This window comes from Emydura macquarii, unplaced genomic scaffold (genome assembly GCF_026122565.2).
Source record: "Emydura macquarii macquarii isolate MOO-44397 ecotype Brisbane River unplaced genomic scaffold, CSIRO-AGI_Emac_v2 contig_2422, whole genome shotgun sequence".
Taxonomy (NCBI): Eukaryota; Metazoa; Chordata; order Testudines; family Chelidae; genus Emydura; species Emydura macquarii.
Genome location: NW_027132559.1, coordinates 23,013,599 through 23,157,777, shown reverse-complemented (window position 1 = coordinate 23,157,777; position 144,179 = coordinate 23,013,599). Strand labels below are relative to the sequence as shown.

Here is a 144,179-nt window from a genome sequence, read left to right as displayed (position 1 = left end):
TAAAGAAATGTAATGAATGCTGATAGCAGTTGGAAGAAGGAGGAGACAAGAACAGGAAGAAGTGACCAGAATGGGAGCTGTGGATTTTGGAGAAAAACCATAACGAGTGAGAAGTCATGTGTTGCTGTGTTGTGTTGATATATAGCCCGGGACAATGGAATTAACTGTAGTTACAAAATATATGGAATTTAATTTGCATTAATTCAGTGGAACAAAAGTCAGTAAAGTTGTATAGGCCACTTTCTTTTCTTGGGTATTTCAGTATAAACTGAAATTAGTTTAAGACTTTGGTGGGCTCACTACTGATTTATTCTGGGGTCAGTGAGATCAAACGAAGCAGAGCAAGTGACAAGATCTGGCCCCAACATTCATACTCAGATACAGATATTAGTCAACTAATTTTAGCTTAGGTCAATTAGGAAAGTAACTGAGAATCACACATCATTTTGCATGTGCTACCAAAAAGCCTTTGGATGGTAACCTTTGAACACATCTGTCCCAGGCTGGATTTAAAGCAACAATCTAGAAGGGAAAGTCTGTTTCTCATTAGCCTACCCTCTGAGCCGCCCGAGGTTCATTACTAAAATATGTAAAGAGAAGATAGGAATTTGAAAGATTTTTTATTTAAATCAAGTTAGGCAAAATATTTTAAGGAAAAATTAAGTAATGTCTGAGTTTCTTTGCCTACTAAATTCTGCCATGATGGCAAGTTAAAAAAGTTATTTGAAAACAGGTTATAAATTATTCATTTCCTGCTGAGAAATCATGCTTTGTGTAACTGGGCACACATACATAGATTGTTGCATTTTGTTATCAGTTCTCATTTTTGGTTATCTATTCAAGGAAGAAAATGTCAACTGAACGGAACATTCCACCCTAAAATGTTGACTACAAAAGCCTAGCATTTGACAGTAGACAAATTATTTATTTACATGAAAGAATATTCCATTAACAGGACTGGCTTTCTCTGTCTGTTTTTGTTGCTCTCATTGAGGCCTATTGTACTGTACCTTCAGGAGTAAACTGAATTGAACTATTTTCACCTTTTTGCTGAAATGTTATTAGAGGATGTAAGGTAGAAACATGGTTGTGTTTATTATGATTCACATTACATATTTGTGTTTAAAATAGCTTCAAATATTTTGACTAATTCAGCATTCTAAAGGTACATGTTTATTTGTACAAATTATTCAAAATTGTAACTTTACTAGTGCAAAGAACTTATTCATTCATACACTGACTCATAAACAATCATAGCTGTAAAAACCCACCTCTGGAATGGGCTTGGTTATTCATGTTTTGGTATATTATAAGGATCATTTTGCAGCTTCTGCCACCATATAAAAAGTTTGCTTTTCAATTGTACCAAAAAATTGCACTGCCAATGGGTTTTATTGGTTCAAAAGAAAATCACTCACATTCATATCTTATCTATGCTATCTTAGATATACGATGACCCAATCAATGAATGGTTATACTCTGTTGATATGCTGCAGAAAATATAAATAAGATTCCTGGAAATACCCTAGTGCAGTTTTACTCTAATAGTTTGGTCATAGAACTTCACACTTTCAGTCTTTACACCTCAATGTTTTTATAAAGCATCTTGAATGGCAATCTTGATAGCTTCATACATTGCTAGAAGATACATATGCAGGAAAATTGCCATCCTTTAATTTCTACAGATGATAAAAGATAAAAAAAAATTGCCAAAAATATGTTCTCTCTAGTTGATCATTTTAGACTGACCACTGTTAAAGTATTCTTCCTTCAGATTATCTTTTAGACTATGATATAGAAATTGCATTCTGTCTTATGGTGCCTTATCCTCCCCCCCCCCCACTTAAAAGAGATCCTTTCACTATTAAAGGCAAATCCTATTTCCTGTCCCCTGGGTGAGGATTTGTTCAGGAGCAGTGTTCCCAGTGCATATGTCTACACTGCAACTGGAAACAAGCCTCCCAGCCCCCAGAAGACAGATTCACGCTAGCTTCAAGTGAGTTAGTGTGCTAAAAACAACAGTGTAGACGTTGCAACTCTGGCAGACTCAGGATAGTTCCCTGAGCTCAGACCCATGGGTTTGCATGGACTTCAGATCCCAAGCTGCTGCTGAAGCTATAATGTCCCTCGTGCTGTTTTTTAGTGTGCTAGCTCAAGTGAAGTCTGATTACCCAGGCTGAAAGGTTCTCTCCCAACTGCAGTGTAGACACAGCCAATGTGGTTTGAGCAAAGAGGAGGCAGGATTATACAGGCAAATCAGTGAAAGTTTTGCCAGTTAGGACACCTGGGCCATTGCCCAGTCAAGAGAACAGGAGTGATGTATTTACTTTACGTATTTATTTATAGAACACAAATTGCTGTGCTGATAAAACCCTATCCAGCAAGGCACTTAAGTATGTTTCACTTTAAGCATATGACTTCAGTGGAAGTACTCACATGCCTAAATTTATAAGTGATTCTTGTATATAAATGATAAGGACTTCTAAAATAATTAACTGATCCAAAGTTATAGCGTTTTATCAGCTGTCCTTTAGTTAGGGATAAGGATCAACAGAAAATAAAAAATCAAAAGAGACAAGCCAGAGGGAATGAATGGTTTGAAGATGGGACCTGGCCAAATGGGGAGATGGGTGAGGGAGATATAGAAGAAGAGGGGAAGAAAGCAAGTAATTAAAAAAAAACTGATAGAAAAATAAAGAAAATGATATGAAGATAAAAGGAGAGAATGAAAAAGGAAGATAAGAAAGAAGGCAATAAAGATATGGGAATATGGGCAGATGAAGGAATCAAGAAGACTTTAAAGCTCTTACATTTTTATTTAATGTGTAAAATCTTTATACCCCCCGCAGGGGGGAAATGGGGTTCTATAGTTGACTGGGGCAGGAAGAATCTTAAGGCCAGTTGTGTACTTGCTGGGCATGGGAAGTGGAGCATATAAACCAGTTTTTCCCCTCCCATTCAAACACCGTATTAAGTAATGCTCAAGTAAATTAAGGAAGTGTGAACACATGGAATATGATCCAGTTCCCCTTCTTTGACACATTTGCCCTATTATTATCAGAGATGATTAAGACAAAGGAGTTTCACAGTAAACAAGTTACAAGCTTCTTAGTGATCTTGTTATAAGGCTTCTTACAGATGAATATTAAAAAGCATTTTTAAAAATCCAGTAATTCTCCAAGTGATTGCACCTACTGAAACTTTCAAAGTTCACTGAATGAAATAGGAAAAATACTACCCTCTCTCTGCTTGATACATTCAGAGTATGCCAAAGCCTTTTCATAGTACCAGTCCCAAGAAATTAATGGTGTGCTTAGATCTCTGACTGCTTTTGCTAACTCCTGTATTATTTAACCATACTTTGTGTTTTAATAGCCATATTCCATGTTTCCTGGCTGCTATGCCTCATTCTCATTAATACAATTATTAAGAAAAAATGTTAGCTTTGGTCTCCTTTTCCTGGCCCAAAAATATTAAAACATCTTGGGTGAACTCGTGGTCTCATTAACTCAAGATTAAATAAAAATTTCGTCCTTAGATTTTCCAAATTCTCTTGCCCCAGACTATATATATTGAAGTATTTTGTCAGTGCCATTCCCAGAGAATGACACACCACTCATTAATAATGAAGGGTGTTCACTTAATCAGTGTTCATCACACCGAAAATGTACCTGTTCTCTCTCCATAGCCTGAAGAAAATATAATTGCCAAAACACTATCTCTAAGATGGATCTTCTATTAGCAGTATGTATTGCAACCTTTTCATGATTAGTTATTTTAAACTCGGTTTAAGTACATTCCACATGTTTACACAGCTCTAATTTCACTTCCAGTAAATTGCATAATGCACTGGAAGCACAATAGTAGATATTAAGGGTGAAATCCTGAAGACAATGGCAAAACTCCCATTGGCTTTAATAAGGCCAGGGTTTCACCCTGTCTCTCTCTCTCTCTCTCTCTCTGTCAGGGGATAGTTGTGGGCATGGATGATTTTTTTATATTCAGTTCCATACTTTGCCAATTTGAATGATGCTAGACTACAACTGCCTTGCCCTGATTAGCTGGATACATGGACTCCTCTTCAATATTGTAAATCAGTGACAGAGGTCAGTTGGGAATACTTCACTTGTTAGGTTAAACTAAATTCTCCAGCTAGCATCGAGGTAATGTCTTAAGAGACATTTCTGTTTGTACAGCAATGGCAAGTGCAACAGTTCATATTCTCCATCATGTTGTGCCCTGCGACAAGCCTGCTAGCAGAAAACTTCACTTGTTTTGTGAGGCAAACCTTTCCCACATTCCAAATTGAGCATTTCTATAGTTTTCAGACACAAGCAGATGTGTTCCACACCTAAGGGAAACTTTCAAAATATGGAAGTAAAACAAAAGAAGTTGATGTGAAACCACAACTGTACTTGATCTGTCTACGTGCATCAATAATCCCAACTTCAGCTGCTGCTGGCAGAATTCTGTTGTATTTCATTTTATTGGATTGCTTTGGTTTTTGCCCTGTAGTACGTAAAAGCAATGAAGGATATAATTATTTAATTAAAAAATCAAGCTAATTGGGTTTTTTATTAAATAAATTCATGTTTGTTATCTTCGGAGTCCTAATTGTTATATACACTGTAGCTCAGCTCTGTCAAAGAAAATCGAGAGTCTTGAGACAAGAAATCTACACATTGTTTAGCCTCCCAAGTCATCTTGTGTTCTAAAGGGCAAATCCTCAAGACTAGAGATGAGCCAGAGTCAGAGTGTTTGAATCCAGAATTGTACTTTTCCGAAATTCAAGGGTGTTTGCATCCATGGCTTTTGGTTTGGGTTCATCTCTACTCCATACCAGCATAAAAATTGTTCTCCTACAACATTCAGCAATGTTTCTTCGACAGGCTGCTCCTGCTTTGGCAATGCATTGATTCCTTTTATCTTCACATCAACTTTCCTTATGTTTACAGAAGAGCTCTGAAGGCCAATTTTCAACTTCAGCTGTTCATGGGAGTCAGAATGATACGGTAGTAATAATAATAAATCAGAATTGCTATTCTTTCTTTAAGGTAGGGCATGGGTGCCCCTATAGTGGAGTCACTGGGTAGGAGCCCTCGCCTAAATAATCCTTTGTCCCTCCCCCCCCCAATTCCCTCTCCCCGTTTATAATTAAAACTGTATGTTGAGTGTATCTTTATAAATAATAATAATGAAAAGCTTTGGGTGCTGAGTCAGACTGGGGGTGGAGGGAGGTTAAGAGGAGAAGGGCAGCAGAGCAAGTCTATGGGAAAGGGTGAAAAACAGCAGCATTGAATAAGCAGTGAGGAGAAGAAGAAGAAGAATTAGAATGGCAAAATTGGGTTGGAGCTCAGCAGAGACTTCCCTGCCATGCTTTCACAGCCCTCTGTGACTGTCACTGGTGTAGCTGGGCCTGATGAAGCACATCCATTACCTCCCACCATTAATTAAAGGTGAAACTGCCCCAGGAATGAGGAAGCCACAGACCTAGGACTGCACTTCTTATAAATAAACCTAATAAGTTTTATAGTTTTCAAGAGACATCATCAGTGTCCTACATGTTAGTGCTCAAGAGTGATTTGCTGTAGAGCAAATTTTACTGGGAAGGTGATCCTGGCAGACCTTTAAAACATTTCTGTTCTTAAATTTTCTGATATGGGTAGATTTCAGAAAAAAAGGCTTCATTTGCAAGACATGAAATAGTAAAAGTGTTTTTCTTCTTCTTAAACATAATGAAATAAATTGTAATATGTTTCCCATTTGCACCCTTTTACTTTTGTTTGCAGATGATTCTGAGGAGCGTTTGTAACTGCATTTAAGTTGTACAGAGTTCTGTTAAGAATGTACTCTATCCTGGTGTGAAGGGCTTAAGCAAGGCACTCTCTACCACTTATGCTGTGGTGGGGTTGCTTGAGGAAAGGGGTGGGAATTGCTGGTTGAAGAGATTAGCCTCGGGATAGGATACACGTGAGCCAGAGGAAGGGGGCCATAGGAGCTATGACCACATGGATCAAGTTGCCCTTAATTCCCATGTAAGCCCATAAGTAGTTGCCATGAGGAGCTGCACTTCAAACCCTGACCTTGGTTTGGGGGCTAGATTTTTGTCTCCCTAGCATTTCACCCACCTACAGCTCACTTATTTGGACTTTGTTCATGTGAAACAAATTTCACCCTGAATGATAAAAATGTTAATGAGTCCACGGAAAAGAGTCCCATCCCTGTGTTTTGTACTATCATTGGAGAGACCTGGTTTTGGCTTGCCAGTGCTGGAGCAAGGGATATTGCAAAGACAGGTAGGGAGGAGCAGCATTGTAAAGGAGCTTGATGGTGAGGCCAAGAAGCTTGAATGTGATGTGGTGAAGCAAGAGGCGATGGTGGAGGGGTTCAAAGAGGGATGTGACTAGAGCATGGAAATGAGCATAAAAATGCACATTATTGTACATAAAGGCTGCAAATCCATAATCAGAAAGTGGCAGTATTAGAATATAAACATATGTAAAAGAACTGTTCCATGCCACCAAAAGGACATGCAGTACAATTTTAAATACCATTTTTATGAATACATTCAACTCCAGTCTAGATTGACTCCGCAAAAAGACAAGCGGTAGTTAACATTCTCTAACTGAAAAAGCTTCATTAACCGGTTTAACAAGAAGCCTGTAATATTTAGTTTGCCCACCGCAAAACCAAGGCTTACTATAGAATTTCTCAAAAATTGTAGTTAGCATAACAGACTTTACTATCTTTATTCTTTGTTATTTCTGAACATGCATCATCTTAAACCTTTGGTTTCCTTGCTAACATGATGTGATTCTCATTTTGTGGCTAAAAAGTCTGGCTTTTTTTCTGAAGTTCCTGCTTTTGACCAAGAGAACGATAAGTTCTGAAATATAGATAGATTGTGGTGCTCAGCTGAAAAAAAAATGCATTTTTGTGACCTCCACCTAGTTAGAATAAAAGTCATCTCAAGTCCTGTGACAGTTGTATTCAAATAATTGCAGGAGAATATTGGGACATTAAAAATATCATGATTGTACAATTGCAAACATTTGATATTGAAAAGGAAAAGCAACACTGATGTGACATCTACACATGTGAATAGTTTGTTAATGTAATTGCTAATTAGGATAGGTACACTTTACCTCACTTTCAGACTGGAGAAACTACAGTGAGCTGAGCTAAATTTATCCCTGTAGATGCCAATTAGATTGCATGGGTGTAACTCATCAGATTTTGTTCGGAGGGGACCACCAGTTTGATGGTGGTTATCTACATAGCATGTTTTATCATTATATGCATTTTTTACTCAATCCAAACCCCACTGCAGTCTATAGGAGCATTTACTTTAATGGGCTTTGGATCAGGGCACTGGTAACATTCTGAGAAGTCTTACTTCTTTGGCTGCCCATTCTATTTCATTTTCCCCTATGACTGGTAATAAATATTCTTTCTGATAAGCAATGTAAAAAGAATCTATTTTTAAATCTTGATAGACATAGGGGAATTCATGGGGGAGGAAAGTGATTCATTTAGCTGGTCTGTGTGGGTGTGGGAGCCTATGGATTTAAAAAGCCACAAGGGGCCAGAGAGATAAGGTGGGAGGAAGAATTGCACTGCTGCAGGATTTTGTCAGTTTCAAAAGTAGTTTCAGCTCTGGGTAACTCTAGCCAGGTATGCAGTGAGAACTAGTTTTAGAATGATGGTGAGAGGTTTCAATCTTGGTAGGATTTCCGTCAGCTTCTTATCAGATTAACATACATAGTAACTTCTTCCCTATCAAGTGGTTAAACATTTCTGTGGTGTAAATGTCAAGAAATGCCAGGACAACTACAGCTTTTACTTCTAAGGTGTGATATTTGTGGATACCCACATGATTCACTCTGTTGAAAATAAAGAGGATATAAATTCTAGTGATAAACAGATTTTCTAGATAGCGAACCTTAGTTCAAGACTGGTATGTACAGAGAATAGGTCTGAAATATTTACAGGTAAATGCATGCAGTGCACTGTAAAACCGACCAGTCTGTAAAATAAGCAGCTTCATTTTTAAGAATAAATTAATGTGAATTTAATGTCTCTGAAAGGCACTATGTTGACAGCTCTGGAGAATGAATCTTTTAGTTATCCACAGTGCACAGCTTTCCCACAGTGCACAGTTAAAATTCCTGACTCTGAGTGGGAGAGCCTGAGGGGAGCTGCACCTGTGATCTATCGCCTGTGGCACTGTTTCCAAGTGACAGCCCCGACCTGCTCTCCATGGTTCATACCACTTTAGGTGGGATTACCAGACTGCAACACCCCCTATTCCGATCACAGTTCCTCCTTGCAGTTCCCCACAAGCTCACGCCCTCAGGTGACAAGTTTTGCTGTCTTTACCTCTCTGCAGGTGGAACTGTGCAGAGACTGGATCCTGGGGTGGCAGTGTCCCTGTTTCCAGCTGTGTTAACAGTACGGCCGAACTGCAGGTGGTACCTGCAAGACTCTCCTCTTCAGGTGCTTATGACCAGCAGTTGATTAACATGACTCAGAACAGCTCCTTCCAAATACATGTATTGTACATTTGTCCGAAGGTACCTAGCAAGCAGGGAGAAAGCCACAAATGGGCCTGAATGCCTGAGGCTTGCCTGCAGCTCATCACCTCGCTCAAAGCTTAGGCGAGGTCTGCTGCCTCAGACACATCCTGCAGAGCCTCTGCCTGAGTTCCACGGCCCTTGCTGCAGGCTCTGCCTGAATCATTGTCTGTCCCCAAGAAGCTGCTGCCATCTGCTCCCTCCTCCTTTTCCTTGAGATTGGGGGTTTTAGCAGCTTAGCGGTTTTTTTATCTTAGTGTCTGGCCTTGGAAAAATAGATCTGGTGACAGGCAGGTAGGTATGTCCTAAAAACTAGTTCACCCATTGCTCTCTTAAGGACCCTTGATCTCTTTGGACATTTCCTGCTTTCTCCACCCTAAAAGCCTCCTTTGATTTAACGCCATACAATCAAACAGAGTAATATCGAGCAGGTACTCTCATTTTCCACACTGACACTGCGGGAAGGGAACATATACCAGAATACAACTGCGAGGATAGAGCAGTCTTTGGTCTCCCTGCAGAAACAGCAGACTGAAGTGCAAATTATGATGGATGTCAACACCTGTACAATAGGAACTAGACTGAGCCCTCAAAAGACCCATCAACTGGTGGTAAGTTTTTGTCCCTATCACTGAATTCTAGACTTGAGCCAATGACCCAAAGATGAAAGCTCTGTGGCTCCTGAGCTGTATAGCCTCGCAAATAGCTATCTCCTAGACTTCACCAAACACTACAGTAGCATTCCTGTTGTTTCCAAGTTACTACAGTAGCCAGTATAATGCAATTGAAGAGTATCTGCTGATTGCTGCTCTTCAGCAAACCAAGCAGTGCGTTTTCTACAACAGGAAACTTGAGGACCTAATTAAAGGGACACATCTAAACCATATACTGTGTGTTGCTGAAGCAATCAGCAATGTCACGGCAACGTGGTAGAGAAGACGACAGCTCTGCCTTGGGAGGCTAATTTATCAGCTCAGTGTACATACAATTATGTACACATTTTAAAATAGACATAACAGGAGATACACAAATAATTTCTCAATCATCCTGCCAAAAATATTCCATTTATCTCATACTGCACATGTGCTTTTAAAGTTACTTTAATGTGTTTGAGGGCCAAATGTTGTTTCCCCCATGCAAAGTAGTTAAGGCAGACAAAAATATGAAAAGTGGGGCAGAATCCTCAACTGTGGAAACCAAGAGCAGGGAGGGAAAGGGAGGATACTGTCCCACTTCTGGCAGAATTCATTTACTTAAAGCTATACCATACCACTAAAACACACACATTGGGTCAATGACTGCATAATTCTTGCCTAAAGTGAGGACTACAGAACCTCTGATTATCAAACGTAAATGATTTTTAAAATCATAATCAGTTTTCCCTTGCTTTACACTGCTTTTTTTCTGCTTTATATCAAGTTAATGACATTGCACTGTATTTATTTTACAAAAACCCAAGGTTCTACCTCAGTTAAGTTGTTCTTTCATAAACTGCCTGGATAAGAAAGTCATCTGAGCACGTCACAGACAGTTACATGATTTATTGCATAAACGAGATCAGGCATCAACTCTGGGCACTTTGAAACAGCATGACTTATCACAAAAAGGGTACATTATCAGACAAAGTGTGTCAGAAGGACTCTTGTTACCTTAATGGGATCTGTGTGGCTATATATGAAAATGTATCTCTTAGTTTTACTTCTTAAAGTCCTTTTAAGAGGTATATATATTCTTTCTTTGTTAGGCTTATGTATCCTGCATGTTTTTTGGCATATCTCAGATATCTACATCACTTTATTATCTGATAACAACTTTCTCTGGTGACTGTATCTTGTCTTAGCAGAGGGCTGGATTCTCTGATCTCTAATCAGTCTTTCTGATCTCTAATTACTGAGATCAAATAAAATTTCTATTGCTCATATGTCAGTTATTCTTCTTAAGAGTCTAGCCTGAGAGATGATGATGTGGCAATTACAGGAGTCCAGCACCTCTTAGTTCAGGTCCTAGGAGACAGACCATACTCAGTCTTTCCTGTAGATGGAGGGAAGAAGCGGAGGGTTTGGTAGAAAATGTATTTTACTAATTTTGCCCTTGTTTTAGAAAACAATGGTATTTTTTCTAATCCAGAGATGAAGATGACTCATGTAATGTGAAGGAAAAGGTGTGTTTATAAGGTCCTAAAATCCGGGTCTGTATTCTCACAGTGCCACGGGGAGGTCATACAGAGGTATAGCCAGGGAATACTGTAGAAAGTAGGAAGTACCTTCCTGTAGCCCTCTGATTGGCCAAGTGCCCCTACTTAACCACAGGACTTGCCCTAGGAAGTTGTCTGTGCAGCCACTCAGACCTTGGACTGCTGCTGTGCTAGACTTTGCATTGTGTCCTGATCTCTGGTCTCTGATTCTTGCCTCTTGATTCGAACCTGGTACTGCCTCTAATCTCATCTACAACCCTGGACTGACCCTGACTCTTGTTCGCAGAACCTTGCGATTTCTCCAACTCTGCCTGGTGATTCCCATCTCTGGTGGGTAGATTTCATTCCAGCTATGACTGCTAGGCCAGACAGCCTATACCCTGGTCCCTTACAGTGTAGTATGTTTATTGTGACAACTGACAAGTTAAATGGCACACTATCCAAGACATTTTACACTTTGGATCTAAATCAAGAAACACATGATCACATTCTTCAGTCTGTCCCTGTTCAGGAAAGCACCTAAATGCCAAGGTCTTCAGCAGGGCCAAAGCATGTGCTTAGAGATAAGTGCATGTTTAAGCACCTTTCCGGAACAGACATGCTTTCCTGAATCAGGGCATTTATGGATTGGGGTGGTGTATCTACTGTCATTAAGTGACAAGGCTAAAATTTTAAAGTCCAAATAATCATTAGATTTATTTTTTACTAAAAATGGGCCTGAACTACAAAGTTCAGATCCAATTTTCCCCTAAGCATCAGCATGTTTGTAGCTAGTGTTTTGGGTTAAATACATTAGATGTATAGGGCCCAGCATTCATTTTTTTCAGATCTGGATGTGAATTTCCCTGAAGTTTGGGTGTGTTTGGCTCTAAGGTTTTCATCTGAATCTATTCTAGCTGTTACGTCTTTCTGAATGGTGCTTCTGTTTATCATCTTGCTTTACCATTAGACCTCTTAGGACCAGGTTACTGTTTCAAATTTTTCTACTTGGTCATTTGCTTTGTCCCTAAACATCTTCTCATTTTCTGGATAATTCTATGTTACAAAAGAAAAATAAAGAAATCGAAACTGAGGCCCAGAAATACTATAACATTTTTCTTGAAACACTTTGTCAGATGCCTTGAATGAATTTACTGTGACCTGAAAAATTGAACCTCTTCTTGGAACTTTTATGAATTAAGAATCTGTAAAATCATAACATAATAACTATGAAAAAAGAATGGATGTGGATCTGAATTGCTAACTAGGCTTGCCAGTCTTGTCAGTGTTCATGTTGAGTAAGAGAATTACTTAAATAAAAAACATTCTGAGTAAACTTGAGATATTTAAATGTATTTAGTTAAAATACAACCTCTTATTATGACATAAATTGCTGAAGTGGGATAGGAGAAGATGTCACTGTGATTGATAGGTTGACTCTTTTGGGACAGAGATGTTTCTTGATCTTAACAAAAGCCTCTTCTTCCTGTGCTTCAGATCTCTACAGAGCTGAAATCCAGGGACACTGGGTTTTAAGCTGTGTTCCCTGTATATCTTATTCATTCTCCCCAAATGTCTATCATTAAAAAAAACCCCACCATCACCCTGCTGAGAATTCAGGACACAAAATTGCTCACTATTTCCCCTGAACAACTTATATACTGCCCCACTGCCATATAGAGCAATCAAAGGGGACGGCACCATGGTCTCCAGCTTGGGAAGTGGAAGTTCTATATTCGTAGATATAGACATCCATCTATTCCATCCAGTACACCAGCTGGCCAACTCAGAGGGACTCCCCCATCAGAATTTGCATAGGTTTCCTCTGCTGTGGATCCTTGGTAGATCACAAAGCTCCTAATGGTTCCACATCACATGAGTAGGTGGGCCCAGGATTTAAATTAAGATTTTAAAAAAGGACATTATCACTTTGTTTACACCTTAAAAGGTAGGTTTTATTTTTTTGTAACAGAATTTAATACTAATAAAATCGTGTATTTTTTCCGCACAGTCATTGACAAACACAAGACACAAACTAAAACAAGATTGTGCTAATAACTCAGACCCTGAAATGTCCACTCTCATGTACTAGCATGGTATTTTTTCATTGTACGGTTCACTGAAATGTGAAAAAAGTAAAAAGACCATAAATGATGGACAGTAAATTAGATTTTAAAATATACTTTCACTTCTAATAATCTAAGGTCTTATTGCTAATACAGGAAGCAAGTTTTGTTTTTAACGTATTAATCTTTATCTTGGAACTGTCCCACTGGAGCAGTGGTTCGTGGTCGCTTGAAGCCCCATCAGCACACAGCTGCGGCCCATGTGACAGCCTCAGGGCCATCCAAGTAGTGTATATATATTGTATGGATGTGGCCCGCATAACATATAGAAAGCTGCATATGTGGCCCACAATGGAAATAGGTTGAGAACCACTGCACTGGAGCATGTTACATAATTTACCTGCACAGGAGAAGAGACCATTTTTACAATCTCTTTAAGACAATTAATCAAAAAGTAAGTGAGACTTAGCAAGTTTGTTACTAGAATGCCAGAGGCCATATAACATTAATATTAACAGATTTGTTTAATGTGTTCCATTAACGCAAACATTATATATGATTATATTTGCTTAAAAAGATCAGGATTTTCTTTTCAGTTAGATACTGTACAACTCTGACATGTTTTAATGCACATTAGTTTTGATCAACATATTGATGATTACCATAGGTAAAGAAATATAAGTAGAGTCATTGATACCTTATCTTGCTATTTACTTCCTAAGTCATCCTAAGCAAAATCATTTATGAACTGTCTTTTTGGTTTGGAAAGCATGACCAACTGTGCAGGTTTCCATTTCACTAATTAATTTTTTTCTTATTTGCAATATATTCTAATATTAATTCTGAATTTTATATTCACAATGTAAAAAACTATTGTAATATTATGAGAAAGAACCCAAAATATTAAGTTCATTTTTGTGTAGGAGTGTATTACAGTAGCTTTTTGCAAAGGGAAAACTTTGCATCTGCACTTTAAATTGTATATTAGTGATTGTAAAGGTTACTGAGACAAATCTTGTTGCCTCTTGACATACTGGTACTTTTGAAATATACGTAAAGAACAGATGTTACCACCATTGTCTAAACGAGGGTATTTACATATCATGGTTTATATAAGGAAGAATTAATCTTCACATCTACATACAGTAGTTATGTCTAGCAGTGCTATATTAAGCATTAAGCTCATTAAATCCAACGAAATTACACATTATGCCAAAGCAATTTGATTAGATGTAACCAAAGGAAACCTAATGAGCCAAAAGCTTGAAGTGAAGGTTGTTAACGGTAATGGAGCTTATTTGGAGAAAAATACCTTTTAGATCACTTCCTTTCTTCTTTAATTTTTTTTTTTTTTTTTTTTTTTTAAACATTTTGTTTGCCGCCTATCTGCTTCTGTAGCGTGGGATTTTTCTACCAGTTAAGTCAAAAGTATGAAAAGTGAACAAACTTTCCAACCCATCTTGAACGTTTATACTCTTCATATCATGCTTAATTTGGTCTTTGTGATCTCTAGCAGAAATTGTGTTTCCTGGGTTTCATGCAAAATATTTAGTTAAATTGAAGCCCTCTGAAATTCAAATTGTTTGGGACAATTGATTTTAAGGCTATGCATGAATTGCTATATGACAAATACCACCTACTCACTGCAGTCTGGCATCTTACTATAGCACAAACAATGAATGGAAGCAGGTTCTAATTTCCTAACCATAATCTGAATTTGAAGCAAGTGCAAAACCTACAAGCTTGCTGTTTGGTCTGCTACAAACTGAGGAGACTACAGAAATGACAGTTCCTTACAGTGGGCTGTAGTAGCATCACTGAAGTAATAAGTAGGCACATGGAACAAATCATTGAATCCCACACAGGGAGCTAGGTGAATTGGAATCAGCACCTTGAATTCATACATAACTGGAAAAGCAGTGTGGTCCAGTGGATAGGGCATCACACTACCAACAGTACATTCACTTTCAGTGTCTTTGCTTAAAAAAAATAAAATTAGACAATCGTTTCATCCCAACCCACCATACCATATTTATTCCTCCATAGATTTTAATATCTCCTGAAAAGAACATTTCTGCCAAAACTAAGGACCATAGACTAAGACAGGAAAGAGAGAGGAAAGACTGGTAGTTCAAATGAATACAGGACACTTGAAAGGTATGATGAGCAACCATTGGTGTAAAATCAGCCTCTGGACAAAGACCATTTAGTATATACATGCAATGAAACGTGTACTGAAAATACGAGTTTTTTAAATATAAAAATACAGCATTCATATTATTTGAGCTCAGTATCACTAAACTACAAAGCAAACAATTCCCCTACTCTTCCCCCTCACCCCCAATTCACACACTAGATTAATCAACCACTGGTTAATACTAGAGCTGTGAGAAATATTTGCTTTGGACCTCAAACTGACTTGAACTTCACCTTGGGTTTGAGGTTTGATGCATTTGCAAATCTCAGCTAATTCTTACATAAGCTTGAAAGCATCAGCTGAGGTTGTTCAAACAGATGGGAAACCAGTGACCTTTTCTCCATTATGGCTGATCTCAAGCTCCCTGCATCATAGAACCACACCCCCTCTTAACACCTTAGATATCTACAAGAAGCATGAAGCGTCTCTTGCTTCTGCTTCCATGAAACAGCGGCACTCTGACAACAAAGGAAAGAAGCACCTTCAGCTACCTGAAGGAGGTTCCAAAGAGGATTGGCCAGGCTGTTCTCAGTGGTGGCAGATGACAGAACAAGGAGCAATAATCTCAAGTTGCAGTGGGGGAGGTCTAAGTTGAATATTATGAAAAACTTTTTCACTAGGAGAGTGGTGAAGCACTGGAATGGGTTACCTAGGGAGGTAGTGGATCCTCCATCCTTAGAGGTTTTTAAGGCTCAGCTTGCCAAACCCCTGGCTGGGATGATTTAGCTGAGGTTAGTCCTGCTTTGATCAGGGGGTTGGACTAGACCTCCTGAGGTCCCTTCCAACCCTAATCTTCTATGATTCTATGAAGGGGAAGGGAGGGTATTGGGATATTTGGGGTTTGTTTTATTTTTGTGAGGAGGGTACGACAGGGCCCCCAGGGTGAAGCCTGGACTTTGGGTCTGCTGAGCTCTCTGTCCCACCAACCTGAGCTGGCCCTCATACCGTGATGCTGATATCAAGCTGCAAACCTTTGATAGGCATTGCACTTACACAGACATTCACAGGGAGGTACGCACCCAACTGAGTTATGTGAATAATCTCCCAGCCACTCATGAAACAACAATAGAGAGGCTCCAGTGAATTCCCCCCAACTCCTCAGTCTTGCACTGGTCAGAAGCCTGACAAGTAAGTTCATTAAGTTTGCCACTTTCTTAGTGTGAAGTAGATACACACTAGCCATTGTAAATTGAGCTGAGATTTCCCAAGCATTTCAACCAAAACACACTGTTTTAGGTAAAATATAAAACAGGTTTACTAACCACAGAAAGATAGATTATAAGTAGCAGGCATACAGATCAAAGTTGGTTACTTAAGAAACAAAAGTAAATTCACAGTCTAAATTCTATAAACTAAATAGGATTTGAATCAAGCAGTGTCACACCCTCACAGATGGTACAAGCAGGCTTCTGTTCCTCAATACACAGGCTGGGATTTCCTTCCAGCCTGGGACCACTCTCCCTCAATTCAAATTCTTTGTCTTCCATACATTCCAGGTGCTGAGATAGGTTGGGAGACAGAGGCCAAGTGATGATGTTACTTCCCCTCTTTTATATATGTTCTTCCAGCTTGCTGGAAATATCTTTTGCTGTGACATGGGGATCAGGCAGTTCCCATTGGTCAAGTAGTCTCCACTGTATATGTGCTCCCTCTGAGAAGTTTCTGGGATGGTGGATTCTGGGTGTTGATGAGCCATTAACTGCTGACTGGCTACTCCATTGTTATACCTGAAAGGCTGATTGTGGGTGTTCCCAACCTCACAATGTATTTCAGTAATACCCACATGGCAAAACTTCATAACGTCTCATACACTGATAGCACATACAATCCAATAGGATATTAATGTTCAACTGATCAAGACTTTTAAAATGATATTTCACAAGACATACTTTGTACAAAACATATCATAATGATATGAAAGTGGTGAATACGGGAAGTTCAGAGGACTACTCTGAGGTACAGAGTGCCACAGAGGGTAAATTGAGCGACACTTTAGAGGGTTTCCCTGAAGGCGCAAAATTGAGTGAATGTGAACCTAAAGCAAACCCACTTGACTTAGACACCTCTTCTCCAATCAGAGCTTGTACAATAGATATTTTTAATCTGGATTTATTGATTCTTATTTTATTCCTGTTATTATTATTATTGGTATGTGGCAGCAGATAGAGCTTTGGACTAGGGCCCCGTTGTGCAAGGCCCTACACAAATACAACAAAAAAGTTGGTCCATGTTAAAGCAGGGTGAAATTTAGGGGAGCACATCGAACATTTTGCAAATTCAGGTCACTTTAAACAAAATGTTTATGTTTTTTAAAAAATTCTGAAAACTCCAAGCCATTCATTTTGACATTTTTGAAATGATATATTTCAGTTTTTCAGTGTGAAATGACTTTTTGTTTATAAATTTCCTTCAAATATATATATTTTTAAATTAAAAGCTTAAATGCTCTAAATCTAAACAAAATGTTTGATTTCAAACAACTTTTTGTTCAACCTGATACAACAAAAAATCAATTTTTGATTCATTGAACATTTTTTTAAAACCATTTTTGGTTTGACCCTCAATGCATTTTTTTTACAAATGTTCAGATTTTCTAGCGAACCAGAAAATCCTTTATTTACACAGCTCTACTCCTTGTCCCAAAGAGCTTACAGTCCAAGTAATTAATTTATGATGCCTACAAGTTTCATTTGCTTTACCAAGTTCATTAGTCTTGAATCCTGACCTATGCTGAAGTTTTCCATGGCTTTGTGGTATTTTCCCTCACAGTTTCTGAATGCCTCTGATTACTACAGAAAGTAACAGAGAGATCTTTAATTAGGCATCTTTTCTGCATCCTTGTAAGTTACTTAATATTCAGCCTGAAGAGCATGACAGTTTCACTAGTTGAACCTATAAGTTGTGCATTCAGAGTATTCAGCTTGTAGAACTTACACACTCTACTGGCTTTGCTAATGTATTGTAGTATCATGTCCATGACTAATGTCTCAAGAAAATAAGTTTTTTAAAAAATAAAGAAAAGTTCTAGTGTGTATTCATGAAATTACCAGCTTTTAACATTCCTTCCTTTAGAACTATTAAACAATGCAGACCAAGATGCTGGAAAGAAGGCTTTTCTGGTCTCACTCATGCCCATATCTTCCCATATCTCAATCACTCAAAACACATCACCCAATCTCCCTTTCCAGCCACATCAGATTTAAGCATTTTGTTCTCCCCTTCAAGGTCCTTTATATCTCTGACATTTCCTATTTATTTGATCTTGTTTCTAACTGCATCATCCTTTCCCCTTCTGCTCCGCCAGTGATACCAGCCTCATCCACAGCTTCTCGTGCCTTCTTTCATGCCACTCTTACTTATAAAATGGCCCCTGTGAACTGATCTATAAGGCCACAATTTTTTCTCTTTTAAATGTGACCCTGTTACTGTCCAACATTAAACAGTGCTAAGTAGATTGAGGGTTTGGTATACAGAGGCCTTAGCTTGCTTAATACCATAGCAAACATGATATTCCTGGTTAGGTTAGAAATCTATTAATTGAAACACAAAACCTTCTAACAAAAGGTTAGAACTCTATTAACTGAAACACACAAATGGAAAAGAAACAAAACAAGGCATAAAGCACTGAAACTGGAATTGAGTGATGATGCAAAACAAGCTTAATCAAAACCTATCGATGTCTCTTGTGAGAGAGGGTGCATATGGGGTAAAGACTCTAATTCTGTCAAACTTATTTTGAGTTGGGAATGATAGTCAATTTCCTACTTTAGACAAATCAGACAGACACAGAAGAGGGAGAAGAGATAGGATAGTAAAGATGGGAGAAATACAGCATTTTGTTGATGTTCTTAGGATACAGTGTGTGGCTGGTCAGTCACGGGTCTATGCTTTAGGCTGGCAGGTCAGCCACAACAGTTATTGCCGTGGACCTTGGCTCACCTCCCCATTCAGAGACATCATCTGTTTGGTCTGATCAGGTGCCTCTCCTTCACTGGTCCTTCTCAGGACAGACTGTCTCATCTCTCCAGGCTGGTGTCATACAGTGCAGTTGATTTCAGGATCAGGTGAAAAGCTGAGAGAAGGAGGGCAGAAGATTGTGTAGGGGATGGAAAGGAATACATGAGAGAGGGAAACACAGAGCAGGATCTCACATGTATCAGGCTAGGATCCTTGCCAGTGCAGCAATGGTGGTCAAGCGTTCCCACTGGAATATCAAAGTCTGGTATCACAGCAACAATCCTTCCACTGCAGCTGCAGTAATGGTAAAAAAGTTCCCTTTTTCTCCACCAAAGTCTCTCTCTTTAAGGGCCTCCAAAAAGGGTGGTGGATGGTCCATATTCTCATTCTTTTGCCATCAATTAGGCCTAATTTCTGAAGCACCAATTTTGATCCATTGACTTCCAGTCCTCTATTCCTCTAGGATTACCAGTCCTGATCTTAACAGAGTCTTTGAGTGGTGTCAGTAAAGTCCTTTCTGTTTAAATTAATTCAGTCTTTGTCTCCTTCTTACATCTTTTCTTAAATAATTTTATATAACAGGTCATTGTGACAATTCATGAATCTTTTCTCACTTTTCACCAGTTAGGCTAACAATTAAAGTGGGCCTGCTAGGCCCTAATTATTACAATATCACTAACTTGTCACAATTAAGTGTTGCACTAAGATTATTATTGGAGGACAGTATAGAATGGCAATGTGATGACTGGCAAGAGAAGAGCTTTTAGACATTTTTTAAAAAGTTGGCACTGAAGCATTGATGTTAAAATGTTTTGAGATTAACCAAGTTTAAAATCTCAGTTGATGCAAACTCACATGGATTTGGGAGCTATTCTGCAAAATGATTGTCCAGTTCCCAAAACACTGCCTAAAACACAATACTGTACTATGCTCAGATTGAAAAAAAAAAGTTGGAACTTGTTTTGAGTTGAGTGGTTTCGCAAATGTTTGTGGGTAGAAATGAGTAAAGGAAGAAACAGATGATGAAACCATGTTACAGAAACCAAATTAAGCAAAGAGCAGCTAAGTATAATTAAACTGCAAAAGTACTCATTAAACACTATATCCTGCCACCTTTACACTGAGGTTATGTCTTCACGCACGGCGGTACTGTTGGTGCCACAGGATCAATTTTGCGGGATTGATTAAGCAGCAGTGGAGAACCACTCAATCGATCCAGAAGTTGACTCAATAAATCCACCCCTGCAAAAAGATTAATGCTGTGTCAATGGGAGAGTATTTTCCATCAGCACTGCACTAATTAGAATTTAGGAAGTCGACTACGTAACTTGCATATCCCTGTTGACTGCCGCTGAATTTCACCGCAAGTGTAGACCAGGCCTGAATATCTTACTCCTTGAGTCATCTCATTAACTTCCATAGGACTATTTGCAAAATAAGATACTACTCACTGTAAGCAAGGGGATCAGAATCTGGCCTTAAATAAATTATTTCTTGGAATGTGGGGAATTAGAAGTACGGCAATGAATAGAGATACCATAGGTTTCTGCAGAGGGATAATAACTATACTTTTTCACTTCACGTCACCTATGAAATGATTTCAGTTATAAGAGAAAACATGGATAAGGCCAACTACTTGTTGGCCTGATTTTTTTTTTAAGCAACAAGCTTGAAGAGGACAGATTTGTTTGCGTTTGTGTGCCTCTGTACTTACGTTGGGCTACACAGATTGACGGGTATGAGAAATGCTACTGCACTACACACAAATGATTTCTATGCTTTTTATAGTTGGATGTGCCCTTGCTACTCAGAGTGATATTCTCTTGTATACAGGAGATCAGTGGTATATAGGGTGGATTATAATAAAAAAAACAGTTCCAAGTTCATTTTCATATGTGAGTTTTACAAATATTATGCACAAGCATCTGTGTGTGTTTCTGTATGTATGTGTGTGTCATGTCCTCAGTGTGGAAGAAATGAAATTGAAGTTGTACAACGTACTAAATATGGGTAATGCTAGCTGCTCTTAGGGCATTTGAATACCAACTAAATCAATTACATGCATAGTAGTAATAATATTGTTAATGGCTACAGATATATTATATTTACTTTTTCTGAAAAATTCTGACATAGACCAGGAATGCAATGGCAATGAGGGGATGTCTATTTGTTGAAAAGTCTGCTTTAAGTCACATCTCTATACAGAATGCTGGTTGACATTAGAATTTCAGATTATTGTTTCTTTTCCGTTTGAATATCAGCACATATTAATCAGTGAAGTATGGCTTGTTACATATGCATCATACAGCTTATACTGATTACAGGCAGCAGTTACAATAAACCTGGAACGGACCAAAAGAAGTTATCTGATTGTCATTAACTTAAGCAATCAACAGTTTCATAATCAAGATTAATGTCACTAATCTCTTGTGAAAAATGTTGTTGTTGTAACAGCTACTGGTTAGGACATAGAAATATATCAGCTAGTCACAGTCAGACTTTTATTTAGGCCAGGTCTATACTAGGAAACTAAGTCTGTATAACTAGGTCGCTCAGGGGTGTGAAAAATTCACAACCCTGCATGACACAATTAAACCAATGCAACCACTGGTGCAGACAGTGCTAGATCAATGGGAGAATTCTCCCTTCAAATAGCTACTGCTTCATGGGGAGGTGGAGTACCAATGCCAACGGAAGAAGGCCATCTGTTGGCTTACGTAGCGTCTTCACTGAAATGTGACAACGGCACAGCTACAGTGGTGCACAGTACATACAAAAAATACCCCACCCTCTTAGTTTGTTCTCAAGGTTCATTTAAAACACAGCCATTGTTTTTAGCTGGTTACAGGGGGACTCACACTTGGGGAGAGACAGATATTTTTCCAATGTGTGCCTTCCCCTGAAGGTTCTACTGGGGGAAGGCAGTTTATAAGTTTCACCAGATGTTCTTCACTATTAAAGGGCAACTGATGGATGCTACCAAGAGAGATCATCCCCTGAACATATCCCTTCCAGATCTCCTCCCCATCACCTGTTTTTCTGGACTGCGCTGACTGGCTGAGATAACTTGTGTTGCTACTAATCACCCCCCTAATGCAGACTTTCTCCTACTGGGGCCTCTATCAGGTCCCATGCTGGCTTTCCTATTTGAATCTAGCTCTGTGAGTGAAATAATAGTCTCTGACAGTCTGTATGCTGACTGAAACTATGTTATATTCTCTTTTCTTTAGTGTTTTGTTTGTTTTCTCTTCCTTTTCACCCTCCTACTTCTCTAAATCCTCAACTACCGTCATTCCTCTACTCTCTTTCCCAGTTACCCTTCACTCTGACTCCATGATCACTTCATCTCTCCCCTGTCTTCCATGCTTTTCTTTGTCTACTTTATACTCTAAGGTCCCTGGATGCAATTCCAAACCTATACTGACTTCCTGTAGTGGAAGTTTGTTCTTTTGCTCGTCCTTCATCTCTGCTTTGTTCCTGGTTAGGCAGTTCCACATCTCATCACATATTCATCCCCAGCTTCCAACCCTTCTCCATTTGAATCTTCTTTATCTCTCCATATTCATCTATTTTTTTAACCAGTGCCCAACGCAAAGGTATTTATATAGTAATTTGCACCATGCCACTAATAGTTCCAATGATAGAGTGGGAATTTTCTTTAATATTTTATATTAATAGTGTGTATGCCTCAGTTTTCCCTACATGCTGTATTGTTAACTAGGCAGCAGGAAAAGGTTGTTTATTCTCTGCAGAGACCAGAGATAAAAATATGACTGTCCTAGCTGATTGGAGCCTGGGCCCCCATGTCCACAGAGAATCTGAGAAAACAATGGCTACTCCAATTACCTGGACATTTGGTACCTAGCAACTAATGACCATGGATGGCCCACCCCTCCGCAGGAAGTAAGCCATATTTGCCTGGGAATAAGAACAAAGGACTGAAGAGGGGCAAGGTGGGAGATTGTTAAGTATGGACTGCTGGAAGGTTGAGTTTTTCCAGAACTGGGATAGAAGACAGGTCAGAGGGCTCTGGGTTGACCAAGATAGACAATGCTGTAACTTTCTGCTTTCTGTGCTAACCAAGGACTTTTTATGTTCTGTTTCAGACATCTAATAAACCCTACTGCTTTTGCAGCACTGGCTGAGAGTCACTGCAAATGCTGAAGATGGAAGGTGCATTGTTCCCTGTGGGTGTACAAATTTCTCTCAGGTGGACTCGCTGAAGGGAGTTTATAGTGTGAAGTAGGGGTGTTGAAGGCACCGAGGTTCAGTCTAAGCAGGCGATGAAGCCAAGTGGCTTACCCTAGTGAAGGGGTGAGAACTTAAGGGGGGTCTTGCACACTGAAGGGGTCCTCCCAGAGCTGTTCCAGAGCACCGTGTGGATCCGTGAAAATTCCAAATACTTTTTCCTAATAAGTAAGCAGTTGAGACAATCTTAAAATATATGAATTACGCATACGGCATATTAATCAATTCTGGAATTATATTAGATCCATTTGTTTGCGTCTAGTATTAGTGTAATACAGATCATGTGCTGACCTGTGTTTAGTAGGCATGAAAGTCTTTCTAGTCAAGAGAAAAAGTAACACACTTATTTGGGGAAAGTAATATGATTGGGAAAGCAATTCCCAGTGTGGTACAGACGTATCAGATGCCTCTTCATAGGCTTGAAGAAGTTCTAGAAGAAGTTTTAATCTGTCTTTTTCTGCTTCAGTTTTCTCCATCAGCACTCAAGTTTGCATCCCTTTCTTCATCTGGTGCTGGGTGTCTGAGAACCAGGGAGATCTTTGTGCACAATGGGGAGGCAAGGAGTATTAGTGGCCAGCATATCTATGGCTCTAGTTACCATACAATGATGATTACTCACCTGGTACTCAACTCCTTGACCTGTATGTGGAGTACTGCTGTCCTTTAGTATGTTTTGGAATTTGATTGGCTCCATAAATCTGCATGGATGGACTATGACTATTAATTAGCCTTTTGGGTTTTCTGGTAGCTGGGAAAATATTGACCATTATTTGAATATGGTCATGGTCTATCCATGACAGCAGCTAGAATGTGCTCTCCTCTATATTGGCATTGACTAAGTGCAGTGTGCAAGTTGTGACCAGCTTTGTAGGTTGGAGAAGTTGAGACAAGGTATCTTAATCCAGACACTCATTAATGTATGGGAAATACCTTGTCATTATAAACCATAAAGTATAAATATGTCAACAACAAAAAATTTTCTTTGGAAAAGTTAGAAAGTGAAAAACAAATTACCAGTGATAGGATCTTTACCAATTAAAGAAGAGCACAGTATCCAAAAGAAAAGCAGAGCTTCAGGTTCTGTTAGATTTACAATTATTTATATAAAGAATAATATCTGAAGTAGTTAAGATGCCTTGTTAAAAAGAAAATGTTGTTTCAAATTAGATGTTGTATAGATTATATTCTACTTGTTCAACAACTAATTCTCTCTGTAATAGAATCCCTAGAAGTCCAGGTAGCCTAGTGGGTAGCACACCCAGTTTTCAGTCTTGTCTCCCAGCAGCAAGAGCTTTCATTCCAGTTCCTAATCCTTGTATGGGATTTAGGTTTACCTCAGGGTTTTCAGTGTCCTCCACTAGAGGGGGGAGTGGGGTGGAAATGACACTTATACGCCTCCCGCAGCAAGGGCCTTTGGTAGGGCAGCCCAGGCCCTCCCACTCCACCAGGCTGCAACCCAGGGATCTATGAGAGCCAACAGCATCTGACACCATGGAATGCCCTCAGAATCGCCTCTGGGTCACTTCCTACCTTCCATCTCCCCCCACTGCTCCAAGATAGCAAATCAAAGCAAAGCAAAACCCTCAGCCCAACTGGGCTCAGCAAGCAGTTGTGTTCCTCATAGTGAATGTTTCTTCAGCATTCTTGTTCAAGAGTCTTCAGGATAAATGTCTTCCTCCCCTTCTGAGTAGAGTTGCTCCCTTTTCAGCTTCCTGTCCAATTGGCATATGCTCTGCAGGTCTTCTACTGGGCCCAGTATTGTCCTTTAACTCCTTCAGGCCCACTAAGAGGTTTGTACAGCCTATCCCCTTATCCCTCACCCCATCCCTCCTCCATCAGTATTCTACTTATTTTTGAAGACAACAGACATTATTTTAAATACTGGCATATGGGAACAGCCACAAAGATGGAAAAAAGAGCAAGCTGCTTTTCTCCTGTGCCCACAGAAGTGTGACTGTCTTAAAAACTGGTGATTACTTACATGAAAATTGCTTATTTTGCAATCTATTATAAGAAATTCTATAAAGGACATAGTCATAAAACAACACATTACATGTAGTAGGCACATCAGTAAATATGTTTGTTCCTTCACTTAGAGAAATCTTTCTGTCTCTAGATACACTTCTTTTTCCTTTTTAATTTTTTAAAAAGAAGTGGGCAAAAGGTTCTTTTCACATCCCAGATGCCTCAGTAAGCTTAGGGCTCAGTTACACTAAGGGCCTTTTACACTGTTTGGCAGCATAAAAGGAATTAAAGTGTTTGTAAATGGCCCCCTAAGAATACTCCTTACACCGAGGACTTCTCTGGCTAGTGCAGGAATGGCATAAAGGTTCTGCACTGGCCCTGCTCCCAGCCCCTATCCCTGCTTCTTGTGTTGGCAGTGTGTCAGGGGAGTGACCAGAGCACACTGCACTATAGCAATTCTCTGCTTCTCAGGGTCTGTGGAGAATAGAACATAAATTGGACCTGCCCCAAGATAGCCCCAGCATACAAGGAACACAAAGGTGGCTTAAACTCACCTTGGCCCTCCCCCCACTGTCCTATGTGTTTTCTTCTCCCCACCATGGCTGCAATGGATTAACCACTGTAGGCTGAACCATGCTAGTTGGCAGAAAGAGAGATTTGAATGTGGCTTGAATAAATATGACAAGGGCTAGAGATGTGTCAGAAATTACCCTCCAGTGACAGGTTTGAGCAACATAGAGAATGGTGGTGATACTGATGGTGACAGAGAAAGCACAGTAGACAGGGTTTTGGAGGGATGATGAGGAGTTTGATTTTGGTCATTTTAAGCTTAAATTGATTGTGAAACATCCAAGCAATGTCAGAGAGGCTGAAATGCCAGACTGGATGGAAAGAGACAGGAGTATACAGGTAGATTTTAGAGTTGTCTGCATGGTAAAGGCTGCTGAAACTATATGAATACATGAGATCACCCAAAAAGAAAAAAAAAGGTTAATGAATGATAAAAGTAGGGGTCCAGGGCAGAGCCCTGTGGTACCATTACAAACAGTGGGAGAGGAAGATCCTCTGAAAGAGATGATGAAGGAACAGTCAGAGAGGCAGGATAATCAGAAGAAAACAGAATTGGAGAAGACTAGGATGGATGAGATGATAAGGAGGGGATGACTGATGGTGTCAAAGGAAGGGCATGGATGGAGTACAGATGCTGAGACCCAGCTGAGAAGAGGGTGTTAGAGATTTTGATTAAAGCAGTTTAAATGGAGCGAGACTGGAAGATAGACTGGAAGAGATGGAGGGAGAGAGTTCAAGGGAATGATTGTAACATGGATTGTAATGAGCTTAGTAGTCAAGTGCAGAATGAAGATGGAGTGATAGTTTGAGAGGCAGGTTGGGTCAAAGAATTTATTCTGTGGATGGGGGAGACCACAGCATGCTTGTATTTACAGGGGAAGGAGCTAGATAACCATGAAAGGTTAAAAAGGGAGGAGGCTGTAAGGGGGATATGGGAATTTAGTATGCTGAAAGAAATGGGCGGGGGGGACAGGGCTCAGAATAGATGGAGAGCATAAAGGACAACAATGGGCAAGAAACCTCAGTTTTGGACACAGGGGTAAGGGAGGAAAGGATATAAAAAGTGGGAGAGGGGGAAGGAAAGAGATTATAGTGCATCTTACTGATCTTTTCTTTGAAAAAATCTTTGGAAGATACTGTGTGGAGATGGACATGGGTGAATGGGTCTGAGGAAGAAGTAGAAGGTGGTAAACAGGAAACAGCTATCATGGACATGGCAGTAAATGTGAGCGGAGAAATAGGTCTGTTTGGCCAGGAATATGACAAAAATAACAGAGAAGAGAAAAAACTTATGCTCAGGAAGCACTTTTTCATCTCTTATACTTTCTTTTTAATATGTTTCTGCAAGTTTTATTTGCCAAAGATAAATATTTTTCTAAAGATAATTTTATAACATAGTTTTCAGAATGGAGAGAGGTAAATAGTGGTGTCTCCCAGGAGTCTGTACTGGGACCAGTACTGTTCAACATATTCATAAATGATCTGGAAAAGGGGGTAAACAGTGAGGTGGCAAAATTTGCAGATGATACAAAACTACTCAAGATGGTTAAGTCCAAAGCAGACTGTGAAGAGTTATAAAGGAATCTCACAAAACTGGGTAACAGACTCGACAACAAAATGGCAGATGAAATTCAATGGTGATGAATGCAAAGTAATGCACTTTGGAAAACATAATCCCAACTATACAGTACATATAAAATGATTATTTGTTACCACTCCAGAAAGAGATCTTGGAGTCAATGTGGATAGTTCTCTGAAAACATCCACTCAATGTACAGTGGCAGTCAAAAAAGCTAAAAGAATGTTGGGAATCATTAGGAAAGAGATAGATAATAAAACAGAAAATATCATATTGCCTTTTTATAAATCCATGGTATGCCCACATCTTGAATACTGTGTGCAGATCTAGTTGCCCCATCTGAAAAAAAAGATATATTGGAACTGGAAAAGGTACAGAAAAGGGCAACAAAAACGATTAGGGGTATGGAACAGCTTCCTTATGAGGAGCAATTCATAAGACTTATGAATTTAATGATTTATAAAAGCATGTTCTTGGTAGATGGTGGAAAAATTTGTAAGCCCTAAGCGGGAACTATTAATGTGTAGTGTAGTGTCATTTGCAAAAGGAAAAAAAGACTATAACACCATATGCAAAGATTTATAGAACCGTGTGCACTGTACTAAAGGGCCAGGTGCAGACCCAGCGTGCCGAGTGCACAAGGTGGGAAAGCGAGGTTACCTTATTGGTTGAACTATTGGTATAAAAGACTTTGGACAATCCATACAAGGTGCTGTCCTCCCAGATGGCAGCCCATGTTTTTTCAACACAGTGGATCAAGAAAGATCAAGAGGCCTTACCTGTTCCTATGTTCCTGTCATCCACTCCTGTTATCCATTCCTCCCATCATTCGCCATTGTCTGCCTGTCATCCGTTTCCGTCATTTGTCCTGTGTAGTCCTGATCCTGCATCCATCCATTGATCCTCATATGTTATAACTCTCCATGCATGTGCTGAGGGTGTGAATCACAGACTTTAATCATCATTGGCTTTATTTTCCCTTTTCAGACACTGTGTGGGTTTGGGTCCCTAGGCTTTAGGCCCATTTGGTATCTGGTTTGTGCTTTGCTTGTTAATAAATTATTTGTTTATCTGATCAGTTTGTGGTTCCCTTCTGCGAGTCCACAGATGATAGTTGCCAGTAGGGATGAACCTATAAGGTTCCTTTAATAAATATTGGACCCGTTGCCATCAAATTGGGAGGGATTAGGCCCTCTGGCTTTGGGTGGGTAGTTGGGGCCTGCTTTCTTACTCTTACTCTGTCTGGTGTTATGTTAAATCCTTGGAAATTACTTGTGTTCAGAGAGAAATCAGCACAGAACACAGAGAGATGTAAACCCATGAAAAGTCTTTATTGAACTACAAGTGAAAACCAGCCAGAACTGGCTGAGCTATCCCCTAATATTCTAACTATGTGCTATGGCAACATGCTAGACTCTGTTGCCACGGCAACCTAGACACCTAGGCAGGACACGAAAATACACAACATATTCCTCGCCCCTTAATGAAAACGTCCATTTAACAGAACAATCACTAAACTAGGGAATGAGGGTAGACAGCCTCAACCCTGGGGATTATTCTGCCCCGTAAATGTGTGTTTGCCCTAGCTAAAGATCCAGCCATTGGAGAGGCCTTCTCTCCCTAGGTGGATTGCGGCAGACTTCTTGTGTTCTTGCACCAGACGGTATTATTGGTGCAGGTCTAACAATGGGCTCAGGACTCATAGCTCGAACAGGTGAGGAAGTTGTATCTGCTCGAACAGATGAGGGGGCTGTATCTGCTGCAGAAGTGGATGGAGGAGGATGTTGATATTGGACACTTAGTGATCAGTGTGAATACCAGTGAGACATGGTACGCCTGATTTGCAGATCAATAAGGTTTAATGTGCAAGGCTTTTTAAAAATATACTAGTTGAATACAAAGCCTAAAATAACTACAATATATCATACTCACTAAGCCTGGAGAGCTAAACAGTCACTCAGAAGGCTGTATACAGGAACGGCTTTCTTCAGGGGCCCCGCCAGGGAGTCAGTGGCCTCTGGTCTGACCGGCAGCACCTTCCACAGAATCGAGTGTTGATGGAGCGTGCCCCTTTGTCTAAGTAGTGACTTCTTATATCCTTCCATAAACAGCCTTCACCTAATTATCTCTCTACTCATTATCATTTATGCTAATTACCTACATTGGATTTTCAACGTTGACTGCATTCCATTCTCACCATGATAATTGGGGTCATCAAAACAACATCTGGTGATAGGAGGGGTGGTGTAAAAATATGTCCCTTGGCAATGAAAAAGTGTACCCCCAGATGTTCAAGGACAACTTGTTGTTCCCATCACTGTAATCTATGTGCAGCTGCAAGCATACATGTTGTGTATTTTGTCTGGTTATGTGCTGTGGTATGCAGAAACTGAGACATCTGCAAGCTTACTCAGTAGTCCTATTCATCTCTGGCAACTGGCAGATGTCATGGTACAGGGGTCAGAATAGCCAAGCAAGCAATTAAAGCTATGCTAGGCCTTTAGGACAGAGGTCAGGCAACTCAAATTGTACTGGGCCTCCAACATTCCCCTCCTTGGTGGCCGCCATAGCTTAATAGGCCACCACAACGACTCCTTGATACACACTTCCAACCATGGCTCAAGGCAAACCAGCCAGGGTCCAAGTGATTAGGGTCTTCTCACTGGTAAGATATATCGCAGAGCGCCGCCTCACTCATATGCAGGGGTCTTTTAGTCCCTTGAGTTGCTTTAGAGATCTTCTAGTTCACCAAAAGAGTCCCAATGCTTTCATTATAGAAACTATCTGTAATACACATGTGAGCACAATGGGATGCAATGCTAGATTTAAAATCCCAGTGATAGTGGGGGACCATCCCAGTCGGGTTTCCCAGCAACTGTGCTTTGTGGCAGCTTTTGCAGTATCTTGAACTTCAATTATTTTAGTCGCATTATGTTTGACTATCAAATTTACAGTCTTCAATTGTTCCTGAATGTGTGTAAGCAGGCTATCATGTTTGAATGTGTTATCATGCGTTGTACCAGATCAGTATTGACTCTCAATATCACGCGTTGAATGTACTCTACACCATTAACATCTGCTACTAATAACTGAAATATATTCTTTGATACTTCATAAGCTACCTCACACAATTCCAATACAGCAAAATTGCAATAACATTTGTTTTGGGCAGGATTAACATCCTTTTTATAAATTCCATTAATCAAAACTTGGGTACATTGCTTGTACACAGACACAACCTTGTCCAATGTTACACAATTGTAGAATTAATACTATTATTGGGTAACAATGCATATTGAAAATCCCATACATCCAATTCATCTTTCTTACAAGGATATGTAAATTGTGTCAGTGGTTCTTCACAGATATATCCCAATTCTGAACCCAACATGGTTTCACGTGTGCAGCTTTGTAAGCTAATCAATCAAATTTCATTTCCTTCTTTCAATCCCCATGTCAGGTGTTCAGTAGGCCATAACACTCAGTTTTTACATTTAGGCCTAAGGGGACTACTCTGTGTATGTCTATGATGCAAACATCAGATATTGTCATTACATATACTGTAATCACTTAAGCCTGGGCATCTACTGTGAAATTTAGCATCTTCCACCAATGCCTTATGGCCCTTTCTTGGGTGGTGGCATCATCCCAAATCAATGTCTTTATTTCATCAGGTAGAATTCCACTAAGTCCTTGTTGGATGATATCTTGGCCTATTCATTGAGCCCAAAGCTGTGCTTGTATGCAACCTAAAGCTTTGGAGGTAGCATTTATCACAATTTTTGTATGGTTTAATAGGCTCAGGCATGCTTTTCCATTGTTCATTTTCCAGGGTACCAATATATCTCCAAGTAGTAATAGCTAAAATTGGCTTTGTTGTAAATGACTTAAGGCTGATTTTGATGCCATAACAGTGTGTTGCTCTGTTCCTCTCTGGTCCAATTCACTCTGTATAAATAAATCAAATAATTTGGGCCGGCTTCCTCTGGGGGGGGGAGGGGGGGTACTCATTTTGGTGAGGGGGTACTCATTTTGGTGAGTTGTGAGTTGCCCTTCAAAATTACAGAAAGCCATTATCTTAAGCTCCAAAGCAGCTTCCCCCAACCCACATAGTAGTTTGCAGGGGCACCATCCTGCAACATCTGTCTGAGATTGTATCATCTTTCCTGTTCACACCACAATAGCAAGAATACCATGCAACTCTTCCTCATATTGCATGTCTTGATCTTGTACTTCTGTGTGCCATCGTGGATCTATGTGATAACTATCTACAAAACAAAAACCACAAAACTAAAGCGGGATCTATAGACTCTGTTAGTATCAATTATTTACATATATTTAATTTCCATATCTGCTGTTATCCAGCGGCCTGTGAAATCATATGGCATGATTAAGGAATTGTACAATGGTATTCTATAATTCCCTTTGCCTATAAATTGTATTGATCCTGCATTGGGAAGGGCTGGCTCTATTGGAGGGAGAGGACAATTATGCTCAGCACCCTCAATTATCAAGGCATATTGGGCCTGGTTGGAAGCTGTAGGTGGTTGGACTTCCACATTTCTATTCATCAAAGCTATGGTCCATTTAGCCAATCTAGGGCTGGACACATGTCCTTCTTTAATTTTCCAGGACACTATGTACTTAAGAAGAGTGTGGGCCGTTTGCAAAATAATCAGGGCAGAACCAGAAAGCCCCATACCAAAGCCAACATTTCTTTTTCACAAGGGGTAAAGGTAGTCTCTGGCCCTTCCAGTACTTGGGAGGAAAATGCCATTGGCTTTTGACCAGAGGGCACCTCCTGGCTTAAACTAGCTCCTATTCCCTTTGCGGAGTGAGCTAGCTGCAACACGAATGGTTTAGTGTTATCTGGATATGCTAGTGTAGGGGCAGAGGTTACTGCTTCCTTCAGTTCTAATAAGGGTTGATTCTGTCCTGGGCTCCACTTCCAGGGTACTCCCTTCCTCAGTAGCTGGTACAGTGGCTGTGCCTTTAAGGCAAAATTCTCCATATGGTTGCGGAGCCATCCTGTAAGACCTAAAAAGGATCGCAATGCAGAGACATCAGTGGGTGCTGGCAGTTTACAAATTAGTTCCACTCTCTGCTGGTCAGGGGTCATTCCTTCTTGTCCTAACACTGAACCCAGGTATAAGACCTCTTGCTGACACATCTGGGCTTTTTCCAAATTAATTCGGAAGCCTGCTTGCTCAATCAGGGAGATTACTTCATCAAGCAAAAGCAGCTGGGCTTCTCAGGTTACTGTCCAAATGAGAATGTCATCCACATAAGAGATAACATTCATCGGTGCTGTGCACCTATCTCATAATTTAATAACATGGGTGTTTCAAATCATGGGGAGCAGTGCAGCCCCTGTGGAACATGGGTGAATGTGAGTTGATGGTCCCTGTAGGTAAAAGCAAATTTATACCAGCAGTCAGGATGTAGAGGAATAGCAAAGAATGCATTTGATAAATCCAATACGGAAAACCATTTAGCTCCCATACCTACTGCAGCCATCACGTCTGGTAAATTGACCACCACAGGGGCTGTCTTTGGTGTATATGTATTCAATGCCCTGTAATCTACTGTAAATCACCAGGTTTTCCCGTCCGCTTTATGGACTGGCCATATGGGGGAGTTGTTTATGCTATTAGTTTCCACTAGCACTCTTTGCTGCAAGAAAGCAGTAATCGTGGATAACAATCATTTCTCAGCCCGCTTTGGGTATTTGTACTACTTCTGGCGTGGTGGATCAGGTCCCACAATAAGAACACAGGCATCTACCCAACCACAATCCAATTTATTCTTGGCCCATGCTTGTGCATGTGCCTGTATTAAATTAGCTGCATCCATGGGATACTGCTCTGCTGTAACTGAGAGTGGCTCTGGTGCTTTAAGAGCTGCCACCCTGTGCGCAGTTGCAACAACTCTAGGAATTCCCAAGCCAATCTACAACACCCAATTAGCTAAATCAACAACAGCCTGCATCTTAAGTATACAATTCAAGCTCAAAATAGTTGCTTCTCCAGAATGTGCCAAACCAAAAATCCCTGTCCATGTTTTTCTTACAATGGTGTAAATAAGGGGACAAGAGAGAGGCATATCTACACTGGAACCTTCAAGCTCCCTCTAACCTCTGCCTGTGATTTCCTTTTAACTTGACCATTGCAGGAACTAAGCGGTCATCAATCAATGAAATAGTGGCACGAGTATCTACAAGCATATGCTGTCTGTACATCCCCCCTTCAAAATCCACTCAGACAGTGGGTCATCCCCATTTATCAGATGTTAAAGCTGCTGCATTTATTCGGGGATGCCCAGCCCCTCCGATGCCTATGAGGGCTTCCCCTCAGGAGGTGGGGTCGGCCATTGACCTTCATCAGCACGTTTCTCCGGAGTGTGAGACTCCCTTTCCTTCTGACAAATCAGGTCAGTCAGCTCCTTATTTGATTTGCCATCAATTAGAGCTTTAGGGGCATATTGGAGTAACCAGCGCAGGGGATCGATACTCCCACAGCCTCGCCCTCGACTGCACCCTCTGTTAACTCCCTCAAGGACTAAATCAGCTTCCTTACTCCCTTGATTCTGAAAGGTGATCTGAGCAGCCACTTTTTTTCCCGTCTGTGCAGCAGCTTTCCCTTTGTGCTTGTCGAGGAAGGCTTGGAAATGAGCTTGCTGAACTCTCTGTAATGGTGCCTCCCCTGTCAAAGCTGATAAATTCAGAGTACCCAAAGCAACTTTTACTTGTGGACATAGCCCTTCTATGAAACGAGTTGGAAAGTCTGTGTCCATAAACTCTTGACCTTCCTAATGTCCCATAGCTTGCCATAGGATCTTTTTACATTGTAAATAAGCATCAGGGCATTCCCCTAGGGCAGCGTTTCTCAATTAAATTTCCCTGCGGAACCCTTTAGGCTCCACGGGGAAATTACACTCATACTCGATACCCTCCGCCGAAAAATCCGGGACATCTTCCCTTTTACGGTGGCGCGGAGAACAGCTGCTCTCAGCGGCGTGGAGAACAGCTGCTCTTGGCGGCGCGATGTCACTTTCTCGCGGAACCCTAACAGTGTTCCCGCAGAACCCCAGGGTTCCGCAGAACACCAATTGAGAAACACTGCCCTAGGGCTTACTGCTCCAAATGAAAATGCACTTCAATGTGCTTGCCAGGGTCTACTACCTCAAAGACATCCCTCATAAGGGTACCCCTCTGTGCTTTCTCTCCCCTCTGTATATCCACAGGAAGTCCCAAGAAGGTGTCTAATGGGAGACATTCCCTTAAGAGCAAGGCATAATCACTATAATTTAACTGAGGCACTGTGGTAAGCTGTGCAAACCAGGCAACCACATTGTCAGGGGTGATGTTTCCTAAAGCTTTTTTTCAATGTCTGCACTTGCTCAGGTCTCAGTATCCTATTCACTTCAGTGGTAGTGTAGGTGGTAAATTCCTCCTCCCCCTCTCCAATAGTCTCTTTCTTTGTCTCTACAATCACAGGAGCCATGGGCGCAGTAGCCCGTGGCATATCCTCCTCAGCCAGCTGTTTTACTATCTCCCTAAGAAGAGCACAGGGAGGATGTCCCATGCTCTGAGCTGACTGGTTCTTCTCTCATACAGCCTCTGCATAACAGAAGGCTGACAGATCAAAGTCCTGCATACCAACACTCTCTGCACCACCACAACCTCTGTCTGCCTGCATGGCAGCAATAATTCCCTGAGCTGCAGCCAATTGCTTTGTACACACAGACAACTGCCGCCAACAAACTGCATGGGACTAGCCCTCAGTTTCCCTCTTTTTCTCCTCCAGGACAACGCATACCGCAGCTTGCGCATCCTTACATTTCGCTACCCAGATACGAGCTATTTCCTCCCACTGTCTAGCTTCCTCTTTGTACCCCTCTGCATCGCGCTGAGAATTAGAGAGCAAATTAGCCTGAATGAGACAGTGGGACACTGAAGATTCGTATTCTATTTTCAGTTCCTGTATTTGACCTTGGCATGGTATCAATTGTTTATGCAGCTCCTTGTTTTCTTTGGCTAACTTCCCTAACTCTTCATTAAGGGTTTTAGATACTAAAATGAGCCCATGTAAAGCAGCCAAGCGTTTTTTCTTACAATCAGGCTTGTCTCTATGAATTGTTCCTACTGGAGCATCAAATGTGCCTATGCTGTTTTACCCTTAAATGCTCCTCCAGACCATGGTTTTTTTCCCTGGCCATCTACAAAAGCTTCCATATCCGAGACTGGTTCTACAGAAAGGAGGTCGGGAGTGGCAACCCCTTGACTGCCTGACTCACAACATGTTCTTGTAGAGGACATAATGCCCTCCTCCTGAAGCCAAATACAAATACAGCTTCGCAGAGAACCTTGCCAGACAGGTGGCTACCCTGCTAACAAGCAGTCAGAGAAACCCTTGCACCATACGCCTCAAAGATCGTCTCACTCACAGCTGATGGAGCCCACACAGGGATGCCAATTATTGATATTGGACGCTTAGTGATCAGTGTGAATACCAGTGATACACGGTATGTCCAATTTCCAGATCAATAAGGTTTAATGTGCAAGGTTTTTTATAAATAGACTAGTTGAATACAAAGCCTAAAATGAACTACAATATATCATACTCATTAAGCCTGGAGAGCTAAGCACTCACTGAGAAGGCTGTATACAGGAACTGCTTTCTTCAGGGGCCCCGCCAGGGAGTCAGTGGCCTCTGGTCCGATAGGCAGCACCTCTCGTAGAGTCAGGTGTTGATGGAGCATGCCCCTTTGTCTAAGTAGTGACTTCTTATATCCTTCCATAAACAGCCTTCACCTAATTCTCTCTCTACTCATTATCATATATGCTAATTACCTACATTGGGTTTTCACCCTTGACTACATTCCATTCTCACCATGATAATTGGGGTCGACAAAACAACATCTGGTGATAAGAGGGGCGGTTTAAAGACATGCCCCTGGGCAATAAAAAGGTAAAAGTATACCCCCAGACGTTCAAGGATAACTTGTTGTTCCCATCACCATTATCTATGCATAGCTGCAAGCATACATGTTGTGTATTTTGTCTTATTATGTGCTGTGGTATGCAGAAACTGAGACATCTGCAAGGTTATGCAGTTGTCCTATTCATCTCTGCCAACTGGCAGACGTCATGCTATAGGGGTCAGAATAGCCAAGCAAGCAATTAAAGCTATGCTAGGCTTGTAGGACAGTGGTCAGGCAACTCAAATTGCACTGGGCCTCCAACAGAGGTGAGTCAGGAACGGGTGACTCTTGACTTGATGATATCTCACCTGCATTGGTGAGGTCAGGCAGTTCAACTGGAGATTTGGCCTTGAAACTTGTATGACCTGGCAACAAATGATCTACATGTCGCCGCCAGGTGAGATCATTTGCAGTCTGGACAGTGTAGGACATAGGTCCTGCCTGGGTGATGACTATAGCAGGGACCCATTTAGTTCCAGAAGCATAGTTTGGCCATTGTTGTGTTCTTATGTTAACTTATTTTTGAGTTTGCTGCTTTTTTTAAATTTTATTTTAACAGTCAAATCAATATAGTCTATATTTTGCATCAGACATAGGTTGAGAGGTAAACAACTGAGTCACCAAATAAGACTGCTAATTGCCCAGTGTGTTTTGTGCTGTCTATGTAGATTGCAATTTCCTCAGTACAAGGACTATATCTTATTCTGTGTTTTGTATAGGACACTTTGAATACTGAACAAATATTGTACCGAAATAGAATTTTCTTAGACAATCAGCTTCAGGGAAGCTGTAAGGTTACTGAAACTTTGCACTGCAGTTTTGCAGTGGAATTCCATGCACTGATTGGTTCTGGCTGTCTGATTTGCATAATCATTGTACTATTATCTTTCAGTAATTACATAATATGTTAATACCTATACTATAGCTACTTACATCTATCAGCAAATCCGAACAGAAGGATTTGCATAATCTGGTATTTTTAATAACCATAGAGTGAATATGCAGAATAAGATGTTGTTACTGTCTATTTTAACCCTTACACTCTGCCTGGTTCCTGTAGCTGGATTTAAGCCATTAGCCTGCACCAAAGACATTGTCTCAGCTTATCACTTCTTGCAGCTGAATTAGAGAACTCCAAAATGAATAGTGCTGGGGAAGTCCAAACAAAATTTCCCTTCAAACTGCTGAAAGGGAAAATGTGTTTTCCTTTGACTCATTACCGTCTTTAGGGCCCAGTCATGCTTCCACTGAAACTAATGAGAAATGTGCAGGTAATTTCAATGAGAGCAGGACTGGGCTCTTTTTCTGTCTCACCTCAAGTCATCAGAGTTCTTGTCTCAGTAAAGACTTGTATATCATTTATTTTACATTGGGAGATGCCTGCCCCTGCCTCACAATTTAGTTCTGACACAAACTATTATTACTTGGGGGAGAAGAACCTCGTTGATCTGTAGCGAATGAAAATATATAAATGAGGAGGAGGGAAGAAGGAAGCATGCATAATTCTGCTTGAACAGGTGGACTTAGGAGTTTGGCAGCCCTTGTTGCTTGTAATAATTTTATTTTGTTCCGTTAGAATGTATTTTGTTTAAAATATTAGTGAGATAACAGCTTTCCCCCTTAACAAAACATTAACCACATCCTGGGCTCAGATGTTTCAGCGTTTCATAAGGGCAAACACGGGTTGGTTGTCCCAGATGCATGTGTATCTCTCCTTTCAGCCCATTGTCATTTTCCTCGGTGCACTTCCAGGCCCAACCCAGCCTCCTCAGCTAAGGCACTGCTCCTTCCTCAGGTGGTGGGTGCTCACACTTCCTCTGCACTTGCTGTATAAGCTGTGGGCAGTCTTTCCTCTGATATGGGGGAAGTGGGCACAGCTCTGCCCTTGCACACAGGCAGCAATCATAGGTGCTGGAACTAAGGGTGCTACCGCACACCCTGGCTTAAAGAGGTTTCTATTATATACAAGGTTTACAGTTTGGTTCAATAGCCCTCAGCACCCCCACTATACAAAATGTTCCTGCAGGGCTGCCCTTGATAGCAGCTGTTTGGAAGAGAAATGTCCTGATTTCTGTGCCTTTCACTGTTACTGTCCCAGGTGTCTAGTTTGTGGCTCGGGGGGTTGTGTCTATCGCCGCCCCCCCCCCCATCTTCCGGCCGGGCGGGCTTGGCAGCTCCCGGTCCCGTCCGGTCCTACTGGGTACTGAGGGGCTGGACGCTGGCCTCAGCAAGAGGCAGTTCCGTAGTCCCGGGGCCTCTCCGAGTGTGACCTTCCCAACATGGCGTCGCAGGCCGCCCCCTCACGCAGGCCGTCGCCTCCACCGCGAGGCGGGGAGAGCAGCAGGGGCCGGATCGCTCGCTCGCTGGGACTAGAGGGAGGCAGCGGCCGGGGGCGGCGGGTGGTGACGACCGGTGACAGAGACGTTTGCCCGGGCCGCGGCGGCCGCACTGGGACAGAGGGATCCTCGCACCCGCCCGCGGCAGCAGCTTCGGGGCGTGCGGCGCGGCCCGGCCCGCAACTCCCAGCCCCAGACTCCCGAGGGCAGGAGCGAAGCCGCCGGGCAGGGGGAGCTGGAAAGCCCCGGCCGCCCCCGCACCTGTCCCCGCCGGGGGCGCAGCGGGGTTGGTGGGTGTAGCCGGCGCTGATCACCTGGGCTCTCCGCCCCCTCGGCCGGGGGAGTGCACTGCTGCCAGCTCGTCTCGGAAGCGGCGGCGGCGGCGGCGCGCCTGCAGACGGGCCGGGCCAGGGCCGGGCAGCTGCGGGCTCGCCGGGGACTCGCGGCGGCTGCGGTGCGGGGAGCCGCGGCGGCGGCGGCGGGATGAACCCCAATGTCACCTACGCCAGTCGCAAGCGGCGGAAACCCGTGCAGAAAATGTAAGAGGGGAGCGGGGGAGGCGGGAGCTTCGCCGCTGTGGGGCTGTCAGCGGCTCACCCAAACCGGCCCTGGGCTGCGCTCTGCGCCCCCCGCCGCCTCGTCCTCTAGCCCCGTGCGGCGGCCGCTGTGCTGCGGCTCCTCGCCGCTTGCCCAGAGCCCGGTGGGATGTCTGCCGCTCCCGGCCTCCCCGCCGCCCCGAGGCAGCCGTGGGCCTCGGCAGCGACGGGTTTGCCTGGTTTGTTTGTCTGGGGCGCTGATCTGGCTTTGCCCGGGGTTATGCAGCCCCGGAGACGCGCCGATGGGGGGGGGGGAATTACCCGGAGCTGTTTGCCGCAATGCCTTGTGCGCTTTGGCGGGGCTTTTCTTCTCGGCTTTGGGCAGCAATCCTGGGTGTGCGCGTAACTTGTGGGAATCCAAGTGATTCACTTTCAGACCGACCCCCTCCCCCTCTCCCCCCCAATAGTGGAAGTCTGTAGTTAGCTGTGTCAGAATCCGATCCAGTTGTGAGCAGGCACCGATGACCCAGTTGTATAAAGGATGGGGATTAAAAGTGCTGGGAGGGGGGGATGGAAGAAGCAAAAGCAATGACTTCAAGTTTTAGTGTGGCTGGCTGGGTTGCTTCACTTGACCTAGACTAGGAGGCATTTAAGGTGACTGCTCCCTAGCGATGGCCGCAAAGACCCCACCCGCTAAAATAATTGTTAAAAGTAGTTACATGGCAATGCAGCTTTTCAAATGTCTTGGTGGTCACAGAGCGATGGAGCACTTTCTTGTCTTGTTTAGCACGAGCAGGGTTGCTTAGGAGGACATGTGGTGTGTGTGTGTGTGTGTGTGTGTATGTGCAGAAAGGCACGTTGTGCTGGGTGCACTGCTGCAGCGGTGCTGCCCCTGCTTGTCTTCACTTGGATGGGTTTGTAGGTTACCATTCGCTCTCTGCAGCAGAGTATTTCACGAGCTGGTTTTTATTGAATGTATTCTATACAGTACTGTGATTTTGAACTAATAAAGTACATTTTATTACTTGAGCTCTGTATGAAGTCTTATACATCAGATCCTGGACCCCCTAAAATATAATATATCTGCAGTGGTATTTCCGAATGTCAATATCTCTGACAATCTGTATAGGACATTTCAACAAAGGGCATGACAATAGATTCTATGTAATCTTGTTATCCTGTTTGGGAATATTTAAAAACCCATTTTTCCTAATGTTTTTATTCTGCCAAAATGTTGATTATATTTTATGGTATTTATTCATTTAGCTCCAAACAAACATAAAAATCACAGAAATTACAGTCACATCTTAAAAAGAAAAAAACCCCCAACCTTTTAACAAATAGAGGGGCTTGATTCTGGAAACATTTAGTTACATGAGTAAAGTTAATTATTTTATCCTAGTATTGGTAGGATTGGGCCCAAGACTGTACCTGCTTTCACTAAAAGATTACTTTAATTGGAAATGATTTTCAGCCTTCATTTAACTACTACATAAAAATGCATAAGTTAACTACTTCTAAAAAGTCTGCTTAGCTGCTTTTTGGGGGAGGGGTAGCTAATTTCTTATTGACTTATAGCCAAAACAAAATTCTTACTTTTTTTTTATTTGCACTTGTTTTCAAATAGCATTGCTGAAAAATAACTGTATAAAAAGTAAAACCATACACAAAGTTTAAAGGAGTTCATTCTCTGTAACATGCTAGCAAAAGAGAAAAACATTTTGGGACTCTGACATGTAAACAAGTTCCTTTAAATCATTCAGCTCCCTGTTTTGGATCAGTTCATTGAGTGCATATTCAATTACAGCTCTTGCTATTAAAATATTTATACAAATGGATATTTTGCATTAAATTAATTTTTACTATGTTTGTGGACTGAAGAAGTAAGTGAAAAGCAATGTGTATGATTATTTCAACCAACAATCTCTGCAGTAAATGTGAATATAACTTACTGTAAACGTGGCTAACCTCTTCCAACCTAAAATATAGAAGTGATAAAACAGTTCAATAATATAAATCTATATTTTAGAAAGAAATAGTTGCCCTAATTCAGAATATACAAGTGTATAGGAAATGCTTACTTTTTTACAGTTATGCGCAAGCGCAGTAGCACCTGCCCTACCACAACTAACTTTCCAGTTTTGTTTACATACTTTCTTAGACTAATCCTTTCAAGTCCACAAAAATCTTGATTTCAGGAACTGTTGTATAGCTATTCACTCTTTCTGATCAGAAGGCTTAATGCTTCATTTACTAATAGATTCTGGTGAGATCTGAACTTCCTATTTTTATATTTTGTATAAAAATATCTGTCTGACTCTCAGGCTGCTTCATCTTTTATATTCTTTATTTTAATTTGCTACACTTAACCATACTTGAATCTGAAGATGATTTATTTTGTTATATAAATCAACATATGCGTGGAAATCAATTAAAAAGTTTAATATTTGGCCTTGGAGTGTCCCTGTCATAAAAGAACTTCTTTTTTTTAGGACTGAAAGGGAAAAATAAAACTTTAAATTAAAAAAGTACATATTTTTGTTTTTAATTGAGTCATTGTAATTTGGTTTTCTCCTATAATAGGTTAAAAAAAACCCAACCCTGTTAATCATTATTTGCTATCCTGCTGGACTGACAAATAATTTGTGCAAGATTAATTTCTATTTTTTCAGTGTACATATGTACTTATTTCCCTCTCTTTATGCTTAATTTTACTGATTTTTGCATTTGTACCCTAACAGGAGTCTTGGGAGACACATTCTCTGCAGGCCTAAGGGTTCTGATTTGCCCAGTTAAAAACTGATCATAGTTCATACTCTTGGCAAAAAAAAAAAATAAGAAGGCAGCTGGAGTAACAGCAGATTATCAGATCAAACTTTTAAAGAGATTGTGAAGCTTTTTCATTATTGTAAAAAGCTATTGCGTGCCTCTGATTCTCCTCAAATTAAAATACAGGACGCTTGTGGGAAAATTGCCTTGAAGTTAACTTTTTCCCGGCAAATTTCAAACCTCTTGAAAAAATGGTTTAAAATAAAAGGGCTGACGTACTATTATATTGAGTGAGTAGCATAACTTGTTTTTATATTTTTCATACAAGGAAGAGATTAAATTTTTGTTGAATTGTGTATTTGTGCTTTACTTGCCATATGCAAAACTCCTAGTGGAGCATGACTGATGCATTGTCCCATAATACAGACAACCCTTTTGTGTGAACAACTTTTTTCTGATCTATATAATGATGTAATGTTCACAAGAAAATCTAAATGGAAAAACTCTGATTTTTGTATGGAAAATAAGTAATTGAAAATCGTTGTAGTAATTGAAGCCAGTTCAGAAAAAAACACTCCTATTATCTACAGTGTATAGGAGTGAACTCCACAGGAAATCTTGGGCCATTGCCCTGACTGTGCCGAGTATTGGAACATAATCTTTTCTGTAGAAAGCAACCTTATCACTGTAATAAGTACAAAAAGAAAAGATACTGACATTTTTGGAGAAATATTGAAGCTAGTTTAAATGAAAGAATATCCGCTTCTTTTGTTAAAGAAGAAAAATTCATGGTAATTCAAGTGTGATTTCCCCACCTATCCCCTACTAAATCTTACTATGTGTTAGGGAACATGCACTTTCTTTGAACTTTTTTGCCTTTTATATTTATTTTCCTCCTAGTAAATCTTTCTATTTTATTGATTGAATGATGTTGACTCCCCCGTGGTCATATTACTATGGGTTTAACAAAGGTTTACCAAGGCTAATGGATTGTATCTTTTTTATTTTTCGAATATGATGAATTCAGATTTTCAAGTTTTCTGAGTTTTTATTAATCATTGGAATCTCATTAATTACATAACAAGCCATAGAGTTCATCTAATGCCAAACAGGATGGAATGCAAGGTCCACAAAGTTAAGATGTGTTATAAATAAGATCACTGTGTGCATTTAATCTCCTTCCCCTGGTTTTATGAATTGATATATTTTTAATCCTTATGATGTCTTTAGATAAAATATTTGCATTTAATATACTTTATTTTCTTGTTGAAGTAAAATACACAGTAAACAGTAAGTGGGGGAATGGTGCCATAAAGCTAATTGCATAATTGCAATTCTTAGATAATGCAAAATGAACAAGAAATAAGTGATTGGTTTTGTCCAGTGCTTACTTATATGGGTTCTCTATATACAATATAGCCCAGAAATGTTTGCTTTATTTCGTTGTCTGGGTGACTCTTCGGTCTAGGATTAATGTACAGTGATGCAAGAGGCATTGTAGAGATACTTTCACTGTCATTGCTTTTCTTTACCTATAAATAGGTGTTCACTTTCCAGCCTCATTTTGGCACCTTTCATTATCTCTAACTGCACTTAATACAAGAGTTAGTAAACAGTCTTTCTTTTTAGAAACAATGCACATTCATTTATAGTTTCAGTACTTTAGATGAATTATAGCAGCTGGTATTTTAAGATACTTCATATTTTCAATTTCAGATTTATGTACTCTACTTCTTGCAGAGAGACATTAAAAAGAAAATGTATATAGCATTAAGATTAGTGTTTTCTAAATATGGTGAAAGACACACACTTGTGGGATTAAAACCAAAACCTCTTTCATTCATTCACAGCCATGGCATATGATTTTAAAAACTATATAGTGCAATCTGTTGGACTTGGCACGAAACATCCATTGTCAGTACACTAGTAATCTCCTCTTCCTTTATCGGTTGCAGGCCATCTTTAAACCAAAATGAACTGTTAATATGAAGCCAACAGAGTGGGTGGGTGTTGATATAGCAGCCCCTAGTGGAGGACCAATGATTACATAGTCCTACCACACCATTGACAGAAGAGTTAGAACAGCATGTTTCTTTAAAGCTACCTGGAAGCTCATTGGTTCTGTCACCTGCTGAGGGCAAACCACCAGACAGGTTTGCTGCACCATTGAGAGAGGTGTGCCCCAACCTCAAATCAGAGGGATCAGTAATCTACAGGAATAATAGCCATCCCTTCATCTTCGACTCCTACCCCACACATCAGAACCAGAATGTATTATTAATGTTGAATATGGTGGTGGGGAGAATAAAAGCAGTAAAACATGCTTAGGGTTTTTAGTTCCCCTAAGTGGAGTGGTATCATTTGAGAATGGTGAACATGCATCACTTTTGGTAATAGACAGACATGGTGTTAATAAGAATTTTTGGGTAAAAACCTTATTATGTCTTTGCATGTGTGGTTGTGTCTATAGGGAGATCAACCTATTCCCTATCACTATAAATTTAAAGCGCATTCAAAAATCAGCCACAAGAGGGGGAGGTTGCATGCATTGAATAAGTGACACTGGTACTTTCAGTAACTTTCATTTTTTCACAAAATGAAAAACTAAAGATTTTCTATAAAAATGCAAATTCTGTATTTTTCCGTGGCAAATAGATTTCTAGGATCTCTGCTAATAAATATTCACTTACCTTTAGCTGCTCAGCAACTAACTTTATTCAGAACTTTATTTCAATTTACTTTTTTTTAAATCAGAAATGTATGTATTGAAACTTGCTTTGGCCGCATGGTATAAATTAAGGCTACAGCCCTTCGGTTTTATTTGTATTTTATAGATATATTTAAAAAAAAAAATCTAAGCTCACACATAGTAAGGTATGTGATTAAAGACTCAGTGATGTAGAAGAACTATGAATATAATGTTCAAATAATATGGCAGCATTGTTTTATTTTGACTCTATGACCACACTTGCTGGTCTCACAAGTATTGAAATGTTTTGTGGATGATACAAAGTGTGGAGGTATTGCTAATACAGAGAAAGACCGGGATATCATACAAGTAGGTGGGGATGACATTGTAAACTGGAGTAATAGAAATAGGATGAAATTTAATAGTGGAAAGTGAAAAGTCATGCACTTAGGGACTAATAACAAGAACTTTTGCGATAAGCTGGGGACACATCATATCGAAGTGACAGTGGAGGAGACGACCTGGGCGTATTGGTTGATCACAGGATAACTGTGAGCCACCAATGTGAGGTGGCTGTGAAAAAAGTTAATGCGGTCCTAGGATGGATCAGGCGAGGTATTTCTATTAGAGATAGGGAGTTGTTAGTATCGTTATACAAGATGTTGATCAGACCTCATCTGGAATACTGTGTGCAGTTCTGGTCTCTCATGTTTAAGAAAGATGAATTCAAACTGGAACAGGTGCAGAGAAGCGCTACCAGGATGATCTGAGGAATGGAAAACCTACCTTATGAGAGGAGACTCAAAGAGCTTGGCTTGTTTAGCCTAACCAAAAGAAGGCTGAGGGGAGATATGATTGCGCTTTATAAATACATCAGAGGGATAAATACCAGGGAGGGAGAGGAGTTATTTAAGTTCAGCACCAATGTGGACACAAGAAAAAATGGATATAAACTGGCCATCAGGAAGTTTAGACTTGAAATTAGATGAAGGTTTCTAACCATCAGGGGAGTGAAGTTCTGGAATAGCCTTCCAAGGGCAGCAGTGGGGACAGTAAACCTGGCTGGCTTCAAGACTGAGCTTGATACCTTTATGGAAGGGATGGTATGATGGGACAGCCTAATTTTGGCAATTGACTGATCTTTGATTACTAGTGGTAAATATGCCCAGTGGCCTGTGAAGGGATGTTAGATGGGGTGGGTTCTGAGTTACTACAGAGAATTCTTTCTGGGTGTCTGGCTGGTGAGTCTTGCCAACATACTCAGGGTTTAACTCATTGCCATGTTTGGGGTTGGGAAGGAATTTTCCCCCATAGGCCCTGGGTTTTTTTGCCTTCATCTGTAGCATGGGGCCCAGATCACTTGCTGGTAGATTCTCTGTACCTTGAAGAGTTAAATCATTATTTGAGGATTTCAATAACTCAGTCTTAGGTTAGGAGTCTATTACAGGAGGGGGTGGGTGAAGTTCTGCAGGAGGTCAGACTAGATCAGGGGTGGCCAACCAGTCAGAGACGAAGAGCCAAAAAATAGCTATTGATAATGCTAAGAGCCACATTTTCCTTATCCTCCGCCGACAATTTTCGCTGATCCCTCATTTTGGTGGCAGCTTGTCAATTTCTCTTCTCAATTGAGCAAAGAGCCGCACGCAAAGAGCCACGTGCGGCTCTTGTGAGCCGCATTCAGAGGAGCAAAGAGCTGCGTGTGGCTCGCAAGCCACGGGTTGGCCACCCCTGCAGTAGATGATCATAATGGTCCCTTCTGACCTTATAATCTATGAGTTCATCTGTGATAGATATTATCTAAACTAGGAACTCTGGCCATTCAGTTTATTAGAGAGTTCAGAGCTCACAGCTGTACCTAAAGTAGAGCAGCAGGACTGCAAGAACAGCCTACTGTTAAAACAGTTTTAACAGGCTTAAAATTTGCCCTCTCTTCCTGTAGTTTTTGTAAAACACAGATATACAAGGATTAATCTTGACATAGCATTCAATTTCACTCAGGGATAACTTGCTGTAATGCATGTAGTACTGCACCCTCCTATCTAAGCCAGGGGTTTGAGTGTGTGTATGGGAAATAGTGCAGTTCTTTTAATATGACCCACTATTCTCCTCACTCATTGCCATGCCCTTTCTGTCTTCCCGGAAGGTTCACTTTACATTCTGGGTTATAATTAGATGGAATAGGAAAATGGAGGATTGGGATGGAAAAAAATCAGAAAAAAATTACAAATGGTGATGTGTATTATTGACTTGTTCTTGTTAAAAGTCATGAATCCTATAGCTCAATATTACTAAACCAGTGTATAATATTTCTAAAATCAATATGCACTGGCATAGTTTAAAGGAAAAAAGGGAGATAAAATAAAACCCTTCAAAATAATCACACTTTGAAACGCCTCTCTCCCTCCACCAACTTTATATTTGGGACTGTTCTAGCTCTTGAATAAATCCTAACATGCATGATACAATTGATTTAGCTTATGTCCTATAGTTTCTACTTAGCTTGTCAAATTGCTTGTAGCTGTTACGTGTTTAAATAAAAAAACGGGGGGAGCGGGTGCCTTTAGGAGGCCATTTGTGACATCGCCCTTTTTCTTTTTGCAGTCAGTAACTTACTAACAGAGGAATCGAAGGCTATTCCACTATTGAAACTATTTCACAGGAACAGCAGACCTGGTTGACTGATTTAGATGTGTACAAGTATAGGAGTGGGGGTAGTTTAGTCCTGCTGTCCCCGCAATGATTGTACTTTAAGCAATAAGTTTTTAACAAAAATTTGATTCTGTATTAACTGGCAATAATACACGTTATCAACTCAGAATCAGTGAGGGTTAGTGTTGTTAATAGGGATTGTTAAGGAAATGTTGGATGACTTATAGTCTGTTGTTTGGCTAATATTGAAATCCAAGCTTTTTGTTGTGTAGTCTATCTATTTTAAGAATTGTGCCAGTTGTCATGATTTGGGTACACAAATGCTTCAGTAGAATACGTAAACGTTATTTGATTTCTTTTATCGGAACAAAGTAAAGTCAAAGCACATAATGTAGGTGTTAGTTCTAATGCTGCCCTTAACCAGATATTTATTTCCTATTATAATTGATGATACACCCTTACATGGAGTGCTGTTTTTGCTTTGGATTTATTCTCTATTTAAGAGACGTAACTTTCATAACCCATTTTGATTTTTCCATCATTTCCCCCTTGCCCGTTTCTGCATCATTAACTTCCATCAGAGCAGTGGGGAAGCTGACCCTTTATTTCTGCAAGAAACTTAGCTTTAATGGTAGTGAATTTATAAGTATGATGTTGGTTGTTATTCCAGTGATTTTCATGTGTATGTTGTCAACAATCTGTACCGTAACCTCAGTCGGATTACAAACTCTGGGTAAGAGAAGGAGGAGAGTGTACACCCCTTTGGCATGTAAAGTCAAAACAAGTTCCTTTTTTTATAGTGAAAGTGAACAGTTCAGGAGACAAATTTAAGTTTTCTCCCATCGAGAGGTAGTGGACAAGTGATACTGGAATAATGAGATGGTCTTTAGAAGTAGATTTGGAAGGTTTAGATTTAAATTAATAAATAAATATTGACAATTTTTTTTAATCTTCCCTCTGTCTAACCCCCTTCCCCCTCCTGGAAATACTTAATAATTGGAACTAAAAAAAATGTCTAACATATGATGTGTTGCACTATTTTATGTCAGTTTTATCTGTCATGCATTTAACTGGATGCTATGAAATTGTTTCAGTACAAATCATGTTTTCACCAGCGGAATCTAAATTTCATTCCTGGAGGTTTTTAATTTTTCTGGCCAGTGCAAAATACTAATTTGATTGAATGCAATACTTGGAAATAAATACTTCCAAGACTACTTAGACTAAATTAAGTACTTAGGCATGGATAGAGCTTGCAGATAGCATGTCATGCAAAACCAACATTCATGTAAAAGTAACCTAAGTAGTAGCAAGCTTGTTACACAAAAATGCAGCCATGATTTGATCCCTCTGTAATTAGAAAATTCTATTTTAAGCATACATAGCATGTGTGAGTACAGTACAAAACTAATCTGAAAGTCTCAGAATTTGTTTATAATGATTGAATATAATTTTAGGTAAGATTAGGGTCCCCTATTCACAACCTTGTTCTTAGACTTTCATGTGTGTAGGAAATTTTTCAGTGAGGCAGTGGGAATTTATGGTGGGTGTTAATGGAAACTAGAAGCAAGATTACATACCTCTTAATATAATTCATAGTAGAGCACTGTTACTTTATTTTGGATAGTGTATTTCAGCAGTCTGTCATACCATACTTACTACAAATGTTGTGATTATTTAGGAGTTGAAGAGTATTTTAGTGCTCAGTATGTTGTCAATGATAAGAGGATGTAATGAGTTGTTTGTACATATTCCAACCCTCAAAATCTCATTAAAAGCATTCATAGTGACTCCTTACTCAGGAAATTCCCAACATATCTTGACTTGTCTCTCTCTCGGATTGGAAGATGTCTGGGGCAGGGACCCAGATGTTTGTGTCTTGTACAGTGCTAAACAGGTTATTGTCCAAAAAGTTGTTAGAATCTTGTAGTGTTAAGTAGAAAATAAGCCAAACAAAACACTATACAAAAATTAAGCCTATATTGAGAAATGTTGCATTAACAGTAAAAAAAAGTGTAGACATGAGTACAATTTTGCACAGAACATTAATAAATATACTGAAATACCAGTATTAATGTATAATATAAAGTCCAAGACTATTTAGAAAGATTGGACATACACAAGTCCATGGGGCCAGATGCAATGCACCCGAGGGTGCTGAGGGAGTTGGCTGATGTGATTTCAGAGCCATTGGCTATTATCTTTGAAAGCTCGTGGCAATTGGGGGAGGTCCCTGATGACTGGAAAAAAGCAAATATAGTGCCCATCTTCAAGAAAGGGAGGAAAGAGGATCCAGGGAACTACAGACTGGTCAGCCTTACCTCAATCCCTGGAAAAATCATGGAGCAGGTGCTCAAGGAATCCATTTTAAGGCACTTGGAAGAGAGGAAGGTGATCAGGAACAGTCAACATGGATTCACAAAGGGAAAGTCATGCCTGACCAACCTAATTGCTTTCTATGAAGAGGTGATTGGCTCTGTGGATATGGGGAAAGCGGTGGATGTGATATACCTTGACTTTAGCAAAGCTTTTGATATGGTCTCTCACAGTATTCTTATCAGCAAGTTAAAAAAGCATGGGTTGGATGAATGGACTATAAAATGGATCGAGAACTGGCTAGAGCATAGGGCTCAACAAGTAGTGATTAATGGCTCCATGTCTAGCTGGCAGCCGGTCACAAGTGGAGTGCCCCAGGGGTCGGTCCTGAGGCCGGTTTTGTTCAACATCTTCATTAATGATCTGGAAGATGGGGTAGATTGCACCCTCAGCAAGTTTGCAGATGACACTAAACTAGGGGCAGTGGTAGGTACCCTGGAAGGTAGGGATAGGCTACAGAAGGACCTAAACAAACTGGAGGATTGGGCCAAAAGAAATCTGATGAGGTTCAATAAAGAAAAGTGCAGAGTCCTGCACTTAGGACGGAAGAATCCAATGCACAGCTACAGACTGGGGACCGACTGGCCAGCCAGCAGTTCTGCAGAAAAGGACCTGGGGGTAACAGTGGATAAAAAGCTGGATATGAGCCAGCCAAGAAGGTTAATAGCATACTGGGCTGCATTAGTAGGAGCATTGCCAGCAGATCGTGGGAAGTGATTATTCCCCTCTATTCAGCATTGGTGAGGCCGCATTTGGAGTATTGTGTCCAGTTTTGGGCCCCCCACTACAAAAAGGATGTGGAGAAGTTGGAGAGAGTCCAGCGGAGGGCAACAAAAATGATTAGGGGGCTGGAGCACAAGACTTACGAGGAGAGGCTGAGGGAACTAGGTTTGTTTAGCCTGCAGAAGAGAAGAATGAGGGGGGATTTGATAGCAGCCTTTAACTACCTGAAAGGGGGTTCCAGGGAGGATGGAGCTAGGCTGTTTTCAGTGGTGGCAGACAACAGAACAAGGAGCAACGGTTTCAAGTTGCAGTGGGGGAGGTCTAGGTTGGACATTAGGAAAAAGTTTTTTACTAGGAGCATGGTGAAGCACTGGAATGGGTTACCTAGGGAGGTGGTGGAATCTCTATCTTTAGAGGTTTTTAAGCTGCGGCTTGACAAAACCCTCGCTGGGATTATTTAACTGAGATTAGTCCTGCTTTGAGCAGGGTGTTGGACTAGATGACCTCCTGAGGTCCCTAGGTTTCTATGATTCTGTGATTCTGTCTGTCACATTCCTAGTGACATTTGAGATATTTAATAATAATCTGTTCTATTGTTTAAAAAAATAAGTCTCTCTAAACTTTCAAAAGTCTCTCACTAAATGCTCAGATGGGTGAACAGGACTCTTAGATGCCCACCTGAAGTTCATTTTTCCTAGCCTCAGTCTGAGTTAATTTTTGCTTAGGAATGTGCAAGTCATTTTGGAAAGACATTTTACATATTAAAGTTTAAAAGATTATTTGTGTTGGTGGTTGTCAGTTTAAATGGCAAAGCTTTATTACGTTTCTGTTAAAAAAATTATGACAATATGATCATTTTGAGAACATATGTGCATTTATTCTATGTTTTTTCTTTGTCACAGAGTAAAGCCATCCTCATCTGAAGGAGCCAAATCTAATCCATCCAAGAGACACAGAGACAGATTGAATGCAGAGTTAGATCGCTTGGCTGGCCTCCTGCCTTTCCCACAAGATATTATCACCAAACTGGATAAATTGTCTGTGCTCAGGCTTAGCGTGAGTTACCTGAGAGCCAAAAGTTTCTTTGATGGTAAGAGATTAGGATTTAATTTTTCTTGGACTGCTTTTAAAATACTGCTGGTGCTGCATGTTACTTTCAGCTGTTTTAGCATTTAAAATAGTTGAATTTTATCTATACTTTAATGACATGACAAGTTGTGTTGTGATGTACAGTGTAACTGTACAGAATGAGTTGTCCAGTTTCTTGAAAACCAAATGTATCTATTTACATTTCACTTAACTCACCAGCCTTTGAAAGTTTTGCATTTGGAAGCAATATTGTCTTTAATGAGTCTTCCAGACCTTTTCCTCAAAGTTTCAGAGATTTTGAGGAGATGAGATTTTTTCCAAGAAGTGCCTTGATAAAATTATTGTTGAACTTAACACTTTTTCAGACGGATTTCCCATCAGTTGAAAGTTTTCCTTGATGCAGTAAAGATAATTTTGTTATGAATAAAATGATTGAACACCTGCAACCCAATCACATAATTTGTTTTACCATGTAAAGTGTTTGAGGAAGCTAATTTGTGAAACTAATGGAGGCACAGTCTCTCCTGTGTTCAAGCTGTTCTTGGCACAGGAGAATGGAGGGAGTACGGGAACATAAGGAACCAGTTAAGGTTCCCTGTTTCTGTGGGCTGGTCTGTGTTGAGCTTGGCTCTGGTTTGAGTATAGCATTCTTGGAGCTATTCTGTGTTGGGTCAACATCATGATTCCCCACACCAGCTGAGATTTGGTGGAGCAAAACTCTGGGCTGCCCCTTCATTCCCTGGCATGCCCCCTTGGCTGAAATGGAGTGGTTGGCTTAATGCCAGCTGAGAGCTTCCCCACTGTGGAAATTCTTATCTGGCCAATTGTGGCCAGAATCTGGCTCTCTTGTATCATCGAAGCAGTGCAAAAAGAACCATGCCCACATCAAATTTTGTTGATTGTTATATCACTTGCTGTGGTAGTGTTGAAGTTTTAATTGTATAATTAAAGTTTATCATCCATATTAGCTTGGGAACTGAGCTTATAATGGTGCTAATCTTTTAGTTGAAAGCCTTTTCAGCAAAATTGTGTGACATCATCGTAACCTCTGTCCTTAACACCACACTAAAGGTGTAATGTGGTCTGTGACAATCATGCTACTAAAGTCTGTCTTTCAAATAGTTTTACCTTTTCTTTTCTCCAAAGTACTTTTAGGTCAGCAGTTCCCAAATATTTTCCCTGTATGATCCCATTTTCAGATGTATTATTTTCTGTGACCTCAGACAGCACTGAGGACATCATTTTTAAATGGCACCCTCCATACAGGGTGACCTTGCATGCAGTGTACACCCAAGATCACATCATATAGAGGATGCCATTTTGCTTTACAAAATGGTGTCCTCCGCACAGCATGACCTTGCACATACACTATGTAAGGACACTGCATGGAAGGTGCCATTTTGTAGAGCAAAAAGCATCCTCCCTGTGGCATGACCTTGAGCATATTTTGTAAAATGTTGTCCTCCACAGACTTGGGATTGCTGTGTTCTCACTTCGGGTCATGACCTACAGTTTGGGAACCGCAGCTTTAGGTTGTCTTGACTGGTTGCTAGCAGTCAGTAGTCCCATATATAGTGTATATGTATATTGTTGTTGATAACTAATCCTGGTAAATTTTGCCAAGTGTTCTTTTAAAAAACATTGGTTTTTTTGTATTTCTCTGAGTAAACAATCAATGCAACGCTTTTTGGGGTAGGCTAGGACAGTACAGCATATGAAATCTGTTCAAGATTACATCTTGTCAAAAATTTTGGTGGAACAATTTCCCATCATGTCACAGGGTAGCTGGCCCCTTTAATGGGAAATGTTGCTTCAACCTACCTGTGCTAAGATCAGCTCAGCTCTCCAGGTGGACAAGAATGAGGTCATGTGATTAATTTAGGCTAGGGCTGGGGAGATAAAGGAAGAATGGACAGACTCCCCGGGGAGTCTTTGGGGAAGGGAATTCAAGTCAAAGCTGTTAGCTCTCCAGCTAGGCGGGTTGGGAGGCCCAAGCAGGGCACAAACCCAGAAAGCTGTAGCTGGCTTGAGGAAGCAGCTGCAGGTGAGTACTGCACAGAATGAGACTGACTATAGTGGAGAGTAAAGAAAGTTGGATTAGGCCAAATTCCTGACTCAGAAGGAGACACACAGAACTGACAGAGACAGACTGACTTGAACCCAGCTCTGTGGAGGGCAGGGAAGGGGACTCCTGTTTCAAGGAGAGAGACACTGAACTGAGGTTGGAGCCTGGAAGGCCAGAGTGTTAGGACTAAATAAAGTGGACCCCAGAAGGAGAGTGTTTTGGACAGTTTTGGACTGTGATGGTAAATTATTGAGGAGCCCTGTCAGAGAAGGAAAACTGAGGCAGTATGCTGCACAGCCATCCTTGGCCATGAGAAGGTGCTTGGGGGGGTAAACCGGCTTGTGACACATCAGAAAATGCTCTTTCAATGAAACTGAGATGTTTCATAGGAGCAGACCCATTTTCATTGAAATTTTCACAGGAATTTTTTGAAATGCTTCATTTTGATCAGGTAGAAATGTTTTGGTCTGACTTTTATGTTATACTTTATAACCTTGGAATTTTGAGTGAAACAAAATATTCGGAAACATTTTGTTTTGATGAGGCTGAAATGTTTTTGTTTAGACTTTTATGTTATACTTTTGACTTTTGTTCTGATTTAGGACAAAACCAGATTTCAGAATTTCCCTTGGGATGGAAATAGCAGTTTTCAGCCTGCTCAAGAACATTATGTGGTCTTTCAAGGTCCAGAAATAGGTTCCTGTTATAACTGCCCAAAGTCTTTATGAATCCTGCACAGACTTAAGGGTCTTGATCCAAGTTCACGCTATATAGGAGTATACCCAAAGCCTCATAATATTCAGCCCACTTCTTTTGTCTTACATATGTTGTTTGTGTCTAACTAGCTTGATGTAGAGGTAGTTGCCATCCATTTAAAGTGATTAATTGGAAATTGTTGTCTCGACACCAAAAGAGCCTGAATGCATTTAAAGTGATTCATTAGAAATTGTTGTCTTGGCACCAAAAGAGCCTGCCTGCACTTTTGGTTATAACATATATATATATATATATATATATATATATATATATATATATATATATATATATATATATATATATTAGATACAGATTTGTAGAAAGGTTGCATAGCACTGAACTGAAAAACCCATCTTTTGGGCTGAAAGCCATTTCACACAACAATCTATGCAGCACATAGTATTACATTTAGAGATGAACAGTTGCAGGTATATGTGTATTTAATCTTGTTGCATGGTAATGAGCTCTTTAGCAGAGTTTTGTTTAATTTGCCTGTTTGTGGTGAGTGAGTAGTTTTTCATGCTACAAGAAATGTATGCATGTACTGTATGCAGCAGTAACTTTGAATTAACTTTGATCCCCTGTTCTGTTTATCCCTCTGAAGCTCCTGGCATTGGTCACTGTCAGTAGTACCCAGAAATGACTTGAATAAGTTGTGCATTTTGTACAACATTTTATGGTATCTTTAAAGAAGTAGTCTTCTTCGAGTGCTTGCTTATGTCAATTCCAAGTAGGTGTGTGTGTGTCGCATGCACAGTCATTGGAAGATTTTTCCTCTAGCGATACCCATTGGGTTAGTGCAGGTGTCCCCTTGAGTGATGCCTTCATGGCTCTTTATATAGGGCCCTGCTGACCCGCCGCTTCTTCAGGTCCTTTTTGCCCCCTGTGATGGTGATTGGAGCTTCTTGCCTTCTCTCATCAGGAAGCTTTCTTCTAGGGGTAGAGAGTTATTGAATCTGTAAATAATAGATTAGAGTTAGTTAACTTAGTTTGTAGTTGAATAAGTTTTATTCCTCCTCCACCCACCGTTATGCCACAGGACCAGAGCATGCCTCGGTCCCAAGGATTCAAATCTTGTGGGACTTGTCACAAACTTATGCCGAAGGGTGATCCTCATGAATCCTGTCTGAAGTGCCATGGGGAAACCCATCAGACCACCAGTGCAAGATCTGCAGGGATTTCCATCCAAGGACCAAAAAGGACAGGAATGTGAGACTGAAGCACATCCTCATGGAAGCAGCTTTCCACCCCCAACTAGGCCACTTGGACTCAGCACCCAGTACCTTGGTGTGGAGTGTGCTGACCTCTTAGAGAGTTTACGGTGCCGAAGAAAGACTTGGCACCAAATGACCCCTGGCACTGGCATTTCCCAGCACTGAACACCTGGCACCGATCCCACTCTCTGGTACCTCACAAGAAATGGAAGAAAACGGAGAGAGGACCTTCGCCTACAGAAAGGCTGTTGGGACAGATGATAACCAGGTGCATCCCACGATGGTGCCATTGAGTCCAGTTCCATTGAACTCACCCGTAACAGAGAGCCATATGGGAAAGCTGCACTCTGCTTCCACCCTGGACACTTTCAAGGCAGCTAGGCACCTGATAGCCATGACGGCACAGTCGTCCCTCACCAGGATTGAGTAGCAGGAACCAAGACCTCTGACACTGCAGTGAAGTGTGGTGCCATCTACAGCCAAGCCTGCCATGATGCAGCACAGCTCTCTGGCTCTGTCTTGCTCGGCACCGCCGTGGTTCCCACACTCATAGTCATAATCATCTGGCTCAGAGGCAGAATCCTACACCTCCAGGCACAGTCGGCACTGATTGCAGGGATGCTGCTACCAGCAGGAGAAGGGGCCTTGGCCATCCTTCCCTGATGAGGCAATGACAGGGACTTCGACAGTACCATCACCAGTGGATAATAGGGAGCTGCTAAGGTGGGGGGCTGAGAACTTGGGACTCCAAGCGGAGGAAGTGCGGGAATCAGAGGACCCATTGTGGATATCTTGGCACCAGGGGACCCCTCCAGAGTAGCACTACCCATCATAAAAATAATACAAGCCACCACTAAGACATTGTGGCAAAAACCAGCTTCTATCCCCCCTACACATAAAGGGATAGATAGAAAGAAAGTACTTTGCCCCCTCCGCAGGGCACGAGCTGGGGTTGCTGGTGGTAGTGGCGGCAAATGACCCAGAGAGACAAGGACAAGCACCAGCTCCCAAGTCCAAGGGCTCAAAGAAGTTGGATCTCTTTAGTAGGAAGGTGTACTCCACTGGGGGGCTCCAGCTTCACATTGCTAACCAGCAGGCAATTCTGAGCCGCTACAACTTCAACTCCTGGGTTACTATGACAAAATTCAAGGAGTTGCTCCCAGCTAACTCCAGACAGGAGTTTGTGGCAATCATCAAGAAGGGCAAGGCCATGGCAAGGACCTCATTGCAGTCTGCCCTAGACACAGCAGACTCAGCCACAAGGACAGTGTCATCGGTGATTGCCATGAGAAGGAGCTCATGGTTACAGGTGTCGGGCCTCCCCCAGAGGTCCAACAAACCATTCAATACCTGCTGTTTGATGGCTCGGGCTTGTTTTAGGAGAAAATGGACTCCAAACTTCACAGTCTGAAGGATTCCAATGCCAAACTGAAATCCTTAGGTCTACACACGCTGAGTACCCAGAAAAAGCACTTCAAGCCCCAGCCTGCCCCACATTTTTATCCTGTGCAACAGAGGCAGGATTACTTTAGAAACAGGGGCGGGAATAACAGGTGTGGGATGCTCCAGTCTCTATCTAACCTGGGCTGGGGTTTGACAAGGCAGCTTTCTAGCTCCAAGCAATCATTTTGAGTGTGCGCCCAGGAGCGACATGCTAGACCAAATCCAGGATCCCTCCCCTTGTTTCCTGAATCATCTATCCCATTTCTACCACGCTTGGACTCGGATCTCCTTGGCTTCTTGGGTGTTGCTCACAGTAGAATTGGGATATTCCCTCCAATTTTCTCCCTTCCCCATTCCTCTTCAGGTACCCTTACCACGAGCAACTCCTTATACAGGAAGTGCAAGAGCTCCTACGAGCAGGATCAGTAGAGGAGGTTCCTCAAGAACTAAGGGAAAAGGGTTTTACTCCTGATATTTACTAATCCCAAAAGGGGTCTCACACCTATTCTTGAACTGCAAAACCTCAATAGATTCATGAAGAAACTGAGGTTCCGCATGGTCTCCCTGACTGCAATCATCCCCTTCCTCAATCTGGGGGACTGGTATGCCTCCCTTGATCTGAAGGATGCTTATTTTCATATTTATATAGTCCCATCTCACAGAAGGTTCCTCAGGTTCATGGTAAACCACACACATTATCAATTTACGGTCCTTCTCTTCGGACTGTTGACATCCCCTTGAGTTTTTACCAAGTGTATGGCAGTCATTGCCGCCTTCCTAAGAAGATGACAGGTACATGCGTTCCCATATCAAGACGACTGGCTGGTCAAGGGCCGCTCCAAGGAGCAAGTAGAGCACACGTCAACCTGATACGGTTGACCTTAAACAAACTGGGGCTTTGGCTAAATACTCCTAAGTCAACATTATCCCCTATCCAAAGAATAGAGTTTATAGGATCAGTCCTAGACCTGGTTCAGGCCACAGGATGCACCACCTATTTTACGCATTCCCTCCCTTTTCTGCTTGTTCACAGCATCCTACTCAAGATCAGAAGGGAAAAGGCGTCTGTTATACTGATAGCCCCAGCCTGGCCGCAGCAGATTGATATACGACACCGCTGGAGCTGTCTGTGGTTGCCCCAATTGCCCTGCCATTGGTGCCGGACCTAATCACGCAGGACCATGGCCACCTGCAACATCCCAACTTCAATCTCCACCTCACGGAGTGGAAGCCTCATTGTTGAACCCCATGGAGTCCGCATGCTTGGGGCCAGCCAGGGAGATCCTCCTCAGCAGCAGGAAGCCATCCATTAGAGCTAAATACGTAGCCAGGTGGAAGGGGTGTTCTGTTTGGGCAACACAGAAGGGCACTCCTCCAAAGCAAGCATCGCTGCTCTGCATCTTGGACTATCTACTACACTTGAAACAACTAGGGCTGGCAGTTTCATCCATAAAGGTGAACCTGGTGGTGATCTTTGCATTCCACCTAGGAGTGCACAGATGATCAGTCTTTGCTGATCCAGTGGTGACCTGTTTTCTCAGGGGCTTGGACAGACTCTATCCTCAGGGTCGCTGTCCAACAGCAGCATGGGACCTGAACCTGGTACTCCCTAGATTAATGGGACCTCCATTTGAGCCCTTAGCGACATGTTCGCTCCTCTGTCTCTTGTAGAAGATGGCATTCCTGGTTGCGATTACCTCAGCCAGAAGGGAGTCTGAGCTCAAAGCTTTGACATCTGACCCTCCATATATGGTGTTTTACAAACACAAGGTTCAGTTGTGACCCCACCCAGCCTTTCTTCCTAAGGTGGTATCCTAGTTCCACATGAACCAGGACCTCTACTCCCAGTGTTCTTCCCGAAGCCGCGTACCAATAAAGGTGAAGAAGCGTCCATTCTTTAGATGTCAGGTGTGTGCTAGCCTTCCATATAGAAAGGACTAGACCTTTTCATAAATCAAACCAACTCTTCATCGCTGTAGTGGATAGGATGAAGGGTCTCCCGTTATCATTCCAGAGGATCTCATTGTGGCTCATCTCCTGTATCAGGATCTGCTACGACCTGGCTAAGGTGCCATCCCCAACACTAACAGCACACTCCATGAGGGCCAGGCTTCCTTGGCAGCTTTCTTGGCACAGGTCCCTACACAGGAAATCTGCAGGGCTGCAACTTGGTCATCGATCCATATGTTCACCTCGCATTATGCTATTACTCAGCAGGCCAGGGACAACACAGCATTTGGCAGAGCTGTGCTTCAATCAGCGATTCTGTGAGCTCTGACCCCTGCTCCTATGGTCAGCTTGGGGGTCACCTACTTGGAATTGACATGAACAAGCACTCGAAGAAAAAACAACAGTACCCTATCCTTTATAACTGTTCTTTGAGATGTGTTGCTCATGTCCATTCCAAGACCCACCTGCCTTCCCTCTGTCAGAGCCTTCTGGCAGGAAGGAACTGAGGAGGCAGCAGGTCAGCAGGGCCCTATATACAATGCCACGGAAGCGCCACTCTAGGGGGTGCCTGCACTGACCCGATGGGTACTGCTAGGGGAAATCTTTCTGGCGACTGTGAACGCAGCGCACACATACCTGGAATGGACATGAGCAACTTATCTCGAAGAACAGCAGTTATGAAAGGTGGGTAACCGTTTTTTGGCAAATTTGACAATGAGAGATAAGTTTTGGAAGGAGAGGAATCATTTCTGGATATAGATTGGATTCACTAATAAATTTATTTAAGGATATCTGACTATAATGTAAGGAAGATAATATTGAAAAATGGTAAGGAATTGCAGGAAATCCAGGTAACTCCGATTATTTTTTATTCTGGTGACTTACTGTTGGAAAAACTTACTGTTATGCAGTCTTACCTCTCTTTCTGCTCACCTTAGCTTAACATATTGTTCACCACTGAACACCTTGTAGCTTCCCGATAAAGGAATAGAGTTCACACACTCAGTATTTTAAAGCTTTAAAAGGCTAGTGTGGCTACTATTTGGTGCATTTGAGATGTCTTTTAAAAGTTTTTAAACTCCTTTCATGTATTATTAGACTTTAGATACACAACTAGTTGAGCCAGAAGAGTTTATTTTAACTCATTGTCCTAATTATTCATGTAGCACTCCCCCCCTCCCCCCCCCCCCATTCTCCTCAATGTCCCATCTAATTTCTACTGAAGTGCATCAATCTCCGCTGATGTGAAATGTTCATGACTATCTCTGGTGATGAAAATAAGTTCTAATTTTATTTAAATTTCTCATAAAACAATGTGTTTAATAAATCTGAGTAATAAACACTTGTTTTGCAGAATCCTATAACAGGGCAATTAGTGTTACTTTTATAACCGAAGGGTTTTGTGATATGTGAAATGGCACTTAGGGTGTCTGGTATGTTTTGAAGACTAATAGATTACTAATTAGAAGACTAATAAATTATGCATACATTTAAAATTTGTGTGTGTGTGTATAATGTTTTTTTTTTGTTTTGTTTTTGTTTTTTTTTACTTCAACTGTTCTTTATATTACAGGCTTTTTAAAAACTCATTTAAATTTTCATCCTGTTGTTCTTGGCAGTCTGTAATTCCAGCAGCTAAGCAAAGAACAAAGAAATTCTGACATTCTGATCTTCAACACAATTGTGTGTAAATGTGTAGCACCCATTTATTCTATATGATTAAACTGTATTAGATGTGAAGAGGGAAGCATGACCTATGTTCAAAATATTGGCCATGTTTTGTGATGTTTCATCTTCAATTCTGACAAGTGTATTTATGTTACAGCTTTGGATAGAATTGTGAGCATAGGGCTTTTTGTACCATTTTCGTTAAGACTCATTACACTCACTACATTCTAAGAGCACTGTGTGCTTGGTAACTCGGCATCTGTCTCAAAGTATTTAAAGATTTACACTTATAGTGTTACTAATAAAAGTAAAGAGTACAAACAAATATAAATGTCTAAGGGTCGGACAGATGCAATATTAGGAGTAGGGAGTAACCCTAATCTTTTCACTGTTTAAAAGACTTTGTGTATACTAACTACAGAAATTGCAACAGAGAATTGATCCACCTAAGGAATAGGTCATGGATTTCTGTATCATGTGAGTTTCCTGATGTGAAGTGCAGTTTAAAACAGTGGTGCCCTCTACAGTGTCTCAGAGAGAGTATGAAGAAGAACCGTACTTTGTGTAGTAAGCTGAAATACCCTGTGTATAGAAGAAACCTATTAAATGCAAAAGTTAGCAATGTGATCATCATGTTGTTAACACAGCATGCTGAAGTGAAGGGAAACGTTAAATGAATAACAGGATGCAAATGGGGGTGTGTGTGAATTCCTGCGGAAAGTAAAATATAAACGTGTAATCATATGATCTGGTTTGAAAGGAAACCCAAGTTTTTGCTGTAACAATAGATATTTTTTCAAAAAAAAAAAAAAAAACCACTTGCATTTTTCCAAGTTTAAATAATCCAGAGTGGATGTCTGTTTTCTGAAGACGGAAGTCTGTGAAAGACAGAACTATTTTTATACTTCAAAAAAAAGTAATCTTAAGTAAAAATAAAGTATTTTAATAGATCTTCTCATTTAACTTTTACAGACTGTTCAGCTGTGGCTTTGAGAAGCAAACAAGTACATTAAAAGCTTCTTGCACTCAAATATCTCTCTCAAGTATTAAGGAGATGCAGTAGTGTCTCCATAATTAAAGTTGCAGGAGTGATTCCAATAGTTTTGAGATTAAGAAACCATTGAATTGAGCAGATTTATATAAAAGGCTACTCTATTACAGAACCAAATCAAGAAGAAGCACTCAATTTCTTCTGCATTACAATTAGAGGGAAGTCTCCCATGCCTGCCTCAGTTATGATTATATTTCAACTAAACAAGTGGCACTGCAGGTTTGCAAATGATGTTAAAATTAAGTCTTTGATGTTATTTAACAGTTGGTCATATTTCCACAGAACTGCCAGCAATCTGTGGAGTGCAAGTAACCCACTAGTCATAACCAAAAATACCTAGAGGCGATTGTTGACTGTTTTATCTATAATTAAATTCATTATAAGGGTGAGAATTGCATAACAAGCTATCTATGTTGCCAGCATAATATAAAAGCACTGTGCTGTTGGTTGAATTGTAATTTTAGGTATAGATGTCAAAAGATCTTAAAAACAAAGCATTTAGCATATTCCTTATTAATATTACTGGTATCTATTATTCCATTTTTCTATAAATTCCTGTGGGTTTTAATAGGCGCTCTTCTTTCTGTTGCTTATTGGACAGTGTTCTGCTGTCACTGAAGAAAGTTTCTATTCAAAATTAGTTTCTTATGTCATATGCAAGTGACTTTGGCAAGCCCAGAAACAACATAAAATAATTAATGTAAGGGTTTTTCATTCAGGTTGCACTTTCTAATTTTACTCAAATGTAATAATTAACACACATTCTTTGTAGTACGTGCCTCTTGTCAGCACATAAATAATTTTGTTGTTGTAGTTTTCTGTTTGTACTGTGGTAGGCACCATACAAATATAAAAACAGTCTCTGCTCTGAAGGACTTAAAATATAAGATAAGTGTCAATAGATGCATACAATAGATGGGAAACACAAGATAACAATGAAACTATTGAGCAGCGGTCCGAGCACATTTGCTGCTTAACTGGTAGATGTAATTCTTTTGCCAGGTGTTAGACTGTATAAAGGGCTGATATTAATCTGATGTCCAGGTTACTGTTAGGGGTCTCTTTGAAAATATATAAAACAATTGACTCAAGTATCCACACATTCATAGTTTCATAGGGTTTAAGGCCAGAAGGGTCCACTTGATCTAGTCTGACCTCATGTATATCATAGGCCATTAGATTTTAGTTATCCCTGTATTGAGCTCAATAACTGGTACTTGGCTAAAGCATATCTTCCAGAATGGCATACAGTCTTGATTTGGAGATGTCAAGAGATGGAGGATCCCCAAGTTCCCTTGGTTTGTTCCAGGGGCCAATCACTTTCACTGTTTTAAAAATGTGTATCTAATTTGAATTTGTCTGGCTTCAGCTTCCAGCCATTGGTTCTTGTTATGCATTTCTAAGAGCCCCTTAGAACCCACTATTATCTCCTGTGAAGGTACTTGCACACTGTAATCAAGTCACCACTCAATTGTCTTTTTGATAAACAGATTGAGCTTGTTAAGTCTGTCACTGTAAGTCGTTTCCTCTAGCCCTCAAAGAATTTTTCTGCACCCTCTCCAATTTTTCAACATCCTTTTTACAATATGGACACTAGAACTGTGCACAGTGTTCCAGTATTGGTTTCACCAATGCCATATAGAGAGGTAAAATCATCTTCCTGCTGACTGTTCCCCTGTTTTACACATCAAGGATTGCATTAATCCTTTTTGCCACAGCATTGAATTAGGAGCTCATGTTAAGTGCTATTGTTAATGCTATTACCTCTAGGGCCTCTTCAGAGTCACTACATTCTAGGATACAGTCCTGAAGTCTGTAGGCATGGCTTGCATTCCTTGTTCCTAGATATATAACTTTGCATTTGGCTGCATTAAAACCAATTTTGTGTGAATGGGCCCCAGTTATGAAATGATAATATCGCTCAATTTGACTGCCCTGCCCTCGCTATTTACCTCTCCACCCATCTTTGTGCCATCGGCAAATTTTATCAACAATGTTTTCATATTTACTTCCAGATCACTGATGAAAATGTTGAATAGCATCAAGCCAGATACGAATCTCTGCAGAACCCCACTAGAAATGCCCCCGTTTGATGATGATTCCCCGTACTTCAGGTTCAAGGAATCAAAAACTAAAACTTTGGCCATCTTAACAGTGTCTCACTTCCCCTCCTACAGTCACACAGAAAAGTCTTTGGGAACCTGAAACACAACTGCTTTTACTTGGGCTAAAATATCTGAATTTTAAAATAAAATTAAGCAAACCCACAACACTTTTGAGAGAGAGGAGATCCTCCAGTTCCATTTGTTATTTATTAGCTATTTGTTAAGGCACTTATTCAAAGCACAGCCTTCACAAATCTAAACCACATTCTGAAATGTAGTTTGACTTGATAGTAGTCAAGGGGATGCAATATAGACAGTCTCCTTTCAACTTAACTACACTATGACACCTCTGCCAAGTAGAGCCCAACATACTAGTCAGATTTTCTGTAGCCTACAGCAGTCAGCTCCCATCCTCTACTGCCAGCTGCTGTCCAGTCTGCTATTTCACCAGTTTGGCTCCAGTCCACCATAGGCAGCTTTAATATGTTGCTGGAGCGTCTCTAACCAGAGCAAAAGCCTCCAGAAGAAGTCTCTCCTCTCTATCTGCATTGTTCCTGACTTCCGGATCAGGGTGGTCATTTTCCCCTTGGAATGATGTTCATGAATTGATATATTCAATATACGATTCTACATACATGCAGTTACATAACACTTTTAATACTGTTTCTAAGAATGAAACAAATTCCAAATAAAACAACTTTAAGCGCTTCATAAACTCCATATGTAAATTAGACTTGGAAGCCCTTCGATTTCCCTTTTTTAACTATAGGGAAGCTAGAGAGCTTAATGAGCAAACTAAGCAGGGAGGAGGTGCGCAGTCTGTTTTTCTCTTCTCACAATAGATGAAGCCCCAACAGCTCCTGTTCCCAGCAAGCACCCAGTCCTGGGACTCACGTTAGTGTCTGTTCATCTTCCTTTTTTAGCCACAGCTGTGTATTTTATTTGTAATTCTGGAAATTTAAAAATAAATACTTTGTTTACAGACACTGGTCAAGTCATTAGGTCTGTAAAGCACAAAGGATTCTTTCTCCAAGAATCAGGCAGCACAGACAATACTGAAGAGGTTTATTCACGATACCGGGAAGTCTGATAAGTCAGCTTCAACTTCATGGTGTTACAGTGGTCAATTATATACACTTTCTTATCAATTACATAGTACATTTTAAATTCTTTATCTATTCACTTACAAATACAGGCATTGTCCCGTCCAGAGAGAACAACAGTTATAATGGTCGTTACATACATGCAGAGACACTTTTAATCACTCTACTTACATCAAGGATCCTAGGGCTGCACTCAGGGCAGGGGTAAGGTGAAGGAAGAAGGGGGGGGGCAGTCCTTACAGATAGGTGGCAGGTGAGACAGAAATTCTAAAAGCAAATGTGCTGTTCTCATTGGAATTAGAATAACTAAGAGGACATCTGGCTTCCTGAGCCATCGGATGCTTACACTAGCCATTGTCCTTGAGGATCAGGTATGCTTGTTAGCCATTTAAATGAGTTTCGACCTACACCTTATTAGCTGAAAACAACCTCAAGCCTTACAGGTCTAAAGTCCTATGACTGTGATTCCCTTTATGAAAGTTAATTTCCTGAGTCCATTGATTCAATTTGAAGTTACATCTTAAATTAAAGTTGATTTTTGTTTCTTATTATGAGGGTATGTCTACATTCATAGTGGCATGGTTGGTGCCGCCGGATCGATTTTTCAGGATCGTGGAGACCCGCTCAGTCGATCCAGAAGTCGATGGCATTAATCCACCCCCGCAAAAATATTAACACTGCATCGACAGGAAGTCATTTCCCATCGGCGCAGCATAGTGGGGACGTGATGCTACGTAGAAGTTAGGAAGTTGATGGGAGATATGCAAGCTACTCTACGTACTCTACATCGACTGCTGCTGAATTTCACCAGCAGTGTAAACCAAGCCTGAGTCTTTCATTTTACTGTCTCTGATATCAGCACCAGCATATGCTGTGGCCATCTTAAATCCAACATGGTAAAAACCAGACCTTTCAATTCTTTCCAAAACCCTCCTTATGCTCTCCTTTTGTAACTGGTGACAAATTAATATTCTCCCTTTCACCCAAGCTTACAACCCTTGTTTTCTTTCATATTTCACTCCCTCCCCCCACATCCAGCCTCTCTGCAGCTCTGTTTCTGCTTCTTCCAAAGTACCTCCTCTTCAGGCACAAACACCCTTGTCTATCTCTAAATCACATCCTGCATCAACAACTGCAATCCCCTTTCTTGCACCTCACATCTCATTTTGCCTCAATCCAATCTTACCAAAATGCTGTTACTAAAATCTGCTCCCATGGCATTGATGTGGCTCCCCTCTTCACATATCTTCAGGGCTTCTTTTGTCTTTTTGTATAAAGTTTGATGGCTTTTTTGTTTTTCCAAAATGTTGCTCAGTTCTGTCCCTAGCTATCATACATCTCTGCTCTAGTATTCTTCTACACTTGCTGTTTATCCATTTGTGTTCTCCTTCTACTTCTATCTTTTTCATGTCTTTCATGCTGTCACTTGTATTCTTAAATGCCTTTTCTCTCTTTGTGTATCAAATGGGCACCTTCTCATTAAAATTTTTATTTAGAATATGCTATTTCCTGAAGCCTAATAATTGCCTGCTAAAGGAAAAACTTGTTTGATGTTGTCACTCATTACTTTTAATCTAGTGTATTTGCTTATTTTGTGTCTGAACTACATTGTCCCATTTGGAAAGTTGACTCTTTGGGGCATGGATCACATTTTCCTCAGTTTTGTACCTGGCTGAGCATGCTAATGCTCTGTAGATAATACACTCCACAACTGAGGAGAAGTACTATATTGAAATGTATTGCATAAAAAAATTGTAGAAAGCAGAGCTCAAGAAAATGACAAAATAACTTCAAATTGAAACTGCAAGGTGATATGCTCTTGTGACGACTTAGGGTCAAGGTGCATCTGTGATCTCTTCACCATTCTCTCTCCTGTTGGCACTCTTTCCAAGTGGCAGGCCCCTACCTGCACTCTTTGCAGTGTGGAACTCCACAATTCTATCACTCTTAGACTAGACCCAGAGGTAGCCGCATTCCTGTTTCAAACTGTGTTGACAGGACGGGCACTACTATAGCTGGTACCTGCAAGACATTCCTCCTTGGGTCTTGTGACCAACAGCTGATTAAAGTGATTCAAAACAACTCTTTCTGAACAGACCCATTGCTTCCTGTATACATTTTGGCAAATGGACAATGGGTTAAAACCAAGCAGGATTAACATGCCTAGGTTTTGCAGCTCATCTCCTAGGTATAGCTCATTGCCTTTCTCATAGCTGGCTGCCCAGCTGCCTCAAACACTTCCTGCGTAGCCCCATCTTAGTTCCACCACCCTGCGCCAGGCTCTCCCTCTGTCTGGGCAGGGATAGACACTTTTCTCCTGCAGGTTCTCTTTTTTGTGTGTCTCCCTGAGCAGCTGCTTCCTGCTCACCACACTTTTTCTTGCCTGGGTAGGGAGGTTGAACAGTTCACTGTTCTTTGATCTTAGGCGCTGAGATCTGAGAAAATTGGCCTGTTAACCTGGCTGGCATTAGCCAGGTAGATATTTCCTACTGAGTAGCTCCCCCACTTGTTCTCTTAAGGACCCTCAGTATTATCTTTGTCATTTCATTTTCTGGTCCTCCCTTCCCCCACCTCCAATGATTTAACTCCAGACAGTCTGTCAGAATAATATCAAACAGTAAACTGAGGTACATGTGATCACTCATATATCACCCTCATCCAGCACAGCTGTATTGGCAGTTACAAGGTCTAATAAAGTGAGAGAATATTTTCTGATACATTTACTTTTTACTTATTAGATCTTTATTGACAAGTTACAAATTAAAAATATTTTGAATATATGGACTGAAAGCTGAAAGCTCTTTGTCGTTATATGGGGGGAGAGCCTAGTACAGGTATGGTCCTGATTCTTGATTGTGGCCTCTAGACACTACTATAGTACAGATATTTAATAAAATAATAAAATATCACCGTTGTTGGAGGGATTTTTTTACTTGCAAATATCTGTAGGTATTGCATTCAGGATTTCTGCTCTGGTTTTACATTGCTACAGAGAGAATACATTATTATAACGCAGCTCATTAATTTTAGTGATGTAGTTTCACATGAACAATGAGCTCTAACAAGAAAGGAAAATAAAGGGCCAGATGTTAGATCCTACTCTCTTTGTGTTACTTCAGTGAAAAGCAGCTGGAAAGCCACTGTGGGGATTTCTCATGGGGCACATAGCCACTGTAGCATCTTTTGCATCCTCCTTACTTCCAGACTGAGACATAGGCTGTATGGCTGGGGCATCTCTATGTTCTGATGGTCCTGGCTACTGAAAAAAGCCCCTTGAAGCTATTAGTAGGGATGATTTTTATAGTTATGATGTTCACAGGCACAGGATTGGGTGACTGTCCTGTCCCCTAAACTACATCAGGTGTGGTTGTGGGGTGACCCAGTTAGTCTCATTTTGATTTACATAGAGAGTTAGGTATGTAAATCCACATACTATAATGATGATGATAACAATAACAGTAATATATAGTAATATTGTTTAACATTTATATTACAGTAGCACCTAAAGATCACAACCAAGTTAGTCCCCATTGTGCTTGTTGTACGAACCATAATTGATAGTCCCTACTCCAAAGAGGCATACAGTCTAAAATGTCATAGTACATAAAGATCTTTGTTAAAATCCTGGTCCCATTGAAGTCCATGCCAAAACTTCCATTGACTTTGGGCCGGGATTTCACCCCTTGAACTTTTTCTCTGAATACTGTTTAAAAATAATTCCTTGTAATTCTAGAGATCACTGTTCGGGTGGGTGGGGTGGGGGGTGGGGATGGTAAAAAACCACTTCATAGTATTAAAAAATGCTAGCGTCTTACATAGTTTTAAAGATATAATGAGCAGTTAAGGCTGAAATAGCTTTTCATGGTTTGTGTTCATTATGACTCAGCATTTCCCCCCTACATGTGCTTGTTGATAACAGAAACCTCTGAGTTTTCCTGTTTGATTTTTATCTCTAGTCTGATAAGGAAATAAGACTTGCTTGTATGGTTGAGCTCTGTAGATGTTTACAATTCCAGCCATTTATAATGTAATCTATTTCTCTATGTAAACAAAAAATTCAGCTGTTAAAACAGTTGCTGCTCAGTAAATGTTTTAATGGAGCTGTTACTTTTTAAAAAGTTTGCTTTGTGAATAATTTCAGAAGTTTAGAGCAATCCCAGACAAGTACTTTATTAAACTGGAGTTAAGAGCATCAAAGCCATTATTAGTAAACACTACTCAATCAGTTGGTATGTATAGATTTTATAAATATTGTATTAGTTATGTTAGCTAAATAATAAATAATTATGGGATAGTGCGTAATATGCATCTTATCAGCAAACCTCAAGGGAAAAGATTCCAGTTATCCAGGACATCTAAAATAGTGGGAAAAAATATTTTAAAAAGTGCTCTTCCAATATTTCTAGACTAAATTTTGTATTGATTAGCCTGGATTCATTTTTCCTATTGCAGTGGTTTATAAAAGGAAGTTTTCCATCCCTATGAGATGATGGACTGGATGTCAAAATAGCTACCACTTTTTCACAAGGCATTCTGTTCAGACAAAACTTACCAGTGAGACTAAAATGAGAACTTCTTTTTCTCCAAATTTAAAAGATTTTGTTTGCTACCTATGAACTTTAAAGGTGATATGCAAATTGAAATTAACAATTTAATCATTTTCAAAAATATCTGCTGGTATTCTACTGAAATCTCTTAAAATTCAACTTTCTTCCTCTTCCCCAACCGCTATAATAGACTGTGTCATTTTACTATTTGATGCCATGTTATAAAGATGATATTGTACATCACAAAGGCTTTTAATAACCTGGCAACATAACATTCACCGAAAACCATCCTTGACCCCTGTGGCTCAGCTTGAGGTGGTTGTATTGTTAGGAACACGAGGAATCAGGGTTTTGGTCATCTAGTCCAGTAGTGTATCTCCAGCAGTGGCCAGCACCAGATATTTGGGGGAAGATGCAGCAAACACCACAGTAGATAGGTGGGGGATAATCTGGCCCCATGAAGGACTCATCCTAATCTGTAGTAGTTACAGATTGGATTAAACCCTGAAGCATGAGATTTAATATTCCTTCCAAAAATTGTTAATACTAACTATTATAATTATGGCTATACTTTTTATCCCTATAAATGTTCAATCCCTCTTTGAACTGTGCTAAATTCTTGTCTTCAATGACATCCTGTGTCAGTGAATGAAAATGTATTTCCTTGTCAGTTTTGAATTTGCCACCTTTTAATTTAATTAAATGTTCCCCTTGTTTTTGTGTTCTGAGACAGGGAGAAAAGAAGCTTTTCCTATACTATTAGTTATTTTATATACTTTTTTCCTCTTATTTATTGCCTATGTAAGGTAAACAATCCCAGTCTTTTCAAATGAGAGTTTTTCTATGTCTCTAATCATGCCTGTAATCATTCGTCTTTCTCTGAACTATTTTTAATTCTGCAGTGTTCTTTTTTTTGACATGGGACTACCACTACGGCACATAGATGAGATTGAACCATTGATTTGACTACAGTAAAATGTTAGTATGCATAAGGAATTCTGACTCAACTGAAACTGAGTTAGCTGACATTATTTCATGCAATCTGAAAAGGAAAAAGAGTTTCTTGCTCAAGTCCTTTCTTAACCATATCGGGGCCATAGTTGAAATACATAGTATTTTTATTGTTATTCTTGCACTTCATCTTTAAAAGAGATGCTAACTCCTACTGCAATTGATGATAATCCTAATGTGGAAACATTGGGCCAGATTTATTTACTGATATGGAAGGAAGGGTGAATGGAAGTTGTATCCCTGTGTGCCAGCTGAGAGAGTGGGGGCGTTGCTGTGTCCTATGGGGATACACGACTAGTGAGAGTTTAGGTTTTGATTTGTGGTACAAATTCTTTTGAAGTCCTACAAATGGAGGCTGTTACAGGGATCCATTGAATAGTAGTATATCTCGAGTGACTGCCCACACGCTCTCCTTATCTAGTCCCACCCAAGCTCTGGGCAGCACCAGCCAACTGCAGCCCTTCTTCTGAAACAAGTCCAGCTGCACGCTTTCCATGAACCTGCAACCTAGGGCCGGCCTGTTTCTCCTGCTCAAGAAGGACTAATGCTAGGCCCAGAGTCTCTTCAGGCCTTTTCTTCAGGGCACAGTGTTTTTTCACAAACACAATAGAACCGTTCAACATAAGTTTCACATATAAACCCAGTCTTGTCTCTCGACTTGGAGTCTTCTGCAGGGTCCCTCCCAGACGCTTTTCACTGGCCTCTCTCCCCTATGGTCCAGGACTTGTCAGCAGAGCAATTTCGCTGAGCTACTTGCTAAATATTAATCACTAGATTTGTCTCAGCAGGTGAGTAGTACTCAGTCACAGGTGAGGCTGGGTCCAGTTTCCCTTAAAGGGACAGCCACCATGTTACTGTTGCCTTTGAAATGTATGTGTGTACATTCAGCATTTGAATTGGCTAATGACTGGAAGACAAAGGAATGGTGTAAGGTATAAACTGCAGAAGAGCAAGAACTCTTTGCTGCCTCTTCATCCTATGGGCTTGTTATCAGGTTTGCTTGTCACCTTGGGGTGCACTCTTTTATTAGAGTTACATTCCTATAATTCTGTCAATGTACTGTTTGTGTTACTAGTGTTTCCATATGGAGCTCTGCTCCACTTTTCTGCAAGTCTCCTCCCCATGGAGCTACTCTGCAGAACCTAGGTTTTGCAGGGCTGGGTTCCTCCAGCCCCAGAATCAGATGCAGATGCATCTGAGCGGACCGGGTTGATCAGCACTCCCAGGATGACCCTTTACATGTCCCTGGACTCAGCAGTCAAGCAGCAGTTCTAAGCTGCCACCCTCATATGCCACAGGTTCAGCACGTCCCTATTCCCACTTTCACATTACAATTGTTCTGGTAGTAACCCCCTTGATGAGCAAACCCCATAAGATTTTTGGGTGTTACAGGGATCTTTGGCTTAGGTAAGAGGAGTGTGGCTGCAGAGCAAAATAGGGAAGCCGAGAACACACAAGAGTAAGCGAAGTTCGGAGAGAGTCTGGCAACCAGCTTGATTATAAAAGTGATTTTATTGCCAGGTATATAAAACTTATGATATGAACTTAAGAATTTATGAACTTATTAGTAGTAATAGCCATAGAAGGAGAGAGAAACAAACCAAACAGATACCATATTACATGATTTCACTTGGGGCATTGGGGAACTCTAACTCAAATTTGATTACAAAAGTCAGGTTTAGAAAGCTATACCTGGATTAAAAAAAGAGTGTTAGAAAGAGAGAGGGAGAGTTGGGGTCTCACCACTCCGTGAAGCTTGAACCGGTCGAAGTTCCCAGGTGGTTGTTGTAGCTGAGGGTCCAGAGTGCTGGAGACAGGCACGGCCCCCAAGATGAGCCAGTGGAACTGATGCAGTTTTTGGATTTAGGCATCAGAACAGAAACTTGAGCTTGGGTAGGGTTTTTGTAGGGAAACAATGGTTCAAGGGAGAACACTAGATTTGTTTATGAGTAAACGATGACTCAAAGGAGTATACCAGAGTTTTGTTTAGGCTGGACAATAGGAACTGATCCTTCCTGGCTATGAGCTGTTTTCCTTCTCACAATACAATTAGGCAGATTCAGTATTTGGATGCCAATAAAGGGTACATTACTAGAACTGGTCTGATAAGTGCTGAGCTGGAGGTGTGCAGGCGTGGGTTTATTAACATCTGGAGCAGAGATTCCCCCATCATCATGCAGTGATTCCCTGCTTCTCTGGTCCCAGAGTTCAGTGCGGTCCATGCCTTGGAATCTCTGTTCTCCATTCTTTATGCTAATGGAGATGCCTTCTTGTCCCATCTTGGGTGCAAATGAGGCTAGGGGAGTTTCCTTAATCCTGTCACCCTTGTCTGGAGGGGTTTAGGTGTGTCTCCCACTGACTTTTCATTGCTTTTTGTAAGTCTTTCTTCTGATCAGTTTTGGTTCAAGCAGGAGCTGAGTGGTGGTGGTGGAGGAGGGGCACGGTGGAGTCCTTCATGAGTCAGACAGGCTGGGTACTGCACCCTGGCTCCCCAAGAACACAGAGCTGACAGGTAACAGGCTACATTGCTAGTTCATCCAAAGCTATATGTGAAATTACAACTTTTAACTTCCTTCAGTTGGACCACAGGGTGTTTTCTCTCAATCTAGGTAGGGTATGAATGTAATAGAGATTATTTAGCAATAATTGAATTAGTCTTGCTATAATTCCGGGGGATGAATTTAGATGACCTTGTAAAAATCCCCTCCAACCCAAAGGATTATGTTTATGGGTAAAAGACAAGACCACATAATTTCAGTAGAATAACTAAACTGTCCTGCTTCATTATTGGACACTTGAGGCAATTGATATTTTCCTTTCTACAAATGAAAGCATGTAGAAATTCATCTGCCAAAAATTCTGTAACATTTCCATTGAGCAATCAATTAAGAAAGGCAAGCCTGAGTTTAAGCCATTTTTTTCTGTAGTTGAGACATATTTATTAGAAAAAAATGATGGATTTGATGTATCAAGACATTACATGTGACAGACCTTTATGTTTAAGAGCTGAAACGGGCTGTGTATTGAAATTATTTGAAGTTTTAAAAAAGATAATAAATGTAAGCTGTAAAGGGAATTTGAAAATTATTTAAGATTCCTAGACCATGTAATAAATGCAGAATATTGATATGCAAAAGTGTGATGAGAGAAAAAGTTTTTGTGGAAGAATTGTCTACACGTTTCAGCTTGTTGGAGGAATTGTGAATGAACTGGCAAGTATTTAACAATTTATTTCAGGAACAGAATGACTGACCAGTGATGAATTAATTCCTCTATTGCATTAAACTTCCATACCCTACTTGAAAGGGCCAGATCAAAAGCATAACACAAATACTTGTTTTGTTTGAATTGTAGAGACCTAGGTTATATGCTTCCCTCATTTAGTTATAGAATGGTGTAGGAATATCTTTGACAAGCAAAACCAGAAAGCTTTTTCTAAGTCAGAGCACTTAAGGCCTTGTTAAGAATAATGCTGAAAATAACAATTACCCAGTGATTTGGAATAAAACTTTGCTGATGAAAACTAGAGACATAGGATGGAGGATACTGTTAGTGACATGCTAAAGTAGACTATGTATCTGGCAAGGTACTTAGTACCATTGCAGGATGTGGTTTAACACTCTCCCCTCCTCCCCCCAACACACACTTTTTTTTTCAGTGCCTGAAGCAGTCTCTTATTAAATCATGCAATATCATCTTACCAGGTCTGATGTTAACAGTTAAAATAAGGCTATTTTTCTTTTTTCCTGCAAGCTAAGCAGGGTCAAGACAGGTCCATAATCGAAAGGGCGATACCTCAAAAAAATCTAGGGTGCTTCAGAAAACAGTTTGGGTGAGTCAGCTGGTGACTCTTCCTTTTTGAGGCATTAGCCAGCTAGACCTCAGTGTCTCCAGTTTTAAAACCGTATGTAGTGGTTCTAAATTTAAAACCCAAGCAAGAGTCCACAAAATTAAATTTGGTGTGAAATTGCATGTTTTTCATTAGCACCTTACTATTTTTAAAAGGTAAAAAAATGAAATGCAAACCTATATTGCAATGTTAGATGCGTAAAAATCAAGAATTTCTTAATCTAGGATTCCATCATCAAATTGCTCAGCATTGTATATAAAAATAAAGCCTAAAGATAAAATTACTTAAATTAATTATTTGATATCAATTTTGTATTAGCTGAGTGTCATGTAATGAGATTTAAGTAGCGTTTCAGTTCCTTTTCAGCTATTACGTCACATTGCTGTTGAAGGTCCTATATCAGTGATATAGAAAGAAACACTCATTTACGAAAAGATTGTGGCTGATTGCCTGGACTTCTGAGCACTGTGCTAGACTAAGTGGTTTCCTTCTCAGACCCTCAGCTTTTGCTTTGTTAAATGAAAGTGTTCATGGAAGTGGAGATACAGAACATCTTGGAGGAGGGGGTTTCTTTGTTTTTTAAAGACAATTGGTTTGTGGAGCAAAACAAGGATTTCAACTCTAACCTAGAAAAGTCCCTCAATATGTGGTTGAAAAGATGGTGTAAAGAAAAAGAGAGGTTAAGTTTATTAGGCGTGGGGAATGTGTTGGGGAAGAAAGAGCCTACAGGTGGGTCTACCTCAACCTCCATCAAAATAGAAACAGACTGCTGGCAAAAAAATAAATGTTTTGGGGGAGTGTTTAAACTAAGAGCTGGGGAGACAGCCACAGAAGCTGAGAGTACACAAGTTAGTTCATATACCGACATCTTTAACAGACATGGAGCTGATTGGGAATTTTTCAGTGAAATGGTTTGTCAGAAAATGCTAGTTCATCAAAACAAACTCTCTCTTTTCAGGAATGTACCAGTTTTGACCCAAAAAAACCCCAACGTTTTTTGGGAGGGGTTTCTCAAGTACAGGATGGATTTTCTGGTCAAAATGAGAGAAAACAGATCCAGTCTGCACCCCAGCAATAGCCAGGTTACTAAGGCACTCACCTAGATTGTGGGAGATCCAGGTTCAAATCCCAGGTCTCAATCAGGCAGAGCAGAAACTTGAAACCTAGATCTCCCAATTCCAGGTGTGTGCTTAGATAGCAGTCTTATTTGTTGTTCTCAGTATAGATGTTCTCTTATTTTAACCAGAAATTCCAGGATGGACATGAGAAACCATTCCTGACTAAAATTTTGTCAAAACTGGTACAGGCTAGTGAAAAATTTATTTCAAAGAAAAACCTTTTAATCAAAAAATTCCCAACCAGCTTTGATTAGGTAGGGGAAGCGAAGCTGGTAGCCATGCCTATAATAAGGTTTCCTGACAATTCCCATCATAAGTCCCTTTTTAAGTTCCACTGCAAGGTTTTTGCACCTTCCTCTGAAATTTCTGGCGCTTACCACTGTTGGAGGCAGGACTGAACTAGATGGATATCTACGTGCTCTGGTGCATCGTCCTAGTAGTTTTCACACCTCAGGCTGAAAATGAAGAAGAGTGTCTTGCCTTAATTTCCCTCTGCAGCATATGACATATTAGAAAGGAACCCATCTGTGCCCATCTTGCCCCACACCTCACCACAAACACAAGAAAATTTATTATTGGGAAAGGGGCCTCATCATATGATCAAGGATTACAAATGGGCATGGAAAGGAAAGGAAAACTGTGCAAGGATGAGGAGTGGAACTTAAAAGGTAATAAATTAGCAGGTTCCTCCAAGACTTTTAGGTTACTTAATTGACCCTCATTTGTTCACAAACAACTTACCTTTTCTCCTTCAAATCTGTCAGGAAAAAAAACAAACCTCTGCAGAGCTTTTCAACAATGACAACTGTAAGATTCCTGCTCTACCGCCAACTTTCATTGGAATCTGATCTATGTTCCTCTAAACTAAGTATGTAAGCTGCTTGATAGGATCAATGTGTGTGTTTGTTGGGGGGGGAGGGGGGTATTAGGAAACTTATGTTGCTTATGTAATGAAATGGCCCTCCTCTGTAGCAATGTGGGTGAAATGACTGTCCTTTTAGGATTAATATAGATCATGGGAAATCACAGCATTTATTAAACTAACTTTCACACTTTTTACATTTACAGATTGACTTTCAATAAAGATTCCCTGCTTGCTAGCTAGTAAACAAAGCCAACCAACCAAAAACCCACAGCCATATATTTGTATAGAACTGAATTTGAGATTCTTGGAGAAATTCTTTATCTTCATTCCCCTGCTTCCCTAAAAGTTTGTCTGCTGTCTCATTTGTGGTTTATGATCTCCTTTGGGCTGCTAGCTATAACCATATAGGCACATCCACATCGTAAAATTCATTTAGAGGATGGTATAGGGGAGGCACTGAAATACACTTCTGATAAATAACCCAGAATACTGTCAGGTTGTTAATGATTACGAAAGAGACATTTGATCAGTAATTACAGTGGGAATAAAAGTGAGGCGATTCTGCTCTCACGACTGTCTTGGGACAGTTGTAACTTGACTGCAGTTTTTTAATGGTTACTGGAAAGTATGAGAGAGTTCTGAAATTCTTCTAAACAAAAGATATGTAGTTTTAAGCTGATGGTCTTTTCTTTATTAATGTAGCAACAAGATTTAAAAATAACACAAAGCAACCCAAAATAGGCTCTCATTACTCGTTAGGGTCTTGTTTTAATTGTCTCTTGATCATCATCATTAGTCCATTTTCCAGGGCTTCCCAGCCTTTCCCAGCTTTGATTTCCTCCTAGCCAGCTCCTTTTTGCAGATGTCTCTCTTTAAAGTGTTCTGCTCTAACAGGTGTAGAGAGCTCCCCTTCCAGGTCCTTGCCTGTCTGCTTCCCTGCCTCTGAGGCAGAAAGTCTTATATACAATATCGTGTAGGACACATGGGTAGGAGCTTGTGGCGTACAACTACAGCTTCCAGTTTTAAAGGGTCAAAGGGCTGTAATAGGCACACTAGAATATACACATGTGCCTATGGCCCAGTGCCCTGTCACAGTAGTATTGTGTGATGATAATAACTCATGACAGAAACAAAGCTAACTGTAACTGCATTATATGAATCAAATGATTAAGTCTCTGTAGTGGGCAGAATACAAATTACACCACTAATAGTGGTATCTCCATTGTTGGCAATGCTTCCTTTGCCTTTAAAGGTGTATTTTATAGCAGGAGATATCCTATAGATAGTCCTCTGGGAAGATAAACAGCAAAGATTATCACTTACAGTGCTAAAAGCACCTTTGTGATACAGGAGGATTATAGCTCCTTTACTTAGAAAGTTAATGCTTGGCAAATCATGTGGCTCATTTGACAGCCTTAGTATGTAAGAATGTATCACTTAGCTGGGGAGCAAAGGCACACAGAGAGCCCAATTTGTACTTTCATTTGTGATGAAATTATTATTGTAGTCATTATAAGCCTATGGTACAGCTGTAATAAAACTTCATTAAATGGCACTTTTTTACCAATAACCATCCACGTAAATTAAATTTCTCCTTTTGTGGTAATCCATATCTAAATTATAAACTTTCATAATATCCAGCAATTCAAGGAAAATAATGAACAGTCGTTTAAGAAAAACACAGTTGTAGATTAGATAGATAGTTTCAACTATCACCTCTTTCAGTGCACTTTCCTAAAAGTAAACATTGCCACCTCACCTAAAGTCAATATTTGACTGAAAGTAATCAGTTCAGTGACTGGTAAGTCTAAAAGATGGAATAGAGAGGTATTCAACTCAATGAAGTTACACAAGCCTATAAAGTTATATCCACAAGTGTTGAATAGAGCAGGCAAGATGAACCATGTAACTAATTAGATTTAAAAATGAAAATTACCCAATAAACTTGATTTTTATTTTCTTGGAAAGACCATTCTTTTAGAAAATTCATAAAAAAAAGTAATTGAATATGATTCTGAAAGATTTTTCTTGTTATTACTGAAGTGGTTTAATGAAAATTGTTACATGTCCGCAGGGTCAGTTTTGTTTAAAAGCCTGCTAAGAAAATAGGTTGAATGTCAACACACTGTACATGGTATTTGTATTTGGTCAGTTGCACTGGTTCTGAAAGATACCATCTATATCTTTATACTACACTTCAAGGTTTGGAGTGAAATAAATAGGTGTTCTGGCACCAGGTTTTGTGGGAGGAAATGCCATTGGGTACATAAATGTAAGATGGTAAAGTTTTACTGAACTTGCCAAACTAAACATCCAAGGAAATTTTTTGTGATTCTTATGGAAAGCATTGTTTAGCTCTGTCTAGTTTGTGTATTTTATCATTAATTTATATTAACCATGCTAGACATATGTTTTAGAGAAGAAATTGGCACCTGTGTTTTCTGCAACCTCCCTTGCCCCAGTAAGTTTACCTGTTTCTACCTATAGAATGAGGAGAACAAATAATATTATAAGTACAGCGAAAGATAGAAATAAGTTGGAGAAATGAGTACCCAAGTAATATTTTTAAAAATCTTCTATAGCAGGCCAAGATTTTCTTAAAAGGAATGTTTTAGTGGCTGTTATGTGTCTGAACAAGATCCATCTCAATTTCTGCACATGCTTTGTAAGAAATGTGGTCACTGCAAAGACATGTGGTGTGTTCTTTGTCTGGCTGACCAAAAGAGAAGGCCCATATGGGGGTTGCCTCTACAATTGATAACAGAGGTGGGGAGGAAGGGGAAAGTTTACCTGGATGGAGCAGGGATGGAACAGGAAGTGGCGGGACCAGGTAGGGGGCACTGTCCTTCCAGATGAGGGACAGGCTGAATCCAAAAGGCTCTATACCCCAGGCTCCAAAGAAGCCCCCTCTCACTGCATTTAGGCTGGCAGCAGTGGCTTGACAGCTTGCAGCAACGATGGTGGTTGCAGTGTCTCCACTCTAGGCAGCAACAGCGCCAGATGCCTGCATGTACTCCTCTCCTTTTTCCAGCCTCCTTAACCCTGATACAAGGGGAGGAACAGACTGGGAAGGAAGAGGGCTGACAACAGTCCTCTCAAGTAGGAGGGAAACAGTTAAAGAAATGATTACCTGCACTGTACAATTTATTGCTTGGTATTTCATTATTTTAAGTGAATAAGGTTGTGGCCTAATTAAACCACCTCCATTGCCTCCTGTTCGTCTTCTGACATGGGCGGGACAGTATAGCAATATACAGTACAACCAACACCATTAGTCTTTCTGTGCCTCAATATAAGCAGTTACAAAAATGGTATTTTTCTTCATCTACAAAATAGAGAGACAACGATCATCTGTAGCTGATGTTTTCAACAGGATGAGTTGACAAGTCTTTCAGCTGGCTAGGCAAAGGTCACATTTGTGGGAAAGTTAGAGGCCATGCAGGTATTTCCCCCCTCTTAAGTCTGAGCTACGGCGAGTGAGAACATATTTAAGTACCTTTTCTGGGAGACCACTCCCACAGCCTAGTTTTCTGTTAAAGGTATCTGGGACTTGTGTTTTTCCTGTTACATTTTTTTTTCTATAAATGACAACGTTGCAAGACTTCTTTATTTAGCTCCCAGTCTTAGATGATGATTGACTTGCTGTTATGTTCAAAATAGTTTTAATATTAGGATGCTCTGCTTGCTAGAGGTCAGTTACTACATGTGGGGTTAATTTAGGGGCTTTGTAAGATTAGCTAAGTCTACGCTGCACACTCCTTTTGGTGATGTGTGGAGTACATACACTGCATGCCCCCCTAATACAGACATAAATAGCAGTGTGGGCTGTGAGGCACTGCTGAGGCAAGTAGAGTAAAGACACGCCTGAATCCTGCGGGTATGTATTCTACATGGCTCTTTACTTCCCCAAGTAGTGCCTCCCCCCATCTAAACTGCTATTTTTAGCAGTGTGGAGGACCACTGCCAGAGCTTTTCACTTCTGCAGGGAGCTGCTGGAGCCTTTCTCTGCTGTGGGGAAAGGTCTGGCATCTCCTTACTGCTTCACCCCTGCCAGAGCCTTTCACTGATACATGTAGCAAAACACCACAGTGTGGACACAGTCTGCTTTTCACTGCCATGTGTAGCTTCACCTATTCTGTGCACTTCTGCAAGTACAGTATAAAAGTAGCCATTGGGAAGGAGTAGAGGAGTATTAAACTTACGATTGAAAATACTAAACATGGTTTTACAAGACTTAATGGTCTTTTAAGCAATTGCTCATACTTTTTTTTTCTTCTTTCTATTATGTGGTTTTGGTGGCCATATTTTGTCACAAGAATTGGTAGGTAATTGATTCCTGCATTCAAAATCCATTACACAGCTCAATTGTGATAGTGTTTCAGAATTTTAGTAGGCTGTCCATATAAGGTCTATTCATGCTTCCATTCTAAGCAAGAAATAGTTTTATTTTACATTTATACAAGGAATATGAATTTTAAAATATTCCATTCCTTGGAAATGATGCAAGTTTTTCCTGTTTGTCTTCGCTGACGTCAAGTAAGAAGGACAAATGAATTGACTAAACTGTATGAGAAGGGCTAATATTTAAGTCGTAGTACATTTACTAAAGTTACTAAAACATAGTAGTGAGAACAGATGTTTATGTAAAGTTCTTTACAGTGTTTTAGGATCCTTACTGTAGTTTTGTTTCACCATTACATACATATTTAGAGGCAAACGAGCAGAATTTTTGGCTGCTATTTGTACTGGGTAATTAAAATTCTGTAAATGCATAGAATACTTTATCAAGTGCTGTATGCCTCCTACAGGTCAAGAGGGCATATCAGTATTAAACTTATTAAAATTATATGACAATTTTATTATTTACAAGCTCATGAAATCCAGACACACCCACCCACCACACATGGAAATATCTGGTCAGTTTTCTTTTTCGTAATATATGCAAACATCTCTTTTAATTAAATCTGTTCTAGTCAAATTGTGATAACAGGCAGTGTGGTTGGAGAGTGTGAGGGGAAGCGACCAAGCTAGTTGCTGGTGCCTCATGTAGCTGGTTTCCAGTGCGGCTAAGAGAATAAAATTAATGGTTCTCAGAGGTAAAAGACCTGAAGATTTGGTGATGGGTTTTGGGCTGATGGGATAGGTGAGACTTTGTGGCTTTTGTGGGCTGAGGTCAGACCTCATGGGCCTTGTGGATTGAGGTCCCCACCCTGCTGCACCCTCTTGGGGGGAAGGGATATACTAAGATGCAGAGAGATTGAATCCTGGGGGGTAGGCTAAGGAGAACCCACTGTGTTTTATGGGTTATATGTTAAGAGCCCCGTAACCCTGGTGCCAGTTACAGGTTATATGGTAAGGAGCCTTGTAACCCCTGCACTGGAACCAATTAAATGCCTGGTGTAGGAAAGCATGGGTGATGGGTAGGTAGTGCCCCTCCCTTGTGCTAAAAGGTTAACAAAAGTTGTGGCTTGCTGCTTAATTCAATGCACATGTTTGTCATCATTTTGCTGCTGTGTCCACATCCAAAGCTCTTATGCTTACTGGACTAACTGAGGAACTCTTGCCATTAGCTGGTATAACTTTAGCTGACACACTAACTGTAATGACAATATCCAGTCTTTAAATACCTATCAAAAAGTTTCTGCCACTTAACAGGGTTTAAGTACATGAAAAGTACAAAAACTGTAAACATTATAGTGCTCAGGCTCTCAGCTGAGGGTCCACTTTTCTCTGCAAACAAAACTAGATTTATTTCTGGAGAATAAACACAAGATTTTGTAGAAAGGGCTTGTCCCTTCCATGTTCTTATTGGCTCTTCTAGATCAGCACTGCTGTTGACCTCTATTTCAGCTCTCCCTCAAGCCACATTTGGATTTTTGCAGTACATAAGTCACTATCAGAAAGTCTTCATTTGCCAGTACTGTTATGAGAAACTGCATTCATTTCCTGTTTTAAGCTTAGGGGAAAAACTGTAGATGCCAAGTGTGCTGAGAGTTGGGAAATACTGACTTAATTGTGTCTACTGGTGCTCGAGACCAGCCTGAAGTTTTAAATGTGTGATGCACAATGTTCAGTAAGACTTGATACTGGGAAACAAGTGTTATTTTGTACCCACGAGAAAGTCAGAGAAGAATTCATAATGCTATTGAGGGAGTAGTGTTAGGAGCTGGAGGGCTGTTATTCTGTGACTTGTAGGCTCTTGTCACAAACAACGTAATAAAGTGAAATAATAATTAGCATGGAAGTGCTTGTAAATAAGAGTGACAATATGTACCAATCCATGGCTTCTGGAGAACTGTTATTCAGGAAAATTCCATTTTTGTTTTTATTCGTACGATTTTTTTTACCATATTGCAGTACAAAAATGACAGGTTAACATGCAATTATAGTAGCTGACCCATTAATAACTAAATTTTAAAATGATACATGATGAGCATATATATACATATATAAACTCTAAAGCATATGAAGCATTCTTTAGAGTTGTGTTTTCCATAAATGCAACATTTTTGCAATGACTAAAGATCTTTAGGGAATAGGAGCTGAGAATCCAAGTAGCTAGCAATTTTTTAAATGGATGAAGTTTTCCTAGTTTTATATTTAAGGTATATTATTTTTATTTACAGCAAAGAGTATCCAGAATGTACTTTTATCTTTAAAGACAGCAAGTCTCTCAGCCTGGGCTGGAGCCTGTGCTCTGAAACTCAGCCACCCTCTCTGTGCTTCAGATCCCATGCTCCAGCCCAGGTGGGAACATCTACATGGCTGTATTCAGCCCACTGCTGCAAGACCGGATCACTTGATCCGGGCTCTGAGACTTGCTGCTACAGGGGTTTTGGTTTTTTTCCCCAATGCAGATGTAGCCACAGACATTCATTGAAAGAAATACTTGAACATGGAAGTGAGGGAAGGAAGTAATGTAAATATTATAACATTCACTCTCTGATTTTGCTATTTGTATGAAGTTTCCTGACTATCTCGTATGTATTTGCCATCTTTTTTCATGCTGCTATAACTAATCTTCGTTTGTCCACACCAGTGTTCTGTTTTTCTAAATTCATACCTCTAAATAAATTGACAGTCAATTTGAAAACAAGAAAAAACCTAAATTTTAAATCAAGAAATTAAGCTTAATTCCTGTTAGCTACTTACATGTAGTGAATAAATAATTGTAATTAAACATTCTTGTTGGATTGTTTTGCCGTCTATGAAAAAAATAGCAAAGCTTCGTTAGTGAGAATGATTTTCAGAAAGCTGAACATAGGAGTGGTGGGAGCAAAATACATTCTTAATGTTTTCAAAGGTGTTTCTAGGACAATGTACCGTAGTTGGAGCCAACAAAGTAAAATGGACAGTGAAATATTTTGAAGCATTACGTATAGTTTTATTTGCCCTTCTTTCGTTTTAAATAGCAGTTGTGGGTTAAAACAAGGTGTACTTTCTTGAAAATTTACTTCCTGTATAGAATCATAGAATCATAGAATATTAGAGTTGGAAGGGACCTCAGGAGGTCATCTAGTCCAATCCCCTGCTCAAAGCAGGACTAACCTCAGATATATCATCCCAACCTCAGCTTAAAAACCTCTAAGGATGGAGATTCCACCACCTCCCTAGGTAACCCATTCCAGTGCTTCACCACCCTCCTAGTAAAAAACTTTTTCCTAATGTCCAACCTAGACCTCCCGCCCTGCAACTTGAGACCGTTGCTCCTTGTTCTGTTATCTGCCACCACCGAGAACAGCCTAGCCCCATCCTCCCTGGAACCCCCTTTTAGTAGTTAAAGGCCGCTATCATAGAATCATAGAATATTAGAGTTGGAAGGGAACCTTATTCCCATTCTGAAATGGATTTTTGTACATTAACTTAGGGCTTGTCTGCGCTGCAGTGGCGCAGCTGCAGTGCTTAGTGAAGATGCTGTCTACGCCAACAGGAGAGCTTCTCCCGTCGACATAGTGCAGTCCACACAAGGAATTTGGTCGATATAACTGTGTCACTCGGGATGTTCCACACCCTTGAGCGATGTAGTTATGCTGACAAACTTGTAGTGTAGATCAGGGCTCAGTATCAAGCAGAAATGGTTAATAGACACTTAAACTGTTGTCTGAAGATAACTTTATACATAGCTTGTGAGGAACTGCTTGACTACCCACAGTACTTTTGTTTTTCTTCCTCGCTGAATCCCAAATATTCCAAGAATTTGGAACGAGTTACTGAAATATATATAATTATTGTACAGATCTGTCTTTGCCACCTTGAACGTTGCTCATTGTGGCAGATGAAATGAAGCCTAGAGTTTGGATTGTTTCATTTGCTTTGTTTTTTGTGTTCTCTCAGCAAGATTGCAAAGAGCATGACAGATAGTAACCTTAAAATTCAAGTTGATTTTCACTTACTCTAAGAATCTGAGTACAGTTGATAGAGATGGACCAGATTTTTAACTGGAATACAAAGCAACCAAAATAAACCTTTCTAAACCAAATCCTTAAAAATACAAAATAATGATTTTGATAGGTTATGAGATATATAAAATGATGCTTTTACACCGTGTACTAAGACAAATTCATAAGTACTATTGTGTTGATTACAAATAAAACTGCAGTTGAATTTTGTCTGTAAACTTAATTTCAATCGTCCTTTTCCCATATGAAAACCAAAATCCTTGATGAATGCTGATCCTTAGATGAAGGGACCTACATTGTCATAATGTAAATATGCATTAATTACATTTCTTTACAAAATGAGAGAAATGGTAAATGTGAAGATCAACTTTCAGTGAAGTGACTCACTAAATTATATATATTAGGAATTTTAAAAGTGGCTTACTTAATCTACAGCTCATAAATGTTGTTTTTAAAAAAGAGAATAAACGAATATTAGAAAGGTGTTAAGAACATGGGAGATATCTCTATTAATTTATACAAATATGTGTGTGTGTGTTTGCTTGTTGGTCATTACATGCTAAAGAATAACTAGGGGGTTGAGTCAGTCGAAGATGGTTTTGCATGTCTGCAGGAACCAAAGTTAGTGGTTGTAGACAGCCCAGTCACTGTGCTTAAGTGACAATACAGGTGTCAAGTCCTTTGAAGTTTTGTTTCTGTCCGCATTCCATAACTTGGGACAGGGGAGAGAGGCTCTTTAGTCAGGAAATCTTAAACCACGAATTTGGGAATTGTTGAAACAGCAGCCTGATGAAGGGAGAGGAGAAGCAGAGTCTGCAGGAAAAGCAGACTGAAACCTGGTTTCCAGAAGCAGGTACCTGGGATAAGTTGGGTCTGCCTGAGTCTTGAGAGAAATGCTAAGCTTTCACTAAAATTGTGTGTGTAGACCTTTTGTTGTTTTAACTCCTTTCTCTTTGATTGCTATGTTCCAATGCTTTGTTTTGAAGAAGCTTTTTGGCATCACTGTACCTGCTGATCATAAATTTGAAAGGTAGGACTCAAATCCTGTTGGACCTGCTAAAGAAAAACAGATGATACACGAGTGTTAAGTAGCTCGCATCTAAAGGTGGAGTGAACTATGGGATTCCACTCATAGAGAAGTGGAGATGCTGGACCTGTTGCTTGATAGGACCTGTTGACTGATAGGAGAAGTCAAAGGCACAACTAACCCGGGAACCGTAACAAGTGGTAAATATTTTAAATTAAACTTAGTGTCCTAGATAAAAGTATCTTAAAGACAGAGTATTTAAAATCCTCATTAATGTGCCAAATGCTATATATGTTGTTGAGTTATACAATCCTTTATTGTGCTCTGGCTTGCAGCCTTAGCAAACTCCATTATAATTGCCCACATTATAAGAGTATTTCCTGTTTTGTATTTGCTTTTTGGGGATGAGAGCCACCATTAACTATTTGTGCTCATAATGTATGTGAAACCTTTTAAAAATGTCTTTCATTTCAAACAATCAAAAGTCCTGAAGGGGTTTGTATGTTTATAAATTTAGATGAAATGCATTTCTTTAATTTATAATGGTCGGTCTCAACTTTTATGATATCTAACTGCTAAAAATGTATTAGGTGGGAAAGGACTGAACATAAACTTGGAATAATAATTTTGGGAGTATTAACACGTATATTTGGAGCTTCTGGTGCAGACTAGTTGTGTTTAATGTTAGATGGTTTTGCTCATGTGTAACCCTAGAGAATTGTACAACACTGTCTTTAAAGTTAAAGTGTTTTTAAAACAATTCTTTGTGTAGATTGTTTTGAAAACAATCAAACTTTAAAACCAGAGTTGCACATTCAAATACTTAAGATCTTATCTACCCCGGGGAACATAGTGCAAAATAGCTAGGGTGTGAGTTTAAAGTGGACTAGCCATTCTGCACTAGGTCCCCATGTGTATGCTATTATTCCATACTAAGGCCTGATCTACACTTAAAAATTAGATTAGCCTAGTTATATCACTCAGGGATGTGAAAAATTCACACTTCTGAGTACTGTAATTAAGCCCATCTATCCCCAGTATAGATGCAGCTAGGTTGACAGAAGAATGCTTCCGTCAACCTAGTTACCTCTGCTCTGATTATCCACTGTGATGGGAAGAACTCTACTGTTGCTGTAGGAACTTCAACTTCACTACGATGGTACAGTCACACTGCACAGCTCTGTAGTTGTGCTGCTTTAGCATCTGTAGTGTAGACATGGCCCAAAAGGTCCTTTTTGCTGTTTGTTAATCCACTATTCTGCACTAGATGCTCCGGGCTTTTCTCCCCTGTAGATAAGCCTTTAAATTTGTTAACTCCAGTTGTAACTGTACTGTATCTTATTGCGGTATTGTGAAGTTGTGTAGGGCTTCTTCTGAGATGGTGCACTTTTTGTTATAAAAAATTGTAACTATAGCAAGATACACCTTTTTTACAGTGTCCTCCAGAGCGTAACTGTTACAGGTTCTCTAGCCTTGGCAGCATTGTATTCTCTTCCTAAGCCATGGTCAGTTTGGTACATAAAGTAGCGAGATCTTGCTCATAAACCTAATGTACAATTCAGCTATAACTCTCATGTTAATATCTTTTTATCTGTATTTGTTTAATTCTGGTGGGAAGGAAGGAACAAGTTGTTCAAAGAATAATAGGCCAATTTCTTTTTGAACTCCAGTGTCCAAAAGGGGAATTGAGATTTTATTTCTTTAATCAAAATGTAAATGTTTTTTCCAAAACTTCAAGAATCTATCACATTTGACTTACTGTTGATATTTATTTTTACTGTATAGCTGTGTATCACATCTTCATTTTTAACTTTATCCCATAGTTACAAGTCTACAGTGTGAAGTTGGAAAACACTGAACTTACTTATGAAATAATTTCCCAACCTCACCCACCCCTTATTTAAAACATGCACATACATGTTATCAAGAAATTGCTGTACTATATTAAGGGAACTCAAACACCATTTTGCAATGTACCCTCTGCCCCCCTCTTCTTCCCTCAAAAGTGCACTTCAAATAGACCTAGCTGTAATTATACTGCATCTGCTCCCAGAAAAAACAGATGGTCAGAAAAGGCCAGCTACAGTCCACCCTTTTAGAAATACTCTTCAGTATTCTCAGAAGAGTTCATGTGTACAAATAAAATGTAGAAATTAACACACAGCTGAAGACACATACAGAAAAATATTCAGTATATAACAGACTGCAGAACATTCATCAGAGATAGACATTTAACTTACAAAATCTACAGTGGCTCTTACCACATATAACTAAATATAATGCTGAAAATTTTTCCTTGGCACTGTTTGGAAAGAGACCAGCCCCTCTAACTTAGCCTTCTGCCAACTACTTGAGGTCCAGCCCACTTCTAAAATTGTAATTCTTTCAAAAGAAAGCTACTTGTGTTCGGGCTTTCCCATGTCTAACAACTTCCTTAGAGGTACTAATGGCAATCCTTTCTAGGTATCATCCACAAGGAGATAAAAACTCTCATAAAAAAAAATTTGGGGGGCAGACTGTGAGACTATATGAGAATCTTTTTGTAAAGTGGTATAGAATGCATACTCCTTTAGTCATAACTAGTGGATTTTTATATAATCTGGGGATGTAAAGAGGTGGGTGACATCAATTTGCTAGAAGGGTACTATGTAGTGCTATTTGTTTATAATCACACTCATTTATAGAACTGTTTAAAATCCCTCTAAAAACACTATTTCCAAAAGATCTGCAAGCCCTCGCAAGTCAAATATTTTATTTGTGATGAGAAGTGAGACTAAAACAAGATTCAAATTAAAAACAACACTTAAATCTCCCAGAGTATCTTGCTTTGTTTTATGTGTTTTTTCCTACAGACTGTCAACGTCTCAGGCAAATGCTTTCTTTATGTTTGTGTATTGTGCAATGCCAAGTTCCTGATGCTTATTAAACTATAACACTTAGATGCTGGCTTTCCCAATTGATTCAGGAGCTATATTAACCAAATAGGTTTAGCATGTAAAGTAATACAAATATTTGGGAATTAGTATGTAGCTTTTTATTTATAAGGTGAACTTCTGGGGGACGAATAACAACAAATATGTAATTTTCCATTTCAGAACTGAGAGGAATAATAAAGCCTTCTGGGCTTTTTAGGGCAGATTTATTTTAATCAAGACAATTTAAATTGGTAATTAAAATCATGATTAAAAAAGCTTAGACTTTAATTACCAAGTTTAATCTTTAATTTTAAGTTTTCTAAAGAAAAAATTACTCTCACCTGATGATGAGCTCCCAAAATTGTTTCTATTTAATATATATTTAGGCTACCTGCCTAAAAGGCTAACACTGCTGTGTGCTAACATAAATAACTTGTTCAAGCAGTAAATTCTTAGTAAATAAATTTCTTCAGGGACTTCATTGTTTCACAGTCAAAGTTGATGTGTTATATTTCTGAATTATTAATCATTGACTTATTCATTAATCTATAGTACATGTAGGCTGTATTGTTAGAACTAAACCAAAGAAATTTAGCTCAACATGTTAGAATTTATAGGATGAGCTTTGCAAAGCTGTCACCTGTCTTACCCTGCATTCTTTCTTTAAAACATAATTGACTGCACATGGAGGCATTTGCAGATTCAGCACTTAGCAGATTGCTTAGGGCACAGGATTTCTCTGAGAGGCTCTCCCTTCGGGAAGAGTGGTTTAAGTAGTCAGAGGTTCCAGTTTCCCTTCTTCCTCTCTCTAGGCTTCCTCCTGTAAATTCAGCTTTAATTCTTGTTCTCCCTCCCAGTATGTTTTTTCTTAGGATAATTGTATACAGAACTCAACTTCTGAATGTTGCAGGCTGAGCAGTAAATTGTTAGTCCTGCATTTGCTTTCTGTAGCTTAGTCAATAATGTATTGGGAATCTATTAGGCTTTCCAAGCCCAGCCTTCAGCAGAAGTTGCTGCCTTAGGCTGTGATGCATCACATGCTTTTCCTTTTCTTATACTCTGAATGTATAAAGATATTGATGATCATATGTCTCTTATATAACTGATTAAAAAAAATAGGATCTTTAAAAAACCAAAAAACAAAACAGTAACCATTCATAATTCACTGTTCAATGCTGCTAACCAAATTAAACAAGAATTCTTAAAACACCGTATTATTCACTATAAGTAAATTTTAAATTATATCAAGTGTTTTTAAATATGTATATTAGAAACTTAGATAGCCCCCATATCCGAGCACCTCAGAATTTTTAAAGGATTGATACTTGAAACACCCCGTGAGGTAGGAAAGTGCTTTTATCTTCATTTTACAAATGGTGAACTGAGTCACAGAGAGGCTTAAGTGATATGCCCAAGGTCACACAGGAAGTCTGTGCTGGAGTAGGAACTCGCAAATTCTAAGCTAATGCCCTAACTACTAGACCATCCTTCCTCTCTATTCTTATAAATGTTCTTGAGAGTGGACTCACATACAAGCATTTCATTTACCATTGTGACTTCCATAATGATGTGCTTTGGCAACTTTTTAATTGCTTAAGATTGATGACTTAAATATAAACATCTAGACAATGTCTGATTCTTCTGTGCCGCTGTATAAAAATTACCTATGCTAAGGTGGAAATTCGTCTTTGGGCTGAACAACAATATTTCTATTACCTGTTGTTTCCTTTTTTCCCCCCCAAATGCTTGTATATTTGGGCCTGCAGTAACGTTAACAATATCAGGAGAAGTCTAATTTTTGAATGGGAGACATACAAATGACTCCGTTATATGCAGTGTTGTAGCCATGTCAGTCTTATGATATTAGAGAGACAAGGTGGGTGAGATAATATCTTTTATTGGATCAACTTCTGTTGATGGAGAGAGACAAGCTTTCGAGCTTACACAGAGCTCTTCTTCAGGTCAGGGAAACTTACTTAGGGCTTATCTACACTATCAGTACTACCAATTACTTTGGTATAACTTTCATTGTGCAGGGATGCGAATAATCCACACCCCGGAGCGACACAAGTTACACCGACCTAAACGCCAGTGTAGACAGTGCTATGTTGGCGGAACATAGCTACCACTTCTTGGAGCTGTGAAGTAATTAAGTCAACAGGAGCGCTCTCTTCTATGGGCTTAGAACATATTCACCAGACACGCTAATGCAGTTGTGCTGCTGTAGCGCTTCTAGGGTAGGTTAGCCCTCAGTGTCACAGCTAAATACAAGGTGGACTAGATCATTTAGCGTAAGTAGTTAATACATTTCAAGGGACCATTCAAAGTGAAATGACCTGTTAACACCCCTCCAGTCATAGGGAGGAAAGGATAGGTAGTGGGGCCCAGTAACTGGGGGAGGGGGGAGGGTTAGTGGATTATAGATTGTTGTAATGAGCCATAAATCCAGTGCCTCTATTCAGTCTATAATTTTTCTTCTCTAGCAAAGTCATGAATTTAAGCTCCTAGACATTTCTTTTGAAAATGTTGTGCAGGTTTCTTTTGAGGATAAGGACTGATAGGTCAACTATAGAATGATCACTTTGTGGAAAGTGTTCATTCACCGTTGATGTGGTGGTTTTGTCTTTTATTGTTTTCCTGTGTGAGTTTGGGTGAAACCAGACAATCACTATGCTCTCGAACAAAGAGTTTTTATTGGGGCATTTAGTGCACTGTATGTAGGAACTATGGATTTTGAAAGGTGTGTTGTGTGGGGTGTTGATTATTGTAGTGGTGGAGTTATGTCTCAGGTTTTGCATCTGTTGTTCTGGCAGGGTCTGGTGCTGCTTTGAGTTGGTATGTCCGGTCTGTGGGGAGCTTGCTTGTGATGATGAACATGGAGAGAGAGGGGTTATTTAAAGGCCAGAAGAGGGGGTTCAGGAAAGATTTTTCAGGATGGGGTCCCCATTGAGCATGGGTTGTAGTTGTTTGATGATACCCCATATGGGTTCCAGTGTTGGGTGATAGGTGATAACGAGGGCAGTCAGAGGGGGTTTATTTCTGTATTGAAGCAGGTTCTCTTGGGGTATTTGGATGTCACATTCTATGATGTGATTCAATTCTCTGACAGAGGGTCATTGTTTGGTGAAAGCAGTTTTGTATGTGTAGAGGTTTATATCCTGGACTTGCTCCTTGGACCATATTCTGTGGTATCTGAGTGCCTGGCTGTAGGTAACAGATTTCTTGGAGTGTTTCAGTTGATTACTGGATCTATGAAGGTGTGGTGATACATGAGTTACTTGTATATGATTGTCTGTAGGGTTCAATTGTTGGAGCTGATCAACTTCCCGGATATCACGATGCTGGTGTGGGAATGTTCCAGAGAGAGTTTATGGTGGGTGGTGGTTGTTCACATAGTGGTGGAAATCTATGAGGGAGCTGAAGTTGTTTGTCCAGAGAATGAAAATATCATCTATGTTTCTCAGGTATTTCATTTGTCCAGAAATTCTTCAAGGTGGCCCACGAAGGGATTGACACATTGGGGAGCCATCCTTGTACCCCTGGCTGTTCCCAGGGTTTGGACAAAGTGTTGTTGAATGTAAAATTGTTAATGGGTGAAGATAAAATGGATGAGTTTTGGTATATGCTTGGGGTGGATATCTGAGTGTTGTCCATTGTCTTGTAAATATTTGAGGCAGGCCAGCTATGCCATCATTGTGAGGGATGTTGGTTTATAGGGAGGTGACATCTGTGGTGTCAAGGATGGTGTTCTGAGGGAAGTTGTTAGTGTTGCAGAGTTTGTGGAAGAAGTTGGTTGTGTCCTCAAGGAAGTTGGCCTTTTGTGTGGTGAATGATTTAAGGATGGTTTCTAGGAATCAGGATAGTCCATGAGGGTGCCATGGCCAGACTTGATGGATCTCCCTGAGTTGCCTTGTTTATGTATCTTGGAAAGCAAGTAGAAGGTCTCTGGGTAGCATTCTTTTCAGAGTCAATATTGAACCATTGCTTTATCATTCATGATAAGGGACAGCTGAAGTATTTTATATATAGTCGAAAACCTACATTTTGATCATCTGTTGATCATCAGTTATTGTGTGTGTGGCCCTTTTCATGCAAATAGGGGTGTTAGCCCTGGTATCCTGGCGAAGTTCTAATTCAGAATGTTACTTTATAATCTGCCTGACTAATTTAACCCATTATTTTATTTGGATAAGGTACACTTTCCATCCTACCTTGTTTGTTGTAACATTTGCAACATTTCATCCAAGAAGTAGTTGTGCTGCATTTGTGAGTGAAGATTATTTTTGTCTGAGTTCTGTTAATAAATAAATTTTCCACTGAGGGGAAGGGTACCGAAGCAACTGAGGCATTTTAATAGGAGAATTCTGCAGCTCTGCAGATAGCTTAGGTTGTTGGAAAGGGGGAGCTTCTGCATCTGGTCTTCCTCCTTTTTCATAACATACCCTCATGTAGCTAGGTACTAGCAGACTTATGTACACTGGTCATTACAGGAAAACATTAACGCATATCGCTCACCTGTTATTTCTCTACTAGTCTAATGCTAAATGTGTTTTATGACTGAAATCTCAGCTTTTTAATGAAGATATAGGATACATTTGAATTTTCTTGGTTTACCTTTTTAAACATCTTTTAATATGACAAAAGAAGTGTTGTAATCTTGGTCAGAGCAATTGAGTGAAAATTTTCCCATGTTGTGCCTATTCATAAAGTGGCATATATTACAGCATCTTATGATATGGAAATACATCTTTGAGTAAGCTTTCAGTACTAAGATCAAGTATGGAATAAGAAAATGTGAAAAACTGAGCATAGAAAGGAAGACTGGGAAATAAAAATACCAATGGCACAACACTCTGAAGTAAGATTGCATATTAGCTCTCCTATATTCATCTAAGAGTATGGAGGAGTTCATTGAAACCTTTTTAAAAGGCTTTTCTGCTTCTATTAATGTTTTCTCATTTATGCTACTAAGCCTTATCAAGTAGAAAACTTAATAAATGAGTATACTGTACTTAGAATGAAACACAAGTTTTCTTTGATGTCTGTTTAGTAAATGCATGTTATTACTGAGATTCCTGTGATCTTGAAATGTAATTTCTGGGAAATTGTGGGCTGCCTTTCAGTCTTGGTCAGTGAAATTCAACTGGGTGGGGGGGATCTGTGGAGCGGATGGTTCCTTCTGCCAAGTTCTTGTCTCTGTCTTCTGATTTATAAACATATATATGCCTCTCATAGACCTGGAAACCAAGTAGCAGTGGTTTGAGCTCACAAACATGTCAGTTTTGAAAGGGCAAGCAACAGATTTCCTTATGCCAAAAATAGTTTGTTTTGTGCTAAATTAATTAAGTCTGTTCGATTGCAGCTAAAGGAAAAAAATATTAATTTTACACATTTTTTTGACCCAAGGTTATCTTAAAATTAAATCATTAGTGGTAGATGAATCTAAAGCATTGGAAAAACAAAAACAAAAAAACCCCAGACATTACCAGTCAGCTTTCATTTAAATGTAAGAAGTTTTAAAATATTTATTATGCCTTGGGCCATAAGTCTGTTCTATTTTTTCATTATGGGCGGGGTGCATATAATTAAGTCAAGGAGTAATTTTTGCTGACTTTGAAGTAATTTAAAGACTGCCTACTCCTTTTCCATATTAATTTAAAATATGTATGAAGACATATTTTTAAACTTTAAGCACTAGGGACATTCGGAATGTTCTGTAGCTGTACACGAAGTAATTTTCAGGAGAATACTGACAAAATATTTACTATTTTATGGTTTGTTTTGTAAGTCTGTTTCCATCTGTGTTCTCTAAAACATGCAGCAATTACTAATAAAACCTTAATATTGGCAGTGCTTTATCCTGATTAAACTGAAAATATACAAAGCCCTTTTTATTTTAGCAGCCAAATATTTTAGTGAAAACCCTATACTCAAGGTTGCAGAATAGTTTCCATTGAAATCCTCTGTTTCATAAACATCTGAATCATTCACTTTTAGAGCTAAAATTTTCCTTCTTTGTTCTTGGAGTTTGAATGTTTTTGCAAAGTTTGAACAAATTCTCTTTAGCAATTTTTACTATGGAAGGATGACAAAAATACATTTTCCCCATTTGTACCAGTTTTAGAGGTGGCTCTTTTTAAAAAAAAAAAAAGATAGGTCAATTATGTAGTGTCTTTATTCCCCCAAAGTGCATTTCTAGAGCTTTCACCATTTGTACCAGTAAAAAGCCAGATAACTTTTTGAAAGTGTCTAGAACATTTTGGGTACCAGAAACAAATAACAACGATACTCTGCTTTGCCTGACTGTGACACCCAGTAACTGACCAATTGTCATTGTCTTGCATCGATACCAGACTAGCTGGAAGCAAGTTCAGGAGCCTTTGTCATGCCACAAGACTCTGCAGGATGCTGTTTGTTTCAAGCCCACTAACAATTTTGGGCTCCAAGCTGTCTGTTCTTACTGACACCATACAGTCTCCTATTCTATTTTCCTCACATCAAATCACAGCCTGTGTAGCTTTTGACAGAGTAGCCCCAAGGTCTACTGACCAATGAGACAGTTTCAGGAGGAAGACCTACTCATCCACCTCCCACCAATCCTTATTTTTAAAATAGTGCCTCCTACAGCCCACTCCTAGACCAGGCAGGAGCATGTCCAGAATGAGAAAGTTATGCTGCATGTGGTTCACAGGTTGCTTTCATTACTGATTTCTTTACCTTTAATTGGACACCATTATGATAATATTTAAATATGGCAGCTGCTACTGAGAACTTTTTATTGCAATATAAGAAATGAATGCAATTTTAAAGTAAACAAGAAAAATATTTCGTTGTACTCCACTTTAAGGTTGAGTCAAATGGTATCATAGCTGCTGTGGATTCAGGTTCCAATGGGTTTGGTCCTTTTGTTTGGCTGAGTGAAGAGGGAGGGGGGAACAGTTAACTCCTCCTGTCCCACTTCTTTTTTCCTTGGTCATCTTTAGAAAGTACTGATCCATATATTCATGCAGCTTCCAAAGTTAAGTTCTATAAATTGTATTCCCTCATCCCCCTTCACCATATCAGAGTAATTATTTATCATTCTTTTGTTTTGCATTTAAAAGAATCGATCCATTACTTTGGGTGCTTTCACAATAATAAATACAATATATAATTAAACAGTAAAGCTATAATGGACTATCCACAATTTCCTCTATTTTGTGTGCTTCACTTTAAATCATAATATCCCCAGATCTTATCAGCCTAGCTTCCTTAACTTCCCCCCCTCAAATGCCTAAGAAAACAAAATGATTTGGAAAAATTAATATAAAATTATAAATAAAGAAAAGAAAAAGAAAGCAAAATGGTAGGGTGTACTACCAGGTGTGGACTTTCTTGGTGGTGATGGACTAGAAGAAGTGGAGTCATAGAACTAAGGGTAATCACCTGTCTGGAAAATTAGAATGTGAAACCTATCAATACCCAAAGTAGGATTGTCACATGGGAGGGCAATAGTCTTGTTAAAACAATGAACAGAGTGCATATTGGCAGTAGCAATCCTTACAAATTGGATGACATAGCTACAGTAAATTAGAAGAAAAATTATAAATCTAGCCACTCATCATTTGTCAGTATTTCTGTGAACAAAATGTGTCATTGTTGCAATTGAACTCCAAATGAATGTAAGGTGGAAAAACCTTCCTTTTACCTTCAGTTTTTGCAGTTCTTCAAGGTAGCACACTTTTTGGTAACATTTCTGCTGGTAACCCCAAGTTCAGATACATGGATGAAGGATTCACATACAAGTGCAAATGATAGTTGTGGTCAAACTTTTTCATACTTCTCCCAAACTTAACACGCAGTGCATGCAGTTAAGATTTGTGTGTTGCTTTCCCTGGTTTCCTTGCCAGTAACTAGTGCAGGAAAACACACACAGCTTATGGTGAAGGATGGCAATCATATTTGTTGCCTTTTAGCTGCCAGTTTATGAATTAATGTTTCATTTGTGTGTTTTTCTGTTAGCTTTAAAAAAATAAAAGCTCAGGTGCATGTGCACGCCACCTAGGATATTACATGTAAAACCTACTTAGTTATACTACTTTAGTATAACATTAAGCTTACAAAGTTAATCACTCAAAAGGTAAAAAATGCAAAAATTAAGGGTGCATGTATAGTCTCAACTCTGCTGCCTTTTGCATACTCTTCAAGATAATCTTTGTATTTGCAGGTATGATTTTGTCCTACGACCTTATTGTGACGTATTATCATAGAAGATTAGAGTTGGAAGGGACCTCAGGAGGTCATTTAGTCCAACCCCCTGCTCAAAGAAGGACTAATCTCAGCTAAATCATCCCAGCCAGGGCTTTGTCAAGCCGCAGCTTAAAAACCTCTAAAGATGGAGAGTCCATCACCTCCCTAGGTAACCCATTCCAGTGCTTCATCACCCTCCTAGTGAAAAACTTTTTCCTAATATCCAATATTATGGACACATGAAATATTCAAATATTATCGTATCAACTTTATAAATTCTGTGTCTATCTTTATGGGATAGATATTGTGTTCTGGCTCCATTGGGGAGTTACAGGGGTTTCCTGTAGGAACAAAAATCACTTTTTTGAGAGGAAGGGTGAATAATTAATGCAAATCCCATGGCAAGTAACAAGTCTGAAGAAGCCTCACGCCTGAGGGAAAATTGCATATACTAGTGTCACCTGATAGAACTGAACACTCTATGAAGTAACCAGCATAACATAGAGGCGGAGGTCACTTTCACCAGATTCAAGAACTAACATGAAGCTTTCACCCAGAGGGACAGGCCCTGCCAGAGGATCTTGAAGTACTCTGAAACCTACCAGAGTCTCCATGTAGAAGTTGGGTGACACCTGGTAACCTAGACATTGCATATAAGCTGTTTGTTTTCAACATATGGTGTCTATAATGCTGTTGGTCTGAATGAGTCAGACCTTGCTTTATGAGAGGTGGCTAGTTGCTGGTCAATTCTGTCATTGCTCTTGCTTCTTTATTATCTCTCACTTTAAATACTTGGTTTAGTTGTTTTTTGCTTTGTATTCTTCATTTAGATAATTTTCATAAACTCCTTTTGTCTTACATGGGTGCAGCAGTACAGAGTAATTCAAAATGCTCCATACCTCTCTAAGTTAAGGGGACATAAGTTTAGCTTGTACATCAAACCTTTAATTTTGCATTTCCTACTTTATTGTTGCGTGTTGCTACCTAGTGCACTTAGTTTTGCATGTAGTTGTATTAATCAGGGTGGATAACAAATATTTTTTTATTAAAAATTGGATATTTTCTTTAAATATGTTTTAAAAAATAAACCTTTTAAAAGTTAAATCTGAAAATATGACAAACTATGTTTAGGCCTAAATTTACTATAATCCAGAGTCACAGTGTGGCTTTCGTGCTGGTTGTGGCACCATGAATGTGATTTTTGCTGCCTGACAAATACAAGAGAAGGCAAGTGAACAGAACCAAGAACATGTACATGGTATTTGTTGACCTGACCAAGGTCTTTGACACTGTGAATCACAAGGGCCTATGGAAAATCCTTCATAAATTTGGCTGCCCAGAGAAGACTATTGCAGACATCCACTTGTTTCATGATGGCCGGGCTGATGGAGTATGGTGACTCATCAGAAGCCATCCCTGTCACCAGCGGCACCAAACAAGGATGCATGATGGCTTCAGTCCCCTTTGCCATTGTCTTTTCAGCCTTGTTTTTGTTCAAGGCGTGCACATCCAGTTTAAATTGGATATTATAGGAGGAGAGGGGTCTGTTCAATATTCAGCGACTCAGGACCCACACTAAGGTAATCAAACAGCTATTAAGAGAGCTATTTACTGATGACTGGGCCCCCATTGAAGGCACACTCCAGAGCATTCAGCTTATCATGGTTCGCTTTGCCTGTGCCTCAAAATGCTTCAGTTTCACAATCAGCCTGAAACAGATGGAGGTCATGTACCAACCAGCATCACGAGCACCATGATCCCATTGTCACAATTGACAATACAAGAAATTTTACTACCTGTGTAGCATGCTTTCCAGCAATACCATGTTGGATGATCAGATCGTTCAACGCCTGTAGAGGCCAATTTGACATTTGGTAGGCTGACCAGCAGGCTCTGGAGGGACCATGGAGTCTGCCTCAGAACCAAGATAAAAATCTACTGTGCTGTTGCACTCACCTCACTCCTTTACAGCGGTGAAACATGGATACTCTACCAAAGCCACATCAAATAGCTGGAGGGCTTTTATCTTCACTGCCCAAGATCCATCTCCAATAGCCAGTGGCAGGACAGGATCCCCAACACCAAAGTCCTTAAGAGTTCCAAATCTTTAGCATCAAGAGCATGCGCATCAGACCTCAACTTCACTGAATCAGACACATGGTCCACATGGAGGCTTCCCATATATTGAAAGCAATGTTCTACAGCCCACACAAAGGGTTGACCCATCCTCCGATACAAAGACACCTTGAAGGGCCAACCTCAAAGCGTGCAAGATAGACATTAAAACTTGGGTACACATTGCACAGGACAGACCCAGATGGAGAGGTGTGTGCCAGAAGGCTGTGTCCACTTTTGAGGAGCGGCATGTGAGCTCTTTGCTTGAGAAGAAAACACATTGTGAGGCTAATGCCTCAGACACTCTGGCCAACAACTACTACATGTGCAGCTGCATTTGGAAATCCAGGATTGGACTCGTTTCCCATGTGAGAAGCCTTAAAAACAAACAAACCCAGACCCAAAGTCAATACTACATGAACAATTCATCTGTCAAAGCAATGGGAGAATCCATCACCATCACTATTCTATTAAAATCATTTAAATGAAATAAAGAGAAAACAATACATATTGCTGCTGAAGTTTTGAAGAAAGTAAAAACTGACTAAACATCTGGAAGCAGAGTTTGAAGTGCAAAATCTGCTTTTGACAGCAGTAGCCTCTTTTGCAAGTGCAAAGAGCATATTTTCTTCATTTCAGCTAATTGAACTAGTTCAATTTAATGACTTGTGCAGTCAAATTTAAGAATTTGAGTGGGAGTTGAAAAAGCAGGGAATTGTTTACTTTTTTCAATCTGTGAATAAGAACTTGGTGTGAAAGGATATCTGTTAGTTCTAAAAACTCGAGGGACTCAGTGACCAGAAACAATCAGTTCAATTCACTCACTATAGGTAATACTTCCTTTGTTTAATAAATCAGTTAATTTTAAATGCAAACTCTGTTTTGATAAACTCATTTTTCTCATATGTCTGTACGTGTAATAAATATCTGCCTCTTATGTGTTGCATTTTTAAGGTAGTTTTATTTAACTAATAAAAAAAATTTTTAAAAGCTCTGTAGGTTTTTAATTGGATTCTAATTTCCATCCAAATAGAGCTTGTCACAAATTACAAGGGAAAATTTTATCACCTAGTAAATAAAAAAGAAAAGAAGACATTCACCATTTTCTAGCATAATACAAATATATAAGAAGAATCTGAATAAATATTTTTGTTTAAGTATGTACAGATATAGTGTATGTTCCTGGTTAGCAACAAGTACCACATTTAGTGTAAAGGCTATATGTGGTTGCAAATCAATGGGTTTTAATGGTACCAATCAGTGATGATCAACCTTTCTTTAGTAAAATAACTAAGAAATACAAATGTAAAGCAAGATTAAAATCATTGATTTAAATCCAGGTTTCCTGCTTGCTGATTTAAATCAACAGTTAAATCAAGTCAGCCTGGTACTAATGTTAAATTGATTTTTGGGTTTTTTGTTTTCATTTTTTTGTTAGTTCCTTTACTGGAACACCTTGAAAAGATCAGTTTAAATCAAATAAAATCAATCTTCAGTTAGTATAAACTGTTTAAAGTATGTTAATGATTTAGGTAGCTGTTTAATATTAACTCAGTCCTTGTCTATACTACCAAGATAAGTGGACCTACGTTAGGTCGATTTACATCCACTGCATTAATTACTGTGGTGGCTGGTGTCCACACTGCCCTCCTTGGGTAGGGGGTGTGTATCCTCTCCAGGAGCACTTCCACTGACCTAAGAGGGGCAGTGTGGGGAGTTCTGAGAGCCCCATCTCTCAGCTCCACTGGCCGCTCCCTGCCAGGAGCCCAGTTTCCCCACAGGCTCCTGGCAGGCTGCCACTCCCCGTTCTCTGCCAGGAGATGCAGGAAGCCGCCCAGGGCTTCTTCTGTCCCTGTTCCCCTCTGGGAGAAGTCGCCTGGGGCTTCTCACACTGCACCCTCCCCCCACCAGGAGCCCGGGCAGCATTGTCAGTTTCACAGTCGAGCCCTGGCACTCCCAGTGAGGAGCAGGTGGAGAAACCGCCTGGGCATCTCTCCTCCCCACTCCCAGCTGGGAGCAGGGGGCAGCTGGCCTCTAGGTGCCCAGCTTTCTGGAGCCATGAAATTGTCAAAAAATGAGGATGTAAGAAACAGTGTCTATACTGACACTGCCTCACAAGTTAAGTCCTACACCTCTCATTAAGGTGGCTTTATTATGTCGGCATAGCACGGGAGTTGCATTGGTGAGAGGAGCATTTCAGTGTACACCACCTCCACTGTTTTGTCAACAAAAGCTGACTTTTGTTGACAAAACTGGGTAGTGTAGACCAGCCTTCAGTGTTTCAAACAGTGTCTTCCTTTAGGTCATTTGAAATAAGTCTCGTTTTGATTGATTAACTGTACTTTGGGTGTTGGTGGTGGTTACTCCAACTAAGAACCTCCCTCTCTTCACAGCATTTTAAAAAGTAATTTAGAACAGATTAGTTGAACTGTGATAACTGTATATTGAAAGGGTTATGAAACAGACTAACCTGGCTCTAACTACAAACTTTGACCTGGTTGACCAAATTGTGGGAGTTGTGCCAAAACTTGATAAGCAATTCTGGGAAGCTCTTTAGGACTGAATTCCAGAATGATGTACTAAAGATCTACTTGAGATTGATGTAATACTTGCCTAATACAGTTTTAGGCTTGAATGCTAATAGTAAAATTGCATTGACTTAGACTTAAGCAGAAACTTCTCAATGAATTTTTAAAATGATCAGTTAAGAGTTAGCAACTTCAGACTTCTTTCTTCCCACCTCAATGCAAGTAATCAGCCTGCCTCTGCAAATACTCCCTCTAGTTGCATCTTCATCTCTAGCAAGAAGAAAAAGCTCAAATCACAGAAGGGTTTTCGTATGATTGATCCAGCAACTGTTGGCTGAAAAGCTGAATGGCAATCAGCATTCACAAAGTTTTGCTGGCTTTGGAAGAGTTTGAGATTAGAGGTCTGTTTAGTCATAACCCTTCTGGTTGATTTCGGTACGCTAAAGGTCTCTGTTTTCTTCAGCCACTCAACACACACAATTCTCTTAATCCTAGAGGTTATTTCTGTTGTCTTGCCAAGAGCATTTTCTTCAAATTGAATATTTACCCTCAAATTTAGAACTAGCCTGAAACAAATGTGGGCAAAATAAGTAATATCCTATTTTACTAACAAAAAAGACATGTAGTCATTCTTCCAAGGAGGAGTATGTCTTCATACCATTACTTCAGATGAAAAGTACAAAGGCAAAAAATGTTAAGGTGTTACGTCGGTTATTGAATTTTTCCATGGTACAACACATTACAGCATGTATTCAGTGAATGTCACAGTGTAATAGTACTGTGTGTATCCATAGCACTTTCCATCCTTGGCCTTCAAAATGCTTTTGCAAATATTAATACATTTTCCCACTCCCTCTGTGACGCAAGTTAGAATTCTAGGTATAGTATAAGACACATTCTGGTGATTTGTGGCACAAGCATTGTTTAAAGAAAACTTTCCTGAGAGAGAGAGTGTGTTTAGTGTTTGTGTTAAAGCCTTTGAGGAAGTTACCTGCAGGACTGAAGAAATCTAGCAGCTTCAAATGCTACCTTGAATGTGCTTGTAACATGTCTCTCAATTGTGTGTTTTGTCATCACACAGACTTTGGCTTATCTAGCTGCAACATTTTCAAAGCAAAAGGTGACAGCAAAATCAGAGGTCTGATCAGAAGGAGAGGATATCTTGACATTCCTAGACTCTCTTCCAAATTGGTGTGGTGGACCTGATTCTACACATAGGACAGGGGGAGATCTTTTCACCATTACATAAGTCTGGGTTTGCCTTTGAATCTTGTCAGTTATCAGTGCTTCTGGGATAGTAGCTTTGTAATCATTATGTGTTCTGCTTGTCTGACAATGGGAAGTGGTTTATGGTAGGACTACAAGGAGTTAATTCAAACATGGACTGGCTGCATGTAGGCAGAAATAAAGGCGATGTCTTCAGAGAGTCACCGATTTATGCACTTGAGGGGACAATGTTATAACCATTTGCTTTGATATCTGGCCTCCAACTTCCTATTGAGCTCAGTGGGCCAATTGGTTAAGGGGAAGAATCACAGTTTGTAGCCAAAGAAGCACCAAAAGCTCAAGAAGCAAGTTAAAGGCTTCTTTGGGGGGGAGGAACGACACACGAGACATTCTCATGGGAGGAGGAGAATGGTTTTGGGGGTTGCTGTTGAGAAACAGTTGTTATAGACACAGACTCTCGAGGCCAGGGATTTGAAGGAGAGAGGAATAGCCTTACAGTCTCTGCAAGGAATGGCAAGCCACTGGGTAAAATAGGCATATGATAGGGCTTTTATTGTTTTTAAATACTTTTGCCTCTTATGCTTTGTGTTCCTACTGTTAAAATTAAACAATAACTTGCTTTATGAAAACTTTCAGGTCACTGTATTAAGCACTGGCCACAACTCCCAAATGGAGAAACTTGCAGGCGCTGAATCCATTTGAGCCTGGTGAATTAATCAGGATTGGTACACAGGGCACTGTAGTCTGGGGATCCAGGCTATAAATGGGTGAATCTCAGGATTCCACCCTGAGATAAGTCAGGTCACAGAGCCTAACGCTTGAGGACATCTTCTCAGAGAAATCTGAGGGGACAAAAGTGCACTTGCTTTTTAACTGCGATAGCACCCATGCGTGACTCTCTATTCTGCATCGTATCCAGTGAGTTACAATTATGATCACTGAGGCTACAGTTTATAGAAGGTGTTTCTCCATGACATCTGACTTTTGATTCTGTAAGATCTTTATATCTCAAGCAGTACAAGAATACACCACTTAGCAAAACTTCTCAAAGTGGAAATTCTTCTGTGAAAATAAACTGCCTACCTAGTCTCCATGTATATTTAAAATATCTCCCACTTCATTTTTTCCATTGGTACTTACGGCTATGCAAATATCTGATTTTTAAAACTAATTTCCCATTTACCATATAAGTCAGCACCTGCCAACAGCACAGTCTTATCTAACTTAAACTCAGTTTTTCCCATATATTTAGAATTAAAGATATGAGGTTACGATTGCTAAATGTTAGTATTTTAATTACTTCTCCTGTCTGTATTTAGCTTGCTGTCTAAAGTAGACAGTGCAAAACTGAATCAAGTTAATATCTTTTACATTTGCTGGTATGAATGTAACCATATTGCATTTCATACTCTTAAGACAAATGTTCCCAAAACCAAAGCTGTTGTGTTTAAAAAAGGTCGCTACTTCATTCTGTTTCATCTAGGGTTTAGTGTTTACCTTGCATTGGAAAATTCCTGGCAATGGTTGGGTGAATTATTACTGGATGATAAATCTAGGATTAAGCGACAATCAATGAAGTTTGAGATTATAAAGAGGACATGTTTTCTTATATAAAAAGAACACTGCATGCAAATATGATAAATTGTATTTAGCCACTTGCACAGTTTATGCTTACAAATTAGCGTCATATAAAAGTAGAAAAGTGTTTAGCATGAAGCCCAATTGTTAAAAAGAACCCTTGGATTATTTTCTTTTGTGCTATTCCTAAAGTTGTTGAAGATTTCCGTTAAAAGTAAATTGCAGAGAAGCACATTGATTGTGCCCTTGATTGTTCCTTTTTAAATATGTAAACATCAGTGCATAATTTTTAATTGTTTCCTGTTTTTTTTTAATCTACTTTAGAATGATCAGGTTTGATTTCTTGTTGCTGGAAGATTAGAGTTGGATAGTGAAATCACAATAAAATGAAACATAAAATACGGTCTACAATATGTTATTTAATGATTCATAGATTATAAAGACAGAAGGGATGATTGTGGTAATCTGCTCTGACCTCCTGCATAACACAGGCCATAGGCCTTCCCTGAATTAATTCCTGTTTGAAATAGACTGTATCTCTTAGAAAAACATCCAGACTTGATTTAAAAATTTCCAGTGATGGAGAATCTACCAAAGCCCTTGATAGATTGTTCCAATGGTTAATTACTGTCAGTTACAAATTTGCACCTTATTTAAAGTCTGAATTTGTCTAGCTACAGCTTCTAGCCAGTAGATATAGGCAGTCAGGATCACAATGGTCCCTTCTGGCCTTGGAATCTATGAATCTAGATCCTATTATACCTTTGTATTGTACACTAAAGACTCCTCATTTCTGTTCCCCATGTAGGTACTTATAGATTGATCAAGTCACCCATTAACATTCTCTTTGATATGATTAATATATTGAGCTCCTTGAGTCTTATCAGGTTTTCCAGTCCTTGAATCATTTCTCTGAATCCTCTTCCTGCAGACTTGGCAAATCAACAGTGCGTTTGGAAGGTTAGCTTCACATATACGAAGGCTAGAAATGTATACCCTGGCCCACAGATCTTAATTAAGCATGGAATTTCACTGTCTCCACAGGGTGAAAGATACTCACAGTTATGCACTCAGGGAATCTATTGCAGATGTATAACTTCAATAATAGCAGTAAATATAATTTTCCCGTGATCATCCATTTGTTTTTCAGCCTACCAACATCTCTTTTGTATTATCTGGAAAGAGACTCAGCCAGTTGGCTCTCATCTATACCCTGATGTCCAGCAGGAATGGGGTCCTAGTTCAGCAAAACATTTATACATGTGCTTACCTGTAAGTGCATGCTTCAGTGCTTTGCTGAGTATGGATGGACTACGGAACTGGACCCTGGGTAAGGTATTTTGTACCTCCTGCTGGATCAGTCGAGATAGACGTATGGAGCAGAATGTCATCAGCATAGTGAAAATGTTGTAATCTATGCATCTTCAATAATTGATTTTTCCCTCTGCATATGCATGTTGGACAAGAGGGGTGACATGATGGAACTTTGCTGCAGCCAGCATGAAAATGCCTTCAGGGTGTAATACTGAGGTGGATGAGAATAGTGGATGCTAATATTATTAGTTCAATTAATTTAGGAAAGGCAAGTTTTACAGTTGTTTAAAACTCTGCATGTATGTAAAAATGTGTGTGATATTTTTCTATCTTTACAGTTTGGACCTGAGTTTCAAATTTGGGCATGCACAATTGTGTATGAAATTGAATGTCCTTGCACATGTGGGCTTGTTTGCTATTCAATATACAAGACAAAGCCAAGAAAAAAAATTTTGCTTATAACTGTAGAGTGAATTCTTTGACTTAAGTTAATGTAGAAGTAATTTATAATCATTAGGAAGAAGTCAGATGTTTCAAGTTCCATATATCCAATTAAAATGGGATCCACAATGAGAGCTATCCATGATGTGTTATAGGACACACTTTTCTGGTTATCTATTTGAAAAGACTGGAATAAGGTTTTGATTTCAAAGCAATTAGATAGAACAGAGAGAGATACTTTAATTAAAACTGTCTGGTTTAAAAGCTGCGATTTATGTGAGATCTACTAAGAGCTTGCTTGAAGTGAATTAATATTATTCTTGCCAACAGTAATAGTTTACATGATTATGAAAGACAGTGAAAGGATGAGTGTAATTTATTTCTCATATGCATTCTCGTTTAAAAAAAAATTAAATAAAACCTACTCTGAAAAGAAGATCATAATGAGTTCTCAGAGCCTCAATCAAAAAAATCTTAACATAGAAGTTGAGGATGAAGGAGTTAAGCAGAGATAAAGCTTCGTATATCAAGTTGACTGTTTTTCCCCCTAAACTCCGATTAAACTTTAGTAATATATTAGAGTGGATGTAGAAGGTGGAAAAATACAAGCCTATGAGATGTTGGATTTTGTCCAAAACCACTTTTATAGGTGTCTTGTAGTTGGTAGCTAGGATTTTTTGCACACAATTTTTGTAATATGGAGTGAAATAAAATGCATTAGAAAAGTATTTTAGATTGTGGGACCAAAGTTTGTAAAATTCCAGTAAAATATTCAATATTCCAGCTGACTACAAGGAATATGCTTTTTTACTGGTAGTAAACAGTAGAAAAGCTGGATTTGACATATGTAAATCACTGATTCTCTGACAATTGCTATCAATGTATTTAGAATCATAGAATATTAGGGTTGGAAGGAGATCATCTAGTCCAACCCCCTGCTCAAAGCAGTACCAACAACAGCTAAATCATCCTAGTTCCTTCAGCCTCTCCTCATAAGTCATGTGCTCCAGCCCCCTAATCATTTTTGTTGATCTCTGCTGGACTCTCTTCAATTTGTCCACATCCTTCTTGTAGTGGGGGGCCCAAAACTGTACACAATACTCCAAATGTGGCCTCACTAATGCCAAATAGAGGGGAATAGTCACTTCCCTCAATCTGTTGGCAATGCTCCTACTAATGCAGCCCAATATGCCGCTAACCGTCTTGGCAATAAGGGCACACTGTTGACTCATATATAGCTTCTTGTCCACTGTAACCCCCAGATCCTTTTCTGCAGAACTGCTGCCTAGCCAGTTGGTCCCCAGTCTGTAGCAGTGCATGGGATTCTTCCATCCTAAGTGCAGGACTCTGCACTTGTCCTTGTTGAACCTCATCAGATTTCTTTTGGCCCAATCCTCCAATTTGTCTAGGTCACTCTGTATCTACCACTGCCCCCAGCTTAGTGTCATCTGCAGACTTGCTGAGGGTGCAGTCCACTCCATTCTCCAGATGAAGATGTTGAACAAAACCAGCCCCATGAATGACCACTGGGGCACTCCACTTGTTACCGGCTACCAATTAGATCATCAAGCCGTTGATCATTACCCATTGAGCCCGATGATCTAGCCAATTTTCTATCCACCTTATAGTACATTCATCCAACCCATACTTCTTTAACTTGCTGACAAAAATATTGTGGGAGACCGTATCAAAAGCATTGCTAAAGTCAAGATATATCATGTCCACTGCTTTCCCCACATCCACAGAGTCAGTCATCTCATAGTAGAAGGCAATCAGATTGTCAGGCATGACTAGCCCTTGGTGAATCCATGTTGACTGTTCCTGATCACCTTCCTCTCTTCCAACTGCCTCAAAATGGATTCCTTGAGGGCCTGCTCCATGATTTTTCCATGGACTGAGGTGAGGTTGACTGGTCCGTAGGATCCTCCTCCTTCCCTTTTTCTGAAGATGGACACTATATTTGCCTTTTTCCAATTGTCTGGGACCTCCCCCAATCACCACAAGTTTTCAAAGACAATGGCCAATGGCTCTGCAATCACATCAGCCAACTCCCTCAGCACTCTGGGATGCATTGCATCCACCCCTATGGACTTGTGTATGTCCAGCTTTTCTAAATAGTCCTGAACCTGTTCTTTCACCACTGAGGGCTGCTCATCATCTTCCCATTCTATGCTGCCTAGTGCAGTAGTCTGGGAGCTAAACTTACCTGTGAAGACAGAGGCAAAAAAAGCATTTGAGTACTTCAGCTTTTTCCACATCATCTGTCACTAGGTTGCCTCCCCCGTTCACTAAGGGGCCCACACTTTCCCTGACCATCTTCTTGTTACTAACGTATCTGTAGAAACCCTTCTTGTTACCCTTCACATCCCTTGCTAGCTGCAACTCCAATTGTGCTTTGGCCTTCCTGATTTCACCCCTACATGCTTGTACAGTATTTTTATACTCCTCCCTAGTTATCTGTCAAGCTTCCACTTCTTGTAAACTTCCTTTTTGTGTTTAAACTCAAAGATTTCTTTAATTTCTAAGATTTAAGCATTCCGCAAGCAGAACATTGTTATACAAAATCTTTAAGTGTATCCTTTGTTTCACTGAATCCTGTTTATAGTAATTCTGTATTAGGAAAGGAGATGCTATTATTAAATGCTTTATCACATAAATTGCAAGAAATATTTAGGGTCTCATTCGGTATTCTTTATTCACATGAGTAGTTCCACTGAAATCAGTTGGACTTGTGACATGAGTGATAACTGCAGGATTCATCCATTAACTTATACGTGAATGTTGACCTAGGTCAAGTTATTAAAAATGAATTTTGGTGGAACAAGGGCCTATCATTTTACAGATGTGTTTATTGCTTTACATTGACGAAACCATGTAATAATGTTCTTTGCATTTAATGTAAATGAAGTATTATTGCTGAAATCTCCTAAACTCAGTTCGGGAAAGTATTATTGATTTTACAGCATAAACAGTTCCTTCTACATTAGCTAAATGAATTTTCTTTAATTCATTTATACTTTGAAAGAATAAGGATTGACACTTTAAGACAGATGGGTGACTTGGGGAGGGGTAGGGGTTTAGCAGTGATTATAATGGCTTAAAATGAAAAGTGCCTTCTTATCTTACACATAGCATGATGTTCTTTGATTTCTCCTATAATAGTATGTTGAATGAAAACTGCCACATATTGCTAAGGTACTGTTTACAGAGAAAGAGTAAGGCAGTGAAAAATAAATGTCTTAAATATAATAAAGAATAAATAAAACAATAGGAAGCTGCCATTGTGATAGCTAGTTTGTTTTAGTAAAATAATACACATCCTATTGAATGTACAGCAGTTTAGAAGCAGGCTAATGTGAGTTTCTGCACAGTAAATACCATAAACTATATCTACTTAGTTTTTCATATTATTACACTTTGTGCCTTTGAGAAGATAGAAATGGACACAAAGTATTGAAATTAAGGGACCTTTTATTTTGTGTGTGTTTTTTTTGTTTTGTTTTAACTACAGTTTAGCACTTTTCATGGATTACTGGTAAGACCTTAAAAGAAAAAAACATCTTTATTTTTTGTTTTGTTTCCATAGTTGCATTAAAATCTTCCAACTGTACAAGGCCTGCAATAAATGGCATTCAGGACAACTGCCGAACTAAGCCTGGAGAAGGCATACAGCTATTAGAAGGAGAACTTTTATTGCAGGTATGTTTTATAGTGGATATAATAAATGCTAAAGAAAGGTCTTTTGTTACCTTTAATAAACCTGCAGTTAACTGATGGGGTTTAGGAAGAAACTTTGCATTGTCAAATTGCTATGTAATTGTCAATTATGGGGTTTCTTGAACCTTCCTCTGAAGCATCTGGTACTAGCCAATTTCAGAGACAGGATACTGGACTAGATGAACCAATAGTCTGATCCAACATAGCAATTGCTATTTTCCTGCTATCAGACAATACTCTTCCAATTATTTTCTTATTCCTTAATCTCTAACAGATTATTTAAAACAAACAAAAAAAATAAACAAAACCATGCCTTGGGTTAAAATGCTAGCTGTTTGTAACCCAGCGTGGAGGCTGTTAACTTGGGAAACTAATTAAATGTTAAATTACTTTTTAGAAAGCATAAGGTACCAGAGCAGTTATTGACTACAATATATTACAGGACTTTAATTGTACCTTTAAGGAACCAGCGGAAAAAAAACTGTGGTCTTCACATTTTCCTAAAAGGAGGAGTTCGTTGCTGTTCATCATTCCAACTCCATGTTGTCCTATCACACCTCTCCAGTCACTGCTGTCTCTATCATTTCTAGCGTTAAAATCTTCCAGCAAGATGAGTTGTCATCATATGCAGGTGTTGATCTGAGAATGGAGTCCAGCTTGGAGTAGAACTGCTTTCTTTCCTCTGTGCTGGTCAGTGTAGGCACATAGGCACTGATGACAGTGACTTGCCATGAGGAATTTAGAGGGAATTGAAGTTTCATGAGCCATTTGGTCAGGCCAAAAGGAAAGTCAGAAAGTTGTTTCAGAAAAGATGTACTGATCGCAAGTCCAGCTTCATGAATCCTGTCTTCATCCTCTGCTTTCCCTTTACAGAAGACAATGTAGTCACCTCCTAGCTCACAGATAGAACCTTCCCCAGCCAGTCTAGTCTCTCTCAATGCTGTCCTTGTATTATGGAACCATGAACAGAAAGCAGCACAGCTGACCAGAAAAAGCATTTGCTTTTGTTAAGAAGAAATGCAAAATTCATTCGTGAAGGGAATGCAGTAAATGTAATTCAAGAGAATAGTGCTGAGTTAAGGTTAGAAAATAACTGTTAAAACTCTCCATTAAAGAAGAATCAAAAGATCAAACATAACTATGATAGAAAGAACTGTATGTTTCCCTTGGACTTCTTCCTAAATTCTTTGAAAAAATGGGTTAATACTAGAAGGAATGGGGAAAGGGTTCTGAGAATGTTTTCCATTTGAAATACATATGAAACTTTTAGCACTACAGTTTCATCAATTTTGGAACAACTACTACATTCCATGAGTCTAGGAATAGTGTTTGCTTTTTTAACTATACAGTTTAGAACAATTTTTATCCATATATATTTGGCTGTGGGACTTAGACTGTTTCTGTTTGCTATAGATGATCCATGGGTACATCTTCAAAGCCAAATTATTGCAGTATGTTACTTGGCCTTACTCTCACAGGGACTGAAAAGCTTGAGTTTGCATAGAAAGCAATATCTTGTCTCAGTTGGTTCAGCCTGTTACCACAGATCACCAGACTTCTGGACCCTGTACTGACTTCCTGTGTGGTTCCAGGTGCAGTTCAAAGTATTGGGTTAAAACATATAACAGTTTAAATGTCTTGGACCCAGCTATCTGTTTAATAATTTAGCCTCTCAAGTTGTGTAGTGAAAGAAACCATCTGCTGTGCTGCTCTAGGCACTACTTCATGGGGCTAAAGTTGTTATAGCCGATCATGTGCTCACTGGAAGATCCTGTCTTCTCTGGAGGTTTGAAAAAGCCAAAATTTGGCAATAAAAGTTCAGGTCACATTGTAAAATCTAAACTTTTGATTCACGTTTAGTATCAATGAGTAGGTGGAAGGAGGGGAAAGTGTTATGAATGAAGCAGGATTTTTTGATATACTACTTTGTATTTTGGTATTTTTATTTTATTTATAAGAAAATTATGTCTATCCTATGTCAGACCAATAGTCCATCTAGTCCAAAGTTACAGTAAATATACCCAGATAATTCAGCAGTTGAAAATAAACTGTTTAGCAAAAGTACTGTTTGTACAGCACCTAGCACAGTGATATAATATATATAATAATAGTGATATAATAAGGAAAAAATTTTCCACACTGAATGTATGAATTGTTTTCACAGACTCTCTCTTAAAGAACATCAAGAATGATCCCCAATATTTTTCCTTTCTTTACCACTGTTTTTGCCTATACTTTCTTTCATATTGTTTTCTTGAAAATAATCTGTAAAAACATGACCGGGAAAGGATTTCACCTAAAAACATTGACTGTAAATTATGTTGATGAGAACTAATTTCCTGAATGACTAGAAAAACAAATCAAAATTATAGGCACATCAATATATTATTATTTTACCTCTAAGCCGATACAATCAAAAAATACTATGGAGGTATTAAGGTGACCAGTTTTCTTTTTAAATGGAGGAAAACACACATAAAGGCAAAGGACTTACTTATGCTAGAGACATCCATTTGTTATGTTTGAAATGAAATGAGTTTTATTTTACCCAGTTTTTGAAAACAGATAAATGATGTGATTAAATTGTTGTAATCAAACAAGAAATTGAAGAGTTCAAATTTATGTAGGACACCTGTATGTTTACAGAACATTCAGTATTTTTTTCCCCTAATAAAAGCTTTGGGAAAGTAATTTATTTGGTATTTCATAGAAACTGAACTTTCCACTTACCTCGTAATCCATTTTTGGAATGGACAGTCACGTTTCTCTGAAATAAGCAGCAGAACCACTATAAAATATGTTGCTCCAGACTGGAGAAATGGTCTCTTTGTATTACAGTGAACAAAGAATCTTACTTTGGCTTTTTGATGAAAAGGCACAGAAATTAATTTTAGCTGCTGGGCAGAATTAAATCACTATCAGTTTACAGCATTTTTTAAATTGTAGGTGTATTAGTGCTGTATAAATCAGATCAAAAGAGCATCCAAACACAGACCATAACATTTTTGCAGTGTATTCACTTGTAATTTATATTATTTTTTAACAAAACCAGGCACTTTACGTAACTACTGCATGTTGTTGTCATTTGTGAAATCTCAAGAGCGCTTGGATTGGCTAAATTATTAATTTAACTCTGGATTCTTTTTAACTCATACTGTCACTTAATCTTCCAGGGTTAGAACTGTAATATCCTGTTTATAGGTGGAGGGCACTTCATTTTTGAAAAGTTTTTAAACTGCTCCATAAATGTGACATATATATTTTTTTTAAATCTTCAATGACAAGTAAAGGGTTCAGAGAGCCTTCAAAAAGGTATTTTAATGGACTAGTTAATCTGACTTTATTATTACCATTTCCCTGGTAATGGGAAGAATAAATGGAAGCAGTAACTGCATCCTCCGTGGGACGATTTATCAAATAACAATTGTCACAAGAACCACACATTTCAAAAGGAGTTTATTTGAAAACATAGCCAAATTCTAGCTCTAAATGCAGTTATGGTAATTAAATGGCAAAACATACTTAGCTGAGTCCCTTGAGCCAACGTTTTGTTAATTCTTGACTGGAATCCATGGAAGTAAATCAGCACCTTTTAGATGAGCTGCCAAGTCACAAATGTCCTGTTTGCTATCACAACAATCACCATGAGCTATATTGATTTGAGCTCAGATAAATATCCTTTGCGTGACTTCAAATAAGGAGCCACTTTGTCTACTTCTTCATAAAGGGGGAAAATCTGTTCAAAACATTGTTTGCTTGCAGTGTCTGCTAGTATAGAGATTTTCAGCTGCATATTTTAAACAATCTGCAAATGCTTTTTTAATGATATAGGGCTTGATAATTTACTTGCCGCTCCATTTAAGGCCTGCATGCACTACAAGTAGAAGAGATTTTGTTCCATTTTGTACTGTATATGGGATTGTATCTGTTAACTGTGCAGGTTTGGGCTATCCAAGCCTGGTTTAAGTTTTCTGCACCGCACATTGGTTGGCAGAATTGTGTTGTAACTAGATTGATCTATATTGGTTTTCTATTACCATCCATTACCATAGTATTTCAGCATCTTCAACAAAAAATCAATAGCAGAAGAAAAGTTGCTAGTGAATTTCATAGGGTTTCTTTGCACTTTTCCCTTTTGGGGGTAAAACTCTGAGATAATATTTTTGCTTTGTTTTGTTTATTTTTAAGTCCCCACTCACTGTGGTACTTGTAGCGTGGACAATCCTATAAATAAGTAAAAGATATTTTAAAGATGTTTTATATCTGTTAAGCATAGTAAAATTGAGAATCTATTCTGCATTCTTAGCTAATCTGCATTACTGCCTTATTTCTTCCATTATTGGGGCAGTTAATTTTTAGTAACATCAAGGACAAAATTCATCTTTGGTGTAAATGACTTCAGAGGAGTTACAGTAAGGTTTTGCCTTCAGTGTTGTTTCATCAGGAATTAATTCAGTTCAATTTGTAGAATATAAATAACAATACTTAATCTGGAATTTTGTCTTTCAAGCTAACCAATTTGTTTTTCTTTTTCTTTCTAGGCATTAAATGGCTTTGTACTGGTTGTTACAGCAGATGCACTAGTCTTTTATGCATCTTCAACCATCCAGGACTATCTGGGGTTCCAGCAAGTATGTCTTTTTTTCTCGCTCTCCCACTGCCCCAACAAGTTTTTTTCATCTCTAGAAGATTTTCATTATTTCCTACGGCTTCAGTGCTCATATTTAGTTTTTGATAATTTACATGGAAAATCTCAGTTAAATATCTTGAGTTGGATTACTTTAGTACTATACTTCTTTAGTGTTAGCTGACATAGTAGAGTAGGAGTCTTGTGCCAAGCAAAATAGGAATATTTTTTCCAACATTGTGTTGGGTAAGTTGCGGAACTTTCACAGTTAAATGGTCTTTACTAGAACAAATGTTTGAAATCATATGTAGTGCTGCACAGTTTGTGTTGAATGCTACATAATTCAGTGGAAAGGTAATGATTTTAATAGAAACCTTTCTTATAAAATGAATTACATATGCTTTGAGGTTATTTTAATTATGTTTTGGGTTAGCTTACTAATTTTCTTTAGTTCCTTTGCGTTTTCTTTCAGTATAATACCTTTTTTGTACAAACACACTGTGTAAATAAAGGAATTGAGTTTTTGTTTAATGATAATATCACTTAATATATAAGCCAAACAAATTTAAAAAAAACTCCTGTGAAAAATGATCATACTGATATCCTGAAGGTACAGTTGTACTTAACCTCTTCACCACCTGGTATTAATACAGATTTCACTCTTGCTGGGTGCTGGATTATATATTGTAGATGGTGATATGCAAAGTTACTATTAAAAGTAAGAGGAGATTCTGTTGGGTCCATATGCTTAGCCAACTGAAAGGGCCTTGGGATTTTTAGTTTAAAAGAAAATGCTCCAAATAAAATATTTTTTTCAAGTTACTCATCTTTGTTGAAAAATTGGAAAAACAAAGTAGGTATGAAATGTACATAGTAACTGCAACATATGAAGTTTGCATTTCTTATTATATAAAAAGTAAAGTTTAAAAATTACATTAAGATTTAAAAATTAGTGTTTCTGGCAGTTTTTTTTAGTAAATGTTGGCTTTTCATAAAATGTGATAAAGCAAAGAACTAATTTAGTTTGAGCTAAACTATTGCTTCTGCCAAAATCATCTTGTATCCCTTGTGTCCTTGTTATATTTATACAGTGAGTTTATATAATGACTACTACACACAGAAAGCAAACATTTTCTATGAGAACCTACAGCACAGAAATGTATCTCAATTTCCTGATTCTGCTCTTAAATATTCTTTTCTTACCTTTAAAATGTTTTTCCTTCAATTCTTTCAACGCTTGATGCCGGAAGTTCTTAATTTGTGGCTCATGTCCCATTCTTAAGCACCATTACTGCAGCTGATAAGGCAGTTTAATAATTAAAGATATAAAAGGACCTTAGATAGGGAAAGATTCCAGGCAAACAAAACCAACATTCATCGTTTATACTTGTCTTAGATTTGTGAGTTCTTTGGGACCTTGTCTCCTAGCACAACTGTGCTCAAGTCCTGATTGGCACTGTAGGTACATTTCTCCTATATAAACTGAAATTTGCTTTTTTTTTTTAAATCCATTTAAGCTTCATCTCCCATTTTAAAAAAGAAATATTTTCCATTGTCCTTTCTACATATGGCAAAGCTATTGTTTTTTCTTATTTCTACATTTCTAATAGGCTGTTATGAACAATGAAGGGTGAAAAATAAAACCTTGAAAAATTAAGATATGCTGAACTTTTGTCAGAAGAAAACAAAAATATAAAACAAGAATGTATTTAAATCTAATGCGCAAGTCTGGATTCTTTTATGATTCTTTTACAAATGATTTAATAAAACATATCTTCTTAAATACAAACTTATATTATTGTATGTTCTGTGAGATGGAATGTAATATCCATTATAGCAACTAATTGTGTAAATGAAGTCAGTAAGATGACTTTGGTGCTGTCATCAAAGATGTCTTACTCACTATTTTTTCTTTTTTGTGTGTAGTCTGATATTATACACCAGAGTGTATTTGAATTGATTCATACAGAAGACAGACCTGAGTTTCAGCGTCAGCTTCATTGGGCGTTAAACCCTGCACAATCTACAGATTCTGGACCGAGAATACAAGGTGAAAATGCAATCAACTAGCTTACAATTGCTTTTATGTGTTTATATTCTAAATTATAAATTCTCATTTCAGATAGCCATTTATATCATTTAACACACAACTCTTGCATAATCAATAATTTAGTTTCACTTTAAATGAAAATTGCGGGTGGAAAATATTGTTTTGAAGCACAAATCCCAATCCTTGCACATCACATCACTGCTCAATTTCATTCTGGGGTGAAGTAATTTGATGTCTAGGATGGATATTCTCTTTCTAAAAGTGCCCAAATGTGATTTTATTTCATTAACTAAAGATACGCATATGCGTACAACCAATCAATTTGTCTATACATCTCTGTCAGGAGGGAGGAAAGGACTTGATCTTCTTTGAATGAAGTAGTGATCCTGCCATGAAGTTGTGTATTTATTAAACATCCACTCCTGATACAGAGCTTGATGTCAAATCTTTTATCTTAGTCAGGACGTCCCTGAAGTTGTGTGACATACCTTTTCAACACTTTTGGCCTAGGAATCCATTCTGTGGTGGCTGATGGGGTGCATTTGTCACATCTTAGCACTGGAGAAGTGCATTAGTAGCTGTACGAGAGTGGCTTTTCCCCTGTCCATGAATGGTCTCTCTCATATACACCTGCTCCTGGGTGGGAGCAGGAGAAAGAACAAAAGGTAGCTGAAGACACAAGAGGGATGGCCCTTACGACAGAGACTCTCCTAATTGGCCTTGTGGGGTAGGTGCCAACCTGATCTGTTAGACTGAGAAGCAACTAGTGGGTAATATATCTCTTGCCTATAGGGATAGGGGGACTTGCCTTTATAGCTGAATTCCTGTAATAACAGGAACTGAATCCTACCTCGTAAAGCCAACCAAACTAATCAGTATCCCAGGTAACCTTGTGGTTTCATATTTGGAGATACTTTCTTTGGTGCTAACATTTTTACAATTTACATTATTTGGAAAACCATCCAGAAGTTTTATCTGAATTATCATATGTTACTAGCGTCAGTGATATTCTTAGATTGAGCTTTAATAAGGCTTTTATACTGCTCTTCTTATAGCAATGAAAACAGTCTTTGGGCCTTCATCTTTGAAACTGTATGACATTGAGGGCATGGCATTTTATATATATAGAGAAAAGAAGACCTTGATTAGGCTGGAAACATTTGGATAAGTGCATTTTGGCACTGTAGTTTTATAAATATGTAGGCCAGGTCCATCTTTCTGTTATTATTGGATTATTTCCGTTTTGAATCCAGCAAACAGGAAATAATCCATATTATGGTAAATCTACCTACAAACTTGATTTAAAAATCTTACAATTTCCCATTAACCTTTTTAAATTGAAGACAGATGGCATACTTTAATATTTAATAAGGTAAAAGTCCACTAAGCTAGATAGCAAAAGACCAAATAAGCTTGACCTGTGGTCTTGGCTCATTTAAAGCTCAGTGTGCTTCACAGTTGTTGGTGTGCCTAGTACAAAACAGTTAATTTGTGTTAGTGACTCAACTAGGTTTTTATAGTGTTTATACCAGCTCTGGATCCATTTATAGAATCTAGCTGAAAACATACTAAAGTAAACATGTCTTTTGATTTAGTGTTGGGATCTAAATTAGCAAACAGCTGTTGTCAAAAGGCGTATTTGTATAGAGTGGTTTACTCTAAAGTGAAAAAGCATTCCCAAGCTAAAAAGTCCTTTTAACAGAGCAGAGCAGCTTATAAATAATGTTGTGTGAAAATAATGTGTGAAAAGGTATGACACCAGCTCAACTCAGTATTAGATTTCACTTGGATGACGGAAGTAATGTAAGAACAGAACAGGAATATTAATACTGTACAGTATGTTTCTAATTAACTTAATGCTGTTAAACTGTTTTCACACAAGGTTACTTGTAAATCAGGAAGATACAGCTTTCGGCTCTTAGGTCATTTTTTATTATTATTTAATTCAGCTCTATAACAAATATCACACTTACGATCATGAGGACCCTGATTTATTAGTGAAAGCATTATCCATTTTACTACCTTCTGATTTTTAGTACCCTCATTTTTTTATATATATATATATATATATATATATATATATATATATATATATATATATATATATATATATGTCTTGATTTGTACTTCTAGTGACACACAGGATAAAACTAGTATGGATACTGAACAAACTTTTTACCCATTGTGAGGCATGGTTGGAGTTAAGGGAAGAATGGAAAGGAAGAGCTTATTCAATTAGCCATCCATTTACTGGACCTGTAAATCAGATCATTTAGTTTCTGGTGTTAGAAACCATTAGTTTTCAGTATAGTATAAACATTTCACATTTAAACTGTAAATTGTGTGTATAATATGTTAATCTGGATTATTAACATGTTTTCATGCCTCATAACATTTTCTTCTTATGGGAAAAACCGGAAACAGTCCATGTGTGCTGTTTTTACTTTTCTTTTTTTGTTTGTTTGTTTTTCAGAGGGGGACATAATAGGTATGACCATAAGGAAGACAGTATAAAATTAGTTTTGCATAATGAAATATGGATAAAAAATTTCAGATGAAATTTCAAATGTCCTGCTGTGGAGGGCGCCTGCTGTGTTGTTACAAAGAGTAGGATTAAGACCAAGAGATAACATGACAGCAATTGAATACCTCTGACAATACTATTCAAGTTACACTATGTTGATTTCTGTTACATTGATAGTTAATTATAGGGGTTTTTTTTTAAACACATTGAATAGCAGAATTCATATCCTTTTAGACCTCTGGATCCAAAAGAGCAGTACCTATGTGTACATTTGGGCCTTTTCGATTTCTAAGGAAGATAGAAGAAACTTTCAAACATTCATGGGTACGGCTGTACCATGGATGGTTAAATGTGTTCTAATACCAAGTATATTGCTGACTGTATAAAATTACCCCCAGAATGTGTGAGAGAGAATGGTGCTGTAGATAATGAGCAGTTCATTTACTTTATTATGTTTGGTGTATGATTAGATCTTGCTTGTGGCACGAAATTGGTGGTGTTTTTCCATACCATCACAAGCAGTTTCCTCAATTGACTTTTATGTAGAGTTTTTCATTGATACAGTTAGTTATTGTATTTCTATTGGAATAAATGCCATAGCAAATTTTTTGTAGGTTTTATGCACCTGATTGGTTTCCTTTAATCAAGATGTTTGCACAACTCCAAAGCCATGCTGAATAGGTTGCATAAGAGATCTGAGTGTCAGGCAGTTTTCTCAGTTTTATCTATGTGCTTATGAATTATTTTGGTGGGTCAGTATGAGGTTTTTATATATATTGCCTACAAAGAGTACTTCATTAACTGGTATTGAACAGACATAGTACAGTGATTATACTGTGTAACATCATGCAAATCATATGGTCAGTCTGCAGATTACTTATGCAATGTTTGAAGTAGTTGAAGTATAACTCTTGAAGTATAAATTAATGCCTGAACAGTTATATTAAATAGTTATACTAAACTGCCACCACAGTATCATTTTACCACCTAGATTACACATCCTAGAGTTTTTTCCACATGCTTCTGATGAAACTATTCTCGGATTTCATGATCAGCACTATACACAGCAAATTTTGCTGCTGGTATAGTTTATGTATTCTGCACCTGCTATTGAGACATCACAATATATGAATATGAGAATGTTTCTTTAAAAATAAATATATAAATGTGGTAGTACACAAAACTGAACAGAGAAGCTGATCTGTGGCACTGACACATTTTCCGTTTGAATTTTGTTAAGTTCTTGAAGAGCTGTGATTTCTTAATGCGATACTAGGCTTCAAGAGGAAATGCTGTAGGATTTTCAAAAGGACTAAGTTGAGTTAGGTGCCTAATTCCCAAGGAAAATAAATGGGCATTGAGTACCAAAGTTCCTTTGAAAATCCTACCCATAAGGCAGTGTGGACATTCTCTATGGAGAAATCTAATTTTCCAAGACTGCTTCAAAATCTGAATCATAGACTAAAAAAAGGATTACTAAACCAGAACTAGGAAGTGTGATAGACACAATTATGCAGTACAATAGATAGTTAAACATAATCCTATCAGGAGAAATGACATTTAAACCATTTCTAGTGGTGCAGTCAACTTAGGTCTTGAGGATGTTTCCAATTTACATTGTTCATGTTCAGGTCATGACCTGAGTTTTGTTTATGGGGCGGAAGATCATTTGTTATAGATAGCCTTCACTAGGTGTTTCTCTAAAAATAATCCTTATAAATAATCTTTTCCTGCAGGAGATAATTCACAGCCAGCAACCTATTATAACCCAGAACAGCTTCCTCCAGAGAATTCTTCCTTTATGGAAAGAAATTTCATCTGCAGATTACGGTGCCTCCTGGATAATTCATCTGGGTTCTTGGTGAGTGTACAATTGTATAAAGGCTTACCCTCTTGCCTGAAGTATATAAAATGAGATGGTAATGTTTATAGTAACTTATTTTATTAGTTAAGGTTTAGTAGAGAGCTAACCTATGTGGATCAACATGATCCAATAGATAGGGCACTAACCTGGCTCGGCCTCTGACATGATAGCTTCGGCAAATCCTTTCACCTCTCTCAGTGCCTCAGTTTCCTCATCTGTAAAATGAGAGTAAATGTTGTCTTTTGTGAAGTGCTGTGTGATTTATGAATGAAAAAGCACTATGTAACAGATAATTACCAGTATCTATTACTTGCTATGGAAAAGATTAACTGTCAACAAAATTATGTTGTCCCTTTATTTTTGTTCAGAAAACCTCTTCATTTGCTATGTTAAATATTTTAGTGATATCTCTTTTAACTGAATATCGATATAGGCAATGTGAGCTTCCCCCTGCTTCCATGGCTGCTTGCTAAGTGAATTGAAACAAATTATGTTGATCTTGATATTGAATATTTATAATAATGAATAGACAGCAAGTGATGTGCCCAGAAAGAAAATAAAAGATTCTCTGAATCCATCTCTGCTTAGAGTTCAAAACAATGCAGCTGTTGCTTACTAGTGATGTTCTGTTTTATACCAGGTTTTCTGTATTTGCTTTTTGAGAGTTCTATGGGGTAATAAATGCCTGTCATTTAGAAATCTAAGTATAGAAGCATAACTCTCTCTATTAGAATGCTAATTTTTAAATATTAATTAAGGTCCAAAGCATGAATTTGACAAAAGTTAAAATAAGTGCCACTTTTCAGAAAAATGGAAAAAATATGGAAATATGAAAAAATGGAAAACTTGTAAATATCTCTCTAATCTGTAATCACTTTATTTTCCCCATCTGAAGGCCATGAATTTTCAAGGCAGATTAAAGTTTCTTCACGGACAAAACAAGAAAGGGAAGGATGGCTCTCCTGTCTCTCCTCAGTTGGCTCTATTTGCAGTGGCTACCCCACTGCAGCCTCCATCCATCCTTGAGATAAGAACCAAAAACTTCATTTTCAGAACTAAACACAAGCTGGACTTCACACCTACAGGCTGTGATGCAAAGTAGGTGCAAGATCATCTCAATAGCATTACATTTTCCTGTACACCTGCAGATGAAATAGGTCACTGCACCTTTAAAATGTTTCAATGAGTGTCTTTAGGTGAGCGTTGGGAGGTGATTGTGTATTAGAGTAGTAAGTCATATTTTGTCATTAGGTTTGTCTCCTCCACTGCTGGGAGGTATAAAGCACTTGTAGATAGAAAGGGTGTGGCAAACAGCCAGCTCCTCCCACGTGGGTCTCACACTTCAACCCCTTGTAGTGGGCAAGGGAGACCCCAGTAACCCTGTCTCCCCTTGGGGGTACCTCGCTCCAGCTTCCTTCTGCTGACTGGGGCCAGGGGTTTTGTCCTTTTGTAGCTGCAGAGAAGAACTGTCTCCTGGCCTGGGGGGCAGTTTCTCCTCCACCTGCTACCAGCCTTTTGGCAGCTTCCTTCTCCTGTGCTTCTCCCCTCCCTTTAGGGAAGGCAGGGTTTAAGTACACCTGGACTGGCCCTTCATTGGGTCCAGGTGTCTCTAACTGCCCTGCAATCATCTCTCCCCTGCTTGCAGGAAAACGGGTTTTTGGCCTTCTAGGGCTCACACTCTGGGCCTCGTATGCCCTTTTGAGGCCCTCTGGCCTGACTTTATCACAAAGGATATCCTCCTCAGAAACTCTTTTTGATACCTGTCTCCTGAGCATAATCAAAACAAAAAAATTGCTCTTTGGAACTATTTTAATGAATTAGGGATAAAAGTAACCCCTAGCAGGGATGGCTTATAATACTCTGGAAATGTGATTTGTTGCAAATTAGCTATAAATTAAACAAAATGATACAGAAATTAACCACATGAAATAACTGTTTTGTACAGTGCTTTGGACCAATTTCCAAACCATTCTTTTTTCTTCATTTAAAAAAAAAACGTACCACATTGCTAGATCAATGTAGCACAACCATGCCCCAAGCATGGCGAAAAGCCCACTAAGTTGATTCCTCTTACATGATGAAATCCTCTGGCCTCTCCTGAGTTTTTATCCTTCTCCATCCCTTTCTGAGGTCAGATTTTCAGTGTTCTGAATGCTTTAAATCTTCCCTTCCATTCTTGATTGGGCAACCTTAGTCAGATTCCCGTGCACTCATGCTTCACAATGCACAGACAGATTATCCTCCACCCTTTCTATCGGTTTATGAACATACCTTCCCCATGTTCTCCCAACTACTACTAATCCCAATACAGAAAAGTACATATGTGAATACATAAAATAGAAGTAAAATTTGCTAGCCATAAAGTTGCTATCTTCATCTCTTCCTCTTTCCATTTTTGTTTATGTATTTTTTATTAGTGTCTTATATTCCAGCTCCCATTTTTCTTGTCTTTTTTATTCTCGGACCATTTATTCTCTATTTTGTCTATTGTTTCCTTTCCTTTTTATTTTCTCTCCTTCTCTTGTTTTCCATATTGCTTTCCCTTTTCTTTCTATTGCATCTTTCTTTCTTTGGATTCCCCATTTATTTGCAATTCATTTTGCGGAAGCATTTCTGGATACTGAAGTCAGTTTAGGTAAATAATAAAGGCCTTATGGCTCATAATGTATTTGCTAAATTTTTTAACAAGAATTACATAAAATGTAATATAAAATCTTTATTGTTAATACAATTGACATACTCTGCTGTAGGAGAAATGTTTTAGCCCAGATTGATTAGCTCCTGAGTTCACACAGTAAATTGGTATACTAGTAGTGCTACAGTTTGTTTTCCTTATTCTCTTACAGAGGAAAAATTGTGCTGGGATACACTGAAGCAGAGCTGTGTATGAGAGGAACAGGATATCAGTTTATTCATGCAGCTGATATGCTTTATTGTGCTGAGAATCATGTCCGAAGTAAGTGTAATTTGCAATCTGTGAGGGAGGTTGCTAAAGCAAAGCAAAGATTATATTTATACTAAAGAGAGTTATAAAACGCAACCAAAATTAATCTAGTCATTAATGAAATAAACACTTTTCTTTCTACTTGTCCTTCTGCTGCATATAAGAGTTTATACTGGAAGAAGAAGTATTTAATATTCCTATCTGGACCCATTTTGGTTAAATATCCTGGTCCCTGTCATGTCCAGCTATTCACAGTTCCTGTTCCCCACAGCCCAACTGCTGCTATTTCAGCATCTTCTCTTAGCGCTTGTCTACACTCTTTGTGAAAAAGAACCCCTCCACCAAGCGATATAAATTTTCCCTGCATAAGCGCATGTGTGGCTGCATTCTGTCGCCAGGAGAGAGCGCTCCCGCTGACATCATAAAACCACCTAAATGAGTGGCAGCCGCTATGTCAGTGGAAAGTGTCTCCCGCCAACATAGCGCTGTCCACACTCATGCTTATGCCAGCAAAATTGTATCGCTCAGAGCGGATTTTTTTTCACACCCCTGAGGCTTAAATTTACAACTTTCCATGATCCTGATGTACTCTTTTAATAGAAATTAATCTCTGAGATTGTAAATCAGTATTTTATAAATATCCACTAGTGAGTCCTAGCAGTTTGTTTGGGCTCAAGTAACATTCAAGGGGAAGCAATGTAGTATTTCATTCCTGCTGTATAATACTGTGTGATGCTGTTGGTCATTATATGGTGGGCTTTTTTTAGTCCTATTTTTGTAACATGAAGTGAACCCCTGAGTCTGTCAGAGCCCCATTAATATCAATCAGGTCTGCTCACGCAGAGCCTTTGAGCCTTGGGAGCCTTTGAGAACAATTTGGTGGTACACTCAGTCACCCCCTCCCAAATCCAATCATGGAATGAATGTAAATTTCCAATTTCCGGCTGAGACAGTGTTTGGAAATGGTGGTGCTGAAGGGAAAATTACCCCAAACATTTCAGAACCTCAAAAAATTTGATTTTTAAAATGGGAGAGGGTTCAGGGAAGAGGTGGAATAATTTTTCCGCATTGGTTTTCCCCATTCTGGTGCAAAGTATATTAAACTCCTCCTTATAGAATAGGTTTTTCCTCTGAGGGACTCTTACAAAATTTTACTTTTTTTTTATTTTGCAGTTCAGTTTGTGTCTAGGAATGCAATTTCACCAGTGTTTGTACAATAAAAGTGACAGTTGGATTAAAAGGCATTGCAAGGTGATACAGTGGCAGATAGACTTTCTGAAAAAGCATCTGAAAACAATATGTATTTGAAATACTCACTATTATACCATTTTCACCATATTAGAGGTATAAAATGACTAAACATGACCCAGCCTAGATTCAAAGCAAATGTTCTGTGTGTGGTGGTCTTGTTTTTTGTTTTATTTCGTTTTTGTAATTTCAGTTGCCTTTCTGCTGGAACACAGAGTTTTGGCTTTTGTCATTTATGTGCTTTGTACTTAGTAGTAGTCCCTGCTATTGGGGAAATAATGGACCATGACACCATTACGTTTTGTTTTGTTTTTTAAACTGAAATGACTCACAGGTGCGAATGCCAAACTCAGGACAGAATGTAATCTCCATAATCTGCTGATCTCCATAAATCTCTCATGGCTTTCCCGAAATTAGCTTTTTGGGGATCAGAGTCCAATGGCTCAAAACTCCCCCTGTTTAGAATTCAGCAGATCAGAGAAGGTAAGATCATTCCCAATGCTGCTGCTAATAGCTGCAACCAGCTTGGTGAGTGTCACTGGCACAGCCTGGGTTTTCCCTGATGAAGAATAGGTAATGCGGACAGTTTATGAATCTCCATTGTTAAACCAATGACCCTTACTTTCAAATTAATTTTTACTTCTCATGCGTACACAAGTAATCCAGTTATCTTGATTTACATATGGTACTTGCCAGCCATTCATTAAAACAAGAATAGATAATTGAAGAAAATACAGATAATATCATTAGGCCTGGTCTATACTAGCATTTATGCCAGCAAAACATTTGTCACTCAAGACTGTGGGGAAAAAAAACCACACCCCTGAGCAACATAAATTTTTCTGGCATAAACACTTGTGTGGACAGTGCTATGCCAGCGGGATACGCTCTCCTGCCAACATAGCTATTGCTGCTTGTTTAGGTGGTGTCATTATGTCGGCAGGAGAGCTCTCTCACATCAACATAACGTGGCTATACAAGCATTTATGCTGGCAAAATTTATGTCATTCAGGAGGGGTTTTTTTTCACACACCCTGAGCGACAAATGCTTTGCCGGCATAAATGCTAATGTAGACAAGGCCTTAGTTTCATGCAGTATATGCACATCTTTGATCTTAAGGTTGATTGAGTACAGGATACAGACAGTTGAAAACAATACCATCAACATTTTCCTTGGTCTCTTGTCAACACAAGTGAATGGGCTGGTGTCTTGCTAGCCCATTTAACGTCCACATACAATTGAAGTGGCCTGATTACCTTGCAGTGGCTCTTGACATGCCTTTAGGTTACACACAGGTGACTTGGCCTGTTAATTCAGGGTCACATGAATATCTCAGAATTCATTGTGATTTTTTTTCCTTGTATTTACCTATACCCTTCTTGGCATGCAGATCACCAAAATATTCATTTTTTTTAAATTTTACTTGCTGGGTCCACATGGTTTTGGTTATTGCATATCAGTGGGCTTACTGAGAACATAATTCTGTAATATGGAAACATACTATTAAGTGCTTACCTTTATATTAGTAGTTAATTGGAGACTTGTTAAATTGCTTTTCAAGTGAAATTATTTTTATAACATGCCAAGTTTCCTTCTTTATTTCTTAACTGGAAAAACTATTAAGCTGTATGTTTGACCTTTTTAATTCTAGTGATAAAGACTGGAGAGAGTGGCATGACTGTATTTAGACTTCTTACCAAAGAAAATAGATGGGCCTGGGTTCAAGCAAATGCACGCCTGATATACAAAAATGGAAGACCTGATTATATCATTGCAACACAGAGACCTCTTACGTAAGTAATCGTTACAGAAAGACAGCCTACCCTGAAACCTCCCAATCCACCATCTTATTTATAAGTCTTATTAAGATACAGGGATTTGGGGGCTTTTTGTTTGTTTTTGAATGTTCTCTACCTGCAGCAAAGAGAGCTTTGTTTTATCTGTTAGAAAGAGTTAACAAATTACTGTTGTTGCAATAATTCCATCTGTAAATCCCTCCCTTGTAATCTCGAAATGTACATAACACTGATTATGGCAGATGCAATTGTATTCCTCACAGGAACTAAATTTAATGACACAAAGGGACAAGATTGTTCCATCTACCCTACTTCTCCTTTTCTCCTCTTTCAAGTTAGCAAAATGAAGAATTGCAGCTGAAGCTGCAGAGACATTATCATATTTTACTCGTAAGAATTAACTTCCATAGAGTACATGATTCCATTCTACTTATTATTTAGCATTATCCATACAAACCCAGCACTTCTTTTACACTGAGAAATGAAAAATACCAAGAGAATTCAGTGCTGAAATGTCATGTTTCCAGCAAATCAAGAATAGTAGAATATGGAGTATGCAATTTAGGTTTATTGAATTGCACACATAATATTGATAACCTCACACAGTAAATAAACTCCTTATATCAGGGTTTCTTAAACTTTTTTTGCTGCACCCCCCCTTTGAAAATATTTCAGGCTGTGATGACCTGCCCATCTCTCCCCGTGCCACTGTATTTCAAGTTCCCAAATAGAGGACACTGCTAGGGAGAGTACAACTCTCCAACTGCCCAGCTCTGAAGGCAGTGTTGTTGCCAGCAACAGTGCAGAAGAGAGGCTGGCATGATATGGTTTTGCCACCCTTACTTCTATGCTGCTGCTGATGGCAGTGCTGCCTTCAGAGCTGGATGCCTGGCCAGCAGCCACTGCTCTCGCGACCCTCCTACAATAGCCTTGTGACCCCCTTTTGGGTTGGGACCCCCAGTTTGAGAAACTGCCTTATATCATAGAATCATAGAATATTAGAGTTGGAAGGGATCTCAGGAGGTCATCTAGGTCCAACCCCCTGCTCAAAGCAGGACTAACCTCAGCTATATCATCCCAACCAGGGCTTTGTCAAGCCTCAGCTTAAAAACCTCTAAGGATGGAGATTCCACCACCTCCTTAGGTAACCTATTCCAGTGCTTCACCACCCTCCTAGTGAAAAACTTTTTCCTAATGTCCAACCTAGACCTCCCGCCCTGCAACTTGAGACCGTTGCTCCTTGTTCGGTCATCTGCCACCACCGAGAACAGCCTAGCCCCATCCTCCCTGGAACCCCCTTTCAGGTAGTTAAAGGCCGCTATCAAATCCCCCCCTCACTCTTCTGTTTTGCAGACTAAACAAGCCCAGTTCCCTCAGCCTGTCCTCATAAGTCCTGTGCTCCAGTCCCCTAATCATTTTGGTTGCCCTCCGCTGCACTCTCTCTAACTTGTCCACATCCTTTTTGTAGTGGGGGGCCCAAAACTGGACACAATATTCTAAATGCGGCCTCACCAATGCCGAATAGAGGGGAATAATCACTTCCCGTGACCTGCTGGCAATGCCCCTCCTAATGCAGCCCAATATGCCATTAGCCTTCTTGACAACCAGGGCACACTGCTGACTCATATCCAGCTTTTTATCCACCATTACCCCCAGGTCCCTTTCTGCAGAGCTGCTGCCCAGTTCGTCGGTCCCCAGTCTATAGCTGTGCATGGGATTCTTCCTTCCTAAGTGGAGGACTCTGCACTTATCTTTGTTGAACTTCATTAGATTTCTTTTGGCCCAATCCTCCAGTTTGTTTAGGTCACTCTGTATCCTATCCCTACCTTGCAGGGTATCTACCACTCCCCCCAGCTTAGTGTCGTCCGCAAACTTGCTGAGGGTGCATCTACCCCATCCTCCAGATCATTAATAAAGATGTTGAACAAAACCGGCCCCAGGATCTGTTGCTCATTTTACCCATCAGAGTTAAGTTTTAATAGCTAGCTTCCACAGTGACTGTGCCTAGAAATAGAATACTTTACTGTTTTAATGCTTCAGTTCTAAGTAGCAAATAGAACTATATTCTTTTATTGTAATTACTATAATACTGTAATAAACTACCATATTTTTGTTGATTTCAGAGAAGAAGAAGGGACAGAGCATTTACGGAAGCGAAACATGAAGGTGCCTTTTATGTTTGCAACTGGTGAGGCTGTGTTGTATGATGTAACCTTTCCTTTGCCTAGTCTAATGGATCCCTCACACACAAAGGTTAAAAGCACCATTGGGAATGCTCCCAAATCTACACTACACACAGATTCTGTCGATCCAAACTCACTTCTGGGTGCCATGTTGAAGCAAGATGAGTCTGTATATCTCTGCCCTCCCGCTTCAAATGCATTTTCCTTTGAGAGAAACTTCTTTACTGACCCCAGCGATGAATCGGGCAATGTTATTACCAGTGACTGGCAGGATAATATCTTACCAACTGGAAAGAATAACATCCTGAAACAGGAGCAAACTGACTGTCCCCAGGAAAGTAACTTAATACTTACTGAAGACAATGCAGGGCTCTTTCAAGATAACAAAAATAGTGACTTGTATAACATCATGAGAAGTCTGGGTATTGACTTTGAAGATATAAAATGTATTCAACAGGATGAGGAGTTTTTTAAAGCTGAATTTTGTGGTGTGGATGATATTGGAGACATTGACATAACTGATGAAATCCTGTCATACGTACAGGATTCCCTAAATAATAAGCCTGACTTCTTATATTCAGGGTGCCATCAGCAACAGACAATGGTTCAGAACTCTAGTTGTTTGGCAGAGCAACATTTGGATCAGCAGCAACTTAATCAGCACCAAAAACAAGTGGTTGAACAGCACCAGCAGCAGTTATGTCAGAAGATGAAGCATATGCAAGTCAATGGGATGTTCACAAATTGGAACTCTGGTGGTAGTGTGTCTTTTAGCTGTTCACAGCCACAGCGAGCGCAATATTTTTCTGATATGCATGGCACTACTCAAGAGTTCCCTTACAAATCAGAAGTCAACCCTGCACCTCATGCATGTCGGCAGGAGTTTATTCCTTACAAACAGCCCACAACTCTGGTACCACAGCTTTCTAACTTTACCCAAATAGATTTCCCCGTAGGACATTTTGGCAGATCAACCTATCCTGGTTCTTCAAGCTTGGAGGATTTTTTCAGTTGTTCACAACAAATCCCTGAGAATCAAGAGTGTGGAATAAACTCTCAGCCAGTTATGGTAACTCCTCAAACACGCTATGCAGGTGCTTTGTCTATGTACCAGTGTGTTCCAGAAACTCAACCCAACTCTGTGGATCAAATACAGTATAATTCTATGATGGAGGGTCAACAACTATTGTTAAATAAGGTATGGTAAAAGGCCTTGTTAAATTATTTTCCATGTTATAATAGTTTTTAGCAGCAAACCTAGATGATTTATGGGTACAGAACCTATTATCAGCTAAGTCATTGGATTTGAAAGTGCTGTAGGTTAGTAATGAAAGACAGGTACTGTATCTTCTATTCATTAATCTGAAATGAGCCACGCTCAGTCCATTTCCCAGGGGATGTGTCCACATCAGAAGAACCTCTTCAATTCCACACCATACTTGCAAACATCCAACTTCTCAGACCTAGAATTAGTTCTTCCAGGCCAAGGCTGAGACAGAGTGGCAGAAATTTGGAGTATGCTTGTATCTATTTTGTAGGTACACAGATTGCTGACAGTATAATTGTCTGGCACATTTCATGGTCAATTCATTTTAACCATACATATATTTATCTTACTTTACAATAAAAAGGTAAATTTTCATTGTTTGGATTCTTAAAATACAAAGCTTTGTTAAATCAACATAATCTTGCTGCTTAATTTAATATATTTTAAATATCATATTAACAGCCAAATTCTAATTTTACATAACTTGCATGGAATTATATGAATCTCTGTCCTACACATGTGCAAGTATTATGAGAGTTTTTTCAAACTGTGTGGCAACACATGGTGCACAGTTAAGATGAGAAACTGGCCTATACATATTTTACTCATAAAATATCACAATATTATTAAGAACGAGGACTTATAAATGTGTTACACATTTACTTTCGTAGAAGTTCAAAGTATTTCTTTCGCAACATTTGGAGCAAGGTTAAGAATACTAGAACAGTTATCACAAGCTACATAAATAGGACATACACACAAAAACAAAAATTAAATATTGATTAGACCTTGATTAGTGGGACTAATTACACTAGTGCATGAGGTTCAGAGCAGAGCGTGGATGTAAATTATTTAAAGATTCTACACCTCCGTATAAAAATGCAATTTTATTTTCTTTACAAATATACAATTTTTAATTTAAGAAACTTCAAAAAAAGGTGGGAAAGGTTATTCAGAAGCATACCTTAATTCTACAGACAAGTTGGAGCTTTAGGGCACATGCAAGCAAAAGCGGTAATGAATTCTGATTTAAACTAGGAGGTATGTGCTAATTGTTTTGAACGTGTAGAGTCACTAGTTAAATTGCACCTCGGTCAAAGTGGAATAATGTGGCAGCAGAAAAAGATCAAAACACACTTTTTCCCTGTTCCACAAGTTGCTGATTAAAAAAATCAGGTCTTCTCTACCTTTTTGTTTTGTTTATATTCAGCACAAAGGAAGTGTTATCTGAACATTGAAAATGGTAGCTGCATCCATATTTTGCCAAGGAGAATGCAAAACAAAATAACGTAATACAGTAAAATAGCATAGCTACTCAAAACTTCAAATTCCAAGATAATTCTTTGAATGCAATAGCAGCTATCTGCATCACGGTGCATTTAAATTCTATTTTTTATTTCTATTGTAATAATGCCCAGGCACCCTGATCAGGATTGGGGACCAGTTGTGCTAGACATGTAATACAAAGACATGATTCTTTTTCCAAAAAGTTTACATTTTAAGGCCATGATCCTACAAATGCTTGTGCACATACATAAGCATTTATAGAATTAAAGCATTAACTGGCATTCACAGAGCAAGGAGGAAGTACACAATGAGAAAATGTAGTCTTTATTTTACATCATATCAGAAGTAAAATGAAGACTTACTACATTTCTTAATTCTTGCAGCACTTATATAAAATTCAATTATAGAATGATAAAACCTCCTTTAAAATTTAGCATAGTTGTGCAAGATTAATAGCTACTGCTTGAGAGGCCCAGTGCTGGAATTGCATGAAGAAGGTACTTTGGCAGAGTTTGGTGAGGAAGCTTACACAACACTTGGCTGCATTGTGCCTGGCTCTAGTCAGTGCAATTAATCCTTCATAGTCCTAGATAATAGTGTTGGAAAGCATCTCCTGGGTCATCCGAGTTCATCCCCTTCTCATAGTACAGGACTGTCATTTACACAAAATTCATAACACTAGAGCTCATTTATTCTTGAACATTGTTATGTTGATACCTATTTTTAATAATCAATTTAAATTTTCTTTTTTAACTTGTAGGTTGTTAGTTTCTCACTATAATACCCTTAGCCACTCTAATTATTCCCTTATTCTCCTTTTTTATCACTTCATTTTGAGAACGTTTCTCTTCTGACACCTCGGCAAAGATTTCATGCCAGAGGACTGTAGTTGTTTCTCACAGTACTAATACAACGTACTGTCATACTTAATAGGATATTATAAATAGTTAAAACTAAATATAGTTTTCAATCCATGAAAATGGTTACAACTCTATAATACTGGGTTCTGATTTTTCATCTTTTTGTAATAATATTAATGCATCGAGGGAGATAAGAGCAACTAGGACAACCCCATGTTAAAATATATTTGTATCATGGCCATGTTTACTGTTGTCTCAGAAGAGTGAATGATTCCAAACAAATGTGTGACAGGGAGAAATGGGGGGTATATCTGAAGTAATAATCACAAGAAATAAGTTCCAAACCAAAGCCAGGACTGTAAATAATATAAATGAATTTGAGGCATGTTTATTGGAGATAGGGAAAAGTTAATAATGGCTACAGTAATAAAACAGGTGGGGGTTGACTTTTTTTAAAAAAGTGTGTTGACAAGCACATTCTGTCTTTTACCCTTTTATTATCCTGCCACCCAAGTTAGCTATAAATCTTGTCATAGAGAAACTAAGGTCCAGAAGGGACTGTTGTGGTTATGCCTACACTGCAATAAAAGACATGCAGCACAGCTGTGGTTGGCCCAGGTCAGCTGACTTAAACTTCCATGGCTCAGCTGTGGGGTTATAAAATTGCAGTGGGGAAGGTCTCCGAGCCCAGGCTCCAGCCTGAGCCCAGATGTCTACATTGCAGTTTATTGGCCCTGCACCCTGAGCCCCATGAGCACTTGTCAGCTACCCTGGGATTTGAGATTGTGTTGTGGGTTTTTTAGACAGTGTAGACATATGTTCAGGGTATCTAGTATGATTTCCTGCATAACACAGGCCATAGAACTTCCTTGAATTAATTTCTGGTTGAATTAGAGCATAGCTTTAAGAAAAATCTTCACACGTGATTTTAAAGTTTCCAATGATTGAGAATTTACCACAGCCCTTAATAAATTCTTCCAATTATTTTAAGATCTTTAAACAGGGACTACTCCCCCCTGCCCACCCAACCACTATTTTGCTCAGTATAGTCTGCCAGACAATGCACATATTAATAAGTGATCTCACCAGAAAAAGAACTTAATGTAGAACACTGGAATAAACTTGTCCTGGCGGGGGGTAGCTAGTGACATCTCTGACTTATGATTCTGTGAATATTTCTAGAAAGAATTGTTGCATCTATCTTAAAAGGGTTTTGCCACCTTCTGATAAAAAAGCAGCTGAATCCAGAGCTACTGCCTATAGTCATTAGAAACTCAGAATGAAAATAACTATGAACATTTGCAGATTTCTCTAGCTAGAAAAACCATTTCCAAAAAAATACATGGCTTGTAGTATCGTATATGTGCTATTCTAAGGCAGGCCTTCAGTGATTTGGATGCATCTTATGCCCTTTAAAACAAGACTACTTTGCAAAGAGTTCATGAAATTTTTTAAGTGTTTTGCTTTATTTTCCACTAGTATGGGGAATATTTGTTCATATAATGATTTTTGTAAAATGATAGGAGGCATTACATAAGTTGATTAAAATAATCCTGTGGAGGGGGAAATGTTTTTGAAGAGAATTATTGAAATGCATGATGTTGAGACTGATAAAAAGCATTCAGCACTATCACTTGACTTGGTTAGATGTGGTGGTGGTGGTAGTGACCGTTCATTCATTTAAAAAAAAAAAAAAAAAAAAAAACCCTAACACCTTACAGTATGTGCATTAAATGCAGTACATTCCAATTTATAAATAGACTGAATACACATTCATGGAAGAACCATAAAAACTGACCACCACCACACATACTCAAAATGCATCCTTAGCTGGATTTTGAAATTATAACATTCTTGATGAGGAAATTCAGGGGGTGTTGAGGTGGATTTTGCTTTCCAGAAGTGGGGAAAAAAAAATCACACTAAAAATCTGATTTGTGGAAATTTTCAAGACATAGGTGCCTGCTCCTTCTCCCATTGGAGTCAGTGGAAAAAAACTCCCATTGACTTCAACAAAAGTAGGATTGCACCCATGATCTTTGTTTATTTAACTTTTCAATTCTCTTACTAGCCCAGTGTGTTCTATTTGCACCTGACCACAGAAATTAGGATTTACCCATGTGATTTATTATGCAACATGTGCAATGTTAATGACTATGTTCTGTTACCAAGAGGTTAGAACTGAATAAGTTTTAAGGTATACTGAAAATCTTTTACTTTAAAAAAAATGACAGCAGATATGCATTGCAGAGCCAAAGTGTGTGTGTGTGGGCGGGAGGGCAGCTCCTTAATATTTTGCTGAAAAAAATGTCCCCCAAAACATCTTAAATATCTATCATATATCAAATGAAGTACTTAAGCATTCCTAACGGCACAAGAGACTACATTCAACAACCACCAAGCTTTATTTTACTACTTCAGATGTTTGATAATTAATTCTTCAGAACCAATTTCAGAATTCCTTGAATGGCCAACTATTTTTAATTTAGATGTTAGAAAAGTTTTCATAATCATAATATATTGCCTATGATCTTCATGTAATCTTAATTTTTGGGGGGAAAAACACAAACTCCACAAATTCTGCCCTAAGCAAAAGCAGTTGTTGCCCCTGACTGGGGTAATCTTTGAGATGTTTGAAAATATGAAAAATGTATTATGGGGAGGGGGAAATTGTTTTCTTTCCCAGAGATAGCTCTCATGGATTCACATGCCTGATTCATCAGGTGACATACAGTCACTATCAGACACGGTATAGGATTTTTCTATATATTAAGCTTTTAATCCTTTATTGGGTATCCCAAAAAATCTTTTCAGGGAGGATTGAAACATTTTAGTGCGTTCAACAATAAAAAAAATGGTATTAGCTAGCCCTTTCCCTTTAGATATCAAACATACCTAATGTGGTGGTGTTTTGATTTACTATTCATATTGTAATAGTGCCTAGAGACCTCAGTAAAGGGTCAAGAGCTTGCTGTGCTTGAAATTGTACACACCTGTAGTGAAGACAATCCCTGCCTCTATATTATAGAGTTAAGGCTTGTTGACGGGAACGTTTAGTTTGCCTGCTGTGTTGTGACTTTTTATGTTAAACATGACTGTTTTACTGTGCCTTTGTACTTCCTTCTTCACCCATCCCAATAGGCTGTATCTCTCTGTTGGCCCCAGGCATATGCCAAGGGCTTGTCTACAGGAGTATTTAGTTTGCAGCAAGCTGGGGTATGAATCTGCCCTGCACTAGCCTACTGTTCTGTAGCTCTTGTGTGCATCTTGCTGAGGCACATAAACATTTCATTAATGCTTTGAACTAGCCTGTTTCAAAGGATTGAGCTCTAGTGCTGTCTTAGTTGTGAGATACGCATCCAGGTGCCTACAGAAACTTATGCACCTAGGGCAGTGGTCTCCAACCTTTTTGGCTCAAAGGCCACAAATATCATTTTTACAATCCTGAAGGGCCACCAGTCTATCAGCTCAGAAAAAATGTATTGACATATACACCATTAAGGACTACAAATCGCTATATATTTAAAGTAAACATTTTGATGCTGCTCTGCTCATTTTTACATTCACTATTTTACACCTACAAATTACTCACAGTAAGTCACGGTGGGTGGCCTGCTAAGCGCAGGCCAAACCGGAAGGCACTGATTTTTAAAGTCCTGCCCTCCTCAAGCACGGTGGGTCCTGGCTGCTCTGCCAGCAGTCCCCCCCACCTCCCCTTCCCATTCAGCCAGACAGAAGGAGTTCAGTGAGGAGTCAGCCTCCTTGCTGATCTCCTGTGCCTCTGGCTGCTGCAGGGAAACCGCACACATCCTGTAGCCCTGTGCGCTTCACCTGGGTCCCTAGGCAGTGGCTCCCTTCTGCAGCCAGGGAGACGGGAGATCAGTGCTCCCCTCCCTCTGGCTCCAGCAAGGATGTCAGCACCTAGGGACCCAGGTGGAGTGCTTTGCCATGCTCCCTGCTAAAGCCAGGGGGAGGGCAGTGCTGATCTCCCATTTCCTTGGATGCAGAAGGGAGCCTGCATTGGTCTTGTAGCCCCACAGCAATACACTCCACCTGGGTCCTTAGATGGCAGCTCCCTTTTGCAGCCAGCGGGAGGGAAGTGATGGGCCACTTTGAAAGACCCTGCAGGCCACTTTTGGCTCCTGGACCATAGGTTGGGAACCACTGACCTAGGGAACTTTTACAGTGAAAATGCAGGCACCAAGTAAATTTAGAAATCTACATGGTTAGATAGCCACTTAGCGTGGGTTTTGTGGAGTGCACTGGTGCCTAAACCTGAGTCGCTTTGTGGTTCTGGGGCTAGGTCAGCTGATCATGACTCTTTTCTGCTCTCTATAGAAGAAGTGTTTTTCACAATCAGAGTGGGGTTTGGGGGCTGTAAACACAACCAGAAGCTTAGCAAAAGAATGCAGAAAGAGTCCCTGTCTATTTTAGGATTATGAATCTCTAATATCCTACCTGGACGTTTCACTAGATGCTTTTGAAGTTTTTAAAGAAAGCAATCATTAACCATTGTAATTTTTTTTTCAGTTCCAAAATGGTTTCAGTGGAGTAAACTTAAATGAAGCATATCCCTCTCAGTTAGATGTCATCAATAACACACAGACTGCCACACATCTTCAGCCTCTTCATCATCCGACAGAATCCAGACCTCTCTCAGATTTGGCATTCAGTGGATTTATGTAATTCAGAGCCAATATCCCGTCTGTGGGTTTTGATGGATGTCACTTTGGCCTGTGAAGGAGAGCTTGATAAGGCTATGAACGTTGGGCTTTAAAGTCCAGTATACATTTTGAGAAATTGAGGCTGGTTGCACTATATACCAATAGGTCGTGTAATCCAATACCTGACTTTTTGGGGTGGGAATAGGAACTGTACTTTGACTAAAAATGTGCATGTTCTGTTTTCAGTCAGATTGAAAATGTGTTTTGTTGCAATATGGATCTCATTGTAGAACATAAGATAAGGCAAATGGTTTTATTTTTTAGAAAATAAATGGGCACTTTGACAACCTTACTTGTAATGGCACAAAGGAAAATGTTTTCACGCTTGGATTATTTCCAGATTTTTTTTTAATTTAAATTTAAAAAGAAAGCTTTAAATTTAAGATCACCAAAAGCACTTAATTTTTACTGCATGCTAAGCTCTTTCCTTCAAACACTTATTTGTTTTAGCTCCTTTTTTTAGATTTCCAATTCTAGCACTTTAATAGATGGATTAAAACAAGGATTTGATACACAATTTTTGGTTTTATATAAACAAATCCATTGCATTCCTCCTTTACTGTCAACCTTAAGTGCCTCACAATTTAGCTACCTTATTTCAGAAAGGAAGCTTCTTGTGGAAAACATTCACCATAATTTATTCATCTATATTGTGTGAACTTCTATCATCTGGTCTGATGTTTTTTAAACTAACATCTACAGTGCTATTGGCTTTCTTTTTTCTATAAAGTTTTAGCAATGGCTGTTTAGAATTAGACTTACTTCTGAGTCTGCAGAGTTGTAACACTTATCTGGAGTTTTTATTGATTTGAATTTAGGTCAGGTGAGGTAATTTAGTTCTTCTGTACTACGTTTCTGCTTTCCTCAGGTAAAACAGGGTAAAAACAACAAGTATTTGCAGGGGGTGGATGATTCCTTAAGATTAGTTTCAGATTTTCAATGCTAAAAAACATGTGCCTTATCTTGTGTTAAAACACTTGTAATGTTCTTCAGAAGTAAAAGTACAAGGCTGCTCTATGCAAATACTTTAACTAAAATGGATATTGAAAAGGGTTAAATTTTAAATTATGGGGGAAGAGGCATCTCAGTAGTAAATAGTATTGAGGTTTACTTTTTTTAAAAGTTCTTCACTGATGGTCAAAGTAAGATTGACTGCAGTTTTTAACATTGCAGGGGAAAAGAGAGGGTCTGCTGTTATTGAATATTATCTCTGATAAATTGCACTCTGAAGGAAAAGAAGCTATCTTTTTTTATTTATGTGAACCCACTTGAAAAGGTCTATGTGCAAAATATGAAACTGAAAAAAAAATTAGTTCAAATTCAAAGAGATTATCATAGTAATGAAAAGGATTTGGATCTCCCCTCCTCCCCCCCCCCTCCCGAAAAGCTAAAACTATTGCTTTGGGGTTTTTTTTATTTGAGCGGATTGTAGACACCAGTGTTTGGTGCAAAATGGTAGCATAATTGAGAAATACAGATACATGTATATGTTCAAATTATTGCATACTCTTGCGTGCTGTATAGTTATGTGTGATAAAATGTCTTTGTAAAATATTTTAAACCAGTTAATTTTAAAGTGTTACATCATATATATTAAGAAAAATGTTTACCTTTGTTATGTATAATATAAATTACAATGTAGACAGTTTGTTAAAAAGAAAACAAAAATAAACCAACTTTCTCTTGGTTGGTGTTCACATTGTTTAATACAAGGACAATCATTGAAAATTGGAGTTCTTTAACTTGAGGAGAGAGAATATTTTGCAAAATTGTTGAAAATGTGATGGGGGTGGTTTCATTCCACCATTTGTGCAATCTGCACTGAAATCACTTCAAAGCTAAATACTGTGCATTAGATTTTCACCCCATTTCTTTGGTTTCTTCTTTGAAACACTCTCTAGGAGTAAAAATAATTTCCTTCAATACTGTAATATCATCTGCTAGACAGAATATCAAATTCAGTTGTAGAATTTCAGATGTTTGACTTTACCAGTGCCTTTAAATGAAGTTATCAAGGGAGAAAGGGACCGTAGGGAAATTAATTTAGAATCATAGAAGATTAGGGTTGGAAGGAACTGCAGGCTATCATCTAATCCAACCCCCTGCTCAGAACAGGACCCAACCCCAACTAAATCATCACAGCCAGGGCTTTGTCAAGCTTGTATTAATGCTATTAATTATTCAGGAAAGCCCTAAAAAGAAATTGTGGCTTGGGACGTGAAATTAGATTCTTAAATGTTTCAAACTTAGTGATATTTCACACTGAAAACAAAAAGTTTTGCTTTAATAGCATCTGGATTCATTTAACATTTTAACCTTAAATTTTCAATTTAATACAAGTTTTAACCAATTTCTAGAATGTCTTGTATTTCTAGTTAGTGTATCATGTTAAGAGTGTGAATTTGACAATCAGTTATATAAATACTGTAAAACTGAAAGATTCAAAGGGATAATGCACATTTTTACATCAGTACAAATAAAATGTATCTTGTTTCAGTCAAGCTAAACCAAAAACATGTTGTCCTATCACTAAGTGCCAAGGAAGCAGCAGTATGCTACCTTATTATAAACATTAGTTTTGTTATACACATATCAGCTTATTTTCTGTAGCTATGCCTACAACAAACCGGTGATTATGACTCTGTATTAATGCACTATTAATCTGCACCAAACTACTTTGAAAGTGCACAGGAATTTTTGAATTTCTTTATTAGCCCTCCAGTTCTGTTATGAGTATGATATAACCCATTGTTAATCAGTATTACTATCCATTTTTGTACCAGTTTTCTTGGCTTGTTTTGCTTTCCAGTTCTTATTTCTGAGTTGCTAAGCCTGCACATGCCATGCAATACATTTGTTGGGTTAGGGTATGATTTTGTAGAGCTCTTACTGACCTTCGGTAACGTTTGTAAAACATAATATATGGTAATAAAATAATCATTTGAATGTAGTTGATATATATGTTTTCACTAAAAACAGCTCTATGTCTATCGCAGATGCTTTGGAAATCCCAAAGTCCACAGTGATGTAAATCACAAAGTATTAGACACAAGCACATGTAGACAATTTAGTGCTGAATATAAAAACATGCATTTGAAATGTACTTTTGTATCAAAATGACACAGAATGGTAAGTGGTAGCTTACAAACATTTTAAACACCAGCAACAATGAACTCAACAGTTGAATTGAATCAGACACCACTTGCTAACCAACAGTCTGGTGCCAGGAAACCTGAGTGTGATAGGTCCAAAATTTAACTTAGCAATTTTGTATTAATTTCTCTTTGTAGGGCTCCATTTTTTTGAATGCAAAATGCATACTATTCTTGAAAGCATGTCCTCTGAGAGGAAGAAAAATCAGTTTCTTTTTTTGATACATACAAACTAATCACCAGTCCTGTTAATGTAAGAAGTGTAGGGCAAGTGTTTGATAAGAAAACAGTTGCCTTCAAATAGATTATTATAAATCCGTAAGAACGTAATAGTAAATAATTAAAAAAAAAAAAAAAAAAAAAGCCTTTGCTCTTGTACTCTTTTAATAAAAACAAATACAGAACAAGATCTGTTACAAAAGGGAAAATTGCACTTACTCTCCTTGAATATGCCTTTCATTAGATGAGTTAGAGATGACATGACCAACTCAGGAGTTTCCCATTTGTGAATCATGCATTCATCCCTAGCTCCTTTTAGAAAAAAGACAATTACCTCCTCCACACACACAGAAGGGCTTAAGTGATACCCAAGCCTTGTACTTTCTCTCATTTGCTTCTCAGTGCACAGTGCCTGAGTATTAAAGAAAGTTATCAATAGATATCAAAAGGAGACTATTCTGTCCATGGTCTATAGTATTACAACTAGCTGAATAGTGAAACTGATTTTATATTCCTGGGATAAGACTGTCTGAGTATTTGGATAGTGCTGGGCATTTTTAAAATGTGAATGAATATCAAAAGTCTCTAATTTTAGCACAAATTATTATTCATCCAAACATGTTCCAGTCTTTACTCTCGTTTCAATTAGGGAGTAAATAGAAGCAGTCCTGTGTTACTTAGCTGATGAAAAACACAAATAGTGACTAGGCAGTGAACAGTTTGCAAATAACCCACAGTCTGAGTATTTTAACACAATTTTTTGGCCAATTTTAAAAGAATACATTCAAAGACTAAGACTAATAGAGACCATTATGGTCATCCAGTATGACCACCTGCCTAACACAGGCCATAGAATTTCAATAAGTGGCTCCTGTCTCAAACCTACAACTTCAGGGTGAGCTAGATCATTTCCTTTAGAAAGACACCCAATGTTGATTTAAAAACTCTGTGATGGATAATTCACCCCATCCTTTGGTAAGTTTTTTTCAATTGTTCATTACCCTCACTGTGAGAAAATCCATCATATTGCTAGCCTGAATTTGTCTATCGTCAGTGTCCAGCCATTGGATCTTGCTGGATTAAAGAGCCCTGTAATGTGAGAAATCTTCACACTGTGTAAAGTACTTTTTAGAATGTGATAGCCAGTTCTGAACTTTTTTTTTTTTTTTTTTTTTTTAAATTCAGCCAAATAGATGGAGCTTCTTCAGTCTCTTGCTGTAAGGCAGGTTTTACAAAGTTTCAGTCATTCTTCCAGCTCTTTTCTGAATACTTTCCAATTTGTTAACATCCATTTTAAAGTGTGAACACAACTGGATTCAGTATTGCATTAATGGCTTCAGTGGTAATAACACTCTTCTACTTCTGCTTGATATTTATTCATCCAAGGATTGCATCTGGTTTCTTAGCCACCACATCCCACTGAGTTAATGTTCAGCTGTTTATCCACTATGTCCCCCAAGTCCTTCTCTGCATTCCTGATATCCAAAATAGAGCCTCCCTCCCTATAAGTATGATCTTAAATTTAATTGTATTTTAAATCACATCTTCTTCAAGTAAGCCCCAGTTTACCATGTGATCTTGATTACTCTGCAGAACTGCTCTGTCTGTGTGATTATTTTCCACTCCCCTGACTTCATGAGCAATGCTTTTATATTTTCTTCCAGATCAGTGATAGATATTGAATATCATTGGACCAAGAACAGATCACTGGGGAGACCCCATTAAAAACACCCTTATGAGATGAAGATTCCCTTTTGCAATCCATCAGCTAGACACTTTTTAATCCACTTAATGTGCATGGATATAGTGCTAAGTCAAATATCTTACAGAAGTCTCTGATGTTAATGCATTTTGTCAACCCAACTTGTAATCTCATAAACAAAAACAAAAAACCCCATGTGGGTTTGAGAAGACCTATTTTCCACTAAATGGCGGTGAGTGGTATCAAGTGCACTACCATCCTTTAATTCTTTACTGGTGGGGTCCCTGTCAGCCTTGCCATGTATCAGTGTCAAGCTAATCAGCCTGTAGCTACATGAATCATCCCATTTACCCCAGACACTGCAGGAAGACACACACAAGATACTAGGCTGCACTTTATTAAGTAACAACTGAGAACTGTCTGGCAATAACTTATCCAGAATTGGTCACTTTTCCTCTTGTCATCTTGTCCACCTGGTGGTGGGTCTCTCTCGCTTTGTATAAAATACTTGAGTATTCACTGGAGAAAGCACTATCCACTAAACTATGAAGTCAGTCACTCACTCACTCTTTCCTGATGCCCAATGAATACTTAAGTATTTTATACAAAGTGGAACAGCTTCAATAGGGGAGATTGAGTGAGTCCCACCCCCGCCTATCTGATAGAGTCCAGCAGTTAGGGCATTGGTTGGTGGGAGACATGCGTTCAAGGCCCTGCTCCAAATAAGGTTGAGCAGGGATTTGAACTTGGCTCATCCCACTCCAAGGTGAGTGCCCTAGCCACTGGGCTGTTAGGACAGAAAAGCCCAACCTGCTCTTCACCAGGTGGTGTTTGAGTGGGGCCTGAGCCTGTAGGCAAGCATGGCGCACACTTATGGGAAAGGGACCTACAGGCAAGGGAATGCCTAGTTTGAGGAGCCCAGCAGGCTGTGCCTGAGTAAGGGATCCAAGTGGTGCATCACCTTAGAGAGGTGGTAGTGCGTCAGTGGCTTTGCACATGCCTACTACCAGACTCTGAGGTGCCTGCAGGGTGAGATGGCAGCTGAACAGTAGTTTAAAAAATGTAAGTGGTGCCTAAATTTAGACCTAGGCACCTGAAGAGGCTCATAAGTGCCGTTGTGTCTCTGGCCTGAAGCGTTTAGTACATTAATACCACTGAATTGCCCTCGCCAACAGGGGCGGCTCTACTCTTGTATACAGTTGGATGCTACCACTGGCAGGTATATAACTGGCTGGGCTCCTACTTCAAGTGTGCTGTGGATGTAAGCACTCCAGTCTTGAAAAACTGTGATCCAAGTTCTCCGGGGGCACCTCGCATACACACATTGACCTGGTCATGACCAGAAATTTCCTTTTCCAACTCCCTTTCATACGAAGAATGAGTGGCCTGGCATAAGCAGCCTTGACACCCAGCCACTTTCCCCCCACTCAGGTAGTACTGTGACTTCCAAAAAACCCACTGAAGGGTTTTTTTTGGCATGCTGAGAGTTAGGGTGTCAGAGCTCTCCCTCCCCCATTAGAGATCCCTAGGACACTCTCTTAGGAGGAATGAGATCTAAGTACCAATCCTTGAGCCACATCAGACAAAGCAGGGCTTTGAATGCACATCCTGGGTGAATGCTCTAATGGCTGGGGTAGAAGGGTGGCACCTTGGTTTTTTTTGTGACATAGGGCTTCAGCACCCAAAGCCATGAGAAGGCTCACAGCTGTGACTCCCAGGTGGAGAGGTGCCTCCCTCTGCCCAGGACTTAGGTATCTATGTTTCTTGGAAAGATGGCGCTTAGGTCACACCCCTCTCTTCTGCACTTCCTATTGTCTAGCATAGGTGGCTCCCAACTCGGCTTGTGTGGACCCTATTCTTAGGGTCTCACCTCTCCCAATGTATAGGGAGCTTGGGCTTATAACTTGGGGCTATGGAGTCCTTGTGGCAATAGGACACCTAGAGGTTAGAGCCTTTGTGGGTCTAGCGCCTGTGTTTCCACGGTTGGACATGCCCCACAGATTGTATTCACAACTGTC

The 144,179-nt window shown here is 39.3% G+C and overlaps 1 protein-coding gene across 1 annotated transcript; it reads left to right on the top strand.

Moving 5' to 3' along the window:
- The first annotated feature begins 38,720 nt into the window (after positions 1-38,720).
- AHR (aryl hydrocarbon receptor) lies at positions 38,721-140,051 on the top strand. The gene is made up of 11 exons (XM_067562104.1): positions 38,721-39,185; positions 51,291-51,478; positions 109,583-109,695; positions 114,255-114,344; positions 116,267-116,390; positions 120,651-120,775; positions 121,674-121,876; positions 123,625-123,734; positions 126,623-126,764; positions 128,891-130,148; positions 136,895-140,051. Exons 1-11 carry the CDS (start codon positions 39,130-39,132, stop codon positions 137,048-137,050), a joined length of 2,565 nt encoding a protein of 854 aa, XP_067418205.1. The 5' UTR covers positions 38,721-39,129; the 3' UTR covers positions 137,051-140,051.
- Positions 140,052-144,179: the final 4,128 nt, after the last annotated feature.

Bases quoted from the DNA above. Each gene is read 5' to 3' on its own strand.
- AHR (XM_067562104.1), top strand. From the start codon at position 39,130: ATGAACCCCAATGTCACCTACGCCAGTCGCAAGCGGCGGAAACCCGTG. The intron at 109,696-114,254 runs GTATGTTTTATA...TTTTCTTTCTAG, and splicing joins AAGGAGAACTTTTATTGCAG to GCATTAAATGGCTTTGTACT. The intron at 114,345-116,266 runs GTATGTCTTTTT...TTTTGTGTGTAG, and splicing joins ACTATCTGGGGTTCCAGCAA to TCTGATATTATACACCAGAG.